Source organism: Cherax quadricarinatus, chromosome 40 (assembly GCF_038502225.1).
Source record: "Cherax quadricarinatus isolate ZL_2023a chromosome 40, ASM3850222v1, whole genome shotgun sequence".
NCBI classification, from domain to species: domain Eukaryota; kingdom Metazoa; phylum Arthropoda; class Malacostraca; order Decapoda; family Parastacidae; genus Cherax; species Cherax quadricarinatus.
In genome coordinates, this window is record NC_091331.1 from 28750880 (window position 1) to 28895058 (window position 144179).

Sequence of the window (144179 nt, forward strand, 5' to 3'; positions counted from 1 at the left end):
CTCTCTCAGATTCTAGGGACCCACAAACTGAAAAAAAACAAGAATATTGTCCTAACTAAACCTAATGAAACACCACTACATCCCTCTGACACAGCTAACAAGATAAACGACTTCTTCTCAACCATAGGATCTAATCTCGCCAATAAAATCCCACATACTAATGCCCATGCTGGGGACTACCTAGATGGGAATTTCCCAAATTCCTTCTATCTTGCACCAATTGAGCCCTCGGAAGTCACCGAGATTATAGTCACTTAAAAACAACTCAGGGAATCTGTCTAATGTCCCACCATTACTGTACAAGCGAGTGGCCCATTTCCTTTCACATGCTATTTCATTACTTTTTAACAAGTCACTAGAAACTAGCACCTTCCCGAAACTACTCAAGATGGCAAGGGTTACACCAATACATAAAGGTGATGACCCTACAGACTTAAACAACTATAGGCCAATATCAAACTTACCATTGCTATCCAAAATCTTTGAGAAACTCGTGCACAGGAGACTATATTCATTTATAACAGCACGAAACATACTCAACCCCTGCCAATTTGGATTTAGGAAAAATAAAAGCACTAATGATGCAATCATAAAAACGTTAGATCTGCTTTACACAGCATTGGAAAATAAGGAATATCCACTAGGAATTTTTATTGACCTAAGAAAAGCTTTTGACACAGTAGACCACGACATCCTACTCCACAAACTTGACCATTACGGTATAAGAGGCCATGCGCTTGCTTATTTCAAATCTTACCTTACTAATAGGTATCAGTATGTTAATATTAAAGACACAGCATCAACAACACGGCCACTTGATACTGGAGTTCCGCAGGGAAGTGTCCTTGGTCCCCTGCTCTTCCTCATATACATCAATGATCTTCCAAACGTATCCCAACACCTGAAACCCATTCTCTTTGCTGACGACACGACTTATGTCATCTCTCACCCTAATCTTGCCACCCTCAACACCATTGTTAACGAGGAGCTGATCAAAATATCGACTTGGATGACAGCCAATAAACTTACGCTTAACACTGACAAAACCTACTATATTATGTTTGGTAGCAGAGCAGGAGATGCACAAATTAACATTAAGATCGACAACACTCTAATTACCAGACATAATGAGGGCAAATTCCTAGGCCTATACCTTGACAACAACCTGAATTTCAGCACCCATATCCAACACATAACCAAAAAAGTATCCAAAACAGTTGGGATCCTCTCCAAGATACGATACTACGTGCCGCAAAATGCCCTTCTCACACTATACCACTCACTTATTTATCCATACCTCACCTATGCTATTTGTGCTTGGGGATCAACTGCAGCAACACACCTAAAGCCAATAATAACCCAACAAAAAGCTGCAGTAAGAATAATCACTAAATCCCATCCCTGGCAACACACCCCCCCACTCTTCATAGATCTAAACCTACTCCCTGTTCAGTACATCCACACTTACTACTGTGCAATCTACATCTACAGGACCTTAAACTCCAATATCAACCTTGACCTAAAATGCCTTCTTGATAGTTGTGACAGAACCCACAGGCATAACACCAGACACAAACATCTCTACGACATTCCCCATGTCCGACTAAACCTTTACAAAAATTCAATGTATGTCAAAGGCCCTAAAATCTGGAACACCCTATCTGAGAACTCTACAACTGCAGACACATTCATCACCTTCAAAACTACCATTAGAAAACATCTTATCTCCCTGATAAACCCCATCAACTAACTACACGAATACCACCTGGTGGTTCACACTTACACTCACTCACCCATTTGACCATAAACAGAAATATTAATCTCAATCTTAAAATAATGAATCCTATGATACTCCAATACTGAAACTATGTACTGTGCCAAAACAAAAGCATTCACATTGCTAAACTCACAAACTAGTATTTAGTCACTTAGCCATAATACCAACTTACCTCATAATTTGTAATATTTTAAAATAAAGAATTAAACTAAGTATGCCCGAAATGCCTAGCCATGCTAGGCGTTCTAGTGGTACACTCTGTAATCATTATTTAACTACATGTAAACCACACAACAACCAAATTCTGTAACTTCAACATTGTAATCTTTATAGAGAATAAACTTTGAAAGAGTGATCTGTGCCTTGTGTTATGGTCATGTGTTCTGTTGAGGTTGGTAAGGAGAAGTTTGAGGGGAGGGTTTATATCCGACAAAAGTGTTCTATGTATGTAGTAGGTAACCTGGAGTTTACCTGGAGAGAGTTTCGGGGGTCAACGCCCCCGCGGCCCGGTCTGTGACCAGGCCTCCTGGTGGATCAGCCCCTGATCAACCAGGCTGTTGCTGCTGGCTGCACGCAAACCAACGTACGAGCCACAGCCCGGCTGATCAGGAACTGACTTTAGGTGCTTGTCCAGTGCCAGCTTGACAACGGAACAATGCTCTTCTCCAGACTGAGGGACTGACCACCTCAAAACTTTAAGGGTGATGGACTGATTACATCGTCTTCAAGTATCTTCTGCTTCTATCAACTTTTCTGTACTCGACTGAAGAAGCCTACTGTGTAGGCGAAACGTTTCGAAATAAAGATACCTAACTGTTGCATATGTGTCTTACCTAACAATCTGTCGGTATTTTATACCATTTTAATGTTCATCAAGTTATGCTCTTCAAGGTGACTTCTGATAATGTCAGCTATAATTGATTCTAATAACTTGCCCACTATAGATGTCTGAAGATAAATCATGTTTATAAAATTGCTCACAAACAGTGTCCAGAATATCTTGCTGCCAGTTTTGTCAAGGTTGGGAACCAAAGCAATCATAGTACTAGGGGGAGAGAGCACAACTTTGTAGTACCCACAGTCATTGGCCAGGCTTCAAACACCTTTTATTGTACAGCAATAAAGGAATGGAACAGACTACCCGCACATGTCAAAGCCAGTCATAGCATGAACCACTTCAAGAAGAGTGCCAAAAGGTGTCTGATGAATGTAGCTACAGAAAGGGAGGGGAATGATTATCTATTTTTTAGCTAACATACGTGTAAATTTTACCTTATTCCTAGTAATGACCCTCGTATTGTAGATAGTCTTAATGACCCTCGTGTAGTAGATAGTCTTTTTAGTATGATAATAAGATGTTATCTTCATTGTAGAATAATAAGAAAATATTATAACCTTTATATTATAATAATAAGGTAAAAGGACCCCAGTGGAAATAAGTCACTCTGTCTGACTTTTTTGGGTTATCCTAGGTTCTCTACACATATGCTGCTATGTATGATAATTCTATGTAACTGTATTTGTGTATACCTGAATAAACATGCTTACTTACTTACTTACTTAGTCACTGACGTGTATAGTATGTACAGTCATGGAGAAGATTATCAGGAGGAGAGTGGTGGAGCACCTGGAACGGAACAAGAGTATAAACGTCAACCAGCACGGATTCATGGAACGCAAATCCTGTGTCACAAACCTTCTGGAGTTTTATGATAAAGTAACAGAAGTAAGACACAAGAGAGATGGGTGGGTTGATTGCATCTTCTTGGACTGCAAGAAGGCCTTTGACACAGTTCCTCACAAGAGATTAGTGCAGAAGCTAGAGGATCAGGCGCATATAACAGGAAGGGCACTGCAATGGATCAGAGAATACCTGACAGGGAGGAAACAACGAGTCATGGTACGTGATGAGGTATGACATTGGGCACCTTTGACGAGCGGGGTCCCACAGGGGTCAGTCCTAGGACCAGTGCTATTTTTGGTATATGTGAATGACATGAGGGAAGGGTTAGACTCAGAAGTGTTCCTGTTCGCAGATGATGTGAAGTTAATGAGGAGAATTAAATCAGATGAGGATCAAGCAGGACTTCAAAGAGACCTGGACAGACTGGACACCTGGTCCAGCAACTGGCTTCTCGAATTTAACCCCTCCAAATGCAAAGTCATGAAGATTGGGGAAGGGCAAAGAAGACCGCAGATGGAGTATAGGCTAGGTGGCCAAAGACTGCAAACCTCGCTCAAGGAGAAAGATCTTGGGGTGAGTAAAACACCGAGCACGTCTCTGGAAGCACACATTAACCAAATAACTGCTGCAGTATATGGGCGCCTGGCAAACCTGAGAATAGCGTTCCATACCTTAGTAAGGAATCGTTCAAGACACTGTATACCGTGTACGTCAGGCCCATACTGGAGTATGCAGCACCAGTTTGGAACCCACACTTGATCAAGAACGTCAAGAAATTAGAGAAAGTGCAAAGGTTTGCGACAAGGTTAGTTCCAGAGCTAAGAGGAATTTCCTACGAAGAAAGGTTAAGGGAAATCTGCCTGACGACACTGGAGGACAGGAGGGTCAGGGGAGACATGATAACGACATACAAAATACTGCGTGGAATAGACAAACTGGACAGAGACATGATGTTCCAGAGTTGGAACACGGAAACAAGTAGTCACAATTTAAAGTCGAAGACCCAGATGAGTCAGAGGGATGTTAGGAAGTATTTCTTCAGTCATAAGATAAGATTTCGTTCGGATTTTTAACCCCGGAGGGTTAGCCACCCAGGATAACCCAAGAAAGTCAGTGCGTCATCGAGGACTGTCTAACTTATTTCCATTGGGGTCCTTAATCTTGTCCCCCAGGATGCGACCCACACCAGTCGACTAACACCCAGGTACCTATTTGCTGCTAGGTGAACAGGACAACAGGTGTAAGGAAACGTGTCGAAATGTTTCCACCCGCCGGGAATCGAACCCGGGCCCTCCGTGTGTGAAGCGGGAGCTTTAGCCACCAGGCCACCGGGCCAGGAAGTGGAATAGCCTAGCAAGTGAGGTAGTGAAGCAGGAACCATACATAGCTTTAAGATGAAGTATGATAAAGCTCATGGAGAAGGGAGAGGACCTAGTAGCACTCGGTGAAGAGGCGGGGCCTGGAGCTGAGTCCCGACCCCTGCAACCACAGTTGGGTGAGTACATACATAAAACAAACAATTGCAATATAAACCCTTCTCTGAGACTTTCCCTTGATAGTTGTAACAGAACACAGTCATAACACAAGACTGTGACATCTCTCGTGTCTGACTCATCCTGTGTTAAACCTCAATGCACATATAAGGTCCTAAGATCTGGAATTCATTGCCTGAAGCACGGAGAGGTCCCCTGTCTGCCAATCGATTCATAATTATTTTTAGAAAACCCTTCATCTCCCTAACGTAACTGAAACAAACAGTAATACGCTATATCAGACAAAACCAGGTCATCCAACTCCGTCCCTGTTCTTTTTTCAGTGTTCCATCAACTGTCATAAATAATTGATACACATAACTTGTCCATTGTATTCTCTATTCAGTCTCTCCACTAAACTGAAAATCACTGAACCAGAAATTGTACCATTTGTTCATTAGTTATCTTTCTTGCAGTGTATATGACTGTATTTAACTGCATTATAATTCGTACTTAATAGTTTATATCTAAATCTTGAATAACTTTTAAGTATTAGAATTAGTTTGCCCGACATGCACTGCATACTAGTGTTTTCGTAGACAAATGGCTCAGAGAATCATTTACCTACATGCAAACTACATTACTTGTACCACATAAAGAAATTAAAATGATAGTGTATTGTAATATTTTCTGTTTAGAGTAATATTAATTTTATTAGCGCATGTCGTTGCTCAGACGTCAAAAGCCGCTCAGCCAATGGCAAGGCGCCGTGACAATGGTGGTCTCATTACGGTGCAGGAGGAGATGTCTGAAGATATTTTTCAAATAGATCTAATTAAAGCATATTCTGATAATTTTCCTTGACCTATTAGTGTATATGCGCTTGTATTTGTTTTGTTTTCTTAATAAGACTATTAAACATACAATTGTTTGGATATTTATATAGTTAGTTACTGTGTGAAGACATCTTGATATATTTGGCATGCAGCCAGGGCCCGGCAGCGTGTAGTCGTGGCAGACGTAAACACAACCCAGCTGACACTTCCACCCATCATGGTGTTCTTCAATTTTGATGTCAGGAGGTTAGTGCAAGTAGAAGAAAACAACTGAAATTCAAAATATTCCAAACTCAGGTGGAGGAGGCCTATCAAAATTAATTTAGGCTAAATCCTCGCTTCCTGTCACCATTGTGTGTCTATGATTGTAAGGTTATGCAGGTTCATCATAAAATGTCACTTATATGTTTATAATGAATGCAATGTGATGAAAATCTGAATACAAATTACTTTTATGTATTGTCATACATTTTGTGGCTAACCTAAGTAAATAAATGAAGTGTTTATTGCAATCATTTCATGGAAAATATTAAAATTTAACCAATGAAAATTGAAAATATATTTTTCAAAGATGAATAAGACAGGTACAACACTTGGGTATCTTTATTGTGGAACATTACACCAACCAGTGGCTTTATCCAGGGCAGTACGGGTTTAGAGCAGGTTGCTCCTGCCTCTCAACTACTGGACCACTGTGACCCCCTCACCCCTCAAGGAAGGTTCCTTGATGTTGGTGAGGGGCTCTTGATTTAGGGAATTGGATCTGTGCTCCAGTTCCCTGAATTAAGCCTGAATGCCTTCCACATCCCCCGCCAGGCGCTGTATAATCCTCCGGGTTTAGCGCTTCCCCCTTGATTATTATAATAATAATAATGTGACCCCCTCAAGGAAGGTTCCTTGATGCTGGTGAGGGGCTCTTGATCTAGGGAATTAATTTGTGTTCCAGTTCTCTGAATTGAGCTTGAATGCCTGCCATCCTCCCCCCCCCATAGGTGCTGTATAATCCTACGGGTTTAGTAGTACTCCCCCCCCTCAAGGAAGGTTCCTTGATGTTGGTGAGGGGCTCTTGATTTAGGGAATTGGATCTGTGCTCCAGTTCCCCGAATTAAGCCTGAATGCCTGCCACATCCCACCCCCAGGCACTATAATCCTCCGGGTTTTGCGCTTCCCCCTTGATTATAATAATAATAGTGCTCCCCCATGATTATAATAATAATAATAATAACAATAATAATAATAATAATGGACCACTATGACATGGTCTTGGCTGCTCTGGACCAGGTCCATGCTCTGGAGGACAAACAAAATGCAGATGTAGTATACACAGACTTTGCGAAAGCCTTTGACAAATGTGACCATGGTGTAATAGCACACAAAATGCTTGATAAAGGAATAACAGGAAAAGTTGTTAGATGATCTATAACTTCCTAACTCTTGTAGGTTTAGCATTTCATTTTGATTGTAGTAATAATAATCTAACTTTCTAAGAAATAGAACACAAAGTAATAATAAACAAAGTCTTTGGCAGCTGCAGTGAATAGCTCTGTTACACAAGGTACAATACTCTTCCCCCATCCTCTTCCTCATCCTCTTCCTCATCCTCATATCTGACAGAGATGTAAGCCACAACACTGTGTCCTTTGCTGACAATACCAGAATTTGTATGATAGTATCAGCCATTGAGGATGATGCAAATCTCCAAGCAGATATTAACCAAGGCTTTAAATGGGCCTCAGAAAACAATATGAAGTTCATTGAAGACAAATTTCAGTTTAAGACCCCAGTGGAAATAAGTCGCTGTCTGACTTTTTTGGGTTATCCTAGGTAATTTACACATGTTACAATGTATGATAATTTGTTAAATTGTATTTGTGTGCCTGTATCTAAATAAACTTACTCTGTTATGGAAAACTCAAGGAAATAAAAGCTGGATTGGAGTATAAAACAAATTCCAACCCCACAATAGAGCAAAAAACTAACATGAAGGACCTGGGAGTGATAATGTCTGAGAATTTTACCTTCAAAGATCACTTTGTGTCTACCACATCTGCTAGGAAAATGATAGGATGGATAATGACTGTTCAAATTGCATGTTCTCTGTAGGTTGGAATATTGCTATACACTAATGGTCCCTTTTAAGGCAGGCAAAAATTGCAAACCTGGAGAATATACAGAGAACTTCACTGTGCGTATATGTACAGTAAAGCACCTAAATTACTGTGAATGGTGTAAGTCCCTTGGCCTGTAATCCTTGGAATGCTGGCGAGAAAGATGCATGATAATGTACACTTGTAAAATCGTAAAGGGACTGGTCCCAAATCTTCACACAGAAATTACTCCCTATGAAAGCAAAAGACTTGTCAGGTGGTGTAACATCCCCCCAGCAGACATGTTGTGGGATTGGCCACTGAAATCCTTTGAAGAGTCCTGGCCAAGCTGCAGCAGCAACACTGAAAATCTTTAGAGACATGACTTGCAGCTGATGCTATAGCTGGGTCAATACACTCTTCTCTCTTGTTGCAGTTCAGATGTTCTAACCTTTTCTTCCTGTAGGTCATGGTTACTGTCTTCAGCTTGTATCAAACCCACACCTGCAGCCAACATTTTTTTCAAGGGAAAGAGTGCATTACCCTATTTTTAGAGGAAGATTCATAACCAGACACTGAGGTCGACCACTGGTATCAAAATCATTTGGTCAAGCACAGTCTGCTCAGATACTAACTTTTTAGCCTGAACCGGTGGAGCACTGCCTACTGTGGTGCCCCCATTACCACTCTGCATGCACTCTCCTCTGTGTGGCCTTGTGCACATTCCAGTTACAGTCTTTAACTCTACCTCTTCTCAATGGGGAGGGGTTTGACCCTTCAGACCGTCAGATCTTGGCCTGAACCTGTGCATTCTTGCTGGTTCTGGGCTCATTAGAGACATATAATATGCACAGTTATTAGTCAACTTCCATCCACTTTGGTTGAGGTTCCTTTTCTGAGTGCTGGAAGGCAGGACTTGATACAGCATATGCTGTCAGTGGCCCTATAAATCCCAACATCATCATTCCCCCCCCCCCCAGTGAAAAGCAGGGGTGCCATGAGTATGCTAAGAGCCAACGCAGTAAGTGTCGGGCCCAAAATTGTTCAACTGCCTCCCTTCATACATAAGGGGGATTACCAGTACACCCCTGGCTGTCTTCAAGAGGGAGTTTGACAGGCACCTAAAGTCAATACCTAACCAGCCGGGCTGTGGTTAGTACGTCAGTTTACGTGTGGCCAGCAGTAACAGCCTGGCTGATCAGGCCCTGATCCACTGCACTTACTAAATCCAGCTTAGCCTAGTGCAGTGGTTCCCAAACTTTATTCTATGAGCTTCATTTTCGGAATAAAAATTTGCTTGTGCCACACTGAATTTTTTACTGATAAGAAATACATTAAAAATATTACCTAACAAACAATAAAACTAAAGCATACAACTGAAGTTTGTAATACATGGTAACCTGCTAAGGTTCAGTTACTCTCATGAAATTTAAGTAATGTAATGAGGTAATTGATTATATTAGCTGTGCCCTAATGCAAAGAGAGAAAGATCACTTTATTTACTTCTTTTAGGCTCATCTTCAACACTGCACTTAACAGATGGCATGAAATTTGGAAACTTCTATGGGTTTCTATACATGTTTATATATTTCTTTGTCCTTGAATCTTCTCACCACACTTGCCATCCTCTCGCTGTATAGTCCTTGTGGCTTAGCGCTTCTTTTTGATTATAATAATAATTGCCATCCTCTCTCACCTCACCAGTGTGGTGTGCCGCACCCTTTGGGAACCACTTCCCTAGTGGCATGACCTGCTTCCGCTGCTCACCTGTGATGCTACCACCAGTTGCTTTGCTTCACCTGTCTCCAGTATACAAGCCCCTACCCCTTTGATATACTTTTATCTTTGAAGAGTTTCGAGAATTTCTCCTCTCTCTGAGCCCGGCCATGGGCCAGGCTTGTTTTGTGCTTGCCTGATCAACCAGGCTGTTGCTGCTGGAGGCTCGCTGCCCCACATATCCATCACAGCCTGGTTGATCTGGCTTCTACACTTGTTCTAGACGTGTTCCCAATATTTTCTGGTGAGATGTCGAATAGTCTGGGACCCCAGATGTTGATAAAGTGTTCCCTTATTGTCCCCACTGCACCCCTGCTCCTCACTGGGTTTATTTTACACTTCCTCCCATATCTCTCACTCCAGTATGTTATGGCATTGTGCAGATTTGGTACTTTCCAGGCATATATTATCATGCATCTCTCTCTCCTCTGCTCCAATGAGTACATGTTCAAGAAGGCATTCCCTGTAGTTTAAGTGCTTTACTGGCTCACTGTGAGCTGTAAACACACACTGTATTTGTTCAGCTCCGATATTTCTCCTGCTTTGAATGAGGCCATCAGCACTGAGCAATATTCTAAGTGAGGGATCACTAGTGATTTGAAGAGTGTTACCATCGGCATTATTTTCCTTTTTTTGAAAGTTCTCACTACCCACCCCGTCATCTTCCTGGCTGTCGTGATCTTTGTCTTGTTATGGTCTTTAACCCTTTCAGGGTCCACAGGCCCTCTGAGACTTGTTCTCAGGGTCCCCCAAATTTCAAAAAAAAACAAAAATTATTTTTTCTTATGAAAAGATAGAGAATCTTTTCCCGATCATAATGACACCAAAAGTATGAAATTTGATGGAAAACTTACGGAATTATGCTCTCGCCAAGTTAGCGGTCTCGACGATGTTTATGCATCGGCGATTTTGCCCACTTTGAACCCTATTTTCGGCCAATTCCAGTGTACTAGTCGACAAAAATCATAACTATTTCACTAGAACTCCATTTTTTTCTATCGAATGAGTACAAGAAACTACCCATTTACCAATTTCAACTATCCAATACAGTGGTCAGAATTTAACAATTTTGCCAATTTCACACAAATTTCAAAAGATGCCAATTTCTAAATAGAGTCCAGAATAAACAAGAAAGACATTCCTGGCACTAAAATAACAAGTTCTCTGTTCGTTAGTCACATCCTAAGGCCAATCTTATATTTCTTTGGCTTTCCACTTTGAATTTTTATTCTTACAAAAAATAGAAGATTTACTGTTATGCAGACTACTGCATTATTGTAGAAATGGTATAAATAATATCAGCACACTTGTGAAAGAATATTAGACTCACCAGCTGACGTGTATTGGAAGCTTGGCATGATTTGTTTACTTTTGAACTTTGGTAAAAATCGAACATTTCTGCTACTTTGAACTCTATTTCAAGGTACTTTTCATTGTAAAACCAGTCAAAATCATCTCAATTTCTGTAATATGTCTTCCATTCTATAAAATGAGACCAGGAAAACTAGAATACAACAATAAATACCATACGAAAATACAGTGCAAAGTTGCTGTTTTAACCCTTTGACTGTTTCACGCCCCTTTCTGAAACTCGTTCTATGTCGCTAAATTTTTGAAAAAAAAAAAATTATTTTTTCTTATGAAATGATAGAGAATCTTTTCCCGATGGTAATGACACCAAAAGTTTGAAATTTGGTCGAAAACTCATGGAATTACGCTCCCGCGAAGTTAGCGGTCTCGGCGACATATGCGTATCGGCGATTTCGCCGATTTTGAGCCCTATTTTCAGCCAATTCCTTTGTTAGAGTTGACCAAACTCATAGCTATTTCTTTAGAACTCCATTTTATCTATCAGCTGAGTATAAGAAACCTCCCATTCACCAATTTGGACTACCCAATATTGTGGTCAGAAAATAGCAATTTGGCCAATTTCACGCAAACTAAAAAAGATGCCAATTTCAAAATAGGGTCCAGAATAAACAAGGTAGACATTCTTGGCACTAAAATAACATATTCTCTGTTCATTAGTCACATCTCTAGGCCTCTCTTATATTATTATTGCTTTCTATTTTGATTTTTTATTCATACAAAAAAATACAAAATTTACTGTTATGCAGACTACTGCATTATTGTAAAAATGGTATAAATAATATCAGTGCACTAGTGAAAGAATATTAGACTCCCCAGTTGACGTGTATTGGACGTGTGGTGTGATTTGTTTACTCCTGAACATTGGTAAAAATCAAACATTTCTGCTACTTTGAGCTCAGTTTCAAGGTCGTTTTCATCGTCAAAGTAATGAAAATCATCTCTATTTCTGTAATATCTTTTCCATTTTATCACCTAAGACCATGAAAACGCAAATACATCGATAAATACTATACGAAAATACACCTCAAATTCGGCGTTTTAATCCAAAAAAAGATGAGTTTTTTTTTTTCTCATTACCCACTGTGTGCTGCAGGATTTTTTTATGTGGTGCACACTGACCACACAGACCCATTCTCTCACATGTGGGCCTACCAGCTTTCTTCCGCTTGATTTGAAGCCGCTAGAATTATTGAGTATATATACGTCTGAAACACTGGCTCGTAAGACGTATATATATGACCAAAACAGTCAAAGGGTTAATCCAAAAACACGGTCAAAGTTTTTTTTTTTCTCATTACGCACTGTGCTGCAGAATTTTTTTTATACTGCACACATTGAGCACATAGACCCATTGTTTCATATGTAGGCCTACCAGCTTTCTCTCACTAGATTTGAGGGCGCTAGAATTTAGGCATACTAGTACGTCAAAAACCCTAGGGCGTAAGCCATACTAGTACGGCCGAAACCCTGAAAGGGTTAAAAGAAAGGTCATCTGGCATAATTATTCCCAGGTCTTTTACGTATTCCTTATGTTCTATTTGGTGACCCTCTTGAGTATTGTATATAGTGTTCCTTTTGAGGTTTTCATTCTTTCCATACCTAAGCAGATGGAACTTATCACTACTGAACATCATGTTGTTCTCCACTGCCCACTGGAAAACCCTGCTTATGTCTTCCTGTGTCCTCTTCCGTAGCGACTTTCATGCTTATTTTAGTGTCGTCTGAAAATGGAGATACAAAAGTGTGCCAGGTGTTTTTAGCTATGTCTGCTATAAGGATGAGAAACAGCAGAGGTGCCAGGACAGTGCCTTGGGGCACTGAGCTTTTGACCTTGCTGATGCTAGATCTTGCCCCCGTGCATATTCTGTACTTTTAGCAAGGCTGATTTACTGAACAAATCTTCTCTAAACTGAGGTATGCAGATTATCTCAAATTCCTTCATATCTTTCACTTTTTTTTATCTCTTGGATTGATAAAGCCACTTGTCTTATTCATCGGTTTGTTGGTTTTCAAAATTAATATAATACATATTTAACCCTTAAAATGTCCAAACATAGATCTACGTTCACGTGCGGGGGGGTTCCGAACATAGGTCTACGTTTTTTTTTTTACATGCTTTCAAATGGGGAAAATAAAGGTTGGAGCACTACGCACGTGAACGTAGATCTACATTTGGGCAGTCTAAGGGTTAAAAAGTGCTAAGTATGTTTAGGATGAAATCAATGGGGGACCCATTATGAGTAGTGTGCTACAGGTATCAGTATGGGCCTCTTGTTCACAACTTGCATAAATGACTTAGGTGAGGGAATAAATAGTGACATAAGTTTATCAGTGACACGAGAATGAGCAATTGGACAGTTACTGATGGCACTAGAAAGCGACACGATGACCTGGATTGGTTGATGTGGTTTGGAAAGTGGCAGATATAGTTCACTGTGGACTAATGTAAAGTTCTAATCCTAGAACAAGACAATAATAATGGCACTTGGAGGCTAAATAATGTAGGTCTTAGTCAAACTTAACCCTTTCACTGCCGGGATCCCCAAAATCAAGTGTCAACAATGTTGGGATTAAAAAAAAAAAATCTTTGAAGGTAATGACACCAAAAATACAAAATTTGATGGAAAACGTGCAGAATTGTATAGGCACAAAGTTACACATCAAGGATTTTTCCTTGTTTAAGTCCTATTTTAAACCAGTTTCATTGCTCACTTCAACCAAAATCATGGCTGTTTCAATAGAATGCCTTCTATTCTATATGTTGAGCACAAGAACTGCCAATTCAGCTATCAGAACTTCCTTATAAAGTTCAGAGGTCAGTAATTTGGTCATTTCTACACAAAATTCAAATTCAGATTTAAAACCCTTTCAGGGTTTCCGACATACTAGTACGGCTTACTAACCAGGGTTATAGACGTACTAGTACGTGTAAATTCTAGCGCCTTCAAATCTAGCGAGAGAAAGCTGGTAGGCCTACATATGAAAGAATGGGTTCTGTGTGGTCAGTGTGCACAGTATAAAAAAAATCCTGCAGCACACAGTGCATAATGAGAAAAAAAAAAACTTTGACCGTGTTTCTGATTTACAACAGTGACTTTGCACTGTATTTTCATATGGTATTTATGGTTGTATTCTAGTCTCATTTTATAGAATGGAAGACACATTACAGAAATTGACATGATTTTGATTGGTTTTGCAATAAAAAGTACCTTAAAATTGAGTTCAAAGTAGCAAAAATGTTCGATTTTTGCCAAAGTCAAAAGTCAACAAATCATGCCACGTGTCCAATACACATCAACTGGTGAGTCTAATATTCTTTCATAAGTGCGCTGACATTGTTTATATCATTTCTACACTAATACAGTAGTCTGCATAACAGTAAATCTTCTATTTTTTGGGAGAATAAAAATTCAAAGTGGAAAGCAAAAGAAATGTAAGAGGGGCCTGGGGATGTGACTAATGAACAGAGGAAATGTTATTTTAGTGTCAGGAATGTCTGTCTTGTTTATTCTGGACCCTATTTGAAAATTGGCATCTTCTGAAATTTGTGTGAAATTGGCAAAATTGCTAATTTCTGACCACTTTATTGGATAGTTGAAATCGGTAAATGGGTTGTTTCTTGTACTCGTTTGATACAAAAAATGGAGTTCGAGCAAAATAGTTATGATTTTTGTCGACTAGTACATTGGAATTGGCTGAAAATAGGGCTCAAAGTGGGCGAAATCGCCGATGCGTAAACATAGTCGAGACCACTAACTTCGCGAGAGCATAATTCCGTAATTTTTCCATCAAATTTCATACTTTTCGTGTCATTATGATTGGGAGAAGATTATCTCTTCATAATAAAATTTTTTTTTTTTTTTTTTTTTTTTTTTCCAAAAAAATTTCTACCTTGAGAACAAGTTTAGGAGAGGGCCTCTCTGCCCTGAAAGGGTTAATAGCAGAATCCAAAATAAACACTGCACACTTGCACTCTTGCATGCACACGCATACTCTTACATGCACATGCAAGAATGCTTAGATAAGGAAAAAGTCCTAACAGCAGTTTGAGACTCGCATAGCATTGAAAACCAAATCGGACTCAAAGTTATTACATATGTAGCCACATCAGGTAGAAAACTAACAGTCAGAGATCAGGTAATCAGGTTGAAGAAGGAAGGTGGAGAACTTGCAAGGAATGACCAGGAAGTCTGTGAAAAGCTCACCACAAGATTTAGGGAGGTATTCTCAGAAGAGACAGAAAGGCTTCCAGCAAACTGAGGCAGAAAAGTGCACCAGCAAGTGCTGGACACACTATACAACTGGGGAGGTGGTGAGCTATATACCTCAAAGGTGGCGGGGCTAAATAATATCTCTGTGGGTCCTGAGTGAGAGAGCACAGGCACAATGTGCTGCTATCCACAATCTTCAATAAGTCCATCAAAACTGGGCAACTGCAAAAGGTGTGGAAGATGGTATATGTAATCCCAGTTTTTAAGAAATGAATCAGACAAGCAGCATTAAACTACAGATCAGTGCCACTGATATGTATAGTATGCAAAGTTATGGGAAGAGTATCAGCTGAAGAATGGTGGAGTACCTAGAAAAGAATAGGCTCATACATGACGACCTCACCAAGTGCAAAGATATGAAACTTAGGGACGGACAAAGAAGACTACAGACAGAGTACAGGCTCAGGGGGGGCAAAGGCTACAAACCTCACTCAAGGAGAAGAACCTTGGGGCATTATGCTGAGTGTATCCCGAGGCACATGTCAACCAAGTAATTACTGCAGCAAATGCACGTCTGGCAAATCTAAGAATGGTGTTTTAACATCAGTACATTCGCAATACTGTACGTGTATGTCAGGCTCATTTTGGAGTATGCAGCACTTGTACAGAGCCCACACCTGGTCAAGCACATCAAGGAATTTGAGAAAGTGCAGAGGTTTGCAACAAGACTTAGTCCTAGAGCTAAGGGGGTATGTCCTATGAGGAGAAGTTAGGGGAATTCAACTTGATGACACTGGAGAACAGGATATGATAATGACATAAAATACTGAGAGGAATTGACAGGGTGAAGAGTGAAAGAATGTTTGAGATGGGAAATGGGAATAAGGGGGCACAACTAGCAGTTGAAAACTTATATGTCATAGGGGTGTTTGGAAGTATTTCTTCAACCTTAGAATCGTCAGGAAGTGGAACAATCTGGAGAATGAAGTAAAGGCAGGATCCATACATAGCTTTAAGAAGAGTTACAACAAGGCTCTTGAAGCTGGGAGAGAGAGGACTCGGTAGCCAGTGAGGAGGTGGGGCTAGAATCTGTGAATCAACCCCTACAACCACATGCAGTTACAGCAACCTCACTGGGCCACTCCTAGGAATGTCTCAGTGGTCAATGTGTCAGTGTCAGTGAACAATTGTATAAAACATATGACAAAGTAACCAGAGTCAGAAAAATGAGTTTGGCCAAATATTTATAAAAAAATACTTTATTGAGGATGCATCAAGAAGGCACTGTTTACAGTACATCACAAATTTGGCAGTCATCTCAAACATTAAAAATTGACTTGGTGTCATGGATGATTTGTTTGCCCATTGTGTAGCAGGCCTGGTCAGTAATAATCTTCCTCTGGTATTTTATAGCTGTCATTAACTGGCCTCTATAAGATTCACCTTCCTGATAGCCTAGTTAGAAGGAAATCTTACAATATTACAATTGTTTGAAGGTGTAAGACTCGTTAAATCATGGAAATAAGTGACATTGTTTAACTATGTTGAGTTATCCTAGGTTCTGTCTACATAGTTTGCTTTTTAGCTAAATTTCACTGTTGGTATCATGAAATTGTAATAAATTTGGAAGGGATAAAACATCTTTGTTAGCTGCACACCCATTTTGTTGGTAGGGATGCCTGTGGTGGAACAACAGGTCATGGTTCATTGTGTACTTATGCTAGTTAGGCAGTGTTACTCATGATGCACTAAATGGGCCCATCTGGTCTTAGTTTTTTTTTTTTTTAAAGGCATGAAGAGGTTGGGGAGAGTCATGATAAGGTCAAAAGTATTGGCAGGTAGCATATTTCAAGGCATGAAAAATTGCGCATACTTGTATGTCAGACACAATTAAGGGATTATAAATACATATATAATATTTGCTGTTTCATATAGGTACAGTATTATTACAACAATAATCTAAGTACATTGTGATGTCATAGTCAGTTTATTAGTATTATTAATGTGCATATTGTTTCAATATTTTCCAGACTTGATATATATCGCAAAGTACCAAAAGACTTAACACAGCCAACATTAACTGGGGCTGTGATTAGTGTAACATGCATCACGTTTATGTTGATCCTCTTTACTTCCGAACTCCTGCACTTTCTCTCAGGAGAAATGTGAGTACAGTATCTCTTAAATTCTTGTAATATAAAAGTTATAAAGAAAACACACATTCTGGTTTTGTTTTGAGATAAAATGTTAAACTCCACTTCCTTGCAAGCTTGGCACTAGGTGTAAGCAACATGAAATACCAACAAGTTGCAAAACACACACCCAGGTAGAATGAATGCTTTTATTAAGGCAAGTTTTCCTTGGCTACAAGTGAAATGTTCTCTTAAAGTGTTTAGCCTTTTTTGCCTTGGTGTTTGTTTTGTAACATTAAACTGCTGAAGGATTGGCTCTGGAACCCTAGTCTGTAAGAATCTCTCTTAATTATGAGACCTTATTCTAATCAACATTTGTTAATTTTCAGTGTGTCAGAATTCTATGTAGATAACCCTGGTGAATCGACCGACAGAATACCTGTTTACATCAAGATCTCACTACCACGTCTTAAATGTGATCGTAAGTTACATATATTGTGGCTTGAATGTTTATTGGGATACAAATTCTTTTTTAGACAAGCTCAGTTGTGCCCAGTTTTCTTTCACAGAATCTGAATTTAAAGGTTCTTCATGTATGTAGTACAGCACAATATACTGCACTGTTCATGTATGCTGTACAGTATACTGCACTGTTCATGTATGCTGTACAGTATACTGCACTGTTCATGTATGCTGTACAGTATACTGTACTGTTCATGTATGCTGTACAGTATACTGTACTGTTCATGTATGCTGTACAGTATACTATACTGTTCATACAGCACAATACAGTATACAGTGCTGATCAGGTACACAGTACAGTATACTGTATTGTTCCTCATGTATGCAGTATAGCTTAGTATTTTGAATACTTTTTCATTTTTCCATTACTCTGCATTTTATTAGAGTATGGCAGTTACAAGTGACTGCAAAACTACATAATTAATTTTTAATTCTAAATTTCTATTCACTTTTGGTTGTGTGGAACCTCCATTTTAAGCTAATCATAAAGAATAAATAGGTACAATATTGTGACCAAAACAATATACAAATAACCCCCATATAGAGTGAAAAGTGTGGTTAAAGTCGGAGTGCAACATTGTCATGAGTGTCATTCTCCTATGTGTGGGTTATTTGTGTAGAGTATCATGGCTTTAAAAAAATGTAGATTTCTTGATTAGGCAAGTTTAATCAGTTAACTATTTTTCCCCCTCTTCAGTTTAAGCTATACAATTATTATACACATGCACGAACAGAAGGCATTTAGGGCATATGTACATAACAGGCTCTGGAACAAATGAGCCTACCTTGCGACAGAATTCAGTGTGAATAGTGTATGCAGTATTATGGCCTTACTGTGAGGCCCTCTTCAGAATACTGTCTGTTTTATTGTTTCTACATGAGTGGGTTTGCTCCAATTATCATTGTTTATTACACTTATGATAGATGTTACAGTGAGAGAGAGAGCTGCTTCTAGACACTTAATGACCTAGTAGGTAAGGTATACATTCAAAGATGCTGAACTGTCATCAAGACTGGCCAGGTCTTGAGGCTGGATTCTTATAGTGAGTAATTTTTCTATTTCTTACTTTACTTTGGTTTCACATAAAATCTCTAAAGATTCCCAAGTGTACCATATTTACAAAAGGTTAAAAATGTAGTCTAAAGGCTAGACCTTCCCCACATGCATGGACTCTGGCACGCACGCGCGCGCGCACACACACACACACACACACACACACACACACACACACACACACACACACACACACACACACACACACACACACACACACACACACACACACGCACACGCACACACAGAGTCACGCAGACGTGGGTGCACAAGGCTCCGAGACTTTAGTGTTTTTAAGGCGTGCAGTAACTGCTAGCAGTAATCAGTGGTAGGGACAACGTCAGTGAACAATCCTACGAGTGATAACTAAAGTTAGTAGTTAAAAAAAGTCGAGAGGAAGCCTGAAATCAATAATATTTCAAAGTGCGAAATCGTTAGGGGCTAGTAGACACTGTTGCCATACAGATTCAAATATACAAAGATCAAAGTGAGTGTGGAAGTGGGTGTTCAAGAATTATGAGAGATTGGTTAACAAGTGAAATGTGAGGCACCATACAGTGAGAGTGAAAAAGTTAATAAGCAAAAGGAGAAAGGAAAAATAAAATACACAACAAGGGAAGATGGGAGTAGGCCTGCTGAAGCAGTGATGTCACAACAGTTGTATACCATTATACATATAAAGTGTAACACCGAATGTGAAGTGTATTCTGTCATAAGTGAAAAGTGAAATCACTTGAGGAACGTGGGATGCATGAGCATGTATGGATATAAACATCACGGGGGAAGGATTTTCAAAATAGTGATAGAAGGCGTATGTACAACGACTACGTCATCAGCATCTGGCAACTTGTCACCGCACCGCTGCCAGCACAAGTATTGCTTGCCTATTGTGGTTGCATGTTGTCGGGTTCTGGATTCTGGTCTTGCATCGCTGTTAGATACTGGTCACTCACTCCTGCAAGCTATTACCAGAGTTAGAGTAGAAATAGCATAGACGAGAGTGCAAGTAGTAAAGCGGTAGCGAGGGGTAACGTCAGACACTTAAGAAGCTGAGACAAGCTAAATTTTACAACCTAGCTACTTTCTGTATTTTATAAGTAGAATTGATAAATGTTAGAAGTACTGTTGGTAAGCTTTAGAATTACTGGTATTACTACTGGTATTTATTAGCAGTATGAATACTTAGAAGTGGGGGCAGGCATGTGTGCGTGCACGCGCGCGCACACACACACACACACACACACACACACACACACACACACACACACACACACACACACACACACACACACACACACACACACACAGAGAGGACCTAGTAGCGATCAGTGAAGAGGCGGGGCCAGGAGCTGAGTCTCGACCCCTGCAACCACAATTAGGTGAGTACAATTAGGTGAGTACACACACACACACACACACACACACACACACACACACTCACACACACACACACACACACACACACACACACACATACACAGGATTTCACACCTTCCTGTGAACTGACCCTCTAACCCTCCCTCCCTCCTTCTCTCTCTCCCTCTCTCAATACCTATCTCCCTCTTTACCTCTACCTATCTCTCTACCTACCTCTATCTACCTATCTCTCACTACCTCTCTACATATCTCTCTCTTTGCCTGTCTCTCTCTCTACCTATCTCTACCTCTCTCTGCCTATCTCTCTCCCCTCTCCCATCTCTCCCCTCTAACATCTCTTCCCTCTAACACTTACCCCCTCTAACATCTCTCCCCCCTTAACATCTCCCCTCTCATTATCTCTCCACTCTCCCTTTTTCCATCTCTCCCCTCTCATTGCCTCTCCCCTCTCATTATATCCCCTCTCCCCTCTCTTCCATCTCCCCCCTCTCTCCCCCCTCTCTCTCCCCCTCTCTTCCCCTCCCCCTCTCTCCCCCTCTCTCCCCTCTCTTCCATCTCCCCCCTCTCTCCCCTCTCTTCCATCTCCCCCCCTCTCTCCCCCCTCTACCCCCTCTCTCCCCCTCTCTCCGATCTCCCCCTCTCCCCCTCTCCCCCCTCTCCCCTCTCTCTTCCCCCCCTCTCCCCCTCCCCCCTCTCCCCCCTCCCCTCCCCTCCCCCCTCCCCCTCCCCCCCTCCCCCTCCCCCCCTCCCCCCTCCCCTCCCCTCCCCCTCCCCCTCTCCCCCCTCTCCCCCCCCTCCCCCTCCCCCTCCCCCCCTCCCCCCTCTCTCCCCCTCTCTCCCCTCCCCTCCCCTCCCCTCTCTCTTCCTCTCTCTCCCCTCTCTCCCCCTCCCCCTCTCTCTCCCCCCTCTCCCCCTCTCTATCCCCTCTCCCCTCTCCTTCCTCCCCTCTTCCTTCCCCTCCCCTAACCCCTCCCCTCCCCTCCCCTCTCCCCCCCTCCCCCCTCTCCCCCTCTCCCCCCTCTCCCCCTCTCTCTCCCCCTCTCTCTCTCCCCCTCTCCCCTCCCCCTCTCTCCCCCTCCCCTCCCCCTCCCCTCTCCCCCCCTCCCCTCTCTCTCCCCCTCTCCCCTCCCCTCCCCTCCCCCTCTCCCCCCCCTCTCCCCCCCCTCCCCCTCTCCCCCCCTCCCCCTCTCCCCTCCCCCTCTCTCCTCCTCTCTCCTCTCCTCTCTCCCCTCTCCCCTCTCCCCCTCTCCCCTCTCCCCTCTCTCTCTCCCCCTCTCTCTCCCCCTCTCTCCCCCTCCCCTCCCCTCTCTCTCCTCTCTCTCTCTCTCTCTCTCTCCCCCCCTCCCCCTCTCTCCCCTCTCCCCCTCCCCTCTCTCCCCCTCTCTCTCTCTCCCCCTCTCCCCTCTCCCCCTCTCCCCCTCTCCCCCTCTCTCTCTCTCCCCTCTCCCCTCTCCCCCCCTCTCCCCCTCCCCTCCCCCTCCCCTCTCTCCCCCTCTCCCCTCCCCTCCCCTCTCCCCTCTCTCCCCCCTCTCTCCCCCTCTCCCCCCTCTCCCCCTCTCCCCTCTCTCTCCCCCTCCCCCCTCTCTCCCCCTCTCTCCCCTCCCCCCCTCCCCCTCCCCCTCCCCCCTCTCCCCCCCTCCCCTCTCTCCCCCTCTCCCCCCTCTCTCTCCCCCTCCTCTCTCCCCTCTCTCTCCCCCTCTCTCTCCCCCTCTCTCTCCCCCCTCTCTCTCCCCCCTCTCCCCTCTCCCCTCCCCCTCCCCTCTCTCCCCCTCTCTCTCCCCTCTCTCTCTCCCCTCTCTCTCCCCTCTCCCCTCTCCCCCCTCTCCCCTCTCCCCCTCTCTCTCCCCTCCCCCCTCACTCTCCCCTCCCCTCTCTCCCCTCCCCCTCTCTCCCCTCCCCCTCTCTCTCCCCCTCTCTCTCCCCCTCTCTCTCCCCCCCCTCTCTCTCTTTCTCCCCCCTCTCTCACTCTCTCCCCCCCCTCTCTCTCCCCCTCCCCCTCTCTCCCCCCTCCCCCTCCTTTCTCTCTCTCTCTCTCCCCTCCCCTCCTCTCTCTCCTCCTCCTCTCCTCCTCCTCTCCTCTCCCTCCTCTCTCCCTCCTCTCTCCCTCCTCTCTCCTCCCTCTCTCTCCTCCTCTCTCTCCCTCCTCTCCCTCTCTCCTCTCCCTCCTCTCCTCTCCCTCTCTCTCTCCTCTCTCCTCTCTCCTCCTCTCTCTCCTCTCTCCTCCCTCTCTCTCCTCCTCTCTCCTCCCCTCTCTCCCCTCCCCTCTCTCCTCCCCTCTCTCCCCTCCCCTCTCCTCTCCTCCCCTCTCCCCTCCCCTCCCCTCCTCCTCCCCTCTCTCCTCCTCCCCTCTCTCCCCTCCTCTCTCTCCTCCTCCCTCTCCCCTCCCCTCTCTCCCCTCCTCCTCCCCTCTCCCCTCCCTCCCCTCTCCCCTCCCTCCCCTCCCTCCCTCCCTCTCTCCCCCTCCCTCTCTCTCTCCCCCTCCCCCTCCCCTCTACCTCTCCCCTCTCTCCTCCTCCTCTCTCTCTCTCCCCCTCTCTCCTCTCTCCCCTCCCTCTCTCTCTCTCTCTCTCTCCTCCCCTCTCCCCCTCCCCCCCTCTCTCCTCCTCCTTCTCTCTCTCTCTCTCTCTCTCTCTCTCTCTCTCTCTCTCTCTCTCTCTCTCTCTCTCTCTCTCTCTGTCTTCCCCCTTCTCACTTTCCCCCTCTCTCCTTCTACCTTTCCCTTCTCTCATTCTCTCTTTCTCTCACAAAAAAAAAATGGTGGGGACTCTCAGGGATCAGATGAGAATGGTTCTGGTAGGGAGGAGTGGATGGAGGAGCAGTGGAAAAGGATGGAACAAGAGTGGGAGAGAAAATTAGGAGAGCTTTCTTAAAAAATGGAGAAAGAGCTCTCTGTGAAATTGGAAAAGAGGTTGGAGAAGGAGACGAAGAATTGGGAGGCACAAGTCGAAACTGCAGTAGCCAGGATAGGGGTCCTAGAAGTTGAGGTAAACAGGCTGAAGCAAGTTACAGGGGCAGTGACCAGAGAAGACAGCATATGAAGCTGAGAGGCCGAAGAGGAAAGAAGGAGATATGAATTATGCTAAGGTCATATTGGCCTGCCAAGGAGGGAAAGGGAAGAGCAGCTAGGTGCAAATGGAGAGGGTGATAGGTCGAATGCAGAGGCACAACCATGCTACCAAGAGCCACTGGAAAAATCAAGGGAGAAAATGACCACATACAGACAGGATCCAGAGTCACAGAGGGAGAGGCAATGGGAGGAGGAAAGGGCAAAATCAGTGTTCATCCATGGGATGCAGGAGAGAGAGGAAAGGACGCACACTGAAAGACGGCAGGAAGAAAGAAAGGAGATTGAGAAAATCATCACGGAAATAGGTGAAGAAAACATGGACGAGATTGTAAATTTTCAGAGAATAGGGGGGCACTTGAAGGGGAGAAACTGACCAATCAAGCTGATTCTCAGGACAGAAACAGTGCGGAACAGGATCCTCCAAGAGAAACCACGGTTGAAATACTCGGAAGAGTACAAGAGGGTGTTCCTAGACAGAGACAGAACACAAACAGAACGACAGCAGCTGAGGGAGAGGACAAAAAAGCGAAAGGAGCTAGGAAAGGAGACAAGGATGGAACCAGCAGAGGTCAGTCAGAGCAGAACAGAGCAGTAAGGGCAAGCACACACACAACTATCCTCAGAACCCCACAAACTATAATCCATACCCACAGTTTCCACCCAACACCCAGCTATAGAATCCCACAGCATGCTACCAGGTCTCCCACCCTCACAGGCCCCACAAATCACAGTGTTGGAAAGGAAACTGAAGGTATGGTACACAAACACTGATGGAATAACAAATAAGTGGGAGGAGTGGCATGAAAGAGTCAAAGAGGCATCACCGGACATCATAGCTCTCACAGAAACCAAGCTTACAAGTATGATGCCATCTTTCCAACGGGATACCAGATCCTAAGGAAAGACAGAGGGAACAGGGAGGGTGGAGGAGTGGCACTGCTGATCAAAAACCGATGGCATTTTGATGAGCTGGAGAGAGGAGACAGCGGAGAAGAAAGTGATTGCATAGCGGGAATGCTTCACTCTGGAGGTCCCAAGGTGGTAATTGCAGTGATGTATAACCCACCACAGAACAGCAGGAGGCCAAGGCAAGAGTATGACGAGAGCAATAGAGCGATGGTTGACACACTGGCTGCAGTGCCCAGAAGAGCTCATGCGTGCAGGGCAAAGCTCCTGATCATGGGTGACTTTAACCACAAGGAGATCGATTGGGACAACTTGGAGCCACATGGGGGCCAAGATACATGGAGGGCTAAGATGATGGAGGTGGTACTGGAAAACTTCATGTACCAACACGTAAGGGACACTACAAGAGAGAGAGGAGAGGATGAACCAGCAAGACTGGGCTTAGTATTCACCTTGAGTAGTGCAGATATTGAGGACACCACATATTAAAGACCCCTTGGGGCCAGCGATCATGTGGTTTTAAGCTTCGAATACATAGTAGAGCTACAAGTGGAGGGGGAAGCAGGAAGGCCAGGACGAATGAAGCCAAACTACAAGAAAGGGGACTACACGGGAATGAGGAACTTCCTGAATGGGGTTCAGTGGGACAGAGAACTGGCAGGGAAGCCAGTTAATGAGATGATGGAATATGTAGCAACAATGTGCAAGGAGGCTGAGGAGAGGTTTGTGCTCAAGGGTAACAGGAATAATGAAAAAGGCAGGATGAGCCCATGGTTCACCCAAAGGTGCAGGGAGGCAAAAACCAAGTGTATGCTAGGGAATGGAAGAAATATAGAAGGCAAAGGACCCAGGAGAATAAGGAGAGCAGTCGTAGAGCCAGAAACGAATGTGCACAGATAAGAAGGGAGGCCCAAAGACAATATGAAAACGACACAGCAGCGAAAGCTAAATCTGACCCGAAACTGTTATACAGCCACATCAGGAGGAAAACAACAGTCAAGGACCAGGTAATCAGGCTAAGGAAGGAAGGAGGAGAGACAAGAAATGACCATGAAGTATGTGAGGAACTCAACAAGAGATTCAAAGAAGTGTTCACAGAGGAGACAGAAAGGGCTCCAGAAAGACAGAGAGGTGGGCACACCACCAAGTGCTGGACACAGTACACACAACTGAGGAAGAAGTGAAGAGGCTTCTGAGTGAGCTAGATACCTCAAAGGCAATGGGACCAGATAACATCTCCCCATGGGTCCTGAAAGAGGGAGAAGAGGCACTGTGTGTACCCCTAACAACAATATTCAATACATCTATCGAAACAGGGAGGTTGCCTGAGGCATGGAAGACAGCAAATGTAGTCCCAATTTTTAAAAAAGGAGACGGACAAGAAGCACTAAACTATAGACCAGTGTCACTGACATGTATAGTATGTAAAATCATGGAGAAGATTATCAGGAGAAGAGTGGTGGAACACCTAGAAAGGAATGATCTCATCAACAGCAGCCAACATGGTTTCAGGGACGGGAAATCCTGTGTCACAAATATACTGGAGTTCTATGACATGGTGACAGCAGTGAGACAAAGAGAGGGGTGGGTGGATTGCATTTTCTTGGACTGCAAGAAGGCAAGTTATCTTCCCACACTACACACCCAACCACCAGTTATCTTCCCACACTATGCACCCAACCACCAGTTATCTTCCCACACTACACACTCAGCCACCAGTTATCTTCCCACTACACACCCAACCACCAGTTATCCTCCCACACTACACACCCAGCCACCAGTTATCCTCCCACACTACATGCCCAGCCACCAGTTATCCTCCCACACTACATGCCCAACCACCAGTTATCCTCCCACACTACACACCCAGCCACCAGTTATCCTCCCACACTACATACTCAGCCACCAGTTATCTTCCCACACTACACACCAGCCACCAGTTATTTTCCCACACTACACACCCAACCACCAGTTATCATCCCACACTACACACCTGCCCACCCACCTGTTATCCTCCCATACTACATACCCAGCCACCAGTTATCCTCCCACACTACATACCCAGCCACCAGTTATCCTCCCACATTACATAGTCACCTGTTATCCTCCCACACTACATACCCAGCCACCAGCTATCCTCCCACATTACATACCCAGTAACTACATACCCAGTAACCTGTTGTCCTCCCACACTACACACCCAGTAACCTGTTGCCCTCCCACACTACACACCCAGCCACCTGTTACCCTCCCACTCTACACAACCAACCACCAGTTATCTTCCCACACTACACACTCAGCCACCAGTTATCTTCCCACTACACACCCAACCACCAGTTATCCTCCCACACTACATACCCAGCCACCAGTTATCCTCCCACATTACATAGTCACCTGTTATCCTCCCACTCTACATACCCAACCACCAGCTACCCTCCCACACTACACTCCCAGCCACCTATTACCCTGCCACACTACACACCCAGCCACCTGTTACTCTGCCACACTACACACCCAGCCACCTGTTACTCTGCCACACTACACACCCAGCCACCTGTTACCCTCCCACACTACACTCCCAGCCACCTGTTACCCTCCCACACTACACACCCAGCCACCTGTTACCCTCCCACACTACACACCCAGCCACCTGTTACCCTCCCACACTACACACCCAGCCACCTGTTACTCTGCCACACTACACACCCAGCCACCTGTTACCCTGCCACACTACACACCCAGCCACCTGTTACCCTCCCACACTACACACCCAGCCACCTGTTACCCTCCCACACTACACACCCAGCCACCTGTTACCCTCCCACACTACACACCCAGCCACCTGTTACCCTCCCACACTACACACCCAGCCACCTGTTACCCTCCCACACTACACACCCAGCCACCTGTTAACCTCCCACACTACACCCAGCCACCTGTTACTCTGCCACACTACACACCCAGCCACCTGTTACTCTGCCACACTACACACCCAGCCACCTGTTACCCTCCCACACTACACACCCAGCCACCTGTTACCCTCCCACACTACACACCCAGCCACCTGTTACTCTGCCACACTACACACCCAGCCACCTGTTACCCTCCCACACTACACACCCAGCCACCTGTTACCCTCCCACACTACACACCCAGCCACCTGTTACCCTCCCACACTACACACCCAGCCACCTGTTACTCTGCCACACTACACACCCAGCCACCTGTTACCCTCCCACACTACACACCCAGCCACCTGTTACCCTCCTGTGCTACACACCCAGCCACCTGTTACTCTCCCACACTACACACCCAGCCACCTGTTACCCTCCCACTCTACACTCCCAGCCACCTGTTACCCTGCCACACTACACACTCAGCCACCTGTTACCCTCCCACACTACACACCCAGCCACCTGTTACCCTCCCACTCTACACTCCCAGCCACCTGTTACCCTGCCACACTACACACCCAGCCACCTGTTACCCTCCCACACTACACACCCAGCCACCTGTTACCCTCCCACACTACACACCCAGCCACCTGTTACCCTGCCACACTACACACCCAGCCACCTGTTACCCTGCCATGCTACACACCCAGCCACCTGTTACCCTCCCACACTACACACCCAGCCACCTGTTACCCTCCAACACTACACACCCAGCCACCTGTTACCCTCCCACACTACACTTGGGGTACCTGTACTGTCAGATACAATAGAAAAGTGAGAGGGATGTACGGAAGGGAAGTACCACTCTTCTAGTTGTTTGTTTCACAAGTAATAAAAAGTAATACCGAATATTGTTGCATTAATGGTACACAGTTCAGACAGTTGATGAATAAATTACGTGTGCAACACTCCTCTGTCTTTATCCTTAAGATATTTTGCCAAGCAGTGGCTTTATCAGTTCAGTACTGAGGTTATTTGAAGGTATTGAAACAGAAAACAGTTTTGAATTGATGATAAAGCCACTGCTTGGTGATAAAGCCACTGCTTGGTGATAAAGCCACTGCTTGGTGATAAAGCCACTGCTTGGTGATAAAGCCACTGCTTGGTGATAAAGCCACTGCTTGGTGATAAAGCCACTGCTTGGTGATAAAGCCACTACTTGGTGATAAAGCCACTACTTGGTGATAAAGCCACTGCTTGGTGATAAAGCCACTGCTTGGTGATAAAGCCACTACTTGGTGATAAAGCCACTACTTGGTGATAAAGCCACTGCTTGGTGATAAAGCCACTGCTTGGTGATAATGCCACTTGGTGATAAAGCCACTTGGTGATAAAGCCACTACTTGGTGATAAAGCCACTACTTGGTGATAAAGCCACTGCTTGGTGATAAAGCCACTGCTTGGTGATAAAGCCACTGCTTGGTGATAAAGCCACTGCTTGGTGATAAAGCCACTGCTTGGTGATAAAGCCACTACTTGGTGATAAAGCCACTACTTGGTGATAAAGCCACTGCTTGGTGATAAAGCCACTGCTTGGTGATAAAGCCACTGCTTGGTGATAAAGCCACTGCTTGGTGATAAAGCCACTTGGTGATAAAGCCACTTGGTGATAAAGCCACTACTTGGTGATAAAGCCACTTGGTGATAAAGCCACTGCTTGATGATGAAGCCACTACTTGGTGATAAAGCCACTACTTGGTGATAAAGCCACTACTTGGTGATAAAGCCACTACTTGGTGATAAAGCCACTACTTGGTGATAAAGCCACTGCTTGGTGATAAAGCCACTGCTTGGTGATAAAGCCACTACTTGGTGATAAAGCCACTACTTGGTGATAAAGCCACTACTTGATGATAAAGCCACTTGGTGATAAAGCCACTGCTTGGTGATAAAGCCACTACTTGGTGATAAAGCCACTACTTGGTGATAAAGCCACTGCTTGGTGATAAAGCCACTGCTTGGTGATAAAGCCACTACTTGGTGATAAAGCCACTACTTGGTGATAAAGCCACTACTTGGTGATAAAGCCACTTGGTGATAAAGCCACTACTTGGTGATAAAGCCACTACTTGGTGATAAAGCCACTGCTTGGTGATAAAGCCACTACTTGGTGATAAAGCCACTACTTGGTGATAAAGCCACTACTTGGTGATAAAGCCACTACTTGGTGATAAAGCCACTACTTGGTGATGAAGCCACTGCTTGGTGATAAAGCCACTACTTGGTGATAAAGCCACTACTTGGTGATAAAGCCACTACTTGGTGATAAAGCCACTACTTGGTGATAAAGCCACTACTTGGTGATGAAGCCACTACTTGGTGATAAAGCCACTACTTGGTGATAAAGCCACTGCTTGGTGATAAAGCCACTACTTGGTGATAAAGCCACTACTTGGTGATAAAGCCACTGCTTGGTGATGAAGCCACTGCTTGGTGATAAAGCCACTGCTTGGTGATAAAGCCACTGCTTGGTGATGAAGCCACTGCTTGGTGATAAAGCCACTACTTGGTGATAAAGCCACTGCTTGGTGATAAAGCCACTACTTGGTGATAAAGCCACTACTTGGTGATAAAGCCACTGCTTGGTGATAAAGCCACTACTTGGTGATAAAGCCACTACTTGGTGATAAAGCCACTGCTTGGTGATAAAGCCACTGCTTGGTGATGAAGCCACTGCTTGGTGATAAAGCCACTACTTGGTGATAAAGCCACTGCTTGGTGATAAAGCCACTACTTGGTGATAAAGCCACTACTTGGTGATAAAGCCACTGCTTGGTGATAAAGCCACTACTTGGTGATAAAGCCACTACTTGGTGATAAAGCCACTGCTTGGTGATGAAGCCACTGCTTGGTGATAAAGCCACTGCTTGGTGATAAAGCCACTGCTTGGTGATGAAGCCACTGCTTGGTGATAAAGCCACTACTTGGTGATAAAGCCACTGCTTGGTGATAAAGCCACTACTTGGTGATAAAGCCACTACTTGGTGATAAAGCCACTGCTTGGTGATAAAGCCACTACTTGGTGATAAAGCCACTACTTGGTGATAAAGCCACTGCTTGGTGATAAAGCCACTGCTTGGTGATGAAGCCACTGCTTGGTGATAAAGCCACTACTTGGTGATGAAGCCACTGCTTGGTGATAAAGCCACTGCTTGGTGATAAAGCCACTACTTGGTGATAAAGCCACTGCTTGGTGATAAAGCCACTGCTTGGTGATGAAGCCACTGCTTGGTGATGAAGCCACTGCTTGGTGATAAAGCCACTACTTGGTGATGAAGCCACTGCTTGGTGAAACATCTTAAGAATAAATATTAGTTATATAGCTAGAATTACCAACAGTGCCTTAGTAAAAGGACACTCGTGCAGCTAATGTGACATTTTATTGTGGCAGTGTTTTGCTCCAGCAGTAGGCCTACTCTTTTACCTCACGTGGTACCTATATATACCCTGTGTGTTCTTGTATTGTTTGTAACAGCTTGACAAAGCTCCTGGAGAGTGAAACGTTGCCACAATAAAATATCACAGTTGCATGTGTCCTTTTACCCAACAAGGATATAGGTACCCAGGTGTTGAACACTGGTCTTATTCATGTAATATTATTGTTGAGGAACACTCCTCTGATTGTATCATTGCTGTCTGTGGAAAAACAGGCTCTCGATGCAAGGGTTTGTGGAAAAACAGGCTCTCAAGGCAATGGTTTGTGGAAAAACAGGCTCTCGAGGCAAGGGTGTGTGGAAAAACAGGCTCTCGAGGCAAGGGTGTGTGGAAAAACAGGCTCTCGAGGCAAGGGTTTTCAGTCCAGTTAGTCCAGTCTTCCCTCACTGTCCTTGTATTGATCCGGAATTCCCTCACTCTTGCAGCATAAATAGTGAGGACATTTCTTTATTTATCTACATTTGTTACTGTTTATAGCTTGTGACTTACTTTGAACTGTGATAAGGGATTTTGGTGAGTGGACTTTGACTTGTGCTGCTATCACTAACATGGATCCCACCATTGATACTGCAGTTGCTGTGACCACCGTGTATTTCTACTGCCAGTGTCACTGTTGCTGCCCATATCACTGACACTGCCTACTTGCAATACAGAGTCCTCCATGATGATCCTGTCCTTAATGCAGACTGACTTCACTTTGTTACATCATCAACTGTGACTTTTTCACTCCCCCTGCCCCTCTCTTTATTTTCTTTTTTGCAGATGTCCTCTCAACACCTCTGCTACTTCCTCTCAGCTATTTTTCACTGCTGCTGTGTGGCACTACATGACTCTTACAACCTTCCCATGAATACAAGACTTAAAAGTGATTTTCAGGACTGTATTTTGTTCATAAAATGTGGACCCCTTGTACGTAGTAGAGGCTCAGCCATGGCCATGTATTTGGACTTAGTACATTTGTATGTCCACATGGCTGCCTTGGCTCCCCTTGGTCATTGACTCAGTCATAACAGTAGCTAAAGAGAGGATTAACATGGTGTTGACTGCTTGATAAACTCTCTATAATCTGCACATCTTTTAACCTTATCATTACTCTGGTGCCCAAACCTATAATAGTAGTAGTAGGGGTAATAATAATAATAATAATAATAATAATGATAAATGCTTTGAGCCACTTCCTTCTGAAGTGGCTTCAGAAGGAGACCACTTATTATGTCATTCATTTCAGCAAACTAGTAATGTAACTTACATGCTACTTAACTCTAGACCCAGCATATATTATTATAATCAAGGGGGAAGCACTAAACCCATAGGATTATACAGTGCCTGTGGGGGGGATGGAAGGTATTCAGGCTCAATTCAGAGAACTGGAGCACAGATACAATTCCCTACATCAAGAGCCCTTCACCAGCATCAAGGAACCTTTCTTGAAGGGACCCAGCATATACTGTAATTTTAGTCATTGTGTATCAGTACAGGTTGAGTAATTCATTACAATCACAAGTGCAATGAGACAGGTTGCCAATGACAAATTGGACAATTGCAAACAAATTACATTGAATTTACATCAGTTCAGTGACCTGTATTTTAAACCATACCACGGGTGGGGTTAGAACCCATGATCAGAGAGTCACAAAACTCCAGACCGTTGCATTAGCCATGGTCTAGAGTTTTGTGACTCTGATCACGGGTCCTAACCCCACCCGTGGTATGGTTTGTTTGCAATCATGTCATTATGATTTCATGAGTCATAGAGACCTGTATTTTATGGAGTGACTTAAAGTGGTGAAATCACAACTAGAGAATTTATGAAGTTAATGAATACAACATTTATATGATTTAGTATGTGCTTTTCACAATGTTGTTAAAGATGTTAGCAGATGGGGAACTTTTGGCATTTTCAGGCAGTTTCAAATTTTTGGGTTATTTATTTGCAGGAATTTTTGAATGGGTTTAGATGTACATTTGGAATACTAAAGAGATACTTGTCTTGTGTCCATGTGTTTTTTTTTTTTCAGCTTTCCAGAGAGAATTTAAGCTCTGGCTTAATGTTTGTACTGAGGGTACTGTAGACAGGGTGCAAAGTACAAAGTGTGAATATTGTTAAACAGATTGAGGTAATCAGTCCCTCAGCCTTGAGTCGATGTAATCAGTCCATCAGTCTTGAAAAGAATACAGCATATATGCAAAGAAATGGCTTATATACTATAGACAGGTGAGGTGAAGCAGTCGGAGGAGGTATCACACTTGACAAATCCAAATGTGGAAGTATGTCTTCATCCAAAGATTGGACAAGTGTTGGATGAAGTGTTGGACAAAGACCTACTTTCACATTTAGATTTGCAAGTATGATACCTCCTACAACTGCTTCACCTCACCTGTCTACAGTACATATATAAGCCACTTCTTCGCACATATGCTGTATTCTTTTCAAGACTGATGGACTGATTACATTGACTCAAGGCTGACGGACTGATTACTTCAAACTCCTCATGTTCTTCGCCATTATCCTTTGTATGGACTGATGAAGTCACTGTGTGTCAAAACATTTCTTAAATAAAAATTCCCATATGTTACATAAGTGTCTCAATCTTCATAAATATATTCTGCTGAGAAAGCCTACAAAGTTGAGAAATATTGAATGAAAATACAGAAAAGAAAATGGGATTACAAAATTGTTTAAAAACACACAGGAAATTATTCTGTTTAAAGATTGACACGATGCATTATGTCCACTATTCTGCCTATTTCCATAACCTTCATGATAGAACAGTAATGGGTATTAGTAGGGCTACTTTAATCATTTCCCTTATTTGATATGCTCCTTTCCTCTCCGTATTCACCGTGATTTCCTGTAATATGCCTTCTCTTTACTTTACCCTGCATCTTACTACTTTGCTTTCCCTCCTTGGGAAGTTCTCTTGATTCACATTTGCTGCTGCTCTTTTTCATGTGTGAAGGCTCACTTGCTGCCTACAATTTCATGCGTACTCTTTATTTACCACTTCCATTCTCATTCTGATGCTCTTGCAGTGGATACTGATGGTTCTAAAACTCCTGATGGCATTGGGCATTCAGCAGTTTTTTTCGAGAGAATACTTGAAGGTAATTTACTAGAATTGGCCAGTGTTTTCACAGTGGAGTTATGTGCAATTCTCGCTGCTCTCATACACACACTATTGATATGTGCCTCATCATTTATAGTTGTTTCAGACTCCCAAAGGGCATTACAGGCTATCCAAAAATTTGTTTTTCCCCTCATTCCATTATCCTTTATATACAACTTTTGTTGTATATGAACAACAAACTAGCAGACTCATCTGCTGTGTCAACTATTCATGACCTGATTCTCCACAGGTATTCCTTTCTCAGACCATTTTTCAGTGATCACCCAATAATGCTGCAACCATTGGCAGCAATGTTGGGCTGAGTTAGACCACCACAAATTGTTGTCTGTCAAACCACATTTAGATTTCTAGCTGGCTGTCTTCCCACCATTACTGTGTATGGGGAGACTACACTCTCCCACTGCACATCAGACGTGTAACTCGCTCATGGATACCACATGGAGAAATGCCCAGCAGCTTTGCATGGACTGTCAGGTCACACTGTCAGTCCACCTTATCTTAATATGTTGTCCTGTTTATCAGTGGGCATGCAAGAATCATTTCTGATGTCTCCATTACCCCAACACACACTTAACTAAAAAGTCCCATCCTTGATGCAGACTGACTTTTTAATGGAAACTAAAATACTGCACCCATTTTTGTCTAAATTTTATTCTCTCACTCTTCCCAACCTCCCCTAATCCCTATCCTCACACACCCCTGCCCCTCCCTCACTATTGTTGTTTGCACATCCTTCTTTGCTGCACTGTTTGGCCTGTCTTGGTTTAACATTTACCTTGATTATAATAAGAATTAATGGTATGCTGAAGTATTGCTATTGTCCTAAAATTGAGTATCAGTATTGGTGAGTATCAGCTAATTTTGATTGAATCACTGTCAGTATTGGCTAATCTGACAGTATTGGTATCAGCCTAAAACTGAGTGCAGCCTCTCGTCACTTAACGACCGCATTGGTAAACGAATTTGTTGCTAAGCAAGGAGCATATTATAATTGTAGTGGGTTTGTGTCAGCCATCTTTGATATTGTTTTAATGTCACCTTTGCACCATTTATAAGATTTTTAGTATACAGTGGACCCCCGGTTAACGATTTTAATCCGTGCAAGAGGGATAATTGTTATGCGAAATAATCGTTATGCGAATGAATTTTCCCCATAAGAAATAATGGAAATAAAATTAATCCGTGCAAGACGCCCAAAAGTATGAAAAAAATTTTTTTTTACCACATGAAATGTTAATTTTAATACACACAAACTGAAAAAGGCATGCACAATTACATGACACTTACTTTTATTGAAGATCTGGTGATGATTGATGGGATGGGAGGAGGGGAGAGCATTATCTTCTTACTGTTTAGAAGGGGAATCCCCTTCCATTACGACTTGAGGTAGCAAGTCCTTTTCCGGGGTTACTTCCCTTCTTCTTTTAATGCCACTAGGACCAGCTTGAGAGTCACTGGACCTCTGTCGCACAACAAATCTGTCCATAGAGCTCTGTACCTCCCGTTCCTTTACGATTTGTCTAAAATGGGCCACAACATTGTCATTGAAATAGTCACCAGCACGGCTTGCAACAGCTGTGTCAGGGTGATTTTCATCTATAAAGGTTTGCAGTTCAACCCACTGTGCACACATTTCCTTAATCTTTGAAGTAGGCACAATGGATTCCACAACTGGCATAGGCTTCTCAGGGTTAGCCCCAAACCCTTCAAAATCTTTCTTAATTTCCATACTAATTCTCACCCTTTTTACCACAGGGTTGGCACTAGAAGCTTTCTTGGGGCCCATGGTCACTTATTTTCCAGAAACAGCACCGAAAACACTGTAATAATACGAAATATTCCGAGTGTATGCTTGGATGTTACCGCGGAGGCTGGCTGGTAAACAATGGGACGGGCGGCACATGTGAGGGCACATTGGACGCGTCTCGGACGAAAATCGGTGAGCGGGTTTTTAATCGGTATGCGCGGCAAAAATTTTGCGATAAAAGTAATCGGTATGCGGAAAAATCGCTATGTGATGCCATCGTTATGCGGGGGTCCACTGTATTTTTAAATGTTTGTACAGTAGTGTACTGTATACAGTGGTACCCTGAGTTTCGAACTGCTCCCAACTCGAACAGTTATGTAAGTGTATTATTATAAATGCTCTTGTAATTGTATTTTTGGGGGTCTGAAACGGACTAATCTAATTTACATTATTCCTTATGGGAGCAAATTCATTCGGTAATGGCACTCGAACAGCCTTCTGGAACGAATTATGTACGAAACTCGGGGTACCACTGTATTTTAATACACAGAATAGAAGAAGTCAGTTCTATTATACATTAATTATACATACTGGTCAGAAAGTCCGTCGTAAGTCTGAGTCACCAGTAAATGAGTACGTTGCTAAGTGAGGAGAAGTTGTATTGTTGTTGGCAAAAATTTTGATATCGTTCTATCCCTAATAATTCACAGGATTTTTCACTGACAGTTTCAATATTTATTAAACCTGACTGAGCAGCAGAGTATTTAATTTTGGCTGCAGTTTTAATTATATGTAAACTTGTTTTGTTCACATTACAGGTAACCAATGGACACCAACGTTTTCCTTCTCTCATGGTATATTATAATTTCAAATTTCATTTTTCATCATCTTTTATCTCTTCATGGAAGCATGTTTTGATACATAACTTGTAGGTTGTTTAAGAGGTATTGAGACAAAACTGTGTCACATAACTTGTAGGTTATTGTAAGCAAGAAAATGTGTAAACAAAACACAAATGAATAAGAGGTACAGAGGTTGAGGCATGCTGTATAGTAGCATGGAAGATGTGGTTAACCCCGTGGTTTCCACAAGACGTCTACATGTACCTCACCCAACACTGAACCGTGCATTTGCAAAACACTTAGAATACACGAGAATCAAGGGCATCTTGTAACTGATGTAATATTGTATTTGTATAAATTTTTTTTGCAACTCTAAAGTCCAATCATGACAACAGAGTACATAAAGAAGAGAATGTTCATCTCCAGAGGTGCAGCACAAATATGCTATTGTTATGATGTATCATAATGATGGCTACCAACACAATTTTTAAATAGGTGAAATTTTGTTATAGCTATTTTGTAATAGGCATGGTATTGATTAATGTTATATGGTGAAGTTAAATTAGTGTTCTATTTGGCAGATGTTGGTCTGGATATCCAGGATGATCTTGGGCGACATGAGGTTGGTTTTGTGGAGAATACTGTAAAAAATCCCATTGGTGAAGAAGGCTGTGTTTTTGAGGCAAATTTCCTCATAAATAAGGTACCAGGTTAGTAGAAAAGAAATGTTTATTATATACCAGCTAGTAAGATTTCACTCACCTGTTTCATATTATATACTAGATGGTAAAAATCTCCTGCTTGTGTTTCATATTATATGCCAGATGGTAAGACTTCTCACATGTGTTTCATATTATATACCAGATGGTAAGATCTCTTCTAGGTAGTAAGTCAGTAAACAGCAACCACCCAGGGAGGTACTGCCATCCTGCCAAGTGAGTGTAAAATGGAAACCTGTAATTGTTTTACATGATGGTAGGATTGCTGGTATCTTTTTTCTGTCTCGTAGACAAGCAAGGTTTCAGGTACATCCTGCTACTTCTACTTACATTTAGGTCACACTACACATGCATGTACAAGCATATACAGTGGACCCCCAGTTCACGATATTAATCCATTCCTGAGAGCTCATCGTAAACCAAAATTATCGGAAAGTGAATCAATTTTCCCCATAAGAAATAATGGAAATCAAATTAATCCGTGCAAGACACCCAAAAGTATGAAAAAAAAAAACTTTTACCACATGAAATATTAAGTTTAATGCAATATAATAATTACAATAACAATAATAACAATAGAATAATCACAATAGAATAATTGACACACCTTTAATGAAGATCTGGTGATGATTGATGGGATGGGAGGAGGGGAGAGTGTCGAAGTTTTTAATGTTTAGAAGGGGAATCCCCCTCCATTAGGACTTGAGGTAGCAAGTCCGTTTCTGGGGTTACTTCCCTTCTTCTTTTAATGCCATTAGGACCAGCTTGAGTCACTGGACTTCTGTCGCACAACATATCTTGAATTCAACTCCTTGAATTCATGCACATATTTTTCAGCTGCTTTTTGGTCTGAACTGGCAGCCTCACCGTGCCTAATCACACTATGTATGCCACTACGATTCCTAAATCTTTCAAACCAACCTTTGCTGGCCTTAAATTCACTCACATCACCACTAGTTGCAGGCATTTTTCTAATTAAATCCTCACACAACTGCCTAGCCTTTTCACAAATGATCGCTTGAGAGATGCTATCTCCTGCTATCTGTTTTTCATTTATCCACACCAATAACAGTCTCTCACAGTCATTAGCACCCTTGGTCTTGATGGGTTGGCACTAGAAGCTTTCTTGGGGCCCATGGTGACTTATTTTGCAGAAACAAGCACCAAAAACAGTGATAATATGCATAATATGGAATGTACCGAATGTATCCTTAGATGCGCGCACACTGGCTGGCTTGTAAACACTGGCACACACGGGGCAGTTCAGGCCACATGTGGACACGTCTTGTACAAATCGTATCGCATACCGGGTTTTGTAACGGGAACTGAGGCAAATTTTTTGCGATATAATGCTTCGGATACCGGATTTATCAGATACCAATGGCTTTGCGAACCGGGGATCCACTGCATATATATACACACCCCAATGGGTTTTCTTCTATTTTCTTACTTTTCTTATTCTTGTTTATTTCCTTTTATCTCCATGAGGAAGTGGAACAGAATTCTTTCTCCATAAGCCATGCATGTTGTAAGAGGTGACTAAAATGCTGGGAGCAAGGGGCTAGTAACCCCTTCTCCTGTATACATTACTAAAGTTAAAAAGAAAAACTTTCGTTTTTCTTTTTAGGTCATCCTGCCTTGGTGAGATATGGCATTGGAAGACGACCAATACGCAGATGTGATTTACACAGATTTTGCAAAGGCATCTGACAAATGTGATCATGGAGTGATAGCGCACAAAATGAGGGCCATGGGCATTATGGGGAAGGTAGGCAGATGGGTTTTCAGGTTTCTAACACACACAGCACAAAAAAGTAGTAGTGAACAGGGCAAGATCCAGCATCAGCGAGGTCAAAAGCTCATTGCTCCAAGGCACTGTCCTGGCACCTCTGCTGTTTCTCATCCTCCTAGCAGACATATATAAAAATACCCGGCACATTTTTGTATCATTTGCAGACGACACTAAAATAAGCATGAAAGTCACTACGGTAGAGGACACTGAAAAATTACAGGAAGACATAAGCAGGGTTTGCCAGTGGACAGTGGAGAACAACATGGTATTCAGTGGTGATAAGTTCCAGCTGCTTAGGTATGGAAAGAATGAAGAACTCAAAAGGAACAATATATACAAAACTCAAGAGGGTCACCAGATAGAACATAAGGAACACCTAAAAAGACCTGGGAATAATATGTCAGCTGACCTTTCTTTTAAAGACCATAACGAGACAAAGATCATGACAGCCAGGAAGATGACGAGGTGGGCATTGAGAACTTTTAAAATACTCTTCAAATCACTAGTGGTCCCTCACTTAGAATATTGCTCAGTGCTGATGGCCCGATTCAAAGCAGGAGAAATATCAGAGCTGGAACATATACAAAAATTGTTTACGGCTCACATTGAGCCAGTAAAGCAACTAAACTACGGGGTGCACCTTCAAGTCTTGAACATGTACTCATTGGAGCAGAGGAGAAAGAGATACATAATAATATATACCTGGAAAGTACTCGAGGGCCTGGTCCCAAATTTGCACACTGCCATAACAAAATACTGGAGTGAGAGATATGGGAGGAAGTGTACAGTAAACCCAGTGAGGAGCAGGGGTGCGATGGGGACAATACGGGAACCAAAAGATATCAGAAACATGGCTCGAACAAGTGTAGAAGCCTCCAAGATACTGGACAAGTATCTTCACCAGATGCCAGATCAACCAGGCTGTGATGGATATGTGGAGTAGTGGGCCTCTAGCAGCAACAGCCTCGTTGACCAGGCAAGCACCAGACAAGCTTGGCCCATGGCCGGGCTCAGAGAGTAGAGAAACTCTTGAAACTCTTCAAAGGTATTTCAAAGGTATATCACACGTGCACAGACGATGTGAAGCTAATGAGGAGAATACAAGTGTACAAGGCTCAGGTAAGCCTACAAGGGGCTCCGGACAACCTGCAAGCCTGGTCCGACAAATGACTTCTGGAGTTTAACCCTTTCAGGGTCCAGAGGCCAAATTTCGAAGTGCACACCAGGGTCCAAGAATTTAAAAAAAAAAAGTTTTATTTTTTCTTGTGAAATGGTAGAGAATCTTTTTCTGAAGTTAATAAAACAAAAAGTATGAAATGTGATGGAAAATTGACGAAATTATGCTCTCGCGAATTTTGATGTGTCAGTGATATTTACGAATCTGCGATTTTGCCGACTTTGACTCCCATTTTAGGCCAGTTACATTATTCCAGTCGACCAAATTCTTAGCTATTTCACTAGTATTACTTCTATTCTATCGATTGAGCACAAGAAATTGCCAAGTCAACTGTTTCAACTACAAAATAAAGTGATCGGAAATTGGTAATTTGGCCAATTTAACACAAAGTTCAAAATATTCCAATTTCAAAATAGGGTCCAGAATAAACAATGTAGGTATTCCTGGCACTAAACTAACATTTCCTCTGTTCATTAGTTATGTTTTGAGGCTTTACAAATGAATTCCATTTTGATATTTTATTCACATAATGAATTTTTATTCAAACCAAAAAATAGAAGATTTACTGTTATGCAATATTGTAATAATTGTATAAATATCATCACCACATTTGTGAATGTGTATTAGACCCACCAGCTGGCGTGTATTAGACGTGTGAGGTCGTTTGTTTACTCTTGAACATCGGCAAAAATTTAACATTTCTGCTACTTTGAGCTCAGTTTCAAGCCATTTCCAGTGCTAAAACCAATCAAAATCATCTCTATTTCTGTAATATGTCTTCCATTCTATCAATTGAGACCAAGAAATCGCAAATACAACTATTAAAAACATACGAAAAAACACTGCAAAGTTGCTGTTTTAATCGAAAATCACGTTCTCCGTTTTTTTCCTCTCATTATACACTGTGTGCTGCAAGATTTGTTTTTTGTGGTGCACACATACCACATAGATGTATTCTCTCATATCTAGGCCCAAATTTACCACTCACAGCTTATCAGAGTGAGCTAAGCTCATGGCGCAGATCTACGGTTTGGACCCTAAAAGTAAAGCCGTAGATCTATCGCACGGACCCTGAAAGGGTTAATCCCAGCAAATGCAAAGTCGTGAAGTTTGGGGAAGGACAAAGGTCACAGATGGAGTACAGCTTAGGAGCTTCAAGAGCTGCAAAACTTAATCCAGGAAAAGGATCTTGGGGTTAGCATTATACCAAGCACATCTCCTGAGGTGCACATCAACCAAATAACTGCTGCAGCATATGGGCACCTGGCAAACCTAAGAATAATGTTTCAACATCTAAGTAAGCACTGTACACAGTGTACATTAGGCCCATATTGGAGTGTGCAGCACCAGCATGGAACCCATACCTGGTCAAACACGTCAAGAAATTAGAGAAAGTTCAAAGGTTTGCAATAAGACTAGTTCCTGAGCTAAGGGTATACCCTACAAGGAGATGTTAAGGGAATTCAACCTGACGACACTGGAGGACAAGAGGGATAGAGTTGACATGATGATAACTTATAAATTACTGAGAGGTATTGACAAGGTGGATAGGGCCAGAATGTTTCAGAGATGGAACACAGCAACAAGGGGTCACAGCTGGAAGATGAAAACTCAGATGAGTGACAGGGATGTTAGGAAGTATTTCCTCAGTTATAGATTTGTCAGAAAGTGGAACAATCTATAGAGTGATGTGGTGGAGGCAGGATCCATACGTAGCTCTAAGAAGAGGTTTGATGAAGATCATGGAGCATGGCCAGAAGCTATGACTCGACCCCTGAAACCACAAATAGGTGAGTGTACACACACACACAAGCGCACGCACGCACACGCGTGTGCACGTGCATGTATTTCTGGTCTGCTAATTGTAACGTTTGCTGTAGTGAAGCTAAAGTTAGGGTTGGGCATGTAGGAGAGAGGGGGATTATTTTCCTGTAAAAGTAGGCCTTAGGGATGTGTGTTGTCACTATGGGTTGTATAAGAACTGAATGCTGATTTCTTGGGGAGAGGTGTGGTGTTAAAATAATGAATTAAATACAGCCTTTCCTCGCTTTCTAATGTACTTGTTTACTGACAACTCAAAGTTAAGACGGGCTCTCCGATGAGTCGGTATTGTATGCTGTATGAGAACTTGGGTCGTGGAAATGGGAAGTTCAGCGTCAAGCATCTCGATCTCCTTCCTACAGCCACTCAGTACACTAGCTTTCAAAGTTGCCAAGACTACATATTTGCACAACTTCGTACTTTATTGTGTACCCCATAGTACAAGATAGAAGTGCAGCAGCACTTGGAAACAGGAAAATGGAAAAATTACAAAAGAAGTTCAGAGTAAAGAGGTTAGCTGGTGGGTTCATCTGTGTGTTAATATTCTGTGTCTCATGGCATCTTAAGAAATGATTAAATTCAGTGAACAAGGTTTGTCGATGGTAGCAATAATAATAAATAATCATCGCTCTGGAGCACTTCAAATGTCGCACGTATTTTGTATAGGTTTGGTAGAGGACATTTAAAGCACCCCAGAGTGATTATTATTATTATTATTATTATTATTATTATTATTATCATTATTAATTATTAATTATTAATTATTAACCCTTTCAGGGTCCAAGGCCAAAATCTGAAGGGGTGCGCCCCAGTATCCAAGAAATTTTGAAAAAAAAAAATTATTTTTTCTTACAGAATTAAAGATAATGTTTTTGTGAAGGTAATAAAACAAAAAAAAAATTCTGATCAATACTTACCGAGATACAGCGGCGGGAAGTTGACCCAAAATGACCGGGTGGCGGCAACATCAGCAACTTCCGCAAAATCGCATTTTTTATTTTACGTTTTTTATACTTTTTTCTTTTCTTTTCTAATTTTTTTCTTTTTCTAGTAACATTTGTGGTCTGTGAGACCAATATAATGTATATTGTATAAGTGTACACTCATTGTATTCAACACAATAACTGCACTAATTTGTTTATCATTATATTGCTTACAAAACTTGTTTACAAGTTTATCGTAAACAAAATGATGAAAATATTAGTGCGGTTATTGTATTGAATACAACGGTACCATATAGTACTATATGGTACAGTGGTGCCATAGGGTGCAATGGTACCATATGGTACAGTGGTACCATATGGTACAATGGCGTCATATGATACAATGGTACCATATAGTAGAATATGGTACAATGGCACCATTTGGTACAAGGGTACCACATGATACAATTCAAATTCAAATTCAAAGCTTATTCTCTATAAAGATTACAATGTTAAATTTACAGAATTTGGTTGTTGTGTGATTTACATGTAGTTAAATAATGATTACAGAGTGTACCACTAGAACGCCTAGCATGGCTAGGCATTTCGGGCAGACTTAATTTGTAATATTTTAAAATAAAGAATTAAACTATGAGGTAAGTTGGTATTATGGCTAAGTGACTAAATACTAGTTTGTGAGTTTAGCAATGTGAATGCTTTTGTTTTGGCACAGTACATAGTTTCAGTATTGGAGTATCGTAGGATTCATTATTTTAAGATTGAGATTAATATTTCTGTTTATGGTCAAATGGGTGAGTGAGTGTAAGTGTGAACCACCAGGTGGTATTTGTGCAGTTAGTTGATGGGGTTTATCAGGGAGATAAGATGTTTTCTAATGGTAGTTTTGAAGGTGATGAATGTGTCTGCAGTTGTAGAGTTCTCAGGTAGGGTGTTCCAGATTTTAGGGCCTTTGACATACATTGAATTTTTGTAAAGGTTTAGTCGGACATGGGGAATGTCGTAGAGATGTTTGTGTCTGGTGTTATGCCTGTGGGTTCTGTCACAACTATCAAGAAAGCATTTTAGGTCAAGGTTGATATTGGAGTTTAAGGTCCTGTAGATGTAGATTGCACAGTAGTAAGTGTGGATGTACTGAACAGGGAGTAAGTTTAGATCTATGAAGAGTGGGGGGGGTGTGTTGCCAGGGATGGGATTTAGTGATTATTCTTACTGCAGCTTTTGTTGGGTTATTATTGGCTTTAGGTGTGTTGCTGCAGTTGATCCCCAAGCACAAATAGCATAGGTGAGGTATGGATAAATAAGTGAGTGGTATAGTGTGAGAAGGGCATTTTGCGGCACGTAGTATCGTATCTTGGAGAGGATCCCAACTGTTTTGGATACTTTTTTGGTTATGTGTTGGATATGGGTGCTGAAATTCAGGTTGTTGTCAAAGGTATAGGCCTAGGAATTTGCCCTCATTATGTCTGGTAATTAGAGTGTTGTCGATTTTAATGTTAATTTGTGCATCTCCTGCTCTGCTACCAAACATACTATAGTAGGTTTTGTCAGTGTTAAGCGTAAGTTTATTGGCTGTCATCCAAGTCGATATTTTGATCAGCTCCTCGTTAGCAATGGTGTTGAGGGTGGCAAGATTAGGGTGAGAGATGACAGAAGTCGTGTCGTCAGCAAAGAGAATGGGTTTCAGGTGTTGGGATACATTTGGAAGATCATTGATGTATATGAGGAAGAGCAGGGGACCAAGGACACTTCCCTGCGGAACTCCAGTATCAAGTGGCCGTGTTCTTGATGCTGTGTCTTTAATGGTAACATACTGATACCTATTAGTAAGGTAAGATTTGAAATAAGCAAGCGCATGGCCTCTTATACCGTAATGGTCAAGTTTGTGGAGTAGGATGTCGTGGTCTACTGTGTCAAAAGCTTTTCTTAGGTCAATAAAAATTCCTAGTGGATATTCCTTATTTTCCAGTGCTGTGTAAAGCAGATCTAGCATTTTTATGATTGCATCATTAGTGCTTTTATTTTTCCTAAATCCAAATTGGCAGGGGTTGAGTATGTTTTGTGCTGTTATAAATGAATATAGTCTCCTGTGCACGAGTTTCTCAAAGATTTTGGATAGCAATGGTAAGTTTGATATTGGCCTATAGTTGTTTAAATCTGTAGGGTCACCACCTTTATGTATTGCTGTAACCCTTGCCATCTTGAGTAGTTTCGGGAAGGTGCTAGTTTCTAGTGACTTGTTAAAAAGTAATGAAATAGCATGCGAAAGGATATGGGCCGCTCGCTTGTACAGTAATGGTGGGACATTAGACAGATTCCCTAAGTTGTTTTTAAGTGACTTTATAATCTCGGTGACTTCCGAGGGCTCAGTTGGTGCAAGATAGAAGGAATTTGGGAAATTCCCATCTAGGTAGTCCCCGGCATGGGCATTAGTATGTGGGATTTTATTGGCGAGATTAGATCCTATGGTTGAGAAGAAGTCGTTTATCTTGTTAGCTGTGTCAGTGGGATGTAGTGGTGTTTCATTAGGTTTAGTTAGGACAATATTCTTGTTTTTTTCAGTTTGTGGGTCCCTAGAATCTGAGAGAGTGTTTTCCAGGTCTTTTTTATGTCTCGTCTAGTGTCTGTGAATCTACTGGAGTAGTATAGTTGTTTGGCTTTCTTTATTACTTTGGTGAGAACTGATGAATAGTGTTTAAGAATATCTTTGTGTATTAAGCCCTGTCTATATTGCTTTTCATATTGGTGTTTCTTGTCAATGGATTTCAGAATGGTGCTGGTTAGCCATGGGCAACCAAGCCGTTTGTTTGTGATCTGTTTCGTTTTTATAGGACAATGTTTGTTGTATAGTCTAAGTAATTTGTTAAGAAAAATGTCTGTCCAGTCATCAATACCATTGGCCTTGGAGAATTCTGTAGGCCAGTCAACAATCTCTAGGTCAGTTGTGAACTTCCTTATTGAGGCCTCGTCATGGAGTCTAAATGAGACTTTGTTGTATTCAAGTGGTGGTTTATTAATGTTTGTCAGGAGGAAGGTAGGGTAGTGGTCTGTAGTGCTATCTGTGATTATCCCTGATTTAAGGGGGGCTAGTATATTGGTCCATATGTGGTCTATTATGGTTGCACTTGTCTCAGTGAGCCTGGTTGGTTTAGTTATTGTTGGTATGAGAAGTGTGTTGTTCATATTGTTGATGAAATCAGTTACAGGATGATCATCTAGTAAGCCAAGGTTGATGTTGAAGTCTCCAGCTAAGAGAAGGTGGTGCTTATTCATTTGTCTGTTTGTTATTAGTGACTTTAATTTCTCACTGAAATTTGGGATGTTTGTGTGAGGTATCCGGTAAATGGCACCGATTGTTATAGGTGTCTTAAGGTTTTTTACAGTAAAATTAGCAAAAATGTATTCCCCATATTCATCACTAAAGCAAGTGGTGCTAATACAAGATAATTGGTTAGAGTAATAGATTGCAATACCACCCCCAACTTGGTTTGGTCTGCAGTTATGAATTGCTGTGTATCCTGGTAGAGGGTAGATATCTATTTTGTCCTGCTTAAGCCAGGTCTCAGTAAGAATAATGCAGGAGAAGGGTGTCTTTAGTGATTCAAGGAGTGCCAGGAGGTCATCATAGTGTTTGCTTAAGGACCTGATGTTGTAGTTAAGTACTGATAGGCTTTTAGCATTGTTTAGGATAGTGCTGGCTTGTGATGCTGTGTAATAAAGGCAGTTACTTTCCAATAGGTTTTGATTGGGTGTCAGATTATGGAGGTTTAGATCAGGGTCAACGTGATCAATCATCTTCTAGGTTTAAATTATTTTTTATTTATTTTTTTATTTTTTTTTATTATCACACTGGCCGATTCCCACCAAGGCAGGGTGGCCCGAAAAAGAAAAACTTTCACCATCATTCACTCCATCACTGTCTTGCCAGAAGGGTGCTTTACACTACAGTTTTTAAACTGCAACATTAACACCCCTCCTTCAGAGTGCAGGCACTGTACTTCCCATCTCCAGGACTCAAGTCCGGCCTGCCGGTTTCCCTGAACCCCTTCATAAATGTTACTTTGCTCACACTCCAACAGCACGTCAAGTATTAAAAACCATTTGTCTCCATTCACTCCTATCAAACACGCTCACGCATGCCTGCTGGAAGTCCAAGCCCCTTGCACACAAAACCTCTTTTACCCCCTCCCTCCAACCTTTCCTAGGCCGACCCCTACCCCACCTTCCTTCCACTACAGACTGATACACTCTTGAAGTCATTCTGCTTTGCTCCATTCTCTCTACATGTCCGAACCACCTCAACAACCCTTCCTCAGCCCTCTGGACAACAGCTTTGGTAATCCCGCACCTCCTCCTAACTTCCAAACTACGAATTCTCTGCATTATATTCACACCACACATTGCCCTCAGACATGACATCTCCACTGCCTCCAGCCTTCTCCTCGCTGCAACATTCATCACCCATGCTTCACACCTATACAAGAGCGTTGGTAAAACTATACTCTCATTCATTCCCCTCTTTGCCTCCAAGGACAAAGTTCTTTGTCTCCACAGACTCCTAAGTGCGGAGTACGGTGCGGTTATTTATATCCTGAGTTATGTGTTGAGTTCTAGTACTGATATCTGTAGTGGTGGAAAGCTTGGATAAGTATATAGCTAGAGTATTTTGGTCATATAGAGTATAGTCACTACTACACATAATGAAGTTGATGTTGTCTATGTGTTGTGCTGGAATGAACTAAAGTACAACTAGGTATAAACTAGTAATATAAAAATACAAATTTAAAATAGAACAAGACTCACTTGTAATTGCACTAAGGTCTAATATAATGACTTTTGTGGAGTCTATGTTTTGAGCTAGAATGAGCTATAGTACAACTAGATTTAATCTAATAATATAAAAATACAAATTAAAAATAGCACCAGTCTCTCACTAGTAATTGCAATATGGTCTAATATAATGAATTTGTTATTGACTATAGTACAACTGAGTTTAATCTAATAATATAAAAAAGGCACAAGACTCTCAATTGTAATTGCACTAAGGTGTTATATAAGTTGTTTACAAGAATTAGAGTATAACTAGATTTAAATTGACAAGATAAAATATACAAGTTAAGGTAGCAAAAGAATAAAAAAAGTAGAAAAAAAAAACAGAAAAAAAAAAAAGATATATGAGGTAGTTGGTACTAGTTAGCAAAAGATAGTTAAGGGCCTTGAACAATAATATAATTGAAATATACACTAATTGCACACACAATATAGTCACTAAGATATGAAAACAATCTTAGAGTAGGAATTATAATATAAACTTATAAAAATACAAATTGAAATGGTACTTGCAATTGCACTAGTCTGGTATATGTTGTTGACAAGATCAAGAGTATAACTAGATTTAAATTGACAAAATAAAATTCACAATTAAAGTACCAAAAGAATAATAGTAAAAAATAACAATGGTAATGTCTTGGTTATAATATGATAGTAAGATGGTAGACAGGTACACAGGTACAAAGGATAATATAAAGGTTGGAGTTGAATATACAAACTTGAAAATTTGGCAACAAAATGTTATGGGACGTATAAAATAATGTGTAATGTACAAAAGTAAAATTGACTGGTAGTAAATATGGTGTTTAATAAAATTTTAGTAAGTAATAATGATTACAAAAAAAGTGAAAAAGTAATGTTTATTTCATTCAATATTGCACTGGTAGTTATACTTGAGGTTATATGGCAGTACAAGGTAATTAAGAGTACTCTAAGATAGTAAATGTGGTATTAAAACAGGTAAAGGTAATTAGACAAGTAATGGTTATTAAATGTCAAAAATGTTAAGAGTAAATTGAAATTATAGTAAAAATGATAATTATTAATTTTAGTAAGTAATATCAATTGATAGTATTTAAAAAAATATGAGGTAGTAATATGGACAGAGAAAGTATCAATTCAGCTAATGTTTAAGCAAACAATAGTAAATAAGAAAATTACATAAGGTGACTTATGCTTACTAGTAAAATCACAAAATGAGGTAGTTGATTATTTAATTACCAAGAGATTGTACAATGAAATTTGAACAATAATGGAGCAAAACATACACTACACTACGTAGGCTTTTAAGTTGGACATTGTTTAGTTATTCTCTGTAAGATTAGTATCCCTGAGAAATCGTGATAGATCGTTCTCGTTCGTGATTGTGTACAGTTGACCTACAATGGTACCATATGGTGCAGTGGTACCTTATGGTACCATATGGTGCAATGGTACCTTATGGTACTATATGGTGCAATGGTACCATATGGTACAATGATACCATTTGGTACATTGTATCATATGGTACTGATGATAAATTAGACACATGTGCAACTCTTGGGTATCTTTATTGAGGAAACGTTTCGCCACACAATGGCTTCATCAGTCCATACATAGGAGAAACTTGAAGAACAGGAGGAGAATGAGGTAATCAGTCCCTCAACCTTGAGTCGATGTGTTCAGTCCATCAATCTTGAGTAGAATACGGCAGATGAGCGGAGAAACAGCTTATAAACCGTATGGCAGGAGAGGTGCAGCAGTCATAGGTGGTGTCACATTTGTTCAATGTGGAAGTAGGTTGTGCCCAAGAATTAGGCAAGCGAAGAATTCCTAAGTATTAAGATCCCAAGAAGTTGCAGTGTCTGACAGGTTTGTAGATGAATGGTTCAGAGAACCGACATGTTGATAAATTAGACACATGTGCAACTCTTGGGTATCTTTATTGAGGAAACGTTTATTGAGGAATCCGTTCCTCAGGAACGGATTAATATCATTATGCGGGGGTCCACTGTATTATTAATTTAAGGAACTGGAACACAGATCCAATTGCCTAGATCAAGAGTCCCTCATCAGCATCAAGGTTCCTTGACACTGGTGTATGGAAGACAGGAGGAGGGGAGAGGATGGAGAAGTTACACTATTGTGTGGAAGGGGAACCCCCTTTCATAAAGACTTTAGGTACCAAGTCCTTATCCAGGGTTACTTCCCTTCTTTCTTTTTTAATGCCACTAGGACCAGCTTGAGAGTCACTGGACTCCTGTCACACACACACACACACACAAAAAAAAAAAAAATGTCCAGAGAGCTCTTGCAGCTCTACCCTACCTCTACACTACCACCCTCTACCACCATCACAATCATCACTACCACCACCACTACCACTCTCTACCACCATCACTACCACCATCACTACCACCCTCTACCACCACCCTCTACCACCACCCTCTTCCACCACCCTCTTCCACCACCCTCTTCCACCACCCTCTACCACCATCACAACCACTACCACCCTCTACCACCATCACTACCACCCTCTACCACCACTTTCGTGTTTTTCTACAAACGTTTTCTTTAATTCTGTCGTGTTTCTCACCTTCTTTACCAAAGGGCTGGCACTGGAAGTTTTCTTTGGGCCCATGGTGGCTTATTTAGCAGTTGCAAGCAAAAAAAAGAATGAATTATTACGAAATGTATCATATGAACGCATGGAGTGATGGTCACTTGCCCAGAAATAATGCCACACTGACTCTGAATGGTGTGTGGGGCGCCTTTGTGCGTGTGCAGATGCTGGGAGGCTGCTCGGACAGGTTCCATATGACTGACGAATGGCGAGGCAAATCTCGAAACACGAGGCTATATTTTGACGAAAAAGTTGCTGAAAGTCGAAATTCACAAAGTGCGGGTCTCATGAAACATGGGGGTCCACTGTACGTATATGGAAAGGTATTCAAGGGTGGGCAGAGGGAGAAGGCATGGGATCACGACACTATAAAATATTGTATAATTATGCTATTACTATCAATAAAGGTTATATACCTATCATATTTATTACAGAATAATAATAGGTATAACATTAAGTAGAAGCATGATAGAGACATCCAAATGAATAAAAACGGACATCATATAGAGAGGTATTGATGGATGGGCTGTGGTGGAGGGCGGGGAGGGTTAAAAAGGAAAAGTGACTGCGACCATTACAGAAAACGTTATGCGCCTGGAGAGTAACTATAGAAGATCACTTATCCTATGCAAAGACTGAAAAAAAGTGCAATTTTTCTTGAAATTTTTTCCTAAGTAACCAGCTGTGCGAGCATTTCCTGGGTTATCTTGGAAATAAGTTATTGATCTATTTCATGTTGTATCACCATTAATAATGAACAGATTGAAAGGATTTTCACAGCAAACATAAAAGTAAATGCTTTAATTTTGGTTGATGACATTTTTGAACCATCAGTAAGGGGTGATTCCTTGATTAGCAACGAATTCGTTTACCAATGTGGTCCTAGGAACGGAACTCTATCGGTAAGTGAGGAGAGGCTGTATTAAGTGAGAGTTGTTGCACATTTTCTTTACCAGTGGCATGGTTCTTTTGGAAGAGCCTGAAGAGAAGTTACAAAAGGTGAGTGGACGAATTTGGGAAGGAATGTAATAGAGGTAAATTGAAACCACATAAGAAGGAGCAAGGTCATAATTGTGACAGAAAATCTAGGCATTGAAATATTGATATTAGATTGGAGAGTGGGTTTACAGGGAAAGTAAATGTGTTAATATATTTGGGAGTTGATCTGTAAGTGGATGATTCTATGAAAGATGAGATAAACCATAGCAATGAAGAATGGAAAAAGGCAGGTGGTGTACTGAGGCATCTGTGGAGACAAATAATTTTGTCCATTGCCACAAAAAAATGGTGAATGTACCAGAGTATGGTAGTACCAACAGTTATATGGGTGTGAGAAGGCTGGGAGCATGAGTGCTGTCATGTTTGAAGGCAATATGTGATGTGAACATTTTGCAGAGAATTCAAAATGTGGATATTAGGTGTGGGGTTACCAAAAGTGCATGTCAGAGGGGTTGTTGAGGTGGTCTGGGCATTTGGTAAGGATAGAGCAAAATAGCATGATTAAGGTATATAAATCTGGGATGGAGGGAAGGAGAAGCAGAGATCATCCCAGGAAGGGTTGAAATGAAGGGTAAAGAAGGTTTAGAGTGCTAGGAGCTTGAACATTCAAAAGGCTTGTTTAGCACTTTAAAGAGTGAGAGGTGGCAAGTAGTTTTTGTGACCTGATGTGCTGTTAGGGTGTGAACACAGAAACATTTATGAAGGGACCTGGGGAAACTGGTTAGCTAGACTTTAGTCTAGGTGGTGGAAAGTACAGTGTATGCACTCTAGAGTAAGAGTGGGGATGTTGCAAGTCAGAGGGCTGTCTGAACTGTGATGTCAGCACCTGTCTGGCACAACAGCAATGAACCAAATGATGGTGAATGTTTTTTTTTGTCACTTTACCTTGATTGAAGACAGAATTACAAAAAAATATACATACAGTATAAGTGAACAGATCAATTTTTGTACAGTGTATATAAAAAAAAGGAAAAAATATTTTGTAGAGAATCTAATTAATGTACTTGTAGAAATGTTTCTTTGTTAACCCTTTGACTACATTTTCTCACTCAGCGCTCTGAATTTTATTTTTTAATAAAGAGGACATTTTTTTACATAATGTAAAAAAAACTTTAGAGTCAGTACTTACGGAGATATAAGGCTGCAAAGTTGGCACTTGTCAATCACCTGACGGCAACATGGAGTCCTGCCTCTTGCAGAAGTGTTGCTGATGCATGTACCATTTATCCTCATGTTTTTTTTTTAACCCTTTAGGTGGCAAGGCAGACCAAAATGCGAATTCAAAATTGATTTCGTATGAGTGGATAGAGCCGCTCAATGTAAGGTCAGTGAGCCCATATAAATGGAGTTGCAAAAGTTACGTGTGGAGCAATTGCAGATATGCGAAGTCCAAGTAAGCTCGAACCTGCCCCTTAGAAGTAGAACAGTTTAAAATGTTGCAAGGTTGCAAATGTTAGAAAAAAAAAACTATTTTTTAAATTTATTATACAAGTAGACAATATAAAAAACATAAATGGAACTTGTTTCAAAACATTTTGTAAGAATTAAAAAAATAGAAATAGGAACTAGTTATCAACAATGATACATTGCAATGGGATACAACTTTCAATTGAAATATTCCTGAGTTTCCTGAGAAAGAACAATCATTCTACATCACTAATTTTTGCAATGAAACTTTATGAAGCAATTTCTATCCTTCTTGATGCATAGATTTACTTTGCATGTGGCACAGGAAAATGAGGGTGTGACATGATTATTCTTTTATTCTTACCTAGCACTGGCCAGTGACCTAGCTGTCTATCCAACCTCACACTGTCATCTGGCCTTTCTGCACGTTGGAACCGAAAACCAAATGGGAATTCCAAGTTTGACAATTCATCACCACTGTCCACCAATTGCAGGTCATCTGGGTCTTGATCTGAGTCACTTTCGTCCCAAACACAGACAAATTTCGACTTATCCTTGGAGGACTCGCCATAGAACAATTTCTGATTGATCTGGAAGATCAATAAAAACGTTCTGTACACACCCAGACCACTACTGAATTCATATATACACTACAAAATTTTATGGAAATATTTATACATGTATACTGAAAATTGAAAATAGCACCTAAAGTGGCGGGTCAGAGTGTGCTCGGGCCTGTTTTGTTGTACTTTTTTCATTTGCATGGTGCACTCATATTATGCTTCACAACGATTTTATATATACAGTGGACCCCCGGTTAACAATATTTTTTCATTCCAGAAGTATGTTCAGGTGCCAGTACTGACTGAATTTGTTCCCATAAGGAATATTGTGAAGTAGATTAGTCCATTTCAGACCCCCAAACATACACGTACAAACGCACTTACGTAAATACACTTACATAATTGGTCGCATTGGGAGGTGATCGTTAAGCGGGGGTCCACTGTATATCAAAATATAGCTAAACTATTCATTTACGCACTAGACACACAAATCAGTACTTACCGACATTGTAGAGGGTGAAATGCAAGAGTATATGAGGAGCACTCGATGAAAAAAATGTGTCAGGGCGACGCCAAGCTAGAAGTGTTTAAATTTTGCTCTCTCGACCAATGGGAAGCAAGGAGACGCTATCGGCACTTAGCTGGAGCGACTCAGGGAAGGCTTCTGATTGGTCAGAAATAGAGAATGGGAACCCAGATGCGCGGGGGGAGTAGGAGGACATGCGCAAAAACCATGCGTTCAGGTCCGAGCACACTCGGACCTGCCCCCTGATAATTACAATTTGTAGTATTTCTTGTGATTTCATAGCCAATGTTTGTTCTGACACTAATATTAGGTACTGAAATAGTACTCAGATAGCCACAAACACACTGACAGGTGAACATTTTCACCTGCCCTGGTCACTTACTGTTGTCTAGAAATATATACAAAGTATTTATAGGTCCCAGCAATGTTTTAGACATGCTGGAGTATATATGAAACTCCTTGAAGCATTGTGTAAGACAAGTGTCACTCCACTGCTGACAATGCAGCAGTGGAGTGACATTTGATGATCGTGCACTACCTTGGCTGTTTGTTTGTTTTCACTGTTACATATAAACATGTCAATCTGTCTATCTGTTTGTCTATTTGTCTAACACTGTCTCTGTTTATCTGCCTGTGTGTCTGTCTTCCTGTCTCTGTCTGCTTGTCTCTCTTTCTGTCTCAGAACCAACAGGTATTACACACGATGCAGAGAGGCAGAGTAGTCATGTCTGATTCCTGAACAAGTGAAAATGCTTATTACTTGTCAGTCATGCTTATTATGTCTTATATCTACAAGCACAGTATAGCACTTTGTCTGGAGTTTATGGGTTATCCTAGGTAATTTACACTATGTACAATTATTTATGTGTATCTGTGAGATAGAGACACAGATACAGAGACAGAGATACAGAGACAGAAATACAGAAACAGAGATACAGAGACAGAGATCCAGAGACAAAGATCCAGAGACAGAGATCCAGAGACAGAGATCCAGAGACAGAGATCCAGAGACACAGAGAGACAGAGATGGAGAGACAGAGACACAGAGAGACAGAGACACAGAGATACAGAGAGACAGAGATAGAGAGAGACAGAGATAGACAGATAGAGAGAGAGAGAGAGAGAGAGAGAGACAGAGAGAGAGAGATACAGAGACAGAGAGATAGAGAGAGACAGAGATAGAGAGAGACAGAGATAGAGAGACACAGAGATAGAGAGACACAGAGATACAGAGACACAGAGATAGAGACAGAGATAGAGAGACACAGAGATAGACACAGAGATAGAGACACACAGAGATAGACACAGAGATAGAGATAGACACAGAGATAGAGATAGACACAGAGATAGAGAGAGACAGAGATAGAGAGAGACAGAGATAGAGAGAGACAGAGATAGAGAGACACAGAGATAGAGAGACACAGAGATAGAGAGACACAGAGATAGAGAGACACAGAGATAGAGAGACACAGAGATACAGAGACACAGAGATACAGAGACACAGAGATACACAGATACAGAGACACAGAGATACAGAGACACAGAGATACAGAGACACAGAGACACAGAGACAGAGACACAGAGACAGTGACAGAGAGACAGTGACAGAGAGACAGTGACAGAGAGACAGTGACAGAGATAGTGACAGAGATAGTGACAGAGAGATAGTGACAGATAGTGACAGAGAGATAGTGACAGAGAGATAGTGACAGAGAGATAGTGACAGAGAGATAGTGACAGAGAGATAGTGACAGAGATAGTGACAGAGAGATAGTGACAGAGAGATAGTGACAGAGAGATAAAGACAGAGATAAAGACAGAGATAGAGACAGAGATAGAGACAGAGATAGTGACAGAGATACAGATAGATAGGGACAGGCAGAGATAGCTACAGACAGAGATAGAGACAGCTGAAGTCAATCACCTAGCCAGCCAGCCACCCGGCCTGCCAAACACTTATTACACGTGTTCCAGAATTGTTTCTCTTTACTTAGGGTATAGGTTATAGGACATTCTGGCAGGATGACACTACCAGTGGTATCAAAATTGAAAGGGTGTTGCATAAATGTTGCGCATGGGTTATTGAGGTTTTTGATATTTCCTCACCCACTTGTGGCCATATCCATCTCGGAGCCACTAAACTCGGAGTCAACATCACTTTCCTCTTAAAAGGGGAGTGTTAATATGACACAACATCAGTGAATCCCTGGCGTTTGCCACGCTCTTTGCTCTAGCTGGCGCTCAATTGAACTGGTGCTCCCACATGGTACTAAGTGGTCCCAGATTTTTTAATACTGTGCCCACCAAGTGTTAAGACCCATTTTATACTGACCAGGCATTTCAGACCAATTGTCCCAAATTTGGAGGCAGGAAAAATAAAACTTTGATCTACGTTTGGAGTGCTAGCGGTAAAAACATAGATCTACGTTTGGACAGTTAAGGGGTTAAAGATCATTAGAATTACTTTTGGCAATTTTCTTAGGATAACTAGTGAAACAGTGTTGGGTAAAATACACTGATAGATTGTCTAAAGTTTATAGGGTCACCACAACATACACTGTATTAAACCTGCTCACCACTGGGAGCTCTGGAGGCATAGCAGTTTATAACCAACATCACCCTCTTACACCATTTTATTATTATGCAGTACATACTACTAGATTTTTCATGATTAATTTTTCAAATGATTTTATGTATAGTATGTTTATGAAAATAAGAAAAAATTTTGGAGTGAGTTAAACAAGTTAAGAAACCCTAGAGAACAAATGAATTTGTCAGTTAAAAACAGAGTAGGGGAGTTAGTAGATGGGGAGATGGAGGTTTTGGGTAGATGGCGAGAATATTTTGAGGAACTTTTAAATGTCGACGAAGAAAGGGAAGCGGTAATTTCATGCACTGGCCAGGGAGGTATACCATCTTTTAGGAGTGAAGAAGAACAGGATGTGAGTGTGGGGGAGGTGCGCGAGGCATTACGTAGAATGAAAGGGGGTGAAGCAGTTGGAACTGACGGGATCATGACAGAAATGTTAAAAGCAGGGGGAGATATAGTGTTGAAGTGGTTGGTATTTTTGTTTAATAAATGTATGAAAGAGGGAAAGGTACGTAGGGATTGACGGAGAGCATGTATAGTCCCTTTATGTAAAGGGAAGGGGGACAAAGGAGATTGTAAAAATTATAGAGGAATAAGTTTACTGAGTATACCGGGAAAAGTGTACGGTAGGGTTATAATTGAAAGAATTAGAGGTAAGGCAGAATGTAGGATTGCGGATAAGCAAGGAGGTTTCAGAGTGGGTAGGGGATGTGTAGATCAAATGTTTACATTGAAGCATATATGTGAACAGTATTTAGATAAAGGTAGGGATGTTTTTATTGCATTTATGGATTTAGAAAAGGCAGATTATAGAGTGGATAGGGGAGCAATGTGGCAGATGTTGCAAGTGTATGGAATAGGTGGCAAGTTATTAAATACTGTAAAGAGTTTTTATGAGGATAGTGAGGCTCAGGTTAGGGTGTGTAGAAGAGGGGGAGACTACTTCCCAGTAAAAGTAGGTCTTAGACAGGGATGTGTAATGTCACCATGGTTGTTTAATATATTTATAGATGGGGTTGTAAAAGAAGTGAATGCTAGGGTGTTCAGGAGAGGGGTGGGATTAAATTATGGGGAATCAAATACAAAAATGGGAATTGACACAGTTGCTTTTTGCTGATGATACTGTGCTTATGGGAGATTTCTAAAGAAAAATTGCAAAGGTTAGTGGATGAGTTTGGGAGTATGTGTAAAGGTAGAAAGTTGAAAGTGAACATAGAAAAGAGTAAGGTGATGAGGGTATCAAATGATTTAGATAAAGAAAAATTGGATATCAAATTGGGGAGGAGGAGTATGGAAGAAGTGAATGCTTTCAGATACTTGGGAGTTGATGTGTCGGCAGATGGATTTATGAAGGATGAAGTTAATCTTAGAATTGATGAGGGAAAAAAGGTGAGTGGTGCGTTGAGGTATATGTGGAGACAAAAAACGTTATCTATGGAGGCAAGAAGGGAATGTATGAAAGTATAGTAGTACCAACACTCTTATATGGGTGTGAAGCTTGGGTTGCGAATGCAGCAGCGAGGAGGCAGTTGGAGGCAGTGGATATGTCCTGTCTAAGGGCAATGTATGGTGTAAATATTATGCAGAAAATTCGGAGTGTGGAAATTAGGAGAAGGTGTGGAGTTAATAAAAGTATTAGTCAGAGGGCTGAAGAGGGGTTGTTGAGGTGATTTGGTCATTTAGAGAGAATGGATCAAAGTAGAATGACATGGAGAGCCTTTAAATCTGTAGGGGAAGGAAGGTGGGGTAGGGATCATCCTCCAAAAGGTTGGAAGGAAGGGGTAAGGGAGGTTTTGTGGGCGAGGGGCTTGGACTTCCAGCAGGCGTGCATGAGCGTGTTCGATAGGAGTGAATGGAGACGAATGGTATTTGGGACCTGACGATCTGTTGGAGTGTGAGCAGGGTAATATTTAGTGAAGGGATTCAGGGAAACCGGTTATTTTTATATAGCCGGACTTGAGTCCTGGAAATGGGAAGTACAATGCCTGCACTCTAAAGGAGGGGTTCAGGACATTATCAGTTTGGAGGGATATGTTGTGTATCTTTATACGTATATGTTTCTAAACTGTTGTGTTCTGAGCACCTCTGCAAAAACAGTGATTATGTGTGAGTGAGGTGAAAGTGTTGAATGATGATGAAAGTATTTTCTTTTTGGGGATTTTCTTTCTTTTTGGGTCACCCTGCCTCGGTGGGAGACGTCCGACTTGTTAAAAAAAAAAAAATGTTTACCTGGAGACTTAATTTTTAATAAATTACAAAACTTAAATATTATTAAAACAAAATTTTTTTTTTTAACATATGTTTTTTGGTTTGATTTAGGTGATTTAGTGTAAGAAGCCGTTTTCAAGAACATAACTATTGTGTTATTCCTAAGTGTGATTACCTCTCATTTCCCCAGGCACTACATGATCTCTATGGGTTTAGCACTCCCCATGAATAGTAATAATAATACTGTTACTGACATCAGTAAAAAGAGGGAAGTTGTCTTATGTGCTACCTTTGACATTACAGGCAACTTCCATGTGTCAACACATTCAGCAGAGCAGCAGCCAGAAAATATAGACTTTGCACACGTGATTCATGAAGTGCGCTTCGGGAGCAAGATTGACAACTTAAGTATTCCTGGCACCTTCAATCCTCTCTATGGTCGTTCAAAAATTGATGGAAATGGTAAGTGTGTTGGATTATGTTTACAGTATTGGTAGCATCTCTGTTGCAGTAACTTGGGGTTTTTAAATACTACCTGTAGTCATAAGCCAATTAAATTATTTTAGCAACAGATTTAATTAACAAAAAGACCTAATAATAGTACAGTTTAAGTACTTTTTGAAGTACAGTGGTACCTCTGTCTATGTCCTTAATCCATTCCAGGACTTCAGACTTATGCCAAACAGGACGTATACCAAACAAATTTTTCCATGAGAAATATAGGGATAACTACTAATCTGTTCCCATGAAAAAAAAATCCTATTGTAATTGGCATATTATACATTGATGGGGTTGTATAAAAGGTTTTAAACTGCTTAATACTAAAATATGTAATTTAAACACTACTTAATACTAGAATACATACATAAATACAAAATACAAATTTAATTTGTGTTAATAAATACAAATTTAATCTCACTTTACTTTGCTGAAAAGTGTCGAGTGCCTATTAGGATAGTGCTGAGAAGGGAGGAGGAGGAAATGTTATTGTTTGGAAGGAGAGTCCCCTTCTCTTTTCTGTCTCTTTTCCCTATTTAGACCAGGTTGAAGCTCACCAGGTTTGGCTTTTACCAAAAATCTGTGACATTGTCTGGTCATCCCAGGCAATGCTATTACAGCTTATTTGGGCTTTGTTGGGGTGGTACTTCTCTGCAAAGTTTTTGATATCCATCCATTTGGCAAAGATTTCCTTGATTATTGAAGTAGGGGCTTCCTGTATCTCCTTTTCCGAGCCTGAAGAGAGTGCATTCATCTTAGTCTTGTGCTCCTCCTCAAGTTCCTGCAGCTCCTCACTGGTCAGCTCTTCCCAGTGCCCCTCCACTAACTCCTCCACATCACCATCACTCACATCCAGACCCATGGACCTGCCCAGAGAGAGAATATCCTCCACTATAGACACAGCCTCAAAGCCCTCGTCCCTTTCAGCCACTGCTTCTGGCCACAAATTCCTCCAAGCAGAGTTCATTGTTCTGTATGAAACTTCCTGCCAGGCTTTGTCAATGAGAGTTATGCAATAGGTGATAGTAAAGTGATCTCTCCAAAACTCTCTCAAGGTTAACTCTGTGTCAGAGGTCACTTCAAAGCACCTCTGGAATACAGGTACCATCTGACTTACGACCAAGTTCGGTTCCGACCCACCGGTCGTAAGTCGAAATGGACGCAAGTCGAACCTTACTACTGAATATCAACATCACATTTTTGTAATGGCTTTATTTTATTGTTTTATTTTGGTATTTCATTTTTTACTTTACTTTTTATGCTGTTAGTACTGTATTTTATACTGTAAGGTTTAGGATAAACACTGTGTACAACACAAACAGTTGTTTATTTCCCAGAAATTTGGCATACAAAACACGGTCGTAAGTCAAATGGTCGTATGTCGAACAGGTCGTAAGTCGGTAGGTGTAGTGCTTTAGTGTAGAGTTTTTTGAAATTACTGATGACCTGCTCATCCATGGGCTGAATGAGAGGAGTCGTGTTAGGGGGAGAAACTTTACATTGATGAAGTCAATCTCCGGCAGCACATAGTCCTGCAGGCTTGGAGGGTGAGCTGGAGCATTGTCCATTATGAGGAGGGCCTTCAGAGGCAGGTTTTTTTCCTCTGAATAACTTTTTACACTTGGCCCAAACACAACATTAAACCATTTGCTGAAATAGTCTCTGGTTACCCAAGCCTTGCCATTTGACCTCCACATCATAGGTAACTGAGTTTTCTGCACGTTATGTTTTTTAAAGGCCCTCGAGTGTTCAGAGTGGTAGATCAGTAGAGGCCTCACTTGCATTGGCACAGAATAAGAAAGTTAACCTATCCTTTATTGGCTTGTGTCCTGGTAATGCCTTCTCCTCTTGTGTAATATAGGTCCTGTTAGGCATTTTCTTCCAAAACAGGCCTGTTTTGTCACAATTAAAAACTTGTTGGGGAACAAAACCCTCAGCCTCCACAAATTCATTGGCGGCATCTTTATCTTTTTGACCCATACAAGTTCTAGCACACGAGTTGTATTCCAAATAAAGGTTGAATACCAAGTCGACGTATACCAAGGTTCCACTGTATGATAAATATCATCTGTAGATTGGTTTGATGAACTGCTATCAGAAGAGCCTGGTAAGAAGTGTATTTCAAGTAAATCAAAGAATGAACTACACTACTGCTTAGCTCAGTTGCACTTTCTGGGTTTTCCACAGAGAATCCCACTTTCTTTTACATATATAAGTAAGGTTTCTAGTCTAGATTAACCATTCACTGCACAAGAGTCAGTTGGCATGGTATACCTGTGGTCAGTTGCTTTTTTTGTCCTCCTTGGCAGCCTGGCCTAGGACTAGGTATTTCTGTTAATTGTCTTTTTGCTCAGGTTACTGTTGTTGGTAGCCTGCTATCTCTCATATCCATCAACCACGTTGATTTGGCGCTTGATGGAAATAGTCATCCAACTTCCTCGTGAAAAGTTCTGTGTTTGTTTCAGCACTGTTTCTGATGTACTGTATACTGGTGCAGTTATCCCTCACTTAATAATAATTTGCTTAGTGGAATTTTTATGAATGATTAATAAAAAAAAGCAAGACCCCTTTTCTGTTTAACTACATGCTCATCTTGTTTAACCACTTGCTCGTCTCATTTAACCCTTTCAGGGTCCGTCCCGTAGATCTACGGCTTTATGGTGACTGTCCAAACCATAGATCTATGCCATGAGCTCAGCTCACTCTGATAAACTGTGAGTGGTACATTTGGGCCTAGATATGAGAGAATACATCTATGTGGTATGTGTGCACCACATAAAACAGATCCTGCAGCACACTGTGTATAATGAGAGAAAAAAAACTGAAATCATGATTTTTCGATTAAAACAGCAACTTTACAGTGTTTTTTCGTATGTTTTTTATAGTTGTATTTGCGATTTCTTGGTCTCATTTGATAGAATGGAAGACATATTACAGAAATAGAGATGATTTTGATTGGTTTTAGCACTGGAAATGGCTTGAAACTGAGCTCAAAGTAGCGGAAATGTTAAATTTTTGCCGATATTCAAGAGTAAACAAACGACCTCACACGTCTAATACATGTCAGCTGGTGGGTCTAATATACATTCACAAATATGGTGATGATATTTATACAATTATTACAGTATTGCATAACAGTAAATCTTCTATTTTTTGGTGTGAATAAAAATTCATTATGTGAATAAAAAATCAAAATGGAATTTATTTGTAAAGCCTCAAAACATAACTAATGAACAGAGGAAATGTTAGTTTAGTGCCAGGAATACCTACATTGTTTATTCTGGACCCTATTTTGAAATTGGAATATTTTGAACTTTGTGTTAAATTGGCCAAATTAACAATTTCCGATCACTTTATTTTGTAGTTGAAACAGTTGGCTTGGCGATTTCTTGTGCTCAATCGATAGAATAGAAGTAATACTAGTGAAATAGCTAAGAATTTGGTTGATTGGAATAATGTAATTGGCCTAAAATGGGAGTCAAAGTTGGCAAAATCGCCGATTCGTAAATATCGCTGACACATCAAAATTCGCGAGAGCATAATTTCGTCAATTTTCCACCAAATTTCGTACTTTTTGTTTTATTACCTTCACAAAAAGATTCTCTACGATTTCATAAGAAAAAATAAAAAAATTTTTTTTTGAAAATTCTTGGACACTGGTGCGTGACTCCAGATTTGGGCCTTGGACCCTGAAAGGGTTATGACCATGATTGCTCGACAAATTTTCAGTATGAATTGTTAACTTTTTTTTTTTTTTTTAACAAGTCGGCCATCTCCCACGGAGGCAGGGTAACCCAAAAAGAAAGAAAATCCCCCAAAATAAAATTCTTTCATCATCATTCAACACTTTCACCGCACTCACACATAATCACTGTTTTTGTAGAGGTGCTCAGAACACAACAGTTTAAAAGCATATATGTATAAAGATACACAACATATCCCTCCAAACTGATAATATCCCGAACCCCTCCTTTAGAGCGCAGGCATTGTACTTCCCATTTCCAGGACTCAAGTCTGGCTATATAAAAATAACCGGTTTCCCTGAATCCCTTCACTAAATATTACCCTGCTCACACTCCAACAGATCGTCAGGTCCCAAATACCATTCGTCTCCATTCATTCCTATCGAACACGCTCATGCACGTCTGCTGGAAGTCCAAGCCCTTCGCCCACAAAACCTCCCTTACCCCTTCCTTCCAACCTTTTCAAGGACGACCCCTATCCCGCCTTCCTTCCCCTACAGATTTATACGCTCTCCATGTCATTCTACTTTGATCCATTCTCTCTAAATGACCAAACCATCTCAAAAAACCCTCGTCAGCCCTCTGACTAATACTTTTATTAACTCCATACCTTCTCCTAATTTCCACACTCCGAATTTTCTGCATAATATTTACACCACACATTGCACTGCCTCCAACCGCCTCCTCGCTGCTGCATTCACAACCCAAGCTTCACACCCATATAAGAGTGTTGGTACTACTATACTTTCATACATTCCCTTTTTTGCCTCCATAGATAATGTTTTTTTGTCTCCACATATACCTCAACTCACCACTCACATTTTTTCCCTCATCAATTCTATGATTAACCTCATCCTTCATAAATCCTTCTGCCGACATGTCAACTCCCAAGTATCTGAAAGCATTCACTTCTTCCATACTCCTCCTCCCCAATTTGATATCCAATTTTTCTTTATCTAAATCATTTGTTACCCTCATCACCTTACTCTTTTCTATGTTCACTTTCAACTTTCTACCTTTACACACACTTCCAAACTCCCAGAATCTCCCATAAGCACAGTATCATCAGCAAAAAGCAACTTTGTCATTTCCCATTTTGTATTTGATTCCCCATAATTTAATCCCACCACTCTCCCGAACACCCTAGCATTTACTTCTTGTACAATCCCATCTATAAATATATTAAACAACCATGGTGACATTACACATCCCTGTCTAAGACCTACTTTTACTGGGAAGTAGTCTCCCTCTCTGCTACACACCCTAACCTGAGCCTCACTATCCTCATAAAAACTCTTTACAGCATTTAGTAACTTACCACCTATTCCATATACTTGCAACATCTGCCACATTGCTCCCCTATCCACTCTATCATATGCCTTTTCTAAATCCATAAATGCAATAAAAACTTCCCTACCTTTATCTAAATACTGTTCACATATATGCTTCAATGTAAACATTTGATCTACACATCCCCTACCCACTCTGAAACCCCCTTGCTCATCCACAATCCTACGTTCTGTCTTACCTCTAATTCTTTCAATTATAACCCTACAGTACACCTCTATAATTTTTACAATCTTTTTTGTCCCCCTTCCCTTTATATAAAGGGACTACACATGCTCTCTGCCAATCCCTAGGTACCTTCCCCTCTTTCATACATTTATTAAACAAAAATACCAACCACTCCTCCACTATATCCCCCCCTGCTTTTAACATTTCTGTCATGATCCCGTCAGTTCCAGCTGCTTTACCCCCTTTCATTCTATGTAATTCCTCACGCACCTCCCCCACACTCACATCCTGTTCTTCTTCGCTCCTAAAAGATGGTATACCTCCCTGGCCATTGCATGAAATTACCGCTTCCCTTTCTTCGTCGACATTTAAAAGTTCCTCAAAATATTCTCACCATCTACCCAAAACCTCCATCTCCCCATCTACTAACTCCCCTACTCTATTTTTAACTGACAAATCCATTCGTTCTCTAGGTTTTCTTGTTTAACTCACTCCAAAATTTTTTCTTATTTTCATTAAAATTTCTTGACAGTGCCTCTCCCACTCTGTCATCTGCTCTCCTTTTGCACTCTCTCACCACTCTCTTCACCTTTCTTTTACTCTCCATATACTCTACTCTTCTTATAGCACTTCTACTTTGTAAAAACCTCTCATAAGCTAACTTTTTCTCTTTTATCACACCCTTTACTTCATTCCACCAATCACTCCTCTTTCCTCCTGCACCCACCCTCCTATAACCACAAACTTCTGCCCCACATTCTAATACTGCATTTTTAAAACTATTCCAACCCTCTTCAACCCCCCCCCCCCCCACCCCCCACTGCTCATACTTGCACCAGCCCACCTTTCTGCCAATAGTTGCTTATATCTCACCCGAACTTCCTCCTCCCTTAGTTTATACACTTTCACCTCCCTCTTGCTTGTTGTTCCCTTTTTTCTCTTTTCCCATCTACTTCTTACTTCAACTATAGCTACAACTAGATAAGGATCCGATGTGTCAGTTGCCCCTCTTTAAACATGTACATCCTGGAGCCTACCCATCAACCTTTTATCCACCAATACATAATCTAACAAACTACTTTCATTAAGTGCTATATCATACCTTGTATATTTATTTATCCTCTTCTTCATAAAATATGTATTACTTATTACCAAACCTCTTTCTACACATACCTCAATTAAAGGCTCCCCATTTTCATTTACCCCTGGCACCCCAAATTTACCTACTACTTCCTCCACAACCTTTTTGCCCACTTTAGCATTGCAGTCCCCAACCACCATTACTCTCACACTTGGTTCAAAACTCTCCACGCATTCACTCAACATTTCCCAAAATCTCTCTCTCTCTCTCTATACTTCTCTCTTCTCCAGGTGCATATACGCTTACTATAACCCACCTTTCACATCCAACCTTTATTTTACTAAACATAATCCTTGAATTAATACATTTATAGTCCCTCTTTTCCTGCCATAACTTATCCTTCAACATTATTGCTACTCCTTCTTTAGCTCTAACTCTATTTGAAACCCCTGACATAATCCCATTCATTCCTCTCCACTGAAACTCTCCCACCCCCCTCAGCTTTGTTTCACTTAAAGTCAGGACATCCAGCTTCTTCTCATTCATAACATCCACAATTGTCTCTTTCTTATCATTTGCACAACATCCATGCACATTCAGACTTCCCACTTTGACAGTTTTCTTCTTATTCTTTTTAGTAATTATTGCAGGAAAAGGGGTTACTAGCCCATTGTTCCTGGCATTTTAGTTGACTTTTACAACATGCATGGCTTACGGAGGAAAGATTCTTATTCCACTTCCCCATGGATATAAAAGGAAAAGTAATAAGACCAAGAACTATTAACCCTTTCAGGGTCCACAGGCCCTCTGAGACTTGTTCTCAGGGTCCCCCAAATTTGAAAAAAAAAAAAAATATTTTTTCTTATGAAAAGATAGAGAATCTTTTCCCCATCATAATGACACCAAAAGTATGAAATTTGATGGAAAACTTACGGAATTATGCTCTTGCGAAGTTAGCAGTCTCGATGATGTTTACTCATCGGCGATTTTGCCCACGTTGAGCCCTATTTTCAGCCAATTCCAGTGTACTAGTCGACAAAAATCATACCTATTTCTCTAGAACTCCATTTTTTTCTATCGAATGAGTACAAGAAACCACCCATTTACTGATTTCAACTATCCAATACAGTGGTCAGAATTTAGCAATTTTGCCAATTTCACACAAATTTCAGAAGATGCCAATTTCCAAATAGGGTCCAGAATAAACAAGAAAGGCATTCCTGGCACTAAAATAACATTTCCTCTGTTCATTAGTCACGTCCCCACACTCCTCTTACATTCTTTTGCTTTCCACTTTGAATTTTTATTCTTACAAAAAATAGAAGATTTACTGTTATGCAGACTACTGCATTAGTGTATAAATGGTATAAATAATATCGGCGGACTTTTGAAAGAATATTAGACTCACCAGTTGACGTGTATTGGACGCTTTGCATGATTTGCTTACTTTTGAACTTTGGTAAAAATCTAACATTTCTGCTACTTTGAGCTCAATTTCAAGGTACTTTTCATTGTAAAACCAGTAAAAATCATCTCAATTTCTGTAATATGTCTTCCATTCTATCAAATGAGACCAAGAAAACTAGAATACAACAATAAATACCATACGAAAATAAAGTGCAAAGTCGCTGTTTTAATCCAAAAACACGGTCAGAGTTTTTTTTTCTCATTACGTACTGCATGCTGCAGGATTTTTTTATACTGTGCACACTGACCACATAGACCCATTCTTTCATATGTAGGCCTACCAGCTTTCTCTCACTAGATTTGAAGGCGCTAGAATTTATGAGTACTAGTACGTCAAGGACCCTGGCACTTAAGCTGTACTAGTACGGCCGAAACCCTGGAATGATTAAGATAAAATCAAAGAAAACTCAGATGAGTGTGTATAAATAAACATGTACATGTATGTGTAGTGTGACCTAAGTGTAAGTAGAAGTAGCAAGACGTACCTGTAACCTTGCATATTTATGAGACAGACAAAAGACACCAGCAATCCTACCATCATGTAAAATAATTACAGGGCTTTCGTTTCACACTCACTTGGCAGGACGGTAGTACCCCCGTGGGTGGTTGCTGTCTACCAACCTACTACCTACAGAATTGCCAACTATTGCCTCATAAAATGACCAGCCAGTCATAAAAAAAAAAACACAACATGTAGAGTCAGTGGAGGGTCATGGGTGGTGTCACAGGGGATGGTGGCGACAGTGGTGGTGATGGTGAAATCAGTGGTGTCATTGGTGGTGATGGTGGAATCAGTGGTGTCATTGGTGGTGGAATCAGTGGTGTCATTGGTGGTGGTGGAATCAGTGGTACCATTGGTGGTGGAATCAGTGGTGTCATTGGCAGTGGTGGTGGAATCAGTGTTGTCATTGGTGGTGATGGTGGAATCAGTGGTGTCATTGGTGGTGATGGTGGAATCAGTGGTATTATTGGTGGTGATTGTGGAATCAGTGGTGTCATTGGTGGTTTAATCACTGGTGTCATTGGTGGTGGTGGTGGAATCAGTGGTGTTACTGGTGATGGTGGTGAAATCAGTGTTGTCCTTGGTGGTGGTGGCAGAATCAGTGGTGTCATTGGTGGTGTTGGTGGAATCTCTGGTGTCTTTATTGTACATGAATGGTATACAATACCAACAAGATGAAAATTAAGACGCATGTGCAACATCTGGGTATCTTTATTGTAGACGTTTCACCATCCAGTGGCTTTATCAATACAAGTTCTAGGACATAACTTTTAGACAGTAGAACTATATACAAAAGATGAGATAATGAGCCCCTCAGCATTGGAGTTGGTATGAAAGCACCACAGTCGTGAAAAATATTCTTCACGACTACGGCGATCTTTTGTATGTAGTCCTTCGGTCTTCAAATTATATCCTAGAATGTGTATTGATGAAACCACTGGATGGCAAAATGTCTATATTAAAGATACCCAGATGTTGTTGCATATGTGTCTAATTTTCATGGTGTCTAAATTATTTCAAATTAAAAATTACTTTCAGCTGTTGCTTGTGAGTTTATGATTGATTTGGTAATGTTGCAGTGCTGCCAGCAGCAGTGTATTGCAAATGAGGGGTAGGAGAGGATATGAAAGTATGAATTGTTCACTACTGAGGCAGTAAACAGCTGATAAACTATACTCTGGCCTGGCTGTACACTTTTAAAATTAATGATTCCAACAATTCAAAGTGCAAAAATTTCTTCTAATATATATCTAAGTATATAAATAGCTATGCATTGAGTAAGTAAATTCATCAGTCTCCCTAGTTGTTTCTAAACTTGTATCCATTCATCATCATGGTTTATGTTGTGTCTTGTGGCTTTTCAGTCTTCCTCAGTCAAGAGCCTGTACACACAAGTAAATATTCCTGCTCTGCAAGAACAATGAGATGCCTGTTGTTTCTACAACAATTATGGATATTAGGAAGACTAATTGAATTGTCACTCATTTATTATATCCCTTTAATATCTGTATTTGCTCTCTAGTAATGTCTAGTTAAGAAAACCTTTACATTCACCATGTATCATGACTTTATCTCCCACCTTTATGATTCAAGTTTGCTCTTCCCTTCCTTGCCCAAAGGCTTGCATGTTAATTGCAAACATACATTCACTCTTTCTTGAACTCTTTATCAGAGTTTTGTGCAGCAACATTGTATACTGAACATGCCAAGTCCCCAGATAGAGTAGGGTACAAGACTTTTTTTTTTCCAGATAGTAATCCAAAGACATTTTCTAGAATTGGCCAGCATTTTCTCAGTAGAGTTATACGTAATACTCATTGCTGTTATACTCATTGCAGCGTTTTCAACCTAGTCAATCATTGTTGTTGCTGACTCCCAGTGTGTGTGTTACAAGCTATTTAGAAATTTGATTCCCCTACATCCCATTGTTCTTCGTATACAATAATGGTTGAAGATTGAGACACTTATGCAGCATATGGAAATCTTTATTCAGGAAACGTTTCGCCACACAGTGGCTTCATCAGTCCAATACAAAGAGGAAGGCGTAAGGAGAGGAGGAGAATGAGGTAATCAGTCCCTCAACCTGGAGTCGATGTGTTCAGTCCATCAATCTTGTAGAATGTACAGCATAGGGCCGTAGACGTGGCTTATATACTGTAGTGAGGTGACGTGAAGCAGATGGAGGCGGGGTCATAGTGGTACCATCCACTAGTCGAAGTAGGTCTTCGTCCAAAGGTTGAACAAGTGTTGAAGAATTCTTTGTAACAAGATCCCATGATGCTGCAGTGTCGGTTTTTCAAACCATTCATCACAACTGTCAGACACTGCAGCATCATGGGATCTTGTTACAAAGAATTCTTCAACACTTGTTCAACCTTTGGACGAAGACCTACTTCGACTAGTGGATGGTACCACTATGACCCCGCCTCCATCTGCTTCACGTCACCTCACTACAGTATATAAGCCACGTCTACGGCCCTATGCTGTACATTCTACAAGATTGATGGACTGAACACATCGACTCCAGGTTGAGGGACTGATTACCTCATTCTCCTCCTCTCCTTACGCCTTCCTCTTTGTATTGGACTGATGAAGCCACTGTGTGGCGAAACGTTTCCTGAATAAAGATTTCCATATGCTGCATAAGTGTCTCAATCTTCAACTTGTCGGTTTTTCAAACCATTCATCACAATAATGGTTACGTCTCATTTCTAGCAAGGAGAAAAAAATGTTGCTATTTACTTGGTTTCTGGGGAGACTGATGTTCAGAGTGATCACACACTCAGCTGCTTGGTCTGCTAATCACAAACTAGCAATCTCCTACTTGAGTGTTTTTGTCTCGGACAATTTTCCAGTATACTTTCAAAAACTTGGAAACCACTGACAACAACGTAGATCCAAGTTAGAGCATAAATTGTTTTCTGTTGAACTACAATCAGGCTCTTGACCATCTTTTCATTGCTGTTAGGTATGGGAAGCTACACTTACATTTACAAATTGGGTGCACACAATTTTCAAGTGGATACCACGTGGAAAAATGCCTGGTACTTCTCTGTGAAGATTGCCAGGTTATATTATTAGCTCACCATACCTCAAGACTGTTTTATTAATCATAGACCTTGCCGAATTTGCTTTTGACATCTACAATACTCTGACGGTCTAACTGACTTCTTTGCTGAAAGTCTTTAATGCAGACTCTTGACTTTTTTAATAGAAACTAATCTGTTGCACTGTGACCTCAGTTGTGTACTAACACTAACCCCTAACTATTAACCCCCCTACATTTTTATCCCCCTATTTTGAGTGCTCTGTTCCCATACATAATTAGTCCTTGTTTGAGAATATACAATAATAATAATAATAATAATAATAACAATAATAATAATAATAATAATAATAATAATAATAGCTCTTACATTGTTATGTGGTATCTGTTTTCCTTAATAAGCAAAAAGTTAAAAATTTAGTATTAAAGATTGTTCCTAAGGATGACTGCATACTTCATATGTAGTTTGACTGATACTCATGTCTGTATAAGGTTAAATTTGCAAATCTAATTATTTCCCAGCTCTTTCTGGGCAACATATGGAGATCTATTTTCATCTTTAGTTGCTGAGTAGATGTGCTTCTTAATATTATTATCATACTGTGTTATAAGATTCACTAAGGTTTCTCTGATTTCATTTCTGACATTTAACCCTTTCAGGGTTTCCGACGTATTAGTACGTTTTACGCACCAGGGTTATTGATGTACTAGTACGCCTAAATTCTAGCGCCTTCAAATCTAGTGAGAGAAAGCTGGTAGGCCTACATATGAAAGAATGAGTCTTTGTGGTCAGTGTGCACAGTATAAAAAAATCCTGCAGCACACAGTGCGTAATGAGAAAAAAAAACTTTGACAGTGTTTTTGGTTTAAAACAGCAGCTTTGCACTGTATTTTCATATGGGATTTATGGTTGTATTCTAGTTTTCCTGGTCACATTTTATAGAATGGAAGACATATTACAGAAATTGAGATGATTTTGATTGGTTTCACAATGAAAAGTACCTTGAAATTGAGCTCAAAGTAGCAGAAATCTTCGATTTTTGCCGAAGTTCAAAAGTAAACAAATCATGCCATGCTTCCAATACACGTCAACTGGTGAGTCTAATATTCTTTCAAAAGTGTGCTGATATTATTTATACCATTTCTACACTAATGCAGTAGTCTGCATAACAGTAAATCTTCTATTTTTTTGTGAGAATAAAAATTCGAAGTGGGAAGCAAAAGAAATGTAAGAGGGGCCTGGGGATGTTACTAATGAACGGAGGAAATGTTATTTTAGTGCCAGGAATGTCTCTCTTGTTTATTCTGGACCCTATTTGGAAATTGGCATCTTTTGAAATTTGTGTGAAATTGGCAAAATTGCCAATTTCTGACCACTTTATTGGATAGTTGAAATCAGTAAATGGGTGGTTTCTTGTACTCATTCGATAGAAACACTGGAGTAATAGTGAAATAATTATGATTTTTGTCAACTAGTACACTGGAATTGACTGAAAATAGGGCTCAAAGTGAAATCGCCTATGAGTAAACATCGTCGAGACCGCTAATTTTGTGAGGGCATAATTCCATAAGTTTTCCATCAAATTTCATACTTTTGGTGTCATTATGATTGGGAAATGATTCTCTATCATTTCATAAGAAAAAAATTTTTTTTTTTTTTTTCCGAAAAATTTTCGACCGAGAACGAGTTTAGGAGAGGGCCTCTCAACCCTAAAGGGGTTAAATTTATTATACACCTACCATCCGACTTACGACCGAGTTCGGTTCCGAGAAACCGGTCGTAAGTCGAACTTTACTACTGAATATCAACAAAACATTTTTGTAATGACTTTATTTTATCATTTTATTTTGGTATTTCATGTTTTACTTTACTTTTTATGCTGTTAGTACTGTATTTTATACTGTAAGGTTTAGGATAAACACTGTGTACAACACAAATAGTTGTTTATTTCCCAGAAGTTTGGCATAAAAAACACGGTCGTAGGTCGAGTGGTCGTAAGTCGAGCAGGTCGTAAGTCAGATGGTAGGTGTACAACTTTGCTAATCATGTTTCTGATGTATTGATTGCTTCAGTGTACTTCTTTTGCTAACATGTCTGTGTTGTCATGTAGAAATAAGTGAATTTGAAATGGAATCTATAAGAATTGTACATTAAACTCCTTTTATCGTTAAGTTTTTGAGTATTTTCACTTTGTTTCTTTGGTGAGCATCTTTGACATGGGAGTTTAGCATATAGTATTTAGTGGAAATCATTTCTTGTGGGCACTAGGAAATGAGAATGTACTTAAAGGAAGTGAACTGCATTTGGCAAGTACACAAAAGTGAAAGTGTAGGGAAGAAGAAATTTGAATAGAGAAAAGCAAAGGGAAAGAGACTACTGTAGGCAACACAATAACTGCACAAACATTATTATCATTATATTTTTTACAAAACTTGTTTACACAAACTATCAATACAAAAAATTGTTTATTACTATTGTTCTATAATATATATACAAATGTATAGTCACTGGACATGCTCCTAGAAGTTTTGTAGCTTGTGGAACTCTTTGAAACATGGTTTCATACACAAATGTGTTCTACGCTCCTCACACATAAAATGAGTGTGTCTGCAAGCTAGTGTTGTGTGTGTGTGTGTGAGTGTGTAGGCTTCTATATGTGCTGAGTCAGGGTCCAGCAGCTGTCAAAATGACATATTGTCTCATTACTCTCTCCCCCAACCACCTGTCAAAACAGGGAGGTCGGATGCTTGCTTCCCCTCCATCCTACTGCCTAATTATCTTTCTCCCTCATTCTCTCCCTCATTCTCTCCCTCATTCTCTCCCTCATTCTCTCCCTCATTCTCTCCCTCATTCTCTCTCTCTCTCTCTCTCTCTCTCTCTCTCTCTCTCTCTCTCTCTCTCTCTCTCTCTCTCTCTCTCTCTCTCTCTCTCTCTCTCATTCTCTCTCCCATTCTCTCTCCCATTCTCTTCTCTCCCACACACACTCATTCTCTCATTCTCTCTCTCTCTCTCATTCTCTCTCCCATTCTCTCTCCCATTCTCTCTCCCATTCTCTCTCCCATTCTCTCTCTCATTCTGTCTCTCATTCTCCTTCATTCTCCTTCATTCTTCTTGTATCCTGGGCATTGCTTTTGGTCACAAACTCCTCAAAACCATGAAATTGATCTTCACCAACCCTTCCATCTGTGTTAGAGCATCACTTGGGAAGAGAAGAGTCCCAGATTTGCCGGGGAGTCACATATTTTTTACAGCTAGGCATGCTGAGCAAGGACTACTGAAATGGCATTCCCACAATGCACCACTGGCTCCCCAATTTTTTTTTATATTGTGCACACTGACCATGGAGACCCATTCTCTCAAATGTGGGCCTACCAGCTTTCTCCTGTTTGATTTGAAGCCACTAGAATTTATGCGTATTAACCCTTTGACTGTTTACGTCGTATATATACGTCTTACTCGCCACTGTTTCTGACATATTTATATGCGTAAATTCTAGCGGCTTCAAATCAAGCAGGAGAAAGCTGGTAGGCCCACATGTGAGAGAATGGGTCTGTGTGGTCAGTGTGCATCACAAAAAAAATCCTGCAGCACGCAGTGCGTAATGAAAAAAAAAAAAGACTTTTTTTTTGGATTAAAACGCCGAATTTGAGGTGTATTTTCTTATAGTATTTATCGTTGTATTGCTGTTTTCATGGTCTCGGGTGATAAAATGGAAAACATACTATAGAAATAGAGATGATTTTCGTTACTTTCATGATGAAAACGACCTCGAAATTGAGCTCAAAGTAGCGGAAATGTTCGATTTTTACCAATGTTCAGGAGTAAGCAAATTACATCACACGTCCAATACACGTCAACTGGGGAGTCTAATATTCTTTCACTAGTGCACTGATATTATTTATCATTTTTACAATAATGCATTAGTCTGCATAACAGTAAATTTTGTATTTTTTTGTATGAATAAAAAATCAATATAGAAAGCAATAGTAATATAAGAGGGGCCTAGAGACGTGACTAATGAACAGAGGATATGTTATTTTAGTGCCAAGAATGTCTACATTGTTTATTCTGGACCTTATTTTGAAATTGGCATCTTTTTTAATTTGCATGAAATTGGCCAAATTGCCAATTTCTGACCACTTTATTAGGTAGTTCAAATTGGTAAATGGGCAGTTTCTTGTACACAACTGATAGAAAAAATGGAGTTCTAAAGAAATAGCTATGAGTTTGGTCAATTGGAACAATGAAATTGGCCAAAAACAGGGCTCAAAGTTGGCGAAATTGCCGATGCGTATATGTCGCCGAGACCGCTAACTTCGCGGAAGCACAATTCCGTGAGTTTTCGACCAAATTTCATACTTTTGGTGTCATTACCATCGGGAAAAGATTCTCTATCTTTTCAAAAGATAAAAACAATTTTTTTTTCCAAAACTTTTGCGACATAGAATGACAGTTTCAGATCCAAAACTTTTTCGACATAGAATGACAGTTTCAGAAAGGGGCTTGCGACAGTCAAAGGGTTAATATGTCAAACATGGTGGCTTGTAAGACGTATATATACGACCGACACAGTCAAAGGGTTAATGCGCGTAAGAGATTATTATATGGCATCAAGAGTAGAGAGACACTTAGTGATTTTAATGTGTACATGAATGCCAGCACAGTGTGTAAATATATTTAGGTACAGGTACACATAAGTGTAATTACCAGAGTACACATAAAATATGCAATAACTTCCAAACACTTGAAATTTTGGAAAATTTCCAGACATAATGGAGAGATGTGCTCATGGAGAATGTAAGGAAACTGGGTGGGGCGTGCCATATTAGAAAGACTGTTTGCCATATAGCAAGTTTTGGTCATAATATGAAATTAACATATTAGCGGAATGCCGTAAGGTGAAACGCCGTAAAGTGGGGCCCTACTGTATGGTTTTGAAGCCAGTGTCATTCCCTAGTACTATTCCATTAGCTCAACTCACTCAGATAAGCTGTGAGCAATAAATTTGGGCCTAGGTATGAGAGAATGGGTTGATGCAGTTAATGTGTGCCACATAAAATAAATCCTGTAGCATGCAGTGCATAATGAGAAAAATGTGACCATGTTTTTGGTTTAAAACAGCAACTTTGCAGTGTATTTTTGTATGATTTTTACGGTTGTATTCTCGGTTTCACTTTATAGAATGGAGGATATATTACAGAAATAGAGATGATTTTGATGTTTTTTTCAGAACTGAAAATAGCTTGAAATTGAGCTCAAAGTAGCAGAAAAGTTTGATTTTTGTGGTGTTCAAGAGTAAACAAATCATGTCACGTGTCCAATACACATCATCTGGTGGGTCTAATATGCGTTCACGAATGCGCTAATATTTATACAATTGCAGTATGTATTGCATAACAGTAAATCTTTTATTTTTTGTGTAAATAAAAAATCAAAATGGAATTCATGTGTAAAGTTTAGAAATGTAACTAATGAACAAAGGAAGTGTTATTTTAATGCCAGGAATGCCTATTTTGTTTATTTTGAACCCTATTTTGAAATTGACACACATTGAAATTTGTGTGAAATTGGCCAAATTACCAATTTCTGATGACTATTAGGTAGTTGAAATGGTTGAATGGGCAATTTTTTGTGCTCGGTCAATAAATTGGAACACATACTAGCTAAATAGCTAACAATTTAGTCTACTTGAACAATATAATTGGTCTAAAATAGGACTCAAAGTGGGCTAAATCACCAATACGTAAAGATCACTGACAGCAAAATTTACGAAAGCATAATTTCATCAATTTTCAATAAAATTTCATACTTTTTGTTTTATTACCTTCAGAAAAAGATTTTTTTTTTTTTTAATTCTTGGACCCTGTGGACAATTTTCAGATTGGGGGTCTGTACCTTCAAAGAGTTAATTTCCTTCTTTTACATACCCTCCCAAATTCATCCACCAATTTCTGCAGCTTCTCTTCAGAATTAGCACTAGCTAACTGTGGCAACTCCCACTTTCTTATTCTTTATATAAACTGTTAATCCTCTTTCCAACACCTAAGCATTCACTTTCCTTACATTCCTATCTGTAAATATATTGAACAACCATGGTGACATCACTCATCCCTGTCTAAGGCCTACTTTTATTGGGAAATAATCTCTCTCTCCTACATACCCTAACCTGAGCCTCACGATCCTCGTAAAACTCTTCACTGCTTTCAGTAACCTTCCACCTGTAAGGCCGATACAAACAGTATATGGACACAGAGGGTATATAAAGGCTCAGAGTGAGGTGCAATACTAGTGAGGTACCATTTCGATGTTCACTAGTGGTAGTAGTAGTAGTAGTAGTAGTGACAAAAGTTGTAGTAGTAATACTTTTGTCACTATTACTACTACTACTACTACTACCACCACTAGTGAATATCAAAATGGTACCTCACTGGTATTGCACCTCACTCTGAGCCTTTATATACCCTCTGTGTCCATATACTGTTTGTATCGGCTTGACAAAGCTCCTGGAGAGCGAAACGTTGCCACAATAAAATGTCACATTAGTTGCACTTGTGTCCTTTTACTTTACATATTGTCGGTAATTCTACCAACATTATTACAACCTTCCACCTATTCCATACACTTGCAACATCTGCCACATGTATCTAAATACTGTTTACCTGTATGTTTCATTGTAAACATTTGGTCTACACATCCCCTGTTCTTCCTAAAGTCTCCTTGTTCATCTGTGATCCTGCTCTCCATCTTACTCTTAATTCTTTCAATAATAACTCTACCATACACCTTACCAGATATACTCATCAGACTTCTTCTTTCAACAAACCAGCCATATCCCACTGAGGCAGGTGGCCCAAAAAGAAAAACAAGTTTCTCTTAGTAACCCCTTGACCGTTGCAACCCCAAATCCTGAGGCGTCTCCTGGTGTCGCAAAATTTCCGAAAAAAAAAATTTCTTATGAAATGATAGGGAATCTTTTCCCGATTGTAATGACACCATTCATTCATTCATTAGAGATTTGCCGGTACTTCGGGCCCAGGTCTTCTCCAGATGGTGACCCAGCGAGTAATGACACCAAAACAACGAAATTTGATGGAAAACTGATGGAATTACGCTCTCGCGAAGTTAGCAACCTTGGCGATATTTACGAATCGGTGATTTCGCCCAGTTTTGGCCCTATTTTCGGCTAATTCCATTGTTCCAGTCAACCAAACTCATAGCTATTTCTTTAGAACTCTATTTTTTCTATCGATTGAGTACAAGAAACTGCCCATTTACCGATTTCAACTACACAATAACATGGTCAGAAATTTGCTATTTGGCCAGTTTCACGAAAATTAAAAAAATATACTAATTTCAAAATAGGGTCCAGAATGAACAATGCAGACATTCCTGGATCTAAAATAACATTTTCTTTGTTCATCAGTCACGTCTCCAGGCCCCTCTGATATTACTCTTACTTTCTATGTTGAATTTTTTTTTATTATTTTTTATTATCACACTGGCCGATTCCCACCAAGGCAGGGTGGCCCGAAAAAGAAAAACTTTCACCATCATTCACTCCATCACTGTCTTGCCAGAAGGGTGCTTTACACTACAGTTTTTAAACTGCAACATTAACACCCCTCCTTCAGAGTGCAGGCACTGTACTTCCCATCTCCAGGACTCAAGTCCGGCCTGCCGGTTTCCCTGAACCCCTTCATAAATGTTACTTTGCTCACACTCCAACAGCACGTCAAGTATTAAAAACCATTTGTCTCCATTCACTCCTATCAAACACGCTCACGCATGCCTGCTGGAAGTCCAAGCCCCTCGCACACAAAACCTCCTTTGCCCCCTCCCTCCAACCTTTCCTAGGCCGACCCCTACCCCGCCTTCCTTCCACTACAGACTGATACACTCTTGAAGTTATTCTGTTTCGTTCCATTCTCTCCACATGTCCGAACCACCTCAACAACCCTTCCTCTGCCCTCTGGACAACAGCTTTGGTAATCCCGCACCTCCTCCTAACTTCCAAACTACGAATTCTCTGCATTATATTCACACCACACATTGCTCTCAGACATGACATCTCCACTGCCTCCAGCCTTCTCCTCGCTGCAACATTCATCACCCATGCTTCACACCCATATAAGAGCGTTGGTAAAACTATACTCTAATACATTCCCCTCTTTGCCTCCAAGGACAAAGTTCTTTGTCTCCACAGACTCCTAAGTGCACCACTCACCCTTTTCCCCTCATCAATTCTATGATTCACCTCATCTTTCATAGACCCATCCGCTGACATGTCAACTCCCAAATATCTGAATTTTTATTCTAACAAAAAATAGAAGATTTACTGTTATGCAGACTACTGCAGTATTGTAATAATTGCATAAAGTCAACCTATTCATGACTGCATATTAGAATGGCTACTTGGACATTTATGGAAAATGACATTGGCAAAAGTCAAACATTTCCCCTACTTTGAGCTCCATTTCCAGGTTCATTTCATAGTAAAAACAATCAAAATCACTTCTATTTCTATAATATGTTTTCCATTCTATCAAATGAGACCAAGAAAACGAGAATACAACCATAAATACAGTGGTCCCTTGCTTTTCGTAGTTCTCGGGAATCATAGATTTCGGAAATCATAGGGATATTTTCGTATAAACATGGGCTCGCTTATCATAGGTTGACTTGCGAGTAGTAGTTTGTCCGGGACGCGTACGCACGGTGTGAGCTGGGGCGGCAGCCAGTCTGCCATTGTTTACCAGTGAGCGAAGGTCCCCTCACGTGCTCCTACGAAATATTTTATAATATTCCACTCATTTTAGTGCTTGCAAGCACTAAATAAGCTACCCTGGCTCCAAAGAAAGCTCCTAATGCCAGGCCTGTGGTAAAGAAAGTGAGAAATACGATTGAATTTAAGAAAAACATTATTGAACAATATGAAAGTGGCACAAGTGCAGCCGAACTGGGCAGGATGTATAAGAAACCCTACACAACCATATGTTCCATAGTGGCCAAGAAAAAGGAAATCAAGGACACTGTTGTTGCAAAGGGGGTAACTATGCTGACAAAAATGAGATCACCAGTACTCGAAGAGGTTGAGAAGTTATTATTGGTGTGGATAGATGAGAAACAATTAACAGGAGATACTCTTATGACTTTGATTATTTGTGAAAAGGCTAGGCAGTTGCACAACGATCTGGTAAAGAAATTGCCCGCAAATAGTGGTGATGTGAGTGAATTTAAGGCCAGCAAAGGTTGGTTTGAGAGATTTAAGAACCGTACTGGCATACACAGTGTGGTAAGGCATGGTGAGGCTGCCAGTTCGGACCACAAGGCGGCTGAAAAATATGTGCATGAATTCAAGGAATACATAGAGGCTGAAGGACTGAAACCTGAACAAGTGTTCAAATGTGATGAAACAGGCCTCTTTTGGAAGAAAATGCAGAAGAGAACCTTCATTACACAGGAGGAAAAGGCAATGCCAGGACACAAGCCTATGAAAGACAGGCTGATGCTCATGTTCTGTGCTAATGCTAGTGGGGATTTCAAAGTGAAGCCATTACTAGTGTACCATTCTGAAAATCCCAGAGTGTTCAGGAAAAACATTGTCATGAAGAGTAAATTGTGTGTGTTTTGGAAATCTAATAGTAAGGCATGGGTCACGAGGGAAATTTTCGTCGAGTGGTTCAATGAAGTGTTTGGCCCTAGTGTGAAGAATTACCTCCTGGAAAAGAAATTGGATCTCAAGTGCCTGCTAGTAATGGACAATGCACCTTCTCATCCTCCAAACTTGGATGACCTAATTTTCGAGGAGTTTGGGTTCATCACAGTAAAGTTCTTGCTCCTGAATACCACTCCTCTCCTCCAGCCCATGGACCAGCAGGTCATTGCAAATTTTAAAAAAAACTACACCAAAGCAATGTTTCACAGGTGCTTGACTGTGACCACAGACACTCACTTGACCCTAAGGGAATTTTGGAGAGAACACTTCAGCATCCTCCATTGCATAACCCTTATAGCTATGGCTTGGGAGGGGGTGACTACCAGGACTTTGAACTCTGCCTGGAGAAAATTGTGGCCAGATTGTGTCGACAAGAGGGATTTTGAAGGGTTTGGGACTGACTCTGATGAGGCTATGTCTGTTGTTGAATCAATTGTGGCACTGGGGAGTTCCATGGGGTTGGATGTGAGTTTGGAGGATGTGGAAGAATTGGTGGAAGACCACGACGAAGAGCTCACCACTGAGGAGCTGCAAGAGCTTCAGCAGGAACAGCAGCAGATCGCAGCTCAGAATCTTGCTGCAGAGGAGGAGGAAGAGAGATGGAAGAAGGTGCCTTCTTCAGAAATTAAAGAGATTTTTGCTATGTGGGGTAAGGTGGAAAGCTTTATGGAGAAACATCACCCTGACAAGGTTGTTGCAAGCCATGTTGGCAACATGTACAGTGACAAAGTCTTGGGCCATTTTAGGGAAGTGTTAAAGAGATGCCAGAAATAGAGCTCTCTCCACAGTTATTTTGTGAGACAGGACTCCAGTGACTCTCAAGATGGTCCTAGTGGCATTAAGAAACAGAGAAGAGAAGCAACCCCAGAAAAGCAATTGGTACCTGAGGTGTTGATGGAAGGCGATTCCCCTTCCGAACTATAAACAATCCAATCTCTCTCCTCCCCCAGTCTCCCATACACTAAGAAGAATCTCCAATAAAGGTAAGTGTTATGCTGTTAATGTTTCATTCATCATTTCCCATTGTATTGTTTATGTACTACATGTATATTTCATGTAAAAAATTTTTTTGTTTTAATACTTCTGGGTGTCAGGAACAGATTAATTGTATTTACATTATTTCTTATGGGGAAAATTGATTCGCAAATCGTAGATTTCGTTAATAGTAGCAGCTCCAGGAACGGATTAACTACGAAAAACGAGGGACCACTGTACTATACAAAAATAGACCACAAATTTGGCATTTTAATTAAAAAAAAGTGTTTTTTTTTTCTCATTATGCACTGCATGCTACAGGATTCTTTTTATATGGTGCACGCTGACCACACAGACCCATTCTCTCACATGTGGGCCTACCAGCTTTCTCCTGCTTGATTTGAAGCCGCTAGAATTTATGAGTATATATACATCAAACACCGTGGCTCGTAAGACGTATATGTATGACCGAAACAGTCAAAGTGTTAAATTTAGTAATACATGTATATACAGGAGAAGGGGGTTACTAGCCCCTTGCTCACAGCATTTTAGTCGCCTCTTATGACACATGCAGCTTCTGGAGGAAGAATTCTGTTCCACTTCCCCATGGAAATAAGAGGAAATAAACAAGAACTAGTAAGAAAATAGAAGAAAACCCAGAGAGGTGTGTGTATATGTGTATATATGCTTGTACATGCATGTGTAGTGTGAGCTAAGTGTAAGTAGAAGTAGCAAGACGTAGCTGAAATATTGGATGTTTATGAGACAGAAAAAAGACACCAGCAATCCTGCCATCATGTAAAACAATTACTGGCTTCTGTTTTACACTCAATTAACAGGATGGTAACACCTTCCTGGGTGGTTGATATCTTCCAACCTACTACCTAGACTCAACAGACTTATTCCCTTATAATTCTTACACTCTCCTTTGTTCCTTTTGCCTTTATACAAAGGAACTATGCATGCTCACTGCCAATCCCTAGGTACCTCCCCCTTTTTCATACATTTATTAAATGAAAGCACCAACCATTCCAAAACTATATCCTCACCTGCTTTTAACATTTCTGTCTTGATCCCATCAATCCCAGCTGCTGTACCTCCTTTCATTTTACCCACAGTTTCACACACCTGCCCCACACTCGCATCTGGCTCTTTCTCACTCCTAAAAGATGATATACCTCCCTGACCAATGCACAGACTCACAGCTTCCATATCTTCATCGACATTTAACATTTTACTTAACCCTTAAACGGTCCAAACAAATCGACGTTCAAATTCGTAGTGCTACAAAAGTAGATCTACTTTTTTTAACATATTTTCAAATGTAACAAAAAAAAATGTAGATAAAAGTTTTTTTACATGTTTTCAAATGTAAAACAAAAAAGAAGATCTACATTTTTTACGTACTTTCCGATGTTGAAAAAACGTATATATACGTTTGGACCATTTAAAGGTTAAAATTTATATACTAAAATGTCTCATTTTTAAACACTACTACAAATTATTTACAGAACATACACTAATTGTTATTTTTATTGTGGATTGTCTGTATATGGTAGCTAAGGTTCTTTAACATGAGATGGATCAAATTCCATGAAAATGCAAGCTAAATATAACTTGACAGTGTACATCAACTCAAATTATTATACTGTAAGTGTTACAAACCTAGGTAGTAGGTTGGTAGACAGCAACCACCCAGGGAGGTACTACCGTCCTGCCAAGTGAGTGTAAAACGGAAGCCTGTAATTGTTTTACATGATGGTAGGATTGCTGGTGCCTTTTTTTCTGTCTCATAAACGTGCAAGATTTCAGGTACGTCTTGCTACTTCTACTTACACTTAGGTCACACTACACATACATGTACAAGCATATATATATACACCCCTCTGGGTTTTCTGCTATTTTCTTTCTAGTTCTTGTTCTTGTTTATCTCCATGGGGAAGTGGAACAGAATTCTTCCTCCGTAAGCCACGCGTGTTGTAAGAGGTGACTAAAATGCCGGGAGCAAGGGGCTAGTAACCCCTTCTCCTGTATTAATTACTAAATTTGAAAAGAGAAACTTACGTTTTTCTTTTTGGGCCACCCTGCCTCGGTGGGATACGGCCGGTTTGTTGAAAAAAAAAAAAGGTGTTACAAGATAATTTCTTGCATTTAAAATATCAATTTATACACAGCCAGAGCTCTGCTGGTGTCCACATAGTTCTATAAGAAAATATAACTATTTGGGTGTGTATTATTTAGCAGGTTTTCACAATCGGAGTTTTAACACGTTGGTTTTAATCATATTTTTTGCTAAATTTTGCTCATATAATTTTTTTTACAGCCTTGGAATCACATGATTATGTAATGAAAGTTGTGCCAACCATTTATGAAGAATCCAGTGGAAATCAGCTCATAGCCTACCAGTATACATATGCCTACAGGGTAAGTATCAGATTCATGGTTTATTATCAGTAACTAGTGGTAGGACCCTGGGTAAACACTGAAACCAAAGTAGATATATAGCTGTTGAAATCATTAACATATATCCTGGATGACCTTCATTTGCTGGGAAAATATCAAAACCCCTTTTATTATTACCTGAACTATCCTAAATTGTTCTCAGGGTTTAATGCTCAGAGGCTTTTTAATATTAAGGTTATCTCAGAATGAATGTAGGAAAGAGGCTTTTTAATATTAAGGTTATCTCAGAATGAATGTAGGAAAGACAGATGATCATTGCTGTGCATATTAGATTGCAAGAGACAGCTTTCTATGAAGAGCTGTTTAATATACAGTAGAACCCCCATATCCACTGATTCGGTATCCGCAGTTTGTTATCCATGATTTACTGTGGCTCAAAAAGTACCAGTTAATTTTGCATAATAATGGCCCCAAAGTGCAAAAGTAGAAAAGCTACCAGTTCTTCATAGCCTAAGAGAAGCCATGAAGTGCTCCTCCACTTCTTCTTTCAACAAACTGGCCGTGTCCCACCAGGGCAGGGTGTTCCAAAAAGAAAAAAGTTTCTCTTTTTTAACTTCAGTAATGTATACAGGACAAGGGGTTACTAGCCCCTTTGCTCCTGGCATTTTAGTCGCCTCTTACAACACGCATGGCTTACGGAAGAAGAATCCTGTTCCACTTCCCCATGGAGATAAGAGGAAATAAACAAGAACAAGAACTAGTAAGAAAATAAAAGAAAACCCAGAGGGGTGTGTATATATATACTTGTACATGCATGTGCAGTGTGACCTAAGTGTAAATAGAAATAGCAAGATGTACCTGAAATCTTGCATGTTTAGGAGACAGAAAAATGACACCAGCAGTCCTACCATTATAACAAGTACAGGTACCATTCGACTTGCGACCTGCATGACATACGACCACTAGACCACTGTGCATCTGGCATCAGGGCTGCCAGAAGGTCATAACCTCATCTTTTGTATATAGTTCTACTGTCTTCAAGTTATGTCCTAGAATCTGTATTGATAAAGCCACTGGATGGCAAAACATCTACAATAAAGATACCCAGATGTTGCGCATGTGTCTTAACTTTCATCTTGTCGGTAATACAGCGGACCCCCGGTTAACGATATTTTTTCACTCCAGAAGTATGTTCAAGTGCCAGTACTGACCGAATTTGTTCCCATAAGGAATATTGTGAAGTAGATTAGTCCATTTCAGACCCCCAAACATACACGTACAAACGCACTTACATAAATACACTTACATAATTGGTCGCATTTGGAGGTGATCGTTATGCGGGGTTCCACTGTATATACGTTTCTTGCACAACTTGTCAGACACTGCAACATCATGGAATCTTGGTTCAGAGGACATCTACATGACCTTCTTCACAGCTACTACAACAACTAACCCATCCCTTTGGGTATGACCTACTTCCACTTGGGAATCCCGCCTACCAGTGACTATGCCCTCGTTTGCCACCGTCCCTACCTACCTGATGCCTATATAAGCACCAGCCTCCTTATCTGAGCTCCAGAATCTCTACAACTACAGTGCTCTTCACACCAGCTCCAAGGCTGAAGGACTGATTACCTCATCTTTTGTATATAGTTCTACTGTCTTCAAGTTATGTCCTAGAATCTGTATTGATAAAGCCACTGGATGGCAAAATGTCTACAATAAAGATACCCAGATGTTTCACATATGTCTTAACTTTCATCTTGTGGGCATTGTATAGCTTTCTTGCACAACTAATCCATTTATTTTTATACCAGTTTTTATAAGGCTAAAGAGGTTTTTGTGGCATTTATGGATTTGGAAAAGGCATATGACAGGGTAGATAGGGGGGCAATGTGGCAGATGGTGCAGGTGTATGGTATAGGAGGTAGGTTACTGAAAGCAGTGAAGAGTTTTTACAAGGATAGTGAGGCTCAAGTTAGAGTATGTAGGAAAGAGGGAGATTATTTCCCAGTAAAAGTAGGCCTTAGACAAGGATGTGTGATGTCACCGTGGTTGTTTAATATATTTATAGATGAGGTTGTAAGAGAAGTAAATGCGAGGGTCTTGGCAAGAGGCGTGGAGTTAAAAGATAAAGAATCAAACATAAAGCGGAAGTTGTCACAGTTGCTCTTTGCTGATGACACTGTGCTCTTGGGAGATTCTGAAGAGAAGTTGCAGAGGTTGGTGGATGAATTTGGTAGGGTATGTAAAAGAAGAAAATTAAAAGTGAATATAGGAAAGAGTAAAGTTATGAGGGTAACAAAAAGATTAGGTGATGAAAGATTGGATATCAGATTGGAGGGAGAGAGTATGGAGGAGGTGAATGTATTCAGATATTTGAGAGTGGACGTGTCAGCAGATGGGTCTATGAAAGATGAGGTGAATCATAGAATTGATGAGGGGAAAAGGGTGAATGGTGCACTTAGGAGTCTGTGGAGACAACTTAGTCCTTGGAAGCAAAGAGGGGAATGTATGAGAGTATAGTTTTACCAATGCTCTTATATGGTGTGAAGCATTGGTGATGAATGTTGCAGCGAGGAGAAGGCTGGAGGCAGTGGAGATGTCATGTCTGAGGGCAATCTGTGGCATGAATATAATGCAGAGAATTCATAGTTTGGAAGCTAGGAGGAGGTGCGAGATTGCCAAAACTGTTGCCCAAAGGGCTGAGGAAGGGTTGTTGAGGTGGTTCGGACATGTAGAGAGAATGGAACGAAACAGAATGACTTCAAGAGTGCATCAATCTGTAGTGGAGGGAAGGCGGGGTAGGGATCAGCCTATGAAAGGTTGGAGGGAGGGGGTAAAGGAGGTTTTGTGTACAAGGGGCTTGTCTCAGTAGTACCAGTTACCAGTAGATGACTCACTACCAACCGTCTGTGTGAATCACTGACTGTTATTCACGTTGCTGCTGACCATAGCATGTTTTTGAACACCGCTCACTCTCTAGGCACCGGTGGGTCAGTCTTAAGATAGAGAGCAGAGAAGCAGGGCGGCTGATGGTGCTTCTTCCCATACTTTCCGTTATAATTATATGTACTAACCAGCCTACGTGAGTGTTTCTACCCCATCCACGTTATTGAACCCACATGACAAATTGTCGCCGAGCTCTCAATAGTACCAGTTACCATTAACCAGTTACCAGTAGATGACTCACTACCAACCGTCTGTGTGAATCACTGACTGTTATTCATGTTGATGCTGACCATAGCATGTTTTTGAACACCGCTCACCCTCTAGGCACTGGTGGGCCAGTCTTAAGATAGAGAGCAGAGAGGCAGGGCGGCTGATGGTGCTTCCCATACTTTCCGTTATAATTATACGTACTAACCAGCCTACGTGAGTGTTTCTACCCCATCCACGTTATCGAACCCACATGACAACTTGGACTTCCAGCAAGCATGCGTGAGCGTATTTGATAGGAGTGAATGGAGACAAACGGTTTTTAATACTTGACGTACTGTTGGAGTGTGAGCAAAGTAACATTTATGAAGGGATTCAGGGAAACTGGCAGGCTGGACTTGAGTCCTGGATATGGGAAGTACAGTGTCTGCACTCTGAAGGAGGGGTGTCAATGTTGCAGTTTTATAACTTTAGTGTAAAGCACCCCTCTGGCAAAACAGTGATGGAGTGAATGATGATGAAAGTTTTTCTTTTTCGGGCCACCCTGCCTTGGTGGGAATCGGGCGATGTGTTGATAAAAAAAAAGATAGGAGGAACACTGCAGCAGGCCTGTTGACCCATACTAGGTAGGTCCTTCACAATCCATCCCATTAACAAAATATTTGCCCAACCCATTTTTCAATGCTACCCAAGAAATATGCTTTGATATAGACAAAGGTAGGTTAGTTTTCATTGCATTTATGGATTTAGAAAAGACATGATAGAGTGGATAGGGGAGCAATGTGGCAGATGTTGCAAGTATATGGAATAGTTAGTAAGTTACTAAATGCTGTAAAGAGTTTTTGTGAGGATAGTGAGGCTCAGGTTAGGGTGTGTAGAAGAGAGGGAGGCTACTTCCTGGTAAAGGTGGGTCTTAGACAGGGATGTATAATGTCACCATGGTTGTTTAATATATTTATAGATGGGGTTGTAAAAGAAGTAAATGCGAGGGTGTTCGGGAGAGGGGTGGGATTAAATTATGGGGAATCAAATACAAAATGGAAAATGACACAGTTACTTTTTGCTGATGATAGTGTGCTTATGGGAGATTCTAAAGACAAGTTACAAAGGTTAGTGGATGAGTTTGGGAGTGTGTGTAAAGGTAGAAAGTTGAAAGTGAACATAGAAAAGAATAAGGTGATGAGGGTATCAAATGATTTAGATAAAGAAAAATTGGATATCAAATTGGAGAGGAGGAGTATGGAAGAAGTGAATGTTTTCAGATATTTGGGAGTTGATGTGTCAGTGGATGGATGTATAAAGGATGAGGTTAACCATAGAATTGATGGAGGAAAAAAGGTGAGTGGTGCATTGAGGTATATGTGGAGACAAAAAACATTATCTGTGGATGCAAAGAAGGGAATGTATGAAAGTATAATGGTACCAACACTCTTATATGGGTCTGAAGCTTGGGTTGTAAATGCCGTAGCGAGGAGGCGGTGGAGATGTTCTGTCTAAGGGCAACGTCTGGTGTAAATATTATGCAGAGAATTTGGAGTGTGGAAATTAAGAGAAAGTGTGGAGTTAACCCTTCGACTGTTTCGGTCGTATATGTATGTCTTATGAGCCACCGTGTTTGACGTATTAATACGCATAAATTCTAGCGGCTTCAGATCAAGCAGGAGAAAGCTGGTAGGCCCACATGTGAGAGAATGGGCCTCCATGGTCAGTATGCACCATATAAAAAAAATCGGGGAGCCAGTGGTGCATTGTGGGAATGCCATTTTAGTAGTCCTTGTCCAGCATGCCTAGCGGTAAGAAATATGTGACTCCCCGGCAAATCTGGGACTCTACTCTTCCCAAGCGATGCTCTAACACAGATGGAAGTGTCAGTGAAGATCAATTTCATGGTTTTGAGGAGTTTGTGGCCAAAAGCAATGTCCAGGATACCAGAAGAATGAAGGAGAATGAAGATTGAAGGAGAAAGAGAGAGAATGAGGGAGAAAGATAATTAGATATTAGGATGGAAGGGAAACGAGCATCCGACCCCATTGTTTTGACAGGCGGTAGGGGGAGTGAGTAATGAGACAATGTCATTTTGACAGCTTCTGACCCTGACTCAGAACAGTTAGAAGCCTCACACACAACACAAGCTTGCTGAATGAAGCTAATAGCTCAAGATACCAGAAGAATGAAGGAGAAAGAGAGAATGAAAGAGAGAATGAGGGAGAGAATGACAGAATAAGAGAGAGAATGAGGGAGAAAGATAATTAGATAGGATGGATGGGAAGCGAGCATACGACCCCATTGTTTTGACAGGCAGTAGGGTTTTTTCTTTTCACATAAAAAAAAAAACAAAAAATGCAGGCACACTCATTTTATGTGTGAGGAGTGTAAAACACCATCGTGTATGAAACCATGTTTCGAAGAGTTCCACAAGCTGCAGAACTACTAGGAACATGTCCAGTGACTGTACATTTGTATATATATATTATAAAACAATAGTAATAAAAAAAATTTTGTATTTGTGTAAACAAGTTTTGTAAACAATATATTGATAAATATGTTTGTGGGCTTATTGTGTTGTATACAACGACTGTATATATGTACATTGCACTTTACTTCAGACTCACAGGCCACATAAGTTACCTGAAAAAATAAAATAGTGAAAAAACAAAAAACCTTGGAATGCAAGTAAACCAAAGTTTACGAGGTGAGCGGCATTCGCTGCTGTTGCCATACACGGCTCATTTTCTGCCAACTTTATGCATCTATATCTCAGTAAGTACTGGTCACAAAAAAGTTTTTTGGGCTTAAAACAATCAGAGAATTAATCTGAACATTTTTATAAGAATTTTTTTTCTTTTTTTCAAAATTCTTCAACACCAAGAGACAGGATTTGGGGTTGTGACAGTCAAAGGGTTAATAAAAGTACTAGTCAGAGGGCTGATGAGGGGTTGTTGAGGTGGTTTGGTCATTTAGAGATAATGAATCAAAGTAGAATGACATGGAGAACGTATAAATCTGTAGGGGAAGGAAGGCAGGGTAGGGGTCGTCCTCGAAAAGGTTGGAGGGATGGGGTAAAGGAAGTTTTGTGGGCGAGGAGTTTGGACTTTCAACAAGCATGTGTGAGCGTGTTAGATAGAAGTGAATGGAGAGAAATGGTATTTGGGACCTGACAAGCTGTTGGAGTGTGAGCAGGGATGTGTGAGAAGGGATTCAGGGAAACCAGTTATTTTTATATAGCTGGACTTGAGTACTGGAAATGGGAAGTACAATGCCTGCACTTTAAAGGAGGGGTTTGGGATTTATATCCCCATTATTCATACCCATATTCCACTTATACACTTCGATCGTGTCTCCCCTCATTCTTCGTCTAACAAGTGAATGTAATTTAAGGGTCTTCAATCTTTCTTCATAAGGAAGATTTCTAATGCTATGCAATAATTTAGTCATTCTACACTGAATGTTTTCTAATGAATTTATGTCCATTCTGATTTTTAGTAAATTTTTAGTAAATGTTTTAGTAAACTTCAGGTAGTAGGTTGGTAGACAGCAGTCGCCCAGGGAGGTACTACCGTCCTGCCAAGTGAGTGTAAAACAGAAGCCTGTAATTTGTTTTACATGATGGTAGGATTGCTGGCGTCTTGTCTGTCTCATAAACGTGCAAGATTACAGGTACGTCTTGCTACTTCTACTTACACTTAGGTCACACTACACATACATGTACAAGCATATATACACACACCCCTCTGGGTTTTCTTCTATTTTCTTTCTAGTTCTTGTTCTTGTTTATTTCCTCTTACCTCCATGGGGAAGTGGAACAGAATTCTTCCTCCATAAGCCATGCGTGTTGTAAGAGGCAACTAAAATGCCAGGAGCAAGGGGCTAGTAACCCCTTCTCCTGTATATATTACTATATTTGAAAGGAGAAACTTTCGTTTTTCCTTTTGGACCACCCCGCCTCGGTGGGATACGGCTGGTACATTGAAAGAAAGAAAGAAGTTTTAGTAAATAAAATATTTATTTCTTTGCAAAGGTTACATTGTGTGTTTACATATTATAATATGATTGGAACAAAGAAAGCCACTGTCATTATTATTACCTTGTATTATTATTATTATTATTATTATTATTATTATTGTTATAATAATTATTAATATTATATTAGTAGTAGTACGTACAGTAGGGCCCCACTTATATGGCGGGTTAGGTTCCAGGCTGTCGCCGGAAAGCAGACATCGCCGGAAGGCAGAACGCCATTTTTTTCCATTTATAAATGCCAGATAACAAGTATACACTAAATTATATTAAGTTAGTAATAGAACTAGACATTAAACACACACAAAGTAAAATACATTCACAGTAAATTCATTACTTATCTTAAAGTATTTGTAATCTTAATGTAGAGAGAGAGGTGAGTAGTACTTATTTGTAGGAAGTCAGGTGTAGGTAGCCCAGGTGTAGGAAGCACTGGCTTCCCGTCTCATACTTAATATACGATATTTAAAACATCCCAGAGAGGTAAAATACACATACAGTACACTCATTATTTACCTTAAAATATGTGTAGTTTTAATATAGGAAGAGAGGTGAGTAGTATTTATTTGTAGGAAGTCAGTGTAGGTAGCCGGTAGGTGTAGCCCGCCTGGGCTACACCTACCGGCTACCTACACTGTGGCCCAGAGCTATATTATTAACATCGACATGCCTTGTTCACTGAATTTAATCATTTCTAACAACTACCTTTAGATGCTATCATAAACGAAGGTAGAAGTAATGAATAATTCATGCCGAAAATTGTAAACAAAAGCAGAGTGAGGGAGTGCCTGGGCCAAACGCAGATTCATACACGTTTTCTCTGATGGCTGAGCAGAGAAAACGTAATGTTGTCCCTCCACCCAGCTACCACACAGCTCCACAAGTATTATTATCAGAGCACACGTAAAATATGCAATAAATGCCAGACAACAAGTTTACACTAACTTATATTAAGTTAGCAATAGAAATAGGCATTAAAAACACAATAAAAGGCAAGATACACACAGAATGCACTTATTACTTACCTTAAAATATTAATATTAATGTGTGAGAGGTGAGTGGCAGGGTGTTTATTGAATAAAATCAGAATGGCACACCATCATCCTCTAACTTGGCACTTAAAGCAAGAGGCTTACGACTTCTCTTTTTATCACAGCTAACCTTAGACGCCATCGTCAATGAGAGCCAACTAGTTAACAAAAGAGTAAACGAGAGAGAAAACGAGATACAGAGTTGAGACAATGTAAGAACACAAACTGAACAGGTAGTGGACGATCACTTGGTCAGGCGAAATAAATGCGTATTAATATGTGTCTACTTTTAGTTCATTCACGTCCATTTGTAAGAGTTTGTAAAACATTTACCTCAACATTTTTTTTATTTTAATAATAATTACCTCACAATACAAATACTCTTACATTGTGTACAAGTTGTACAAGTTAGTTCAGAATAAACAAGCAACAACACACCATTTTTAGAGTGAATGAAGATGATAATAATAATAATATTAATAATAATATTAATAATTAATATTATTAATAATAATGATATTGGCAGTTTGGAGGGATATGTTGTGTATCTTTATACGTATATGCTTCTAAACTGTTGTATTCTGAGCACCTCTGCAAAAGAAGTGATAATGTGTGAGTGTGGTGAAAGTGTTGAATGATGATAAAAGTATTTTCTTTTTTGGGGATTTTCTTTCTTTTTTGGGTCACCCTGCCTCGGTGGGAGATGGCCGACTTGTTGAAAAAAAAAAATTAATAATAATATTAATAATAATTATATTAATATTAATATTATTAACCCTTTCAGGGTCCGTCCCGTAGATCTACGGCTTTATGTTCAGGGTCCAAACCGTAGATCTACGCCAAAATTCTAGCGGTGTCAAATTTAGCACGAGAAGGCTGGTAGACCTACATCTGAGAGAATGGGTCTGGGAGGTCAGTGTGCACACCATAGAAAATATCTGGACGCCTGCATGGCATTGTGGGAACGCTGGCAAAGTAGCTTTGTTCATAGTGCCTGGCGGCAAGGAAGCTCTCACTCCCCACTCACTCTCAGGGTGAATTCTGACTCTCCTCTTCACAACTTACAGTTCTAAGACTGATGGAAGTGGAGCTGAAGACGAATTCTATGGTTTTGAACCATATGGTACCATTGTGCCATATGATACAATGGTACCATATGGTACAATGGTGCCATGTCATACAATGGTATCATATGGTACAATGGTACAGTGTACAATATGGTACAATGTACCATATGGTACATTGTACCATATGGTACATTATACCATATGGTACATTGTACCATATGGTACATTATACCATATGGTACAGGGACCCTAATGGAAATAAGTTTGTCTGACTTTTTTGGGTTATCCTAGGTTCTCCAAACATATGCTGCTAAGTATGATATGCTATGTAACTTTATTTGTGTATAACTAAATAAACTTACTTATGATGCCACATGCACTTGAGTAAGTTTATTCAGGTGTACATAAATACAATTACGTAGATTATCATACATAGCAGCATACGTATAAAATCTTAGGATAACCCAAAAAAGTCAGGGTGACTTATTTCAATAGTTATCCCTGTATCTGTACCATATGGTGTCCTGTACTGTATGGTACCCTGTACCATATGGTACCCTGTGCCATATGGTAACCCTGTACCATATGGTACCCTGTACCATATGTTATCCTGTACTGCATGGTACCCTATACCATGTAGTACAATGTACCATATGGTACCCTGTAACATATGATACTGTGTACCATATGGTCAATAGGTGTTGGTGGCATGAGACACCAGCCAAGACTGAGTGAGTGGCGACGCAAGCTAGCTACTGACTCTGCAGTTTCCGAGACAAAGTGCTTTGTCATCCACCTCAAGGAACACGTCAAGTTCCTGTACACTTGTAAATATATAATAGAACATTACTAATATACAACATTTTTGCATATTTTTGTTGTAAACAACTATTGTAAACAAAATAATAATGAAAATATTAGTGTTTATTGTGTTGAATACAACAGTGCCAAAGCCAGTGCCACCTTCGGCAGGCTCCACAAGAATGTATGGAACCGAAGAGGCATCACCACAAGCACCAAGATCAAGGTGTACAGAGCCATAGTCCTCACCACACTTCTCTATGGCTGCGAAACCTGGACTGTCTACAAACGTCATGCCAGAAAGTTGAACCACTTTCACACCACACGGCTCAGAAAAATTCTTGGCATCAAATGGCAAGATAAGATCCTAGACACAGAAGTGCTGACTACAGCTGGCCTGCCTAGCATCTACACCATCCTAATGCAGACACAGCTTCGCTGGGCAGGTCACGTTGCTTGCATGCCAGACCACCGGCTGCCAAAGAAACTCTTGTTTGGCGAACTGCAGCATTGAAAGCGCTCTCAAGGAGGCCAAAAGAAGCGCTATAAGGACACCCTTAACTCTTTCAGGGTCCAAGGCCAAAATCTGAAGTGGTGCCCCAGTGTCCAAGAATTTAAAAAAAAAAAAAAAAAATTATTTTTTCTTATGAAATGGTAGAGAATCTTTTTGTGAATGTAATAAAATAAAAAGTACGAAATTTGATGGAAAATTGACGAAATTATGCTCTCGTGAATTTTGATGTGTCAGCGATATTTACGAATCAGAGATTTTGCCGACTTTGACTCCCATTTTAGGCCAATTACATTATTCCAGTCGACCAAATTCTCAGCTATTTCACTAGTATTACTTCTATTCTATCGATTGAGCACAAGAAATCGCCAAGTCAACTGTTTCAACTACAAAATAAAGTGACCGGAAATTGGTAATTTGGCCAATTTAACACGAAGTTCAAAATATTCCAATTTCAAAATAGGGTCCAGAATAAACAATGTAGGTATTCCTGGCACTAAACTAACATTTCCTCTGTTCATTAGTTATGTTTTGAGGCTTTACAAATAAATTCCATTTTGATTTTTTATTCACATAATGAATTTTTATTCACACCAAAAAATAGAAGATTTACTGTTATGCAATATTGTAATAATTGTATAAATATCATCACCACATTTGTGAATGTATATTAGACCCACCAGCTGGCGTGTATTAGACGTGTGAGGTTGTTTGTTTACTCTTGAACATCGGCAAAAATTTAACATTTCCGCCACTTTGAGCTCAATTTCAAGCCATTTCCAGTGCTAACACCAATCAAAATTATCTCTATTTCTGTAATATGTCTTCCATTCTATCAAATGAGACCAAGAAATCACAAATACAACTATAAAAAACATACGAAAAAACACTGCAAAGTCACTGTTTTAATCGAAAATCATGGTCTCGGTTTTTTTTCTCTCATTATACACAGTGTGCTGCAGGATTTGTTTTATGTGGTTCACACATACCACATCGATGTATTCTCTCATATCTAGGCCCAAATTTACCACTCACAGTTTATCAGAGTGAGCTGAGCTCATGACATAGATCTACGGTTTGGACCCTGAACGTAAAGCCGTTGATCTACGGGACGGACCCTGAAAGGGTTAAGACTGCTCTGAAAGCTTTCAACATCAACCACACCATGTGGGAGCTGATAGCTCAGGACAGGAATAACTGGTGAGCAGTTGTCCAGAAAGGGGCAACATCCTGTGAGGCAAGCAGAATCTCACTAGCTGAGCAGCGCAGGCAGGCGAGGACGACCAGAGCCATCAGACCCCTCGATGCCGCCACCCTTCCCTGTCCATACTGCCAGAGAACGTTTCGTGCGCGGATTGGCCTGACAAGTTATCTGCGTACCCACCAACTTCGACCCCAGGATGACTAGATGGTCCTCTTTGAATTGACTGACAAACAACACGCACACACCATATGGTACAATGAACGATATGGTATCATTGTACTGTATGGTACAATGTACCATATGGTATCATTGCATCATATGGTACCATTACACCATATGGTACCATAAGGTACCATTGCACCATATGGTACCATTGTATCATATGGTACCATTGTACCAAATGGTGCCATTGTACCATATGGTACCATTGTATCACATGGTACCATTGTATCATGTGCCATTGTGCCATATTGTACCATATGGTACCATTGTATCATATGGTGCCATTGTACCATATGGTACAATTGCACCCTATGGCACCATTGTACCATATGGTACTATATGGTACCGTTGTATTCAACACAATAACCACACTAATATTTTCATCATTTTGTTTACAATAAACTTGTAAACAAGTTTTGTAAGCAATATGATGATAAACAAATTAGTGCAGTTATTGTGTTGAATACAATGAGTGTACACTTATACAATATACTGGTCTCACAGGCCACAAATGTTATTAGAAAAAGAAAAAAAATAGAAAAGAAAAGAAAAAAGTATAAAAAACGTAAAATAAAAAAATGGGATTTTGCGGAAGTCACTGATGTTGCCGCCACCCGGTCATTTTGGGTCAACTTTCCGCCGCTGTATCTCGGTAAGTACTGATCAGAAATTTTTGTTTTTTTTTTGTCTTATTACCTTCACAAAAATATACTCCTTAATTCTGTAAGAAAAAATATTTTTTTTTTTTTTTTCAAAATTTCTTGGACACTGGAGCACCACTTCAGATTTTGGCCTTGGACCCTGAAGGGGTTAATATTAATATTAATATTAATAATTTGGAGTGTGGAAATTAGGAGAAGGTGTGGAGTTAATAAAAGCATTAGTCAGAGGGCAGAAGAGGGGTTGTTGAGGTGGTTTGGTCATTTAAAGAGAATGGATCAAAGTAGAATGACATGGAAAGCATATAAATCTATAGGGGAAGGAAGGAGGGGGCAGGGGTCGTCCTCGAAAGGGTTGGAAAGAGGGGGTAAAGGAGATTTTGTGGGCTAGGGGCTTGGATTTCCAGCAAGCGTGCATGAGCGTGTTAGATAGGAGGCGAATGATACTTGGGACCTGATGATCTGTTGGAGTGTGAGCAGGGTAATATTTAGTGAAGGGATTCAGGGAAACCGGTTATTTTCATATAGTCGGACTTGAGTCCTGGAAATGGGAAGTACAATGCCTGCACTTTAAAGGAGGGGTTTGGGATATTGGCAGTTTGAAGGGATATGTTGTGTATCTTTATACGTATATGCTTCTAAGCTGTTGTATTCTGAGCACCTCTGCAAAAGCAGTGATAATGTGTGAGTGTGGTGAAAGTGTTGAATGATGATGAAAGTATTTTCTTTTTGGGGATTTTCTTTCTTTTTTGGGTCACCCTGCCTCGGTGGGAGACGGCCGACTTGTTGAAAAAAAAAATTATTAATATTATTAATATTATTATTATTAATATTATTATTATAAAAAGCACTAAACCCACAAGGGTCATGAATTGCTATATATAGAGTAAAGGCATACGAAAAGAATATTTTTCTACAGTTACCCCCAGTGTTTGACTAGAGAAAACGTAATTCTTCCGACACTACCTACACAGCTGCTTTGTAAACAAATCTCATATTTACGTCAATTTTTATTGTGTGAGTGTATGCATCATGTTTATATGCTATGTAATGGGTTTCATACATAATTTTGAGGAAAATATCATAGGTGGATTAATTATAATGCCTATATTGATGTAAAATAAGACATTTAGTGTGCCAAAGAGTGGTTATTATTACGTAGTATTGGCGTCATGAGTAGAGAGAAACTTAGCGATTTTAATGTGTACCTGCACACCAGACAGTGTGTAAGTATATTTAAGTACAGGTACACTTAAGTATAATTATCAGAGTACATATAAAATATGCCATAACTTTAAAACACTTGAAATTTTGGAAAGTTTCCTGACATAATAGATGAGGTCACGGAAAATGTAAACAAACCGGGTGGGGGGGCGTCGTATTTGAAAGACCGCTTGCCGTATAGCAAATTTTGGTCATAATTTGACATTGCTGTATTAGCGGAACGGCGTAAGGCAAAACGTCGTAAAGCGGGGCCTTACTGTACTTGGTGAAGGGCTCTTGATCTCAAGAATTGGATCTGTGCTCCAGTTCCCTAAATTAATAATAATAATAATAATAATAATAATAATAATATGTTGTCATTTTTAGACAGTTTTTGTATTTTTCATATTTTTGTGCCAAATTCTTCAAAATACAAATTGGTAACCCTATGGGTGGCTGTAGGTACTGTGAGACCACAGCTATCTTAGTGCCGACCAAGGGTCAAAAGGAAGAGGAGGGAAGTCGCTCTGAGTGACCACAGCAGCCCCTTGGAACACGTAATTTTGTCTTATATTGTACAAATTTCTTACACAATGCCTTGCCCAAAGAGACAGTATTCACGTACGATCAGCAGGAAGCGATTAAATATTATGAAAAAGGCTAGAGAAATGAAGGCAGCAGCACAGTGAAGCAGCAGCAGAGTGAAGCAGTAGCAAAGAGTGAGGCAGCAGAAGAGGGTGAAGTAGCAGAAGAATGAAGCAGCAGCAGAGAGTGATACTGCAGCAGAGGGTGAAGCAGCAGCAGAGAGTGAGGCAGCAGCAGAGAGTGAGGCAGCAGCAGAAAGTGAGGCAGCAGCAGAGGGTGAAGCAACAGCAGAGTGAGGCAGCAGCAGAGTGTGAGGCAGCAGCAGAGAGTGAGGCAGTAGCAGAGAGTGAGGCAGCAGCAGACAGTGAGGCAGCAGCAGAGAATGAGGCAGTAGCAGAGAGAGGCAGCTGAAAGCCACCACCACCACTGTGGCCACAGTGATTATGTCTTCACCTATATATACATTGTCTTGACCACACCTGTGGTTGCATATGTGACAACCTCACCACTACTCATAGATAAACACAAGCTAGGTCTTGGGTTATGGACTGGGAAGATACTAGAGTGGGGTAGTAAATGGCGGATGCTTTTTGCCGCTGCCGGCGTCGCCATCACTCGCCATATTATGACCTATTTTTTTCATTCTAGAGCATTTATCATGTTTCTATGTTATTAATATTGTTTATTATGTCATATTAGATGAATTGTGATAGATAAATAAACCACAGCATCATATTGAAGTATTATTTTGCCATGCTTCCTGACAGCAGGAATTCCCATGGAATTAATTAATGGCATTTCAGTTAATTTAAATGAGGAAAATTAACCCAGCACATGAACAAATCAGGATACGAGCAAGGTCATGGAACGGATTAAATTCGTTAATGGATTTCAGCAATTTTGGCCAAAAAACTTAGTCAGGTAAATGTTGGAAGCATTGGACAAAATAGAAAATGCCCATAATTCCAGATTTTATCTATAGCAGTAGTGTCCAGTTAACTTCTGAAGCATCATACAAAGTCCAGTGACTTGGACGTTCATCTGGTACAGGCCAGAGAGCCATGTCCATAACCTATGTCTTGATTGTTTCCTGAGCCATAGGATGCTTGTGCCAGTTTGTGCTCACATATAAACTTATTGTTCAATCATCAATTTTCCGTGGATTTATAGTGTTTTGTGTGACTTTATTAACATACAGCCTCTCCTCACTTAAAGACAGAGTTCCATTCCTAAGAACACATCAGTAAACAAATTCGTCACTAAGTGAGGAGCATAATATAATGGTAGTGGGTTTGTGTCAACCATGTTTGATAATGTTTTAATGTCACCTATGCACCATTTATAACATTTCTGGTATATTCTTAAATGTTTATATTTTATTATTAACATATCAGCCATTTTCCACCAAGGTAGAGTGGCCTGAAAAAGAAAAACTTTCACTGTCATTCACTCCACTTCTGTCTTGCCAGAGGCACACTTACACTACAGTTATAAAACTGTAACATTAACACCCCTCCTTCAGAGTGCAGGCACTGTACTTCCCATCTCCAGGACTCCAGTCTGGCCTACCAGTTTCCCTGAATCTCTTCATAAATATTACCCTGCTCACATGCCAACAGCACGTCAAGTCCTAAAAACCATTTGTCTCCATTTGCTCCTACCTAACATGCGCACATGTGCTTGCTGGAAGTCCAAGCCCCTCACAGACGAAACCACCTTTACCCCCTCCCTCCAACCTTTCCTAGGCTGACCCCTATCCTGCCTTCCCTCTACTACAGATTTATACACTCTCGAAGTCATTCAATTTTGTTCCATCCTCTCTATATGTCTGAACCACCTCAACAACCCCTCCTCAGTTCTCTGGATAATAGTTTTGGTAATCCTGCACCTCCTCCTAATTGCCAAACTATGAATTCTCTGCATTATATTCACACCACACATTGCTCTCAGACACAACATCTCCACTGCCTCCAACCTTCTCCTTAATGCAACTTTCATCACCCATGCTTCACACCCTATAAGAGTGTTAGTATATCTATACTCTCGTACATTCCCCTCTTTGCTTCTATGGACAGAGTTCTTTGTCTCCACAGACTCCTCAGTTCACCACTCACCTTTTTCCCCTTGTCAATTCTGTGATTCACCTCAACTTTCCTAGATCCATCTGCTGACACATCCTCTCCCAAATATCTGAATACATTCACTTCCTCCAATCTGATATCCAATCTTTCGTTACCTAATTTTTTGTTATCCTCATCACCCTACTCTTTCCTATATTCACTTTTAATTTTCTTATTTTATATACCCTACCAAACTCATCCACCAACCTCTGCAACTTCTCTTCATAATCTCCCAAAAGCACAGTGTCATCAGTAAAGAGCAACTGTGAGAACTCCCACTTAATAGGTATGTATAGGACTTATATACAGGGTTTGCTACTATCCACAATTTCGGTATCCACAGAAGGTCCTTGGAATGTATCCCCCATAGATACGGGGGTCCTCCTACTGTATTTTGAATACATCTATTAAACTTCAAGCAAGTTGCTGTAAATTTGGTGTGTTTGTAATATTATCATTCTTAATACAGCCTTTCCTGACTTAATGACAGAGTTTCGTTCCTAAGACCACGTCGTTAAACGAATTCGTCGCTGAGTGAGGAGCACACTATAATGGTAGTGGGTTTGTGTCAGCCATCTTTGATATTGTTTTAATGTCACCTTTGCACTATTTATAAAATTTTTGGTATACATGTATTTTTAAATGTTTATACAGTAGTGTACTGTACAGTGGACCCTCGCCTAACGAACGCATCGCATAACGTTAAATTTGCCTAACGATACATTTTAACGCTAACATTTTGCCTCGGCTAATGCTAAAAAATTCGCCTAACGATATTCGTTCTCGGGTACCAATTAATATCGTTAGGTGAGGGTCCACTGTATATTGAAATAAACAGAAGAGAGGAAATCAGCTCTTAACATACATTACTTGGGTATAAATACTGGTCAGAGAGCCCGTTGTAAGTCTGAGGCATCGGTAATTGAGTACATTGCTAAGTAAGGCGAGGTTGTATATCTGGACAGAGTGTAAGAGGGTAGGAAAATTTCAGTATTAAAAATATACAATGAATAACCCACCATGTGAACTTTTCAGGATACGAACTGTCATTAGGTCGATTTTTTGCTTCTGGATACGAACGAAATTTCAGGATGTGTACTTCTCCTTCAAAAAAGGTTCCTTAAATAATTTTTTTTTTTATTAACACATCGGCCGATTCCCACCAAGGTAGGGTGGCCCGAAAAAGAAAAACTTTAATCGTCATTCACTCCATCACTGTCTTGCCAGAGGGGTGCTTTACACTACAGTTATAAAACTGCAATATTAACACCCCTCCTTCAGAGTGTAGACACTGTACTTCCCATCTCCAGGATTCAAGTCCGGCCTGCCGGTTTCCCTGAATCCTTTCATAAATGTTACTTTGCTCACACTCCAACAGCACGTCAAGTATTAAAAACTATTTGTCTTCATTCACTCCTGTCAAATATGCTCATGCACGCTGGAAGTCCAAGCCCCTTGCACACAAAACCTCTTTTACCCCCTTCCTAGGACAACCCCTACCCCGCCTTCCCTCCACTACAGATTTATACACTCTTGAAGTCATTCTGTTTTGTTCCATTCTCTCTACATGTCTGAACCACCTCAACAACCCCTCCTCAGCCCTCTGGATAATAGTTTTGGCAATCCCACACCTTCTAATTTCCAAACTACGAATTTTCTGCATTATATTCACACCACACATTACATAAGAACATAAGAAAGGAGGACCACTGCAGCAGGCCTGTTGTCCCATACTAGGCAGGTCCTTTACAATCCATCCCACTAACAAAACATTTGCCCAACCTAATTTTCAATGCTACCCAAGAAATAAGCTCAGATAACTCTATCCACTCATTTGCAAGTCCCACTCAAATCCAACCCCTCTCACTCATATGTATCTAACCTAAATTTGAAACTACCCAAAGTCCTAGCCTCAATAACCCAACTAGGTAGACTGTTCCACTCATCAACAACCCTATTTCCAAACCAATACTTTCCCATGTCCTTTCTAAATCTAAACTTGTCTAATTTAAATCCAATAACTTTCTTGATTTTGTTCTGGCAAACAAGGAAACCCTTGTTAATAACTTAGAAATTAATGAGAAACTCAGCACAAGCGATCACAAATAAATTACCTTTAGCATAGAATGGAAGTATGATAGTAGGGACAACTCAGTAACAGTTCCAGATTTTCGCTTAGCAGATTACAATGGGCTTAGAAAACACTTATCATCTGTTGACTGGGGTAATGAAGAGAGCTATCAATATGACAGTTTTCTGAACACCATACATGCTGCTCAAAGAACATTTATCCCGTATAAAGAAATTAGATCAAATAAAAATGACCCAGACACGACATCTCCACTGCCTCCAGCCTTCTCCTCATTGCAACATTCATCACCCATGCTTCACACCCATAAAAGTGTGTTGGTACAACTATACTCTCATACATTCCCCTCTTTGCTTCCACAGGCAAAGTTCATTGTCTCCACAGACTCCTAAGTGCACCACTCACCCTTTTCCCCTCATCAGTTCTGTGATTCACCTCATCCTTCATAGACCCATCTGTTGACACGTCCACTCCCAAATATCTGAATACATTCACCTCCTCCAATCTGATATCCAATCTTTCGACACGTAATCTTTTTGTTATCCTCATAACCTTACTCTTTCCTATACAATAGGGCCCCGCTTTACGGCGTTTTGCCTTACGGCATTCCACTAATATGGCGATGTCAAATTGACCAAAATTTGCTATACGGCAAGGGGTCTTTCAAATACGGCACACCCTACCCGGTTTGTTTACATTCTCCGTGATCACATCTATTATGTCAGGAAACTTTCCAAAATTTCAAGTGTTTTAAAGTTACTGCGTATTTTATATGCACTCTGATAATTATACTTATGTGTACCTGTACCTAAATATACTTACACACTGTGCTGGTGTGCAAGTACACGTTAAAATCGCTAAGTCTCTTTCTACTTATGGCGCCAATACTACATAATAATCACTCTTGGGCACACTCAATGCCTTATTTTACATTAATATAGGCATTTTCATTAATCCATCTATGATATTTCCCTCAAAATTATATATGAAACCCGTTGCATAGCATATAAACATGATACATAAACTCAGAATAAAAATTGACGTGAATATGAGATTTGTTTACAAAGCAGCTGTGTAAGGAGTGTCGGAAGAATTACGTTTTCTCTAGTCAAACTTGGGGATAACTGTAGAAAAAATATTCTTTTCGTATGCCTTCACTCTATAAATAGCAATTCACGACCCTTGTGGGTTTAGTGCTTTTTATTATGATAATAATAATAATAATAATAATAATAATAATAATAATAATAATAATAATAATATCCTCATTCACTCTATAAATGGTTTGTTGCTGCTTGTTTATTCTGTACTAACTTGTACAACTTGTACACAATGTAAGAGTATTTGTATTGTGAGGTAATTATTATTATTATAAAAAAATATTGAGGTAAATGTTTTACAAACTCTTACAAACGTTTGTGAATGAACTAAAAGTAGACACACATTAATACGCATTTATTTCGCCTGACCAAGTGATCACCCACTACCTGTTCAGTTTGTATTCTTACATTGTCTGAACTCTGTATCTCGTTCTCTCTCTCGTTTACTCTTTTGTTAACTAGTTGGCCCTCATTGATGATGGCATCTAAGCTTAGCTGTGATAAAAAGAGGAGTCGTAAGCCTCTTGCTTTAAGTGCCAAGTTAGAGGATGATGGTGTGCCATTCTGATTTTATTCAATAAACACCCTGCCACTCACCTCTCACACATTAATATTAATATTTTAAGGTAAGTAATAAGTGCATTCTGTGTGTATCTTGCCTTTTATTGTGTTTTTAATGCCTATTTCTATTGCTAACTTAATATAAGTTAGTGTAAACTTGTTGTCTGGCATTTATTGCATATTTTATGTGTGCTCTGATAATAATACTTGTGGAGCTGTGTGGTAGCTGGGTGGAGGGACAACATTACGTTTTCTCTGTTCAGCCATCAGAGAAAACGTGTATGAATCTGCGTTTGGCCCAGCCACTCCCCCACTCCGCTTTTGTTTACAATTTTCGTCACGAATTATTCATTACTTCTACCTTCGTTTATGATGGCCTCTAAAGGTAGTTGTTAGAAACGATTAAATTCAGTGAACAAGGTATGTCGATGTTAATAATATGGCTCTGGGCCACAGTGTAGGTAGCCGGTAGGTGTAGCCCAGGCAGGCTACACCTACCGGCTACCTACACTGACTTCCTAAAAATAAATACTACTCACCTCTCTTCCTATATTAAGACTACACATATTTTTAGGTAAATAATTAGTGTACTGTATGTGTATTTTAACTCTAGAATATTTTAAATATCATATATTAAGTATGAGACGGGGAGCCAGGGCTACCTACACCTGGGCTACCTGCACCTGACTTCCTACAAATAAGTACTACTCGCCTCTTTCCCTACATTAAGATTACAAATACTTTAAGATAAGTAATGAATGTACTGTGAATGTATTTTACTTTGTGTGTTTTTAATGCCTAGTTCTATTACTAACTTAACATAATTTAGTGTAAACTTGTCTGGCATTTATATGCATTTAAAATGAAAAAAAAATGGCATTCTGCCTTCCGGTGATGTCTGCTTTCTGGCGACAGCCTGGAACCTAACCCGCCATATAAGTGGGGCCCTACTGTATTCACTTTTGAATTTCTTCTTTTACATACCCTACCAAATTCATCTACCAACCTCTGCAACTTCTCTTCAGAATCTCCTAAAAGCACAGTGTCATCAGCAAAGAGCAACTGTGACAACTCCCACTTTGTATTTGATTCTTTATCTTTTAGCTCCACACTTCTTGCCAAGACCCTAGCATTCACATCTCTTACAGCCCCATCTATAAATATATTGAACAACCACGGTGACATCACACATCCTTGTCTAAGGCCTACTTTTACTGGGAAATAATCTCCCTCTCTCCTACATACTCTAACAGGAGCCTCACTATCCTCATAAAAACTCTTCACTGCTTCCAGTAACCTACCTCCTATACCATACACCTGCAACATCTGCCACATTGCCCCCCTATCCACCCTGTCATATACCTTTGCCTTTGATACCTTTGCCTTTGAAGAATTTCAAGAGTACATATATCTACTCTCCGAGCCCGGCCATGGGCCAGGCTCGTCTGGTGCTCACCTGGTCAACCAGGCTGTTGCTGCTGGAGGCCCGCTGCTCCACATATGCATCACAGCCTGGTTGATTTGGCACCTGGTGAAGATACTTTTTTAGTTTCCTCTTGAAGGCTTCAACACTTGTTCCAGCCGTGTTTTTGATATCTTCTGGTAAGATGTTGAAAAGTCTGGGACCCCAGATGTTGATACAGTGTTCCCTTATTGTCCCCACCGCACCCCTGCTCCTCACTGGGTTTATTTTACACTTCCTCCCATATCTCTCACTCCAGTATGTTGCTATGGCAGTGTGCAGATTTGGGACCAAGCCCTTGAGTACCTTCCAGGTATATATTATCATGTACCTCTCTCTCCTCCACTCCAGTGAGTACACGTTCAAGACTTGTAGGCGTTCCCAGTAGTTTAGGCGCTTTACTGGCTCAATGTGAGCCATAAACGATCTCTGTATTTGTTCCAGCTCTGATATTTCTCCTGCCCTGAACAGGGCCATCAGCACTGAGCAATATTCTAAGTGAGGGAGCACTAGCGATTTGAAGAGTGTCACCATTGGCATTGTTGCCCTTGTTTTGAAATTTCTCAGTACCCACCCAGTCATCTTCCTGGCTATCATGATCTTTGTCTTGTTATGGTCTTTAAAAGAAAGGTCCGCTGAGATAATTATTCCTAGGTTTTTTACGTGTTCCTTACGTTCTATTTGGTGACCCTCTTGAGTTTTGTATATAGTGCTCCTTTTGAGTTCTTCATTCTTTCCATACCTAAGCAGCTGGAACTTATCACCATTGAACATCATGTTGTTTTCCACTGCCCACTGGAAAACCCTGTTTATGTCTTCCTGTGCTTTTTCAGTGTCCTCTACCGTACTGATTTTCATGCTTATTTTAGTGTCGTCTGCAAATGATGATACAAAAGTGTGCCGGGTGTTTTTGTCTATGTCTGCTGTGAGGATGAAGAACAGCAGAGGTGCCAGGACAGTGCCTTGGGGCACTGAGCTTTTGACCTCGCTGATGCTGGATCTTGCCCTGTTCACTACTTTTTGTGTTCTGTGTGTTAGGAAACCGAAAATCCATCTACCTACCTTCCCCGTAATGCCCTTGGCCTTCATTTTGTGCGCTATCACTCCATGGTCGCATTTGTCAAACACCTTTGCAAGATCTGTGTAAATCACATCTGCGTTTTGGTCATCTTCCAGTGCCTCCGTAATTCTGTCATAATGGTTCAGCAGCTGTGACAGACATGATCATCCTGCTCTAAAACCATGCTGGTTCGGGTTATGTTGGTTGTGCTGGTCCATGAAATTTGTAACCTGCCGTCTCATCACTCTTTTGAAGATTTTTATGATGTGAGAGGTTAGGGCTACTGGTCTGTAAATTTTAGCTAGTGCTCTACTACCTCCTTTGTGCAAAGGAGCTATGTCTGCACTCTTTAAGGCCTCCGGTATTTCACCTAGATCTAAGCTCTTTCTCCAAAGAATACTGAGGGCTCGTGGTACTTTGCACTTCTTTACAAATAGAGCATTCCATGAATCTGGTCCAGGTGCTGAGTGAGTGGGCATGTTTTCCATTTCTTTTTCGAAATCTACGGGATTTGTACTAATGTCAGTTAGTTGGTCTGTGCAGCCTTCTTCTGGAGTGAAAAAATATTTCTGCATTTTCTACCTTGCTGTCATTTAGTGGGTTGCTGAACACCGACTCATACTGTTCTTTTAGGATTTCACTCATTTCCTGTTCATCGTCAGTATATGAGACTCCTCTCAGTAGTGGTCCAATTCTACAGGTAGTTCTTAGCTTAGATTTTGCGTAGGAATAGAAATATTTTGGGTTTCGTGCAATATCCTGTATGGCCCTTTGTTCCCTTTGTACTTCTTCTGTGAGGTATGACATCCTAAGTTTTTGCTCTAATTCAGTGATCTCTCTGCTAAGTCTGTCTTTCCTCTGTTGTAGCATATTTGTGTTTTTAAGCAGTTCAGTAACCCATTTTCTTCTTCTGTACCATCTCCTATGCTCTCTCTATATCTGATCTTCCTCTGGGTTTCCTCAATGGTACATGTTTCATACATTCTTTGTATGCTTCTGTATTCAGCTTCTCTAGGCACTGGTGGGGATTTAGGGTGCTCATGTCTGATTCCCAGGGTATGTCTGATAGCTCTTGGTTTATTTTTTCCCAGTTAATTCTATGACTGTTAAAATTAAACTTACTGAACATCTCGTCTCTAACTTTAGCGATGCAGTTTCCTACCCCTGAGTTAATACTAGTTTGAACCTCTATGATGTTATGATCAGAGTAAATAGTTTTGGAAACTGTTATGTCTCTGATCAGTTCCTCGTTGTTTGTGAATATCAAATCCAGTGTATTTTCATTTCTAGTGGGATCAATTACCTGTTGGTTTAAAGAGTACTTTTCACAAAACCTCATTATTTCCCTGGTATGTACCTGTTGAGCCAGGGTGCTTCCCGGGGATATTTCTGGTATAACATTACGTTGTGCCATCTTCCATTTTACATGAGGGAGATTAAAATTTCCAAAGAGTAAAATATTTAGTGTAGAATTTTCTAGCCTATCCAGATAGCTATCTATCTTACTTAACTGATCTGTGAATTCCTCAGCAGTTGCCAATGGTGGTTTGTATACTAGGATAATTACCAAATTCCTATTTTCAACTTTAATGCCTAGAATTTCTACTATATCATTCGTAGAATTCAGCACTTCTGTGCAGCAGAAAGTATCCTTTACATAGATTCCTACTCCTCCCTGTGACCTATTGATTCTATCACATCTTTACATGTTGTAATTTCTTATCTTTATATCTCCGTCCAAAACATCCCTTGTATGTGTTTCTGTAAATGCTCCGAATATGGCATTCGCTTCTGTCAGGAGCCCACTGACATAACTAACTTTGCCATTTTTATTTGATTTCAAACCCTGTATATTTGTAAATATGAAGCAGGAATTACCAAGTGGGATGTTTTGTCTCGCTTTGTGTTTCATTAGTACCACTGATGGTGTACTACCTGGTATGTTTCCTGGTGTACACACCCCTGGTTTCTCCGGTACTGGCTTCGCGTTTGTTTGCTTATTCGGCCTTGACAGGCTGATGCCTGGTTTGGTACGCCCCATTTTACTGCCCACCTGTCCTCTCTGTACCATTCCTCCTGTTTGTCTCTTTCTTTGTTTTGATCTTTTTTCTTTTTGTCTAAAAAAGAATGCTGTTCAATTTCCCTTTCTCTGTTAACTCTGTAGTGCTGCGTTCCTTTTACATGATGGTCTGGGCAGCTCAGGTCATAACATTCTCTGGACTGCGTTGAAGCTCTACACATTACTGGATGGAAGTACCTGCTGCACTCTTTGTTGAAACGACACTTTCCCTTCCTCAACATGTTCGCACATTTTCTGGTGTGTTTATTCCAACAATCTCTGCTATATAGGCACAAACCTTTAGCATAGTAACTGCAAATGTTCTGACTACCTATATTTATTGATTCTGTGTCGTTCCTAAGTTCTGCCACCTGATCTGAATTCCCTTGTTCACTTTCTTCTAGGCTAATTTCTTCCCTTTCCTCATTTTCATTTGTTCCTGTTCTAGTTTTCTCATCCTCCCTTCCCCTTTCCGCTATGTTATGTATCCCTGTTTCTTTTTCCAACTTGCTCTGTATGACGTTTTCTACTCTTGCTCTTACTTTCACCCCTTGGTTTTCACCTCTATATGCATTTTCCTCCTTTTCTTGTTCCTTTTCCCCTGTTTTCCACTCTTTGTATAACTCTGGCAAGCTCCTTAGAAACTTCCTTACACTTTCTAGGTTTTCACTCTTCAATACCTCTCTTATGCTTAACCATAAATGCAAGAAAAATCTCTTTACCCTTATCTAAATACTGTTCACCTATATGTTTCACTGTAAACTCTTGGTCTACACACCCCCTACCTTTCCTAAAGCTTCCTTGTTCATCTGCTATCCTACTCTCTATCTTAATCTTAATTCTTTCAATAATAATTCTACCATACACTTTACCAGGTATACTCAACAGACTTATTCCCCTATAATTTCTGCACGCACTTTTATCCCCTTTGCCTTTACAGTGGACCCCCACCTTACGATATTAATTCGTTCCTGGGAGCTCATCGTAAGCCGAAATTATTGTTAGCCGAATTAATTTTCCCCATAAGAAATAATGGAAATCAAATTAATCCGTTCCTGACACCCCAAAGTATGAAAAAAAAAAATTTTACCACATGAAATATTAATTTTAATACACACAAACTGAAGAAGACATGCACAATTACTACTCTACTAAGAATAGAATAAATGACACTTACCTTTATTGAAGATCTGTTGATGATTGATGGGATGGGAGGAAGGGAGAGTGTGGAAGTTATTGTTTAGAAGGGGAATCCCCTTCCATTAGGACTTGAAGTAGCAAGTTCTTTTCCGGGGTTACTTCCCTTCTTCTTTTAATGCCACTAGGACCAGCTTGAGAGTCACTGGACCTCTGTCGCACAACAAATCTGTCCATAGAGCTCTGTACCTCCCGTTACTTTAAGACTTTCCTAAAATGGGCCATAACATTGTCATAGTACAGGTTGCCAACACGGCTTGCAGTAGCTGTGTCAGGGTGATTTTCATCCGTAAAGGTTTGCAGTTCAACCCACTTTGCACACATTTCCTTTATCTTTGAAGTAGGCAACTTCCTCAATTTCTCTCTCCCCTCCTCTGAAGCAGTTTCCTCAGGTCTGGCCTCTTGCTGTTGAAGATGATCTTGCAGCTCATCAGTGGTTAGTTCTTCATTGTCCTCCTCCACCAACTCTTCCACATCCTACTAACCTCCAACCCTAAGGACTTCCCCAATGCCACAGTGGATTCCACAACTGGCATACGCTTCTCTGGGTTAGCCCCAAACCCTTCAAAATCCCTTTCTTCTACACATTGTGGCCACAGTTTCTTCCAAGCAGAGTTCAAGGTCCCCTTAGTCACTCCCTCCCAAGCCTTACCTATAAGGTTTACACAACTGAGGATACTAAAGTGATCAAACCATACCATGGACGGGAGTTGAACCCATGGTCAGAGAGTCTCAAAATTCCAGACCGTCACGTCAGCCACTGGACCAGCTAGCCACAATAAGATTTGTCCAACTAGGTATATTTCTACACCATAGGAAGGTTAGCATAGGCACCACTGTGACCACATATGCAAGTTTTTACAGACAGATCTCCAGCTAGCGTGGCCGTGACGAACTCTAGCTCAAGTCCCCTCAAAGTCATTAACATGACTCACGAAATCGTAATGACACGATTGCAAACAAACCATACCACGGGCGGGATTTGAACCCACGGCTAACGCGACGATCTGGAGTTTTGAGACTCTGACCGCGGGTTCAAATCCTGCCCGTGGTATGGTTTGTTTGCAATCGCGTCATTACGATTTCCTGAGTAATACTAAAGTGATCTTTCCAAAACTCTCTTAGTCAGTAGATTGTCTGAGGTCACTTCAAAGCACTTTTTAAACATAGCTTTTGTGTAGAGTTTTTCGAAGTTTGAAATGACCTGCTGGTCCATGGGCTGCAGGAGAGGAGTGGTATTAGCAGGCAAAAACTTGACCTTAATGAAGCCCATGTCCCCAGAAAGTCACTCTGCCAAGTCTGAAGGATGACCAGGAGCATTGTCTAATACCAGGAGGCACTTAAGGTCCAATTTCTTTTCCATTAGGTAATTTTTCACAGTGGGGGCAAATGCATGGTGTAACCAGTCATAGAAAAAGTCCCTAGTGACCCATGCCTTACTGTTTGCCCTCCACAGCACACACAAATTAGCCTTGAGGACATTCTTTTGCCTGAATGCTCTGGGAGTTTCTGAGTGATACACCAATAAAGGCTTCACTTTACAATCACCACTAGCATTGGAACACATCAACAGAGCAAGCCTGTCTTTCATAGGCTTATGTCCTGGGAGTGCCTTTTCCTCCTGAGTAATGTAGGTCCTGCTTGGTAATTTCTTCCAAAACAGGCCTGTTTCGTCACAATTAAACACTTGTTCAGGTTTCAATCCTTCAGCCTCTATGTACTCCTTGAATTCATGCACATATTTTTCAGCCGCTTTGTGGTCTGAACTGGCAGCCTCACCATGCCTAATCACACTATGTGTACCACTACCATTCTTAAATCTTTCAAACCAACCTTTGCTGGCCTTAAATTCACTCACATCACCACTAGTTGCAGGCAATTTTTTTACCAAATCGTCATGCAACTGCTTAGCCTTTTCACAAATGATTGCTTGAGAGATGCTATCTCCTGCTATCTGTTTTTCATTTATCCACACCAATAACAGTCTCTTAACATTTTCTAACACTTGCGGTCACTGTTTCGTAATCACAGTTGCACCTTTTGCAAGAACAGCTTCCTTGATTGCCGTTTTCTTGCTCACTATAGTAGAGATGGTTGATTGGGGTTTACTATACAACCTGACCAGCTCCGACACACGCACTCCACTTTCGTACTTTGCAATTGTCTCTTTCTTCATTTCAACAGTCATTAGCGCCCTTGGTCTTGAAGGGTTGGCACTGGGAGCTTTGTTGGGGCCCATGGTGACTTATTTTGGAAAAACAGGCACCAAAAACAGTGATAATATGGATAATATGGAATGTACCGAATGTATCCTTAGATGCGCGCACACTGGCTGGCTTGTAAACACTGGCACACACGGGGCAGTTCAGGCCACACACAGACATGTCTCGTACGAACCACATCGCATAACGGGTTTTGTATCGGGAAGCGAGGCAAATTTTTGCGATATAATGCATCGGTTACCGGATTTATCGGATACCGATAGCATCGCGAACTGGGGGTCCACTGTACAAAGGAACTATGCATGTTCTCTGCCCATTCGTAGGTACCTTACCCTCTTCCATACATTTATCAAATAATAGCACCAAGCACTCCAAAACTATATCCCCTCCTGCTTTTAACCCTTAAACGCTCCAAACAGATCGACGTTCAAATTTGTAGTGCTGCAAAAGTAGATCTACTTTTTTTTACACATTTTCAAATATAACAAAAAAAATGTATATAAAAGTTTTTTTACACGTTTTCAAATGTAAAACAAAAAAGAAGATCTACATTTTTTTACATACTTTCAGATGTTGAAAAAACGTATATATACGTTTGGACCGTTTAAGGGTTAACCCCTTGACTGTCAAACCCCCAAATCCTGAGGTGTCTTCTCGTGTCGAAAAATTTATAAAAAAAAAAAGTTCTTATGAAATTATTGAGAATCTTTTCCTGATGGTAATGGCACCAAAAGAACGAAATTTGATAGAAACTTACGGAATTACGCTCACACAAAGTTAGTGACCTCGGCAATATTTACGAATTGGCGATTTTGCCCAATTTGAGCCCTATTTTTGGCTAATTCCATTGTTCCAGTCAGCCAAACTCATAGTTACGTGTATTTCTTTACAGCTCCATTTGTTCTATAGATTGAGTACAAGAAGCTACCTATTTACCTATTTCAACTACCCAATAATGTGGTCAGAAATTTGCAATTTGGCCAATTTCATGCAAATTAAAAAATATGCCAATTTCAAAATAGGGTCCAGAATTAACAATGCGGACATTCCTGGCTCTAAAATAACATTTTCTTTGTTCATCAGTCACATCTCCAGGCCCCTCTGATATTACTCTTGCTTTCTATTTTGAATTTTTATTTAAACAAAAAATAAAGATTTACTGTTATGCAGACTACTGCAATACTGTAATAATTGTACAAATTATGTCAACCCATTCATGGCTGCATATTAGAATGGCTCGTTGGACATTTATTGGACAATGACATCATTTGTTTACTTTTGAACATTGGCAAAAATCAAACATTTCCCCTAATTTGAGCTCCATTTCCATATTTCTATAATATGTTTTCCATTCTGTCAAATGAGACCAAGAAAACGAGAATGCAACCATAAATACTATACGAAAATAGACAGCAAAGTCGGCATTTTAATTAAAAAAAACGGTCGGAGTTTTTTTTTTCTCATTATGCACTGCGTGCTCCAGGATTTTTTTGTATGGTGCACACTGACCACACAGACCCATTCTCTCACATGTGGGCCTACCAGCTTTCTCCTGCTTCATTTGACGCCGCTAGAATTTATGAGTATATATACGTCAAACACAGTACCTCGTAAGACGTATATATACGACCAAAACAGTCAAAGGGTTAAACGACGGGCTACTATACTCAGATATGGAAAACTTCAGGAAATTAAAACTGTATCAGGGTATACAAATTCTAACCATACAGTAGAGCAAAAAACACCACAACAGTGTATCAACCGCATTTCCTAGAAAATGATAGGGTGGATAATGGGAACCTTCAAAAGTAGGGATGCCAAGCCAATGATTCTCTTCAAACTGCTTGTTCTCTCTTGGCTGGAATACTGCTGTACACTAACTGTTCCCTTCAAGGTAGGCAAAATTGCTGACCTGGAGAATGTACAAAGATCTTTCATGGCACACACAAGCACAATAAAACACCTAAATTACTGATGTCCCTTGATTTGTATTCCTTGGAATGCAGGTGAGAAAGATGCATGGCAGTATACACTTGGAAAATCCTAGAGGGATTGGTACCAAACTTGCACTCGAAAATCACTTCCTATGAAAGCAAAAGACTTGGCAGGAGATACAACATTCCCCCATTGAAAAACAGGGGTGCCACGAGTACACTGAGAGACAACACTGTTAAGTATCAGGGGCCCAAGACTGTTCAACTGCCTCCCAGCATACATATAGGGGATTACCAATAGACCCCTGGCTGTTTTCAAGAAGGCACTGGACAGGCACCTAAAGTCAGCACCTGACCAGATGGGCTGTGGTTTGTACGTCAGTTTGCATGCGGCCACTAGTAACAGCCTCGTTGATCAGACCCTGATCACCACGAGGCCTGGCCTCAGACTGGGCCACAGGGGCGTTGACCCCCGAAACCCTCTCTAGGTATACATGTTCTCATTGTCTAATAAGAGGAAACATAATCACATACATTTTGAACATTAGAGAGTGCAGGCTTCTAATTATTGCACACAGTATAATAAATTATTTGCATAAGCAGTCATTCAGTGAAATGAGCTGGATGTTACATACCAGTTTAATTTCTATAACAAAAATGCCCCTTCTCCTCCCTTTCTGTATTTCACTGCTTATTCTAGTAAAGATAAACAACTTCTGTATCCAGGATCTCAGGATTGTAATTGGCTACTATGACATGAAATCTGTTGGGAAAATTGATACATACCTAGAGTTTAGTTTTTTTTCCTTAAAAGGAGTAACTGGACTGCTTTTTGATGTATGCAGCAGGGGCCATGTTTTTAGTTGCCTTCCTTGATATACCATTTGGAGGGTAAGGGTGTAGCAGAGACTGGTAATTCTAGCTATCATGGGTTGTCATAGATAAAAATTCATACAGTACTGAAATGTAGCTTTAAATATTATTGTTTTCAATCATGTTTAATATTTAAATGCATTGGTTTTTATCTTCTAGAGTTACGTCTCGTTCAGCCATGGGGGTCGGGTGGTGCCAGCAGTGTGGTTCAGATATGATTTGACTCCTATCACCGTCAAATATCACAGGAGAAGACCACCCATATATTCTTTTGTTACCACTGTAAGTCTGTCGTATTATAAAGACAAAACCCAGGAAAGTATGTGCATATTATTTAAACCTTAATGTGCAGAAGATATATTCATTAAATGTTTCAAAAGCAGGAAGTGTGTTTTCATGTATACAATATAGATTGGTATACTGATTTGGAATATTATTGTGGCAATATAAGTGTATTGTCATAGATATCTTGACATATTTTGTTAAGTTTAACTCTACATCTTTTTGATAATCATAACCTCTTTTAGCTAAGAATTGGATGTTCTATTGAAAGTTAGTTTATAAGGTTTATAGCCTATTGACTACACATGGGGTCATGAAGAGTTGTGCTATTGTAAAATGACTTTCTTTACTCAGTACTGAAAAAGAACATGTTGAGAATAATCAAGATATTGTAATAATTTACACTACCTCTGCTCAGTCTGAAAGCTATAGGAGTAATATTCACATAACCATGTTGTAGCTTATCTGCCTTTAAGCCTGCTTCAGAGAAATTCATCACTGGTAATAGAAGGTACTGATTTAAAACTAGGTTTATTGCTAATTTACTTGACTACATTTTTCTATTCTTGGCAGGTGTGTGCTATTGTGGGTGGCACGTTCACTGTTGCTGGCATCATTGATTCTTTCATCTTCACAGCTTCCAAGGTCTTCAAGAAATTTGAACAAGGCAAACTTAGTTGAACTATTAATAAATATAGCAAAAGTATCTGCTTTGATATTAGATGTATATACTATATATAATTTTATGAATAATTTTAAAATCTCATGGACCCCTTTTAATATCTCAGATTCTCCAATAAATAATCTCTTAAAATGCATACTTTCATTAAGGAAAAGTTAATACAGTCGAACCCCAAACATTTATATTCTTTGGAACCAGGAACTTTCTAAAAAAAAAAAAAAAATCTGTTTCTGAATAATTCATAGACATGACAATAATGTAGAATACACATTAAATGAAAAAAATGTATGTGATATTTGTATGTAGTTGTTTTTTATTCTATGTATATATTTAAGAGTATATATGATGCATGTAATATTTAAAATGAAATAGGTGTGGGAATATGGTATTACAGCATAATGCATAATACACAGGATTGTGGATATGAAGTTTAGACCAAAAATGTGCCCAGTACTGTATATCCTTTTTCCAATTGGGCTGTTACAGATGTTGTGGGGGAGTTAATTGAGCATTACATGGGACAGAAGAACTTGCAGGAACTAAATGCTGTAGCGTAATCGGTGCCCCTTTCCTATGTGAATCATCATCTGCATATTTAGTCCATTCCATAGGTATTATTTTATTCACAAACATGTGCCAAGCACTTCTTTTCCCTGCAGGGGGAAAGGTGTGTGAGAAGTGTACAATATGCTCATGTGCTAAAGAAGAAACTCGACATTAGTCATTTTATTTGAGAAATCATAGTCTGTGGCATAGGTACGGCTTTCTGATAAGAGGGTAGGCAGAGTGAGTTCACTGAAGACAAGTTGAAAATTAATTCTACGTGCTCTTTGATACTCATGAAAGTCAAAAAATATTTAACTGTCAACAAGACCTGACAATTCTTCAAGGTGCTGGGCATGTCTCAATGAAATGATTTCCATATTTCTAGGTAGTAGGTTGGTAGACAGCAACCACCCAGGGAGGTACTACCGTCCTGCCAAGTGAGTGTAAAACGAAGCCTGTGATTGTTTTACATGATGGTAGGATTGCTGATGTCTTTTGTCTGTCTCATAAATATGCAAGATTACAGGCATGTCTTGCTACTTCTACTTACACTTAGGTCACACTACACATACATGTACACATTTATTTATACACACTCATCTGAGTTTTCTTTGATTTTATCTTAATAGTTCTTGGTCTTATTAATTTTCCTTTTATATCCATGGGGAAGTGGAATAAGAATCTTTCCTCCGTAAGCCATGCGTGTTGTAAAAGTCAACTAAAATGCCGGGAACAATGGGCTAGTAACCCCTTTTCCTGTAAAGATTACTAAAAAGAATAAGAAGAAGAAAATTGTCAAAGTGGGAAGTCTGAATGTGCGTGGATGTTGTGCAGATGATAAGAAAGAGATGATTGTGGATGTTATGAATGAGAAGAAGCTGGATGTCCTGGCTTTAAGTGAAACAAAGCTGAAGGGGGTGGGAGAGTTTCAGTGGAGAGGAATAAATGGGATTAGGTCAGGGGTTTCAAATAGAGTTAGAGCTAAAGAAGGAGTAGCAATAATGTTGAAGGATAAGCTATGGCAGGAAAAGAGGGACTATAAATGTATTAATTCAAGGATTATGTGGAGTAAAATAAAGATTGGATGTGAAAAGTGGGTTATAATAAGCGTGTATGCACCTGGAGAAGAGAGAAGTGTAGAGGAGAGAGAGAGATTTTGGGAAATGTTGAGTGAATGCGTGGGGAGTTTTGAATCAAGTGTGAGAGTAATGGTGGTTGGGGATTTTAATGCTAAAGTGGGTAAAAATGTTATGGAGGGAGTAGTAGGTAAATTTGGGGTGCCAGGGGTAAATGTAAATGGGGAGCCTTTAATTGAGCTATGTGTAGAAAGAAATTTGGTAATAAGTAATACATATTTTATGAAAAAGAGGATAAATAAATATACAAGGTATGATGTAGCACGTAATGAAAGTAGTTTATTAGATTATGTATTGGTGGATAAAAGGTTGATGGGTAGGCTCCAGGATGTACATGTTTATAGAGGGGCAACTGATATATCGGATCATTATTTAGTTGTAGCTACAGTTAGAGTAAGAGGTAGATGGGAAAAGAGGAAGGTGGCAACAACAAGTAAGAGGGAAGTGAAAGTGTATAAACTAAGGGAGGAGGAAGTTCGGGTGAGATATAAGCGACTATTGGCAGAAAGGTGGGCTAGTGCAAAGATGAGTAGTGGGGGGGTTGAAGAGGGTTGGAATAGTTTTAAAAATGCAGTATTAGAATGTGGGGCAGAAGTTTGTGGTTATAGGAGGGTGGGGGCAGGAGGAAAGAGGAGTGATTGGTGGAATGATGAAGTAAAGGGTGTGATAAAAGAGAAAAAGGTAGCTTATGAGAGGTTTTTACAAAGCAGAAGTGTTATAAGAAGAGCAGAGTATATGGAGAGTAAAAGAAAGGTAAAGAGAGTGGTGAGAGAGTGCAAAAGGAGAGCAGATGATAGAGTGGGAGAGGCACTGTCAAGAAATTTTAATGAAAATAAGAAAAAATTTTGGAGTGAGTTAAACAAGTTAAGAAAGCCTAGGGAAAATATGGATTTGTCAGTTAAAAACAGAGTAGGGGAGTTAGTAGATGGGGAGATGGAGGTATTGGGTAGATGGCGAGAATATTTTGAGGAACTTTTAAATGTTAAGGAAGAAACAGAGGCAGTAATTTCATGCACTGGTCAGGGAGGTATACCATCTTTTAGGAGTGAAGAAGAGCAGAATGTAAGTGTGGGGGAGGTACGTGAGGCATTACGTAAAATGAAAGGGGGTAAAGCAGCTGGAACTGATGGGATCATGACAGAAATGTTAAAAGCAGGGGGGGATATAGTGTTGGAGTGGTTGGTACTTTTGTTTAATAAATGTATGAAAGAGGGGAAGGTACCTAGGGATTGGCAGAGAGCATGTATAGTCCCTTTATATAAAGGGAAAGGGGACAAAAGAGACTGTAAAAATTATAGAGGAATAAGCTTACTGAGTATACCAGGAAAAGTGTACGGTAGGGTTATAATTGAAAGAATTAGAGGTAAGACAGAATGTAGGATTGCGGATGAGCAAGGAGGTTTTAGAGTGGGTAGGGGATGTGTAGATCAGGTGTTTACATTGAAGCATATATGTGAACAGTATTTAGATAAAGATAGGGAAGTTTTTATTGCATTTATGGATTTAGAAAAGGCATATGATAGAGTGGATAGAGGAGCAATGTGGCAGATGTTGCAAGTATATGGAATAGGTGGTAAGTTATTAAATGCTGTAAAGAGTTTTTATGAGGATAGTGAGGCTCAGGTTAGGGTGTGTAGAAGAGAGGGAGACTACTTCCCGGTAAAAGTAGGTCTTAGACAGGGATGTGTAATGTCACCATGGTTGTTTAATATATTTATAGATGGGGTTGTAAAGGAAGTAAATGCTAGGGTGTTTGGGAGAGGGGTGGGATTAAATTATGGGGAATCAAATTCAAAATGGGAATTGACACAGTTACTTTTTGCTGATGATACTGTGCTTATGGGAGATTCTAAAGAAAAATTGCAAAGGTTAGTGGATGAGTTTGGGAATGTGTGTAAAGGTAGAAAGTTGAAAGTGAACATAGAAAAGAGTAAGGTGATGAGGGTGTCAAATGATTTAGATAAAGAAAAATTGGATATCAAATTGGGGAGGAGGAGTATGGAAGAAGTGAATGTTTTCAGATACTTGGGAGTTGACGTGTCGGCGGATGGATTTATGAAGGATGAGGTTAATCATAGAATTGATGAGGGAAAAAAGGTGAGTGGTGCGTTGAGGTATATGTGGAGTCAAAAAACGTTATCTATGGAGGCAAAGAAGGGAATGTATGAAAGTATAGTAGTACCAACACTCTTATATGGGTGTGAAGCTTGGGTGGTAAATGCAGCAGCGAGGAGACGGTTGGAGGCAGCGGAGATGTCCTGTTTAAGGGCAATGTGTGGTGTAAATATTATGCAGAAAATTCGGAGTGTGGAAATTAGGAGAAGGTGTGGAGTTAATAAAAGTATTAGTCAGAGGGCAGAAGAGGGGTTGTTGAGGTGGTTTGGTCATTTAGAGAGAATGGATCACAGTAGAATGACATGGAAAGCATATAAATCTATAGGGGAAGGAAGGCGGGGTAGGGGTCGTCCTCGAAAGGGTTGGAGAGAGGGGGTAAAGGAGGTTTTGTGGGTAAGGGGCTTGGACTTCCAGCAAGCGTGCGTGAGCGTGTTAGATAGGAGTGAATGGAGACGAATGGTACTTGGGACCTGACGATCTGTTGGAGTGTGAGCAGGGTAATATTTAGTGAAGGGATTCAGGGAAACCGGTTATTTTCATATAGTCGGACTTGAGTCCTGGAAATGGGAAGTACAATGCCTGCACTTTAAAGGAGGGGTTTGGGATATTGGCAGTTTGGAGGGATATGTTGTGTATCTTTATATGTTTATGCTTCTAGACTGTTGTATTCTGAGCACCTCTGCAAAAACAGTGATAATGTGCGAGTGTGGTGAAAGTGTTGAATGATGATGAAAGTATTTTCTTTTTGGGGATTTTCTTTCTTTTTTGGGTCACCCTGCCTCGGTGGGAGACGGCCGACTTGTTGAAAAAAAAAAAAAAAAAAAAAAAAAAATTTCTCTCCCCCAACCAACATCCCGCTGTCAAGAGTCTAGCATAGTCTGGAAATAAACACACTATTTCCTCTTCCAACTGTTTTGATACAGACAATTTAAGCATCAAGTGAGGTAGAATTTGTAGGAATTGTATACGTATTATAAAAGTTGACATTAGTGATGAATAAGTATATTCACCCTTAACCAGGCATGACGTGTAACTGTGTGTAACTGGGCACAATTTTCATTCATAGAATCTTGGATGTAGTCACAATGAGGCCCATCGTAAACCACTAGTATGTAGACATATACCTTATTGTGTGAATCTTAGGCTGGCATGGTCTTGTGATTAGAGCACTGACTTATTAGTTTTAGGATTGATATGCCATGGGTTTATATCTTCATACGCCGAGTTAAATAATCATTGAATCTACAAATCTTGACCTGTCTGCAGTGTGAACTCATCAAACATGCATATCATGAACATGTACAGAATATTGATGCATATGGAGTGGATATTAAAATGGTATAAAATACCAACAGGTTGTTAGGTAAGACACATATGCAACAGTTAGGTATCTTTATTTCGAAACGTTTCGCCTACACAGTAGGCTTCTTCAGTCGAGTACAGAAAAGTTGATAGAAGAGACGTGAAGACGATGTAATTAGTCCATCACCCTCGAAGTTTTGAGGTGGTCAGTCCCTCAGTCTGGAGTCTGTCACTTCAACTCCATATTGTTTCAGACTATGGAACGATACTCTTCTCCAGACTGAGGGACTGACCACCTCAAAACTTCAAGGGTGATGGACTAATTACATCGTCTTCACGTCTCTTCTATCAACTTTTCTGTACTCGACTGAAGAAGCCTACTGTGTGGGCAAAACGTTTCGAAATAAAGATACCTAACTGTTGCATATGTGTCTTACCTAATTGATGCATATGGTAAAAAACAGAAAAAGATGTAAGTTCACCTCTGACAAAATCGTAATTATTAAATTTGCAGTTCCTTATCATCCTTGACCAAACGAACATGCATATGCTGAATATGCATATAATACCAGTGCATTTGGTAAACACCAAGAAAAAATGAATATACTACTGTACTGTACTATAATTCAGCTTTAATATAATCAAAATTATTTAATCACCAGTTCTTGACCAGTCGGGCTTGCAGATATGAACCTTCCACATGTGCATAAAATGAGTACAAGTGGGCCCCTCTTATACAGCAGGTTAGGTTCCAAGGTACTGCTGTAAAGCAGAAATCGTTGTAAAGTGAAACAGCCTCTTTTCATTCTCAGATATATATAAAAGGATGATAACATGTTTATACTATAAAATATTAAGTGAGCAAGAACTAGGCCTTAAAAATGCACATACAGCACACACATTACTTACCTTAAAATATTTTTGCCCTTAGATTATAGTGAGTGAAGATATTGAAGGATGTATGAATAAATGAAGAATGGACATACAGTGGACCCTTGGTTATTAGCCAGCTCGGTTATCAGCTGTGTTTTTGGCTTCTGGTTATCGGCCGTTATTTTGCTTATTGGCCATGTGAGACGCTTTAGCCCACCACTGCCAGCCGCTTGCGCGTCAGTCTGGCTGTCTCTGGGAGAGTGAGGAAGCTTCTGCTCATTTATCCAAACATTTTCCTATAATCCATTGTTTTTGGTGGTTATTGATTAAGTGCAACTGCAAAATAAGTAACCATGGCCCCAAAGAAAGTTCCTAGTAAAGTTCCTTCGGTAAAGAAAGTGAGAAACACAATGGAATTTAAGAAAGAAATTGTGGCAAAGTACAAGAGTGGTGGTGGTAGTGATTGTGATGGTGGTAGTGATTATGATGGTGGTAGTGATTATGATGGTGGTAGAGGGTGGTAGTGATGGTGGTAGAGGATGGTAGTGATGGTGGTAGAGGATGGTAGTGGTTGTGATGGTGGTAGAGGGCAGAGCTGCAAGACCTTCATCTGGAACAGCAGAAGACCATTGCTGAGGAAATTGTTTCAGAGGAGGAGGAAGAGAGAGGGGAGAATGTGCCTTCTTCAGTGATTAAGGATGTGTGTGCAAAGTGGAGTGAGTTGCAGGGATAGAGTGGCTCTCAAGCCTCTCCCCTCCTCCCTATCTTCCATAAACCAAGAAGAGTGTTCAATAAAGGTATGTAATACTGATTTAATTGTTCATGTATTTATTATATTTAGTTCTTATTGTTTTGTGTATGTAAAACTATAATTAATCTTTAAAAAAAATTATTTTTTTGTGAATACTATTGTGTCTGGAATGAATTAATTGTACAGCATTCACATTAATTCTTATGGGAAATATTATTTCAGTTTTCGGCCATTTCGGTTTTAGGCCGAGCTTCTGGAATGGGTTATGGCCGATAACCGAGGGTCTGCTGTAATTGAAAATTGCTGTATTAGCGAAACACCTTAAAGTGAAATGCTGTAAAGTGGGACCCTTCTGTATACTGTATGCAACATAAAGGCATTTGGTGATAAAATAGCTAGCAAGTAATTTATTGAAAAGAACATGATTGAGTGCTTGTAATGTTCTTATATGCATATCAGCAGATATACAGATGTGCCCTGTTTGTAAATTTGGATGTTTGCAGGTCTGGGTTATAATAGTCATGCATCACTTAATCGCAGGGATGTGTTCTCAGAAATGCATCGTTAGGCAACTCCGTTGTTGTGTGAACGTCATAGTGTACTTACATAAACCTAGATGGTATGGCCTACTACACACTTAGGCTATATGGTTGGTTGTTTTTTTTCATCATAGATTTTTCTTGTAAGCAGATAATGCACCATGAACATTCCTCTCTATTAATGTAAACCTTTTTGTGTTTTGATCCATGTTTTCAGACTTTTTAGGGAGCTTGTGGAGATTTGTAAAAGCTTCTGCTAAACCCTTCACTGAATTTTCTTTGGGGTTGTTCTTTTTCTTATTCAGGGACTGTGTTGAACAAAACGACATGAGATTAAATAAAGCATGAGGGAAAATGATGCTGTCAAGAAACATGGAAAACACAAAATATATGAGGCTGTTGCTGGCATAACACGGCATACTGTTTTACAGTAAACTTTTTTTGTATGAGTAGAAAAGAGTACACATTAGAATAACGATGAAAAGTATAGTATAGTAAATACATAAACCAGTAATATAGTTGTTTATTATCATTATCATTCATTATGTTCTGTATGTAATTATACGTGCTATACTTTTATACAACTGGGAACATAGTAAGTGTTTTACTCAGTCATATATGCGGTCTGTCGTTGACCAAAACATCGTTATGCAGTGCATGACTATATACAGTAGGTAGGTTCCAGAAAAATGGAGCTCTATATGAAAACTTGATGGATGGAGTGAATAATATATGGGAATGATTGGGTTATGTCTTATGACACTCAGAAAAAAAAGCCAGGAGTTATTTTTTTTTAATTTTTAAATCATTTTGATTATTTACATTGTAGATGTCGTTTCTTGTTGATCTTGAAATGTGTGGAGAGGGTGTGTGTTGACATGCTAGGCTTAGGTGGATGTAGTGAGGTTTAGACTCTCAAATGTTTACAATGTTTGACTTGCATGAGTTATCCAAGGAGGTTAAATTTGCATAATGTATTTTCTGTGATCATAACATGGGGCCATCAGGACCATTGTAAAAATAAAATTGCGTGACTGTACCCAAAACCTAAATAATAATAATTTAATAAACTTGAGTAAGGTTATTGACAGAAGCATGTATTTGTTATTGTGTATTCCATAAAAAAAAATGCCTGCACTCCTTCCAGAGAAAATGGTCATAGTTAATACAACTGGGGCTAATATTCCCTCACATAGTTTTCTTGTTTTTCTCTTAACATTCAGACTTTCAGTTTTATTCCTCTTAGTACCTCTGGTATTACTAGTACAGTGGTACCCCGAGTTTCGAACTTTCTTTGTTTCAGAAGGCTGTTTGAGTGCCGTTACCGAACGAATTTGTTCCCATAAGGAATAATGTAAATTAGATTAGTCCATTTCAGACCCCCAAAAATACACTTACAAAAGCACTTACAATAATACACTTACATAATTGGTCGAGTTGGGAGCTGTTCAAAACTCGGGGTACCACTGTATTCCTTTTTTCTTATGCTATGGTTAATATCCATAGACACGACAGGGCTATAAAAAGCAAAATAGTGTATATAAGAGTAGGTGGGTGGAGGGTGGCAGTGTGGAGTTGAGTGAGTGAGGCAGTCAGTTGCACCAGCCAGCCACTGAACCATCCCCACCTTCATCTCTTGAAACTGCAAGCAGTATCTCCAGTTAGTTACTTGGTTTTTGATGATTAAATTTGTGGTTTTTTGACTAATATCTTCCAAATTAATGTGAGCTCTATACACATGCAAAGTGATCATACACAAATTGTGAATGCACTTGGTTAAAAAGTAACAGGGGGAAAAATTAATGTTGATTTAACCTCAACAAAAAAGTAAATATAAAATCTATGGTTTTTGACCCATGTCTTCCAAACGAATGCAAGTTTTCAGTATATGTGTAAAATGAGCACACACAGTATGAATGCATTTGGTAAAAATTGACAGAGAAAAATAATTTTTATAATTCCACTATCAAAACTGAACTGATAGAAAACAAAAAACAATCACAATAGTTGATGAATTTTCAGATCAAAAAGGTGGAAATAGATACAAAAAAAAAATTAATCATAAATTAGCAGAAACACGGTAGAAGAACGTGTGAAAGATGATCTACTGTATGTGGAATTGTAAATATGGAAAAAAAATTACACTTGTTTACACCATCAAAGGATTTATTGAAGGGAAGAATGTACGCTCTATTTCCTATGAGAATCCCTCAGGGTGCAGTATTTAACTACTGAAGCTTTAAATTATTATAATCAAAAAGAAGTGCTAAGCCACAAGGACTATACAGTGAAGCTTTAAAGATTTGTGGAAATACTTGTAATATCACTTAGGTTCATGTATGTTTAGCACTTCTCTTTCATTATAATAATAATAAATCACTTAGGTTCATTTAAATGAAGCAGCACTGGAGGTTCCTGTCAAGTTTTTTGGTTCTCAATAGAGTTTAACTTTAATAATTTTTTGGGGTTCGATTGTATATGATAAGATCTTTTAATATATGCTTATTAACAGTCATAAAAGTGGAATAAAATAAAATCCAGTATATATCCATCAAACAGGTACAGTGTGTATAATGAACTAAGTGGGTCATGATATTACTTTTTATTTTTTTATTTTTTTTTTAATTTTAGTTTTGACTAAAGTAGGCGAGTCTGCAAGAAGTAATCCAGCAAATCAACAGAGTGAAATTTGAATAACTTATGCTAATATGCTGTCTACTGTTGTTACCTGGGGCTAAGGTGCCTAATTGCTTAGGAAATGTGTCAGAGCTCTAAAACACACATTTTTTTGCCTGTTAGTATGGAAGACCAAGAACTTGGAAAAAATTAATTATAAAATCTATCCTTATACATCTCAAAGTATTTTGACTTGTTAATAACTTTAAATTTTACTTGTACATGTTTCTGTCTTGCTCCCTATGGGAACTCTCATTTCTTGAGGGTACAGTTTCATGGAGCATCCTCATTGGTTGTATTGACTGCCTTTAAGCAAGGAAGACTATAAGGAAAACTTAACACATTTGCTAAGAATCCATTTCCTGGTGATGTATTTGTCATATGTCTGTACTGGAAGACAAGGAAATTAAGAATCAATTCTGTGGTGTCTTTCAAAGTTTTGACATTATTCCAGATGATAATTACTTTTAGTAAATTTTCATTATTGACTTCATGATATTCTTGTTAGTTCATTCAATTCAAGTAATGAAGTAAACAATTATCCAAAGTTCTAATTTTTTTTTTTTTTTCAGTTAAATTTTATTTAGCTACTCTATATATGGTCACTCATTGAGGTAGCAATTTTTCAACTCTAATGCCCTTCAGAATATTTATTTTCCCTGTTTAAGATTTTAGTTATGCTGCCTTCTGCCACTTTCCTCCTCATCTACTACTTGCTTGTGATAGAAAAATCATCACTGAATTTTTTTGCAAATGTAATTTTTTTTTTATGTTGTTCAATACTGAAACATTAATTGTGATTGTCCATAATCAAAATAAGTTGGGTGGCTGCATATAACCCTCCCCTGCCTCCTTGCTTTGTGTGGGGGGAAAAATGTGTACCAGTTCATATGCAAATAAAAAAAGAACAGTTTGAGTACACCCTAAGATAAATTAGCTATGCTTGCTGATGAGCACAATTTTCTAAATTTAAAGTTGATAGATTGTACAGAATACTTTTCACTGTTTTAATTGGTACTCTGTAGAATGAAGAATAAGACCCTAGAATGACTGTTAATGTAAATATATACCTAGCAATGCTTGGGATTGGATGTGAATGAAAAAATAGAAGTAAAATTTGTGATTGGCACGACAACTGTGGGACAGCCTTACAAGTATAAATCAGTTACATATCCACATTATTGTTTAGTGTACAAATGAGAAAACCTACATTCTTGAAGGCACAGTATATTTAGCAACAACCTTAGCTGGATTTTAAATTTTGTAAATTCTTCTCTTTGTTAACAAAGTTCATTGGTTCTATATACAACAAATCCTTATCTGTAATTTTAGATAAGCAACAGCAGACCATGATAAAATATCTAGCAAGATTTCTTGATTTTAGATTTTGTGAAGGTAATGCAGTTTATATAATTGTTACAATAGCATTGCTCCATGCCTTACAAAACAATAGAGAACTGTATTAAGCACTAAACCCTTTCAGGTTTAGTGCTCAATTGATTATATTATTATCAGTACAAAGCAATATTTGCTAGTACCTTGTCAGTCACTCACAGTGGCTTGCTTGGCTACTGTATACTAAGAGGTCCTCACTAAGCTTGTGGAAAGAAATTTATTTGAATATGCAGATCTTCAGCTGTCTTGTAGCATTAAGAGAATATTAAATATTTTGCTTTGAATTAAATGATGGAAGACAGTGCATAGTTCCAGACATTCTTGTGCTGTTGTAATGTATGCTGTATTACCCTTGTGGGTTTAGTGCTGAGTTATGATTATAATAATTATTATTATAATAAAAAAGAAGCACTAAGCCTATGATTATAATAATAATATAATGCTTAATTTAAAATAACCTCAATGATTCGGTGAGGAGTCTGAGGGCCTCTTCCTGAATGAATGAAAAATATTCAAACTTTAGTGAAATGCTTAAAATAGAGCATAATTCTGGCAACAGTCTGGCGTTAAAATTATCTTTCCACATTTGTTTTTGTTATTAGCAGTTATATATTACTTATAATGATGTCACACCTATGATGCTCATGCAACAATTGAGTTATAAATATTCCCTGACAATGTGCATTTTATTATTTTGTGTGGCATTTGATCACTATATGACAACTCTGAGGCATAGCTGTGTGTGATGAAGGCAGGAAAGATGGTCAGTGCCTTCCTGGATATCACTGAGACTGGATTTTCTCATCTGATGCTCCATCTCTCATTGCCACTTAATTTATACCATTTAGCATCATGCCAGATAGTTGACAAAGGCATCAGCAAGAAGCATAAACATCATTTGAATACATTAATGAAAGGCCAGAAGAAAAAAGATGCTGAGCATTCCCAGTACATTCTGTAGTGGTGCTGGTGAGTGTGGAGGAGGCAGTGTAGTGGCCAGCAGTGTGGCACTGCCTCCTGCCATCACTAACTCATACACATCTTCATATTGTACATTTGATGTATAAAGAAATAAGATTCAGCAGATGTGGAGGCAGAGTGGTAAGCAGCAACACCCTCCACATTTGGTCATAGTGCAATGACAAGTGATGTAACCCTCCCAGTAACATCCTTTAAGCCTTCCACATCAGGCCTACATGTCACATCTGTTCAACCCTTGGAACTGGAGATACCACTGATTCAGACGGTGATACACTTGATGAAGTGGCTTTTGCTGACAAGTGCCAACACAAGTTTCAAGTGCTACCTAATTACCTGGAGAGAGTTCCGGGGGTCAACGCCCCCGCGGCCCGGTCTGTGACCAGGCCTCATGAATGTATTTGTGCAAGAAAAGTGACATTAATGTGACAAAATGTTTTTGAATATGTTATTCAGATCATGTCTAGATATCATCTTCCCCAGTAATGTGACTTTCCTTGAAACTGTAGTGTTGACACTTATCAGCCATAACCACTTCACCACATGTATCCCCATCTGAATTAGTGGCATCCCCAGTTCCAAGGGCTAAACAGATGTAACACATGCCTGATGTGGAAGGCTCAGAGGATGTTACTGGGAGGGTCACATCACCTGTCATTTCACTATGACCTAATGTGGAGGGTGTTGCAGCATGTTGCTCCTTAGCATTCCACCTCCACATCTAATGAAACTTGGCATTTCTTTTTACATCAAATGTTTACATTATCTAAGGCCAGTGATTCATAAAAATTTGCATCAGTATTGTTGGGCTTTGATGAAGATTGTGTGTGTGGGGGGGGGGGGGGGTTAGCAATGGTAGACCAGCAATTCATAAAAATTTGCATCAGTATATACTTGTCAGGATTTGATGGTGGAGGGAGGGGGGAGGTTAGTGATGGTAGGCGGCAGCAATGTGCACCAGAACTGCTAGAATGTACTGGGAATACTGAAGTCTTTTTCTTCTTCTTCTGGGCCTTCATTATCACTTTCAAATACAGGAAGGCCCTGCATATTCAGCACCCTCTTTTTGGTGTTCCACATTTTCATTGGTTTTCAACCGAGCCATTGTATATTATGTTTGGTGCTTTTCTGCCATTTTCACACAACAGTAGAATAAGGGAAAGGCAACTGGCACCATATTTTAACCCTTTGACTGTCGCAGGCCCCTTTCTGAAACTGTCATTCTTTGTCGATAAATTTTTGGAAAAAAAAAATTACTTTTTCTTGTGAAATGACAGAGAATCTTTTCCCGATGGTAATGACACCAAAAGTATGAAATTTGGTCAAAAACTCACGGAATTACACTCCCGCGAAGTTAGCGGTCTCGGCGACATACATGCTTCGGCGATTTCGCCAACTTTGAGCCCTGTTTTTGGCCAATTCCATTGTTCCAGTTGACCAAACTCATAGCTATTGCTTTAGAACTCCATTTTTTCTATCTGTTGAGTACAAGAAACTGCCCATTTACTGATTTGAACTACCCAATAAAGTGGTCAGAAATTGGCAATTTGGCTAATTTCACGCAAATTAAAAAAGATGTCAATTTCAAAATAGGGTCCAGAATAAACAATGTAGAAATTCTTGGCACTAAAATAACATATCCTCTGTTCATTAGTCACGTCTCTAGGCCCCTCTTATATTATTATTGCTTTCTATTTTGATTTTTTATTCATGCAAAAAAAAAAATTTACTGTTATGCAGACTACTGCATTATTGTAAAAATGGTATAAATAATATCAGTGCACTAGTGAAAGAATATTAGACTCCCCAGTTGAAGTGTATTAGACGTGTGGTGTGATTTGCTTACTCCTGAACATTGGTAAAAATCGAACATTTCCGCTACTTTGAGCTCAATTTCAAGGTCGTTTTCATTGTGAAAGTAATCAAAATCATTATATGTACTGTGTATTTGTTTTTTTTTTTATGCATAGCTGTATTGAGCACATATACGACAGAGTAAACACGTTATCAGGCATTTTAGCCACATTCAGTATTAAGAAAAAAATTTTTTCCAACCACTGGCAATTTTCGTTCGCCTCTTGAAGTTAGGAACCTAAGAGCCGTATAAATGGGGCCCTTCTGTACTGTTTAAGTTTCTTGCTATCTAGCAGCCATTTGTTGCTTGGGCATGACACTAAATGGCATAAACGAGTGTCAGTGCGAGATGGAGCATCAGACGAGAGCAACATCTAGTCCCACTGACATCCAGGATGATATCATAGCTATGATATCATCATGCATAATATAAAACTGCTAATGAAAAGAAAAAAATTATAGAAACATAATTTTAACACCAAAATCTTGCCAGAATTATACTCCTTTTTCCTAAACATTTTACCGAAGTCCATATTTTGATTTTCCATTTTTTTCCCATGCCAGAAATCTTACCCTCCAATTTCCCAATGGTCTTGCTGTTGGTTCTTAACTAGAATGAAAGTCTGATATTTTATTACTGGGTCCGAAATATGTTCATTGTGCATGTGCGTGCCTGTGTAAGCTATACTTCATGGGCAATTGTATTTTTTCCATTCAGGTTTCATATTGAAGGGCAGAATCAGGTTAACCTTTTATTGTGCACCATAAGGTTAGGAGATAATACTAATAGTTCTCCACCAAGGTGTGTGAAAAACTGTTAATATTCATGCTGAATATCTGTTTACCTTCTGAGTAAAAATAGTGCAAGCCAGGTGAGAATCTTATTACATAGATTATAGAGTAATTATTGTTTTTTTTTACTTGATTGAATTTCTTTTAGTGAGAATGGCTGGGTTTAAGGACCTACTTGGCATGGGCCAGTAAGCCTACTGCAGTGCACTTTTTTTAATGTTTTGAAGGACACTTAAGTACGGTTAATTTTAACCATGGAAAATAATTAAATTCAAATCCTTTTTCCTAAAATTAGAAGTACCATAGATACCCACTTTATGACTGCATAACATAATTTGAAAAATACATCCAGGATCCCTTCCCATTTCCCCTTAAACTAAATGCCCTACTTATACAGTGGCTACACTTACAGATCAGTTTCCCCTTCCCCCTCCATTCTGCTTAGCAACCATTTCTGCTTGTAGAATGATCAGATAATGTTTACAAATATCACCCCAGGAGTTGCAGATTCCAGAGATATTAAATCGGTTGTGTACTACATTGGCATTCAACACAAGTTTTTGCATTATTAGTCACAGAATTTGAGGGGGGGATGGGGGTGCACGTTTGGGTGTATCAGAGGAACTTTACCAGTGGTAATATGTGTACTGTACCTTCCTCATGTTTATCAGGCAGAATTGTGAATATAAATAGACTTTCCAAAATTACAAAAAAATTATCAAACTATCAAGGAAAAAAAAAGATAAATCACTGTTAGGCTGATAGGGTGTGACAGCCCTGGAGTTGTGATAACCTTTAATGGGGGGGTGGGCAATTATTTTGGCTGGCAGGCCATTTCATAAAAGATGGTACACTCCATGGGCCACAGACTTGAAACAGAGGAAATATATAATAAATAAATAAATATTATCACTGAGTAAAACCTTGTATTTGTACCTACAGAATATAAGATTTACTACACAGACTTTGATACTTCCTCTAGCTATCCTCGCATCCCCACTGCCATGCGCGAAAGCCCAACTACCTATGGTGGCTTCCCGCTCTTTTTCTTGACCACTTCCACTCATTCTCATGCCATTACAGTGTACACCAATGATTCTAAGTCTTCCGACAGAGTCGGATTCGCAGCACTGTTTCCAGACAGTGTCGTGCGAGGGCATTTATACTCGGCTAGCAATTTTACGGCTGAATTGTATGCCATTCTTGTAGCACTTATCCATATTGCATCTGTGCCTGTGTCACCATTTGTGGTCGTTTCAGATCCCCTTAGTGCTTTACAGGCTATATGGAAATTTGATACAGCTCACCCCCCTAGCTCTTTGTATCCAATTTTGGTTACGCCGTATCTCTAGCGAATGCAGAGATATTATTTTTTGTTGGGTCCCTGGTCATGTTGACATACAGGGCAATGAACAGGCAGACACTGCTGCACGATCAGTAGTACATGACCTCCCAGTTTCATAGAGGTGTTCCATTCACGGACTATTTTGCTGTAATTGCTACCTGCCTTCGCACCGGTTGGCAACAACGTTGGTCTGATCTGCTCCATAGCAAACATCATTCCATTAAACCGAGTGTAGGTTTCTGGCTGTCATCTTATCAGTGTCGAGATTGGGAGACTACTACCTCCCGTCTTCGCATCGGCCACACTCGTCTTGCGGGTATCTCGTGGAAAGGCGCCCTGTACCCCTCTGTGAGAATTGTAAAGGTCCACATTCTGTTGGACTGCCCACTCTCAACGAGCACGCAGAATTTACCTCCACCGTCGTCTCCGCTCTGCTGCCCTTTTACCTTCCCTTCTTGCTGATAAGCCCTCCTTTAATCCAGACTCTCTCATTGGCTTTTTGACAGCAACTGATTTACTACACAAGCTCTGATATGTGTAGCACTCTCCTCTGTTCTTTCTACCTCAATCTCTAGCTACCCTCTTCCCCTGCATTATCAACTGCCCTGCTGTGCTGTATAACCCTTGTGGTTTAGCACTTCTTTTTCATTATAATAATTTCCTCACATCCCTTTCTAATTCTCCCTCTGTTGTCCACTCCACCTATGCTACTGTGTAATCATTTAGCACTTCATTTTTATGCTGATAATGTATAATCCTGCAATATCCCCTGCCCTGCTGTGCTGTATGACCCTTGTAGGTTTAGCACTTCTATTTGATTATAATAACTGAAAAATAAATATATCACTTGGTTTTCTCTTAATACTAATGATAATACAAATATGAATAATATGGCTATTACAAATATATGGGTAAGGTGTATAATTCAGCATAATAGAAGAGGATCAATCTTGCTGGCTAATACTCTTCCTTAGAGAAGTTGACTATCATTCTATTTTGAGGTGGTAGCATGATGAAGTTTTGCTGTTTTTGGTGCCCATCTCCCACATAAAACTGTTTGAAAAAATTTCCCTAATGATACATGCAATGGTGGGCACAAATATTTTGGCCCACAAACCACATCTTGCCCACCCCTTCTTTAACCCAACAATAACAAAGCCACATTGTGTCCTATTCTCAATATTTTGATAAATTCTATGCACATGAAATGGAAGGTATAACACCACTATTACCTGCATGACCTTTGTAGATTTAGTGCTTCTTTGATCATAATACACCACTATGCCAATATTAAACAAAGGACTCCTCTCTGGTGAGTAACATCTCTTAAATTTCATCACTAAAAAAAAAATTTATATTGTCCAGTCTAAATCTCCAGTTGTGACATGAACGTCTGTTGGTTTAGCGCTTCTTTCCCCCCCTTGAGGGAGGTTCCTTGATGCTGGTGAGGGGCTCTTGATCTAGGGAATTGGATCTGTGTTCCAGTTCCCTGAATTAAGCCTGAATACCTTCCATCACCCTCCCCCCCCACATGCACTATAATCCTACAGGTTTAGTGCTCCCCCATGATTATATAATTAGCACTTTTTATAATATGGTAATGAGATTCACTTAAAGTATTTTTTGCTTGACTCTGTGTCCAGTCCCTGGCAAGGTCATCAAGTGGGACTTGCCTGTACTCTTTAGATATTAAACTTTTATTTCCATTTATATAAAAATTTTGGAAACCAAATTTGTTTGGTTTCCAAAGGTTAAAGTTTTTAAAGCACTGACTATATTTTATTTACTCAGTTTTTTTGCACTATTTGATGATGATAATTACTCCATTAAACATTTACAATACTAGTAATAAATATCAACAGTAAAATGGTTAAACTGAATGCATTTAGTCCTGGTTTATGGTTTTCAATACTAACTAGTTTATTTACCTGCAGGGGTGTGTGTGTGTGTGCGCGCGCGTGTGTGCGATTTGAAATTCAGTTTTGAGGTTTGCAGATATTAAAATAATTTAAAAATTAAAGCAGGGAACCAAGAGGTATTTGGTATTTATGGTACTTGTTATTCTTTTTGATTATAATAATAATAATGGTACTTGTTAATGCTTCTTAAGAATTTGAAGTATGAAGAAACCTTGTGTGGAATGTATTTTTGTACTAAATATTAAAGTTTCACATTTTGTTTAATAAAATCTTTAAAGCAGTATCTAAACTATTTAACTCTTTATCCTACATCATATAAGCATAAGAGGGAAGATAATGGAGGGATTGGTCCCAATCCTGCACACTGAAATTACTACTTCTGAATACAAACTGCGCAGGATACCTCTGGTGTAAAGGGACCACAACTCGACACCCTCCCTTCATGCATAAGGGGGATTACCAAAACTTAGCTCTTACTATCATGGAACTTTACAAATTCCTCAAAACAGTTCCTGATCAGCTGGGTTGTGATATGTTGGACAAGACAGCAGGCACTAATGACGATCAATCAGGCCAGCAAGCGGGAGACCTGGTCTAGGACTAGGGCATGGGTGGTGACCTCAGGAAGCAACCCCAAGTAGACTATAGGATACATGTGAATACTGAAAAATTTAGTATCAATATCAATTTATCCCCTTATGCCAAGTCCTTTACATTTGGAGGATGATTATGGTTTTTGCTGTCATGGCCATAGTGGGTGAGCTTCAACTCCCTCATCTACAACCCTTATTTTATCTTCCCTCCTTGTGGACAGCCCTGCCTTTGACACAGACTCCCTCTCTGACAGCAACAGATTTACACAACCTCTGATTATGCTTCCTTAAGTACTCCTCACCGCCCTTACAAACTCTACCTCTTGTTATACTCTCACCCTCGCTGTATGACCCTTGTGGGTTTAGCACTTAGCTTTGGTTATAATAATAATTCAACTCCCTCAAGATGGCCATGGCATGTAGAGACCAAACTGAGCGCTGACATGCAGTTGTCGTGAACGATGACCTATAAATCCTTAGTTTTCCACTTTGGTAAGAGGATAAGAGGTCTAACAATGTCCTTCCCTCTCTGCTCAAGTGATACATTTGGATAAAGCTATAATAGGAGCACTTAAGTCTCTGTGGTAAAAAACAGGCAGAAATCCATGGGCAAGGATACCCTGCTTGCCCATGGACTTTCCTCAGACCCTGGTATCACTTCCAGGCAACACCACCTTACCTGACTTCAGTGCCAGTGTTCACTAACCACTTTGATGCTTCCGACCTTCACGATACAGACCACGATCCTGGCTTCTTCGTTGATATAACATTGATGTTTGATCATTTGCACATCCCAGAATGGCTTGAATCCATCGTTCAAATGACCAACACAAACTAGATGATCCTGGCACTACGTCTAACTTACATCTTACAGGCTATACAGTGGACCCTCGAATTTCGAACTTAATCCGTTCCAGGAGCTAGTTCTAAGGTCAAACTGTTCAAAAGTCGAATCAATATTTCCCATAAGAAATAATGGAAACACAATTAATCCGTTCCAGAAACCCAAAAATATTCACAAAAAAATACATTTTATAGAGATTACATTATAGTTTTACATACACACAACATACATACATACATGTTTTTTTTTTTTTTTTTTCAACAAGTCGGTCGTCTCCCACCGAGGCAGGGTGACCCAAAAAAGAAAGAAAATCCCCAAAAAGAAAATACTTTCATTATCATTCAAACTTTCACCACACTCGCACATTATCACTGCTTTTGCAGAGGTGCCCAGAATACAACAGTTTAGAAGCATATACGTATAAAGATACACAACATATCCCTCCAAACTGCCAATATCCCTAACCACTCCTTTAAAGTGCAGGCATTGTACTTCCCATTTCCAGGACTCAAGTCCGACTATATGAAAATAACCGGTTTCCCTGAATCCCTTCACTAAATATTACCCTGCTCACACTCCAACAGATCGTCAGGTCCCAAGTATCATTCGTCTCCATTCACTCCTATCTAACACGCTTGCTGGAAGTCCAAGCCCCTCGCCCACAAAACCTCCTTTACCCCCTTTCCAACCCTTTCGAGGACGACCCCTACCCCTAATTGTACATAGTACAATTAGTAATAAATTTAAATAAACATATAAAATAACATTTTTACTTATGTTTATTGAAGGTTGGTGATGGCATCTGGAAGAAGGGAGGAGGAAAGAGGGAGTTGGGATTAGTGTTTGGAAGGGTAATCCCCCTCCATAAGGACTTTAGATATCAAAGCCCTCTCTGGGGTTACTTCCCTTCTCTGTCTTTTAACCCTTTCAGGGTTGGATCCAAAGGCCAAATTTCAAGTGTGCATCAGTGTCCAAGAATTTTCAAAAAATAATTGTTATTTTTTCTTATGAAATGGTAGAGAATCTTTTTCTGAAAGTAATAAAACAAAAAGTACGAAATTTGATGGAAAATTGACAAAATTATGCTCTCACGAATTTTGATGTGTCAGCGATATTTATGCATTGGCGATTTTGCCGACTTTGGCTCCCATTTTAGGCCAATTATATTACTCCAGTCAACCAAATTCTTAGCTGTTTCACTAGTATTACTTCTATTCTATCAATTGAGCACAAGAAATCGTGAAGTCAACTGTTTTAACTACAAAATAAAGTGATCGGAAATTGGTAATTTGGCCAATTTAATGAAAAGTTAAAAATATTCTAATTTCAAAATAGGGTCCAGAATAAACAATGCAGGCATTCCTTGAACTAAACTAACATTTCCTCTGTTCATTAGTTACGTTTTCAGGCTTTACAAATGAATTCCATTTTGATTTTTTATTCAAACCAAAAAATAAATGATTTACTGTTATGAAATACAGTGGACCCCCGCATAACGATGGCATCACATAGCGATTTTTCCGCATACCGATTACTTTTATCGCAAAATTTTTGCCGCGCATACCGATTAAAAACCCGCTTACCGATTTTCGTCCGAGACGCGTCCAATGTGCCCTCACATGTGCCGGCCGTCCCATTGTTTACCAGCCAGCCTCCGCGGTAACATCCAAGCATACACTCGGAATATTTCGTATTATTACAGTGTTTTCGGTGCTGTTTCTGGAAAATAAGTGACCATGGGCCCCAAGAAAGCTTCTAGTGCCAACCCTGTGGTAAAAAGGGTGAGAATTAGTATGGAAATTAAGAAAGATTTTGAAGGGTTTGGGGCTAACCCTGAGAAGCCTATGCCAGTTGTGGAATCCATTGTGCCTACTTCAAAGATTAAGGAAATGTGTGCACAGTGGGTTGAACTGCAAACCTTTATAGATGAAAATCACCCTGACACAGCTGTTGCAAGCCGTGCTGGTGACTATTTCAATGACAATGTTATGGCCCATTTTAGGAAAGTCTTGAAGGAACGGGAGGTACAGAGCTCTATGGACAGATTTGTTGTGCGACAGAGGTCCAGTGACTCTCAAGCTGGTCCTAGTGGCATTAAAAGAAGAAGGGAAGTAACCCCAGAAAAGGACTTGCTACCTCAAGTCCTAATGGAAGGGGATTCCCCTTCTAAACAGTAAGAAGATAATGCTCTCCCCTCCTCCCATCCCATCAATCATCACCAGATCTTCAATAAAAGTAAGTGTCATGTAATTGTGCATGCCTTTTTCAGTTTGTGTGTATTAAAATTAACATTTCATGTGGTAAAAAAAAATTTTTTTCATACTTTTGGGCGTCTTGCACGGATTAATTTTATTTCCATTATTTCTTATGGGGAAAATTCATTCGCATAACGATTATTTCGCATAACGATGAGCCCTCTTGCACGGATTAAAATCGTTAACCGGGGGTCCACTGTACTGTAATAATTGTATAAATAATATCACCACATTTGTGAACATATATTAGACCCACCAGCTGGCTTGTATTAAATGTGTGGGATCATTTGTTTACTCTTGAACATCGGCTATTTTGAGCTCAGTTTCAACTCGTTTCCATTACTAAAACCAATCAAAATCATCTCCATTTCTGTAATGTATCTTCCATTCTATCAAATGAGACCAAGAAATCGCAAATAAAACTATAAAAAACATACAAAAAAATACTGCAAAGTCGCTGTTTTAATCGAAAGTTATGGTCTCAGTTTTTTTCTCTTATTATGCACTGTGTGCTGCAGGATTTGTTTTATGTGGTGCACACATACCACATAGATGTATTCTCTCATATCTAGGCCCAAATTTACTGCTCACAGCTTATCAGAGTGAGCTGAGCTCATGGCGTAGATCTACGGTTTGGACCCTCAACATCTAGCCGTAGATCTATGGCACCAACCCTCAAAGGGTTAATGCCACTAGGACCAGCTTGAGAGACACTGAACCCCTGTCTCACAAAATAACTATCCATAGCCCTCTGTTTCTGGTGCCTCTAAGATTTCCCTAAAATGGGACGTGGTTCTGTCACTGAACTTTTTGCAAAGATGGCTTGTTTCAGCTTGCTCAAGGTGGTACTTCTCCACAAACATTTGCACATCATTCCACTTGGCACAAATCTCCTTAATCTTTGAAGATAGAACCTCATTCACTTCCTCTTCCTCCTCTGAAGCAAGTTCCTGAGCTGTGGTCTGATACTGTTCCAGATGAAGCTCTTCCACCTCTTCAGTGGTTAGCTCTTCCCTGTGGTCCTCCACCAATTCTTCCACATCCTCGCCACTCACCTCCAGCCCCAGGGTGTTCCCCAATGCCACAACAGAGTCCACAACAGGAAGAGGGTCAGCAGAGTCAGGGACAGGGTCAGCCTCAAACCTTTCAAAATCCCTCTTTTGGACACAATCTGGCCACAATTGTCTCCAAGCAGAGTTCAAAGTCCTGGAAGTCACTCCCTCCCAAGTCTTACCTATAAAGCTTGTGGAGCTGTAGATATTGAAGTGATTCCTCCAGAACTCTTAGGGTCAACTTAGTGTCTGTGGTCACTTCAAAGCACTTTTCAAACACTGCTTTTGTGTAGAATTTTTTGAAGTTAGAAATGACCTGCTGGTCCATGGGCTGGAGGAGAGGAGTGGTGTTAGGAGGCAAGAACTTCACTGTGATGAAACTGTAGTCCCTAGACAGTAGGTCTACCAAGTTTGGAGGATGTGCAGGAGCATTGTCCATTAACAGGAGGCACTTGAGTGGCAAATTGTTTTCCAGGAGGTATCTTCTCACACTGGGGCCAAACACTTCATGGACCCACTCTTTGAATATTTGCCTTGTGATCTATGCTTTATTGTTTGCTTTCCACAAGACATACAACTTGTTCCTAATGACACTGTTTTTCTTAAACACTGGGATTTTCTGAGTGATACACAAGTAAAGGCCTCACTTTAAAATCACCACTAGCATTAGCACAGAACAAAAGAGTTAGCCTGTCTTTCATAGGCTTGTGTCCTGGGAGTGCCTTTTCCTCCTGTGTGATGTAGGTCCTCTTTGGCATTTTCTTCCAAAACAGGCCTGTTTCATCACAATTGAACAGTTGTTGGAGTATGAATTTTTCAGTGTCTACATACCCCTTAAACTCCTGTACAAACTTCTCAGCTGCCCATTTATCTGAACTGGCTGCCTCACCATGCCTTACCATATTGTGTATGCCACTACGCTTCTTAAATCTTTCAAACTAGCCTTTGCTGGCCTTAAATTCACTGGTTCCAGAAGTTTTCTTTACAAGGTCAGCATGCAACTTCCTTGCCTTTTCACAAATAATTGTCTCCGAAACACTATCACCTGCCATCTCTTTATCCTTGATCCACACTAGCAACAACTTCTCAACCTGATCAACTGTCTGTAGTCTATTTTTGGTTAGCATATCAACACCTTTCACAACATCAGCTTTGATTTGTTCTTTCTTTGCCAGGATAAGAACAATGGTTGACTTGTTTTTGCCATACATCTTGGCAAGCTCAACAAGTCTCACAACACTAATATTTTTGTATTATTTCCTTCTTCACGTCTATGGTGTTTCTCTCTCTCTTTACTACAGGGGTACCAGTAGCAAGTTTCTTTGGGCCCATGGTAGCTTATTTCACAGTCGCACAAGCACTAAACACAATGAATTAATAGTGAAATGTTTGAATAAGTGTGCAGGTTAGTATTCACTCAAACATCAACAAAGCCAGACTGCTCACGACGCCTGCGCGGGGACGCAGACAGAGTGGGCTGGTGGACAGGTCCGGTATCAGGCGGTTCAAAAGATGGGTAGAGTTCGATACTCGGAACAAAATTAGTTTGAAAAAAGCGGTTGAAACTCAAAAAGTTCAATAATCAGTATGTTCAAAATTCAAGGGTCCACTGTACCTGGAAACCTCATCCCCTACAAGATATATTTCAAAAACACTGATATGTAATTCTTTCCCTTCAGCCAACATCTACACTCGCAAGACACTGATCAAAACCTACTCTTCCATGCTCTCAAAGGTAGGATGTGTACTGCTGCTGCACATGATGAACCTTTCCCATATCCATTTTGTTGATGACATTCCAGTCACAATACACAAACACTCCTTTCTTAATTCAAATTGTGGAACTGTCCTCAACCCATACTATAATCCAGCAAGAATTTACACAATGTGGCCCATTCATGAACAACCTCAGCTCCAAAAAATCTGCCTATCATTGAAGCAGAGACTTACGTCTGCCCTATCTAACGTCACAGTGAGGGTGCCAAAAAATAACCTGAAATATTTAAATAACCAGGAAATATTTAAAATACCAGGAAATGTTTAAATAATGAGTAAACATTTAGCAACTCATGGTACAGGAATGGGCTGATTGTTCTGACTGGTTAGGTTAATGGGGTTTAAAGAATATAGCATACAATAGGATCTCTCAGGCTGCATGTAACCTATTCACCACCAGTCACAAATATCTAAAATAGGAATTAAACAAAACTCTCAACATACATACACCAAGACAAACTTCTCTATGCATCTAACATGTGTACAGTGGACCCCTGACATTTGATGGCATCGACATTCGATAAATCCGACATTCAATGCATTTTAACGCAAAAATTTCGCCTCGACATTCAATGGAAAACCCGACATTCGATACGATTCGTACGAGATGTGTCCACGTGTGGCCTGAACTGCACCGTGTGTGCCAGTGTTTACAAGCCAGCCAGTGTGCGCGCATCTAAGGATACATTCAGTACATTCCATATTATCACTGTTTTTGGTGCTTGTTTCTGCAAAATAAGTAACCATGGGCCCTAAGAAAGCTTCGAGAAAAAAGGTGCTAATGACTATTGAAATGAAGAAAGAGATAATTGCAAAGTATGAAAGTGGAGCGCGTGTGTCGGAGTGCATGATGATTTGGTAAAGAAATTGCTTGCAACTAGTGGCGATGTGAGTGAATTTAAGGCCAGCAAAGGTTGGTTTGAAAGATTTAAGAATCGTAGTGGCATACACAGTGTGGTAAGGCATGGTGAGGCTGCCAGTTCAAGTCCTAATGGAAGGGGATTCCTCTTCTAAACACTAACACCATCCACACTCTCCCCTCCTCCCATCCCATCAATCATCACCAGATCTTCATTAAAGGTAAGTGTCAGTTATTCTATTGTTATTAATCTATTGTTATTGTAATTATTCTATTACATTAAACTTAATATTTCATGTGGTAAAAATTTTTTTTTCATACTTTTGGGTGTCTTGCACGGATTAATTTGATTTCCATTATTTCTTATTGGGAAAATTAATTCGACTTTCGATATTTTCGACATTCGATGGCTCTCAGGAACTGATTAATATCAAATGTCGGGGGTCCACTGTACTTGTCTACACATGGTTGCTGGGATAAAGTCTCAGCTCCTGCCCCCGCTTCTTCGCTGGTCACTACTAGCTTCACTCAGGCTGAGGCTCTAGCCTTAGCATACCTCTTCATTCTCCAGGTCATTCCACTTCCGTTAGCGGTAAGAACTTAGTTCTACATTTGGACAGTTAAGGGGTTAATTAAATGTATTCTAACATAACTGCCCTGTAATCCGGCAAACTCACTAATCCGGCACACTACAGGTCTCAAAGATGCCAGATTAGTGATGGCTGCCCTGTACTGTATTGTACAGTGGACCCTTGGTTTTTGCATTTAGTCCATTTCAGAGTGATCAGCAAAAACAGAAACCATTTTCCTCATAAAAAATAATGTAAATCCAATTATCCATTTCAGACACCCAGATGTATTAACCCCAAAAAATTTTTTTTGCTTAAATATAGATTTACATGCAGAAAAGAATGACAAATAAATACAGTGGATCCTCAACCAACGGCATTAATCCGTTCCAGTGAGCTAGCCATTAGTCGAATTTGCCATTAGTCGAATTAATTTTCCCCATAAAAAATAATGGAAATCCAATTAATCCGTTTCAGACAGCCAAAAGTATTAACAAAAAATATTTTTTTTAAAGATTAAATATAAATATACATACAGAAAGGGAGGCGGTAATTTCATGCACTGGTCAGGGAGGTATACCATCTTTTAGGAGTGAAGAATAGCAGAATGTAAGTGTAGGGGAGGTACGTGAGGCATTACGTAGAATGAAAGGGGGTAAAGCAACTGGAACTGATGGGATCATGACAGAAATGTTAAAAGCAGGGGGGGGGATATAGTGCTGGAGTGGTTGGTACTTTTGTTTAATAAATGTATGAAAGAGGGGAAGGTACCTAGGGATTGGCGGAGAGCATGTATAGTCCCTTTATATAAATGGAAAGGGGACAAAAGAGATTGTAAAAATTATAGAGGAACAAGTTTACTGAGTATACCAAGAAAAGTGTACGGTAGGGTTATAATTGAAAGAATTAGAGGTAAGACAGAATGAAGGATTGCGGATGAGCAAGGAGGTTTCAGAGTGGGTAGGGGATGTGTAGATCAAGTGTTTACATTGAAGCATATATGTGAACAGTATTTAGATAAAGGTAGGGAAGTTTTTATTGCATTTATGGATTTAGAAAAGGCATATGATAGAGTGGATAGAGGAGCAATGTGGCAGACGTTGCAAATATATGGAATAGGTGGTAAGTTACTAAATGCTGTAAAGAGTTTTTATGAGGATAGTGAGGCTCAGGTTAGGGTGTGTATAAGAGAGGGAGACTACTTCCCGGTAAAAGTAGGTCTTAGACAGGGATGTGTAATGTCACCATGGTTGTTTAATATATTTATAGATGGGGTTGTAAAAGAAGTAAATGCTAGGGTGTTCGGGAGAGGGATGGGATTAAATTATGGGGAATCAAATTCAAAATGGGAATTGACACAGTTACTTTTTGCTGATGATACTGTGCTTATGGGAGATTCTAAAGAAAAATTGCAAAGGTTAGTGGATGAGTTTGGGAATGTGTATAAAGGTAGAAAGTTGAAAATGAACATAGAAAAGAGTAAGGTGATGAGGGTATCAAATGATTTAGATAAAGAAAAATTGGATATCAAATTGGGGAGGAGGAGTATGGAAGAAGTGAATGTTTTCAGATACTTGGGAGTTGATGTGTCGGCGGATGGATTTATGAAGGATGAGGTTAATCATAGAATTGATGAGGGAAAAAAGGTGAGTGGTGCGTTGAGGTATATGTGGAGTCAAAAAACGTTATCTATGGCGGCAAAGAAGGGAATGTATGAAAGTATAGTAGTACCAACACTCTTATATGGGTGTGAAGCTTGGGTGGTAAATGCAGCAGCGAGGAGACGGTTGGAGGCAGTGGAGATGTCCTGTCTAAGGGCAATGTGTGGTGTAAATATTATGCAGAAAATTCGGAGTGTGGAAATTAGGAAAAGGTGTGGAGTTAATAAAAGTACAGTGGACCCCCGGTTAACGATATTTTTTCACTCCAGAAGTATGTTCAGGTGCCAGTACTGACCGAATTTGTTCCCATAAGAAATATTGTGAAGTAGATTAGTCCATTTCAGACCCCCAAACATGCACGTACAAACGCACTTACATAAATACACTTACATAATTGGTCGCATTCGGAGGTAATCGTTATGCGGGGGTCCACTGTATTAGTCAGAGGGCAGAAGAGGGGTTGTTGAGGTGGTTAGGTCATTTAGAGAGAATGGATCAAAGTAGAATGACATGGAAAGCATATACAGTGGACCCCCGGTTAACATTATTTTTTAATTCCAGAAGTATGTTCAGGTGCCAGTACTGACCGAATTTGTTCCCATAAGGAATATTGTGAAGTAGATTAGTCCATTTCAGACCCCCAAACATACACGTACAAACGCACTTACATAAATACACTTACATAATTGGTCGCATTGGGAGGTGATCGTTAAGCGGGGGTCCACTGTAAATCTATAGGGGAAGGAA

At 40.1% G+C, this 144179-nt stretch overlaps 1 protein-coding gene and 1 long non-coding RNA gene across 2 annotated transcripts; one reads left to right on the top strand and one right to left on the bottom strand.

The window, feature by feature from the left end:
• Window positions 1-5867: 5867 nt before the first annotated feature.
• LOC128687315 (endoplasmic reticulum-Golgi intermediate compartment protein 1) lies at window positions 5868-115734 on the top strand. The gene is made up of 8 exons (XM_053774708.2): window positions 5868-6015; window positions 17245-17379; window positions 17736-17827; window positions 36960-37088; window positions 58857-59015; window positions 83420-83520; window positions 114798-114920; window positions 115494-115734. The coding sequence occupies exons 1-8, from the start codon at window positions 5987-5989 to the stop codon at window positions 115599-115601; spliced, it is 876 nt and encodes a 291-aa protein (XP_053630683.1). The 5' UTR covers window positions 5868-5986; the 3' UTR covers window positions 115602-115734.
• A 7938-nt stretch (window positions 115735-123672) lies between these two features.
• Window positions 123673-124560, bottom strand: LOC128687316 (uncharacterized). Its single transcript, XR_008406799.2, has 2 exons — window positions 124329-124560; window positions 123673-124113 (listed from the first exon to the last, which is right to left on the bottom strand). It is a non-coding gene; the product is annotated as an uncharacterized lncRNA (long non-coding RNA).
• Window positions 124561-144179: the final 19619 nt, after the last annotated feature.

Excerpts from the sequence above, each read along its gene's own strand:
- LOC128687315 (XM_053774708.2), top strand. The coding sequence starts at position 5,987 with ATGGTGTTCTTCAATTTTGATGTCAGGAG. Across the intron at positions 17,828-36,959 it reads ACCACGTCTTAAATGTGATC|ATGTTGGTCTGGATATCCAG; the intron begins GTAAGTTACATA and ends TCTATTTGGCAG. Across the intron at positions 59,016-83,419 it reads TTCAAAAATTGATGGAAATG|CCTTGGAATCACATGATTAT; the intron begins GTAAGTGTGTTG and ends TTTTTTTTACAG.